Genomic DNA, 144,179 nt, shown 5'->3' with positions numbered 1-144,179 from the left:
TGTTCAACCAACTAGTCCAAGACGCTGATTCCCGACCGGGAACACAATGATGTGTTATCCTTCCGCTATGAACAATCTTGTGGTGGTCATTTTAGTGGTAAGAAAAACTGCGCCAAGGTCCTACAATATGGATTCTATTGGCCAACACCGTTTTAGAGATGCACATGAGCATTGCAAAGCATGCAATCGCCGCCAGAGCTAGGACGATTACTCAACGCACATGATGCCCTTAAATCCCATTTTAATTGTGGAAATCTTTGATGTATGGGGCATCGACTTCATGGGTCCATTTCCAAATTCACATGGCTTCCTATACATACTAGTAGCAGTTGACTATGTGTCAAAATGGATTGAGGCATTGGCATGTCGTATAATGATCATAAAACGGTCGCTTTGTTCGTGAAAAGAAAATATTTTCTCTCGACGGTGTTCCAAAAGCTATAATTAGTGATGGGGAAAACATTTCTGCAATAAAATTTTGAATCTTTAGTAAAGAAATATGGAGTCACGCATTAAAGTGGCAACTCAGATCATCCTCAAACCAAGTGGTCAAGTAGAAGTCTCTAATATAGAGATCAAATCCATTTTGGAAAAATTGTCAATCCATCTAAAAAGATCGGTCTCTACGATTATCCGATGCCTTATGGTATGGGCATACAATACAGCCTTTTAAGACACCTATAGGGATGTCTCCTTATCGCCCTCGCTTTTGAAAACCTTGTCATCTACCGATTGAACTTGAAAGCACCGTGGCTCTATGGGCCATCAAAACCTCAATTATAATATTAACGCTGGCGGCGCCAAGAGAAAATTGTAGTTAAACGAGCTTGAAGAAATTCGGAGGATGCCTATGATCTCTCAAACCTATAAAGCCAACATGAAAAGAGTGCATGACAAGCACATATTGAGAAAAATTTCAAAGTGGGTCAAAAGTTTTGATGTACAACTCAAGATTACATATTTTTCCGTGAAAATTAAAAACTCATGGTCCGGGTCCTTTCATCGTCTCGGGCCATCACCCCTTATGGGGCTATCACTTTGAAAAATGTAAATGATGATAGCGAATTTCAAGTAAATGGCCAACGCCTTAAACATTATCATGAGTTGCGCTCTCCAGATGTCGAAGAGACTCTTCTCAATGATCCAGTCTACACAGACTAATAGATTCGCTGGTGTACTTCTTTCCAATTGACTTAAACAAGAAAAGTACGCCATTAGGGTAGCTGGGCCCTCTTCTATTTTCTTTTCTACAAATCTCTAGAGTGTGTGGTTGCAAGCCGAACCTTAGTCCACAAAAAACTCTACTTCAGAACTGAGTATAAATGTCTTCTGATAATCGAGCAAACGTGCCGCCTGGAAAACAATGGATACCAAAAATTTCAAATCCTTCATTCTCCTCCCTTTTCTATTCTCTTCCTCGCAAACTCCAACTCATCATTTGGTGTAAATCTCACCCATCTCGAATTGGTAATGGTCGTAGTACTTTTGCTCAAAAGCGTGCTGGGAGGATGGGGTTGTGTATGAATTGTCAACAACGCCTTCGTCTGTGTCTTGATCTATTATCCGAGAGATGAGCCGTATAAGATATATTATTGTCCGACAATCAGCTAAAGAGCAGGATAAACTTCGTTGTCGCCCCATTATTCCCACAGGTTGGGATTCGTCTTGAGGATCTGATGTTAAAAGACTCACATTCGTCTTGAGGATCTGACGTTAAAAGACTCACATTTGTCTTGAGGATCTGACGTAAAAAGACTCAACATGTATATACTCGTTTGTTTTTTTTTTATTTTTTTTTTCTCTTAGCACCCAGCATGGTGCCCAAAGAGAGTCGTGATATGCAATATATATCGGACATTTCCTAATTCATGGGGCATTGGATTCCACCCAAAACCAACCCCCGATCGGTTTTCTATGACTGATTTCGGGCGGTTTGAGGCCATACCATATGTACTAAGGGTAATATTATTATTAGACCATTGCACATTGGTCGTGGATGGTACCATCCCCGAACCCTAGGCCCCCAAAACATAAAGGTTAAGCCACCGTCTGGATTGGGTTCCGTTAAGCCCGAGCCGACATGAAAGTTGCCCGAGTTAAGCTTGTTGGATGTGTTGTTTTATTTGACCGCGGTGTTGTTGACATCGCTCCTCCTCGACTTGTACATTTGTATATAAAAATTGTAAATAAATAAATACTAAAAAAAATAATAAATAAATAAATAAAAAGGTTTGAATGTGATTTTGTCATATTCTAGTGAATGACATTTTTAATGCCGATCGCTTTGATATATCATTGTTTCAATTTGAGTTTAAAACGAATCGAAATTCCACGCTTGAAATTTCGAACATTTCGGGACATAAGGGGAATTTATGGAATTCATTTGGGTTTGGGCCAAAAATTAGACCGACCCAAAATCACGGACCCGCATAAAATCCACACGGGGCACCCACACGACCAACCCTCACATTTCTTCCCCTCAAAATCCGGATCTTGGTCTCCCTCACACTCACCTCAAGAGACGCCTTCAGACTAATTCAACCATTGACGCTGGCTAAACTCCACCAATTCGAACTCCCCTTCCTCCAAAGACCATCTCCTCCATCACTCCTAGCAATTTCCACCCTCAGAAATTCATCTAGACCTTGCTATGGCAAAGACGGGTGAGAATCACAGCTTGAGAGAAATTTTGAAAATCTCTACAATTCGGATGTTTCATCTATTTTTCACGAGGAAATTGCTAGTAGAGAGTGGGAATATCTCTTGCATCAATTCCAGCCGATTATTCCGAAGATTTGGTGTTGAAATTTTACGACAATGGAGGTTTTCGGTGATGAATTTTGGATTACGGCGGATGGGTTGAACGCGAACTCACATCGAGTTAATATCGAATACGCCATTGCATTCCAATAAACTCGATAGTCCGACCTCGCTTTGTTGTCGAGTATCCCACTACGGTGGACTTAATGTTTGACACGCTTCTCTAGGAGAGTACAATAATGGCTCGAATCTGCGCGGTACCAAAGACTCGCCGCATCTAAAACCAACTAGCCGCCACTCAATGGCCGGGCGCATAACGCCATTGAACTTCAAAGACGCCCCGACGTGAACAAGACATTCTTGCACCTGCCGTGGATCCTCCAAGAGAAGAAGAACACTTTCAGTATGGTCCATTTCCTGGGCCATGTTCTTACGACCGCTGGCCAAACAAAGTTAGCTCCTCTTGTCAGACTTGTTACTCAACCTTTTGCTTAACTTAGTGTTCCAATCCAAATCGGCTTTCATTCCAACAAGGTCTTTCGAGAATTTTGGAATTTTCGAGACTTTGGTTCTAGACCACTGGGACCCAGAGAGCTAGAGATGATATTGAGTGTGATAACGCACCTCCTCCTCCCCTTCACCACCCGAATTTGCTTTAATGAGGCTACCATGCTGAATCAACACTCCCATGGAAGCCTTGAGACACATGAACACTAGTATGTGCGGGATGTTTCTTCGCCGAAGAAGAGATGCTTACTTCCCAAAATGACTTCCAAAGAAGAAATGCGAATCACCAAGGCCGCTTTCCAGAATGATGATGGCAAATCAGCCGCAATTCCAAGATCAATTGCTACAGTCTATAGGCCACATTCCGCCACCGCCAAATTGTTCGTCGTGGGTCGACGACGAGAAAACCTGGTTCATCTTCTCGCTAACCCGAGGATTCCCAGAGTCGCTTATTTCCTTGGTCTAGAAATGACTATGTCATTTATTTCCCTTATACATTGCATTTTTAGTTTTCTTGTGATAAAAATATTATATATCGGTTGATTTCTCATAATTTTGTATCTCCAGACGATTTGAATGAGAAATTATTTATGTTATGCAATTATTGTACTTTATAATATAGTAGATTGTTCCTTGATGCATTGGGCCTACTCTCAAAGCCCAACGGTCAGAACCCAACGGACTGATCCAAATGGTCAGATGCCCAATGGTCAGAAATCTAATTATAAATACAACTCTCCTTTTCCATTTTCACTCATCCCCTTCTCTCACTCTTCACAAATTCCTCTTCACAAATTCTCATTTTCTTGATCATAATGAATCCAATCGAGAGATGGGAAAATGAGCAACGCGAATAGGCTATCACCATATTCATATTCGATAATGTGTTTATTATTATTCTCATTCATTACTCATGCATAACATGATCCAACACATATAGATCTATGTAACCATCTCTCTTTCTGTCTGTCGTTTTGTATATTAGTATGGTGTGTTAAATAATTCTCACACATTTGTACGGGTTACGTATTAAATGGAGAAGTTTCGTATAAAATATTTGTGTATATTAGTTGTCTTTTCCTTTCTAAAAAAAAAAACACCATCCAAAACCACCAAAATAATTAATTGTACTCATGGTGTTCAGAGAAGATCGCGCACGCTACAAGGTACGCATAACACTTGTCACACATGCAGCTCGATCCATATTCTATTACTGCGGTATGATCATCATTTCTGAAATTACGTGTAAGTCTAACTACCCTGTGAAACTTTCCTCCGTATTTTCTAACATTGAACCATCTCATTAATTGTTTTTGGAAATCTGACATGACAAGATTTACTATGGATCCCCATTGTTGTTATTCATAACCACATGGGTCATTAACTACACTTGGAATCTAGATTGGTACAGACTCATAGATTGGCTATAAATCTCTTCTTTTTCAGCCATTCTCATTCAAACAATTTTCACTATCCTTCCCTCAGTAATACTACCAAATGGATCAACCAAGAAAAATAATGCCCGAAAAAGACTACCTAAAAATTTTAGAAGATGGCCGGTTTTATCCTTATTTTGACACCGAAATAATATGTCGGGGATGGACGTCTCTTCTATATCATTCAGCAACTTGTTATTCTCGAGAATTGGTTTTGATGTTCTACCAATTTATAGGACCCTGAGAATGGAAAATTCTACTTCAATGCTTATGGACGGCGATTGAATCGACTAGGGAAATTATCTTGGACATACTTCAAATACCAATGAATACCTCACCAGAGTTCCTTTTTCCAGAGTCATCATTTGATTGCTCAAAACTTTACTAAGAGCTACCAATCTTTGTATGGTGACCATAGACATCTTGTTCTTCAACATGGAGAAGGCCAAGGAATTTTGAAACATTTTAAAGTCTAGAATCAACGAAATTGACATCACGCGGGACTTTGACATTAAAGGATTGAGTGAAGTTTTTGTCAAGGTCAATTCGCAATCAAACATCTCCAAGTCACCTGCTCCAATCGGTTTTGGAATCAAAGAGATGATAGGTACATCTCATATTTTTAGTTATTAGTTCCAAAAACAAGAATTTATTGCAAAGACTCAACTCCACCTGCTTAGGTTTTTGTCAAGAATCAAAGAGATGATTTTGTCTAATCCAACACCTTCGAACGGATCACCGTATCTCTCTCATATATTCTTTCTCCTTAAACAAGAAAGTTAGTTTAGTTTAGTTTAGCATTAGAATCTAAAATCTACCTATAGTTTTAATCCCTTTTCCAGTCCTTCATATAAACATACACTTAAAAAAGTGGAACGATACAAATTATGATGCGTCGTTCAATGGGGTTATCCAAGTCACAATTTCTCCGTAAACACCACTTCAAAGAGCACATATTAGTGTACTCCAAAACACTACTCCATTGGTTTTGGATTCTTGATACTCGAATGAACGTAACGACCCAAGCTCAAACCCCCTAACATTTCTTTGATGAAAATGCCATGCTAAATTTTTTAATCCCATGGAAGGCATTCAATTTCTTCATCAAGGCATGCGGGAACTACACGCTCGTCAGAATATCATCATTACAACTCTTAAGGATTTCCAAGAATGTCAAGCAAAACATGATGTTGAACAGGAGGAAATCTTGGAAAATCATTCTCAATCCTTGCAAAATCACGCTCTCCTTATGGAAAATCAAACTACACTCTCTGCCAGCAAAGGGGACATTCAAATGCAGCTCGGCCAACAAATGGAAGAACTAAACAATCTAGTGCACGATATGCGTCTCCAAGATCAACATAATAATCTATAATTTTCTAATATTACTAAGTCAATAAATAAATAATCGTATATGTTATTACGTTTTTCGTCGTATTATGAATTTTGTCTTATCTTTGGTCTTCTTTTGTATGAAATGCTTAGTAGGATTATCATCATTTCCGTTGTGACTAATATAATTTTAACATGTGCTTACAGGAGGGTCTATTTTCTTACATACTCATTTATCCATCCAGTTTGCCTTTGTCGTTAACTATTTCTTTACTTCATCCACTATGGCATCTTCATCAATTGCATTTTCATCAAACATGGTATCTCCCAAACTCATTCCCCGAAAGCAATCCTTTCAGATCTATGATGGATTCCAATACCTATGGCCATCTCTTCCGCGACTACATTACAAACATCGGGTGGTCTTCCCTAATTCTTCAACCCCACCAAACTTATTCTCCGAAGTTTGGCTGCATACTTTTATGCTAATATGGAAGACACACCAAGATTCAACCATGCGCATGGTTTCTACTTAGACGGGTTCACAATCCTAGTTGGTGACACACCTCACATCTTTTCTCAACAACAACTTGCCCTAACTTTGATCTTCCATACCATGAACCTCGGGCAGATCATGGCATTACATCTATCATAATTTTACCGCCTTTCAAATTGGAAAGCATTTCGCGACTCTTATGGTGATGGTCTTGAGATTAAACGAAGGAAATGGCCATGTGCCATGGCACGACATCACCATTCCATTAGCAAGCATGACCATGAACATGGGGACTGCGATGTTGTTTATACTCCTGAACATTATGGGAGATTGGCATTTTTCTACTGCCAATGAGGCTGCTTGCGTCGTATTCAGTGCCCTAGCTTAAGGTCATACATTATTTAACATTTTAGGTTGTGTTATCTCCAACCTGAAACGAGCTCGTACTTTTCAGGATCAGTATATACTTTTACCGATCACCGCTTGCCGAATCATGAAGACACATTTCCCACAGTTTGCAGCTACTTTTCATGACTGGGTCAAGGTAGATTCTATGTGCCCGGCAAACAGAATAATTCATTCATTGAGGTTTCGGCAATGGAAGTGTCCTGCTCGGTAGCTGAGACATGTTCGTTGTTACCCAAAGGATGAAAATATGAAGAAACATTTGAGGAAATTAGGAAACGAATAATGGGCAGAAATTTGGCAGACTATTATCTTTTGGCGCGATGTTAAGGAAATGCATTTCCTTAAAGAGGCCGCCAGACCTTCACATCCTACTGGATGGTAAATTTGAGCTTGCCATTGTACATATATCTAGCTAAATAATTATGTTTCGTGTGCTATTGAATATTTTATTGTTTCTTTCTGAATAATATATTATGTTCTCCAACCTTTCTGTCCAGCAATCTAGCCCTAATATTGCTCACGGTTCTTAGGTACTTTCTCTCTTTATTTATTAATACTTCGAGGACTAAGCATCATTCTGTTTAGGGGTGCTTTTAACCTGTAGCAAAAATTTGGCATATTGTAGCCTGTATATAGTTTTTATTTTCATGATAATAAGTGTACTTAGTGACAAAGTCTTGTTTCCTTTTCAATGATGAAAATTGTCTAGAAATCTCACATTAGTATATGAATTAGGATTTGTTTTTTAGAAACTTAAGATAATACATATGCAATAGTTTATACATCTTTTCATGAACATTCATGCACTGAGTATCATCGATTATACATGGCAGTAAGTTTCTGGAACCAACGGTTAGTTACTTAAACTATAAATCCTGTGAGAATCTAACCAAAAGCCTTAACATGAGTGATTTGTATGTGTGATGACATAGAGGAGTAGTTCTTCCGATTAGAGAAAATCACGCTGTCTACTTACTTGATCACCACCCGAACCCTAGGCGAGAATTTAGGCCTTCTTTGGATCGACATAGCTAAAAATTCTTACCTGTTACAAATTTTACCGCTAGTCACTCCACTGAACCTTTCATCAAACCTTTCAATATTCACCAAGAATTCCTTACCCATCTATTACACCAAATAAAAGAACCTACCTAAGTGATGAGTATGAGGAATAGGATGAAATGTGGAAGAATAAAGAGAAAGACTTGTCCCAAATAAAAAGAAAAATAGAATCATGTTCTTAAGTTATATATATAAAATTAAATTAAAAAAAAAAAAAACAGTATCCAGAGGCTTAAGAACAAGGTCGGAAAACTCAGTTAGAAGAAGGAAAGAAAACAAGGATTTCTCTAGTGTAAATATATGAAGGCCCTATTCTCTCAAACTCGTAAATTTTGATTATCCATTTCCATTTTCTTGTACACTATCACCTAAGCCTCACAATACCTAATAAAGACCTCTAGCTCAATTAGGAGTATGGTGGTGTGATAATAAGTAGTAGACGTGATTGATCGACATCGGCTCCTCTAACTGTCATTGAGATGTGAGAAAACATGTGCCCACTGCATACTGGAGTTAACAAAACCTGAGTGGTAAAATTTTGAGTGGAATGGTGTTTCAACACATACCTGTGAGAACCCATTTAGGCACGCTATCCAAAGGATCCAGAAACAACCCTGCTAGTACATTTCAATAAAAAGCACTGCATGCATGATCATATGTAGATGTTTTAATTATTGAATACATATTAACTTGAGTTTCAAAGAAATCAATCCTCGTTCCCTACTAAGGAGATGTATGGATATTTGAGATTAATTTAGGAAACGAAGTTTATCGAGTCATTGAGAAGATAAATGAAGTTTGTGAGTATCTTCTCCGAAAACTCTCACGAGGCTATAACTCGTCCACTAGGGAATTCCTAGTGGTTTAAGGCCTTGTTGCATATGGTCAATGCAACCGCACTCTGCGAAATGAGAATTAATTAGGACTACACATTTTTGGTCACTTATCTGTTTTCATGTCTCTTCTTTGCTTGAGGACAAGCAAAGTGCTGTTTGGGTGTAGTGTGATAAGCACCCAAAAGTGTATTATGAAACCCCATTGAGACATATAAATTTGGTTAATTATGTGTTTAATAATCATGAAATAAATATGTTTTCATACTTTTGCAGGTATTCGCAGTAAACATGGAAATATTATTTAAATCTGCGATAAAGCACGAGGAACGACATATATATGAATTATTCAAAATCCGCACAGAAGCATCAAACTTCCGAAGCTCCTACCTCTTGAACCAGGACTCCGAATGCGACAAGTGAGCTGCTCAGACAATCAGGGCGATAAACTCTATGCATAGGCGGGAAGTTGTAAAATTGCTCAAAGACCGGACCCCACCGGATCGATCGCACATAGGACCTTACTATAACGGGCCCACAAGATTGGATGAGTCATCAATCATGGAGCATGTCAAGACAAAATGACAAATTATTGGTGCAAAGTTGACACCTTGCATGTAATTAATTAGATTAGGTGTTAATAGTGAAAAAATGCAAGGTGTCACTTTGTTTTAATGTGGTGGATAAAAATGAAGTAAATGTGGTTTTGATGTTTCACGGAGGGAAATGAGATTTCTCTCAAATGGAGAAGAAAAACAAAACAAGGGGGACACTCCATTTACTCCCTTGACTTTTTTCCTTACCTTGTATTATTTTAGTTCCTCACCATTTTATTATTTAGTTTTGAGTTTTGTAAAAATAGCTTGTAATAGTTTTAATGGAGGAAACTTGGGTTTTCTTCTAGTGAAATAAAATCAAAAGCAAGTGAGTTTAGATAGTTAGTCTTCTTCTTCCTTTTTCTCTCTTTTGTTACTTTCTAACTTGTAATCCTTTATCCCAAGGATCATGAGCTAACTTCCCTTTTTGGGGAGTTAATAAAACTCATGTGAGGGAAAATGTTTGTTGTTGGTTTGGTAAGTTGTTTAGGAAGAACAACTAGACCTACATCCTATCCCAAAATGATAGTTGGTGTAGTGTCTAGTTAGGGATCAAAGTGATAAGCTTAGAGATAAGTCATTGATTTGGTTCCACTTGCTAGCATGTATGAGCTTAGAGATGAGTCATACATGTTAGGGATCAAGTTTTCTTCTATTAGGACTTGTCTATGAGTTCTAGGAAGAATAAAATGAACTTATTAAAACCAACAACAAAAGTTATCTTCACATGAGGAGGATTAACTCTTCACCTTTTCTTTTAGTAAATTTTATTGTGTCTTAGTTGTATTATTTTGAAACTTAATGTTTTTTAATGTTTGTGTAGTAAAGAAACCTAGTATTAGTATTAAACTTACTCACTAATTCTCTAAGAGTAAAAACCAAGTTGTAGTTTGTCCTAGACTTTAGGTTGGTTCGAATCCTTACTTCAACTTTACGAACACGAAGATCGTGAGTAAGGAAACTTTGAATTCGCATTTTTCGCCAAATTAGAGAGTCAATAACTAACGTGGTAGAAAGAGGAATATCAGTGTATACGCAACAACATCAGGGATATGAGGAACTTCAGGCTGAGGTAGTTAACATTCGTGCAGACAGAGAAGATCTTGGTTCTCAGCTTATGAACTTAGAGGAGCAGCTTCGGAACATCCAAATAGAGAGAGGAGAGGCATCGAGTGGTAAGGGGCATAAGAAGAGAGCTAAATAAATTTTATGTAATATGATAGGTTTTAGATCATTTTGGATATTGGATCATAATCATAGATTTTGGATCATTTTTATCGTTTTGTACACATAATCATAATCATAGGTTTTGGATCATTTTGGATACATAATCATAATCATTTTTATCATTTTTAGATACAATTGCACAATTCCTAATTTCTTCAATTGCACAATTCCTAATTTTTAGAAAAAATGCACGCGGTGTTGGCAAAACCGCGCCTATAGAAGCCCAAGCCTAGGCGGTATTGGCAAAACCGCCATAGAAGCCCACTTAGCAGCCCAAGCTCATGTGGTGTTGGAAAAACCGCACGGTTTTGCCAAAACCGCATGAGAGATTTGATATAGTACCAAAGCTGGAACCAAATTTTGGCCGATTTGGTGTTTGGTTTGGTGTTTTCATCAACATGTGACTCTCCTGAAGATGAAAAAATATCAAATTGTTGGAAATTTGGTGTTTGATGCTAGGAAAGTGTTTCTCTTAAAGATGCTCTAATGGTATCAATATTATAAATTTAGACCCAAACCCATAAATTGACTAAGAATTTCGGTAATTTCGGTTTTAGCCCTGGATGAACATTAATTACGAATTTAGGACAAAAACGGGCTGACATCAACAATTCAGCATTAATCATTAATAATTTCACTATAATAACATTTTCGGGCTGATGTCAGCAAGTTATTTTTTATTAATACAAATTATGACCTTCTCCGATATACATGCAAACACCACTATGCATGTATGATATACACTGTATGTGTATACTAATATGCACACACCATTATGCATGTGTATAACACACATGCAGACACTAGTATGCATGTGTATATTATACATGCACACACCATTATATATGTGTGCAACAAACATACAGACACTACTACCATACATACACACACCAGTATATATGTGTCTAACAAACATGCAAACACTACTATGCATGTATACAATATGAAATAAATTAAATTTCTCATGTTAGTCATAACATGAAAAGCAGAATTGAAAAGTCACGTGGGAGTTTTCCCACAACCACTAACCACAACATTTTGATTTAACTGATAAAAACTTAAATGGGGGTAATATCGTCACAACCACTGACCACAACATTTTAATTTAAATGATAAAAACTTAAATGAGGGTAATATCGTCTTTCAGCAATAGTCAATCCGGTTTGTCCTTAAGCCATAATTATTTGTCGACCGAAACTAGAAGCTAAATTAATCCTCAATTATGTACTATTGGCCTGTTCTCTGGTAAACAGGTTTTGTTGGGCTTGGTTTGAGATTTTAAACCCGTCTATTTGTAACAAATTATTGAACGTGCTTAATTTAGTGGGGTTGGGATTTTGCCACGTGGAGGTTTATCCATTATCTAGTAGGCATGTGGGTGGTCTCTGACCGTCTGGACTAGCTTGTTCATCAACAAACATTGGATGACTAACACTAATCACACAAACTCATACAAACATTTTGGATGAATGACTGCATTTTTAGTATATATTAGTTAGATGACTACATTTTTAGTATATATTAGTTAGAGATGCAGACTTGCTTTTCGTATGCCGGAACAAGTTTTGGTTTTGATTCATATGTGCAGTTTTATTGAGGCAATGGAAATATTGGAGGAAGTTGAAATCTATAGTTTAAAATTTTTAAGATGAAATTTTTTTGTGTTTAAAAGCTGAATTCTTTGTAGACTAGAAAGCAATGTACCCTTCTTAACGACGGGTGGGTGTTATTGTTCGGCATTTGTGTTATCCAATGTAGCCCTCCTCCAGGAATCTTTTAGGTAGTTTATTTGTGTTATCCAATGTAGCCCTCCTCCAGGAATCTTGTAGGTAGTTTATGTAGGAAGAAACGAAATCCCAAGGGAAACATTTATGTATGAAAATTCAATTTTTTTTTTGTTATTGGAGGATTTATTTTTCTTTGTTCTTGTTCGATCTATGCAAACTTGTGTGATGCCCATAGTCACTCCTCCATATACTACATATATGGAATTACAAAGCAAATAGAAAACTTCAGCAAATAAACTATAGCTCCTAAAAAAAATCTTGTACTAATGGAAACCCTCTATAAGTTCCAGTAACAAAAGTGTTGTGGCTGTAAGTTACATAAGAAGAAACAAATGCAGCGCCAGAACTATCACGTTGAAGAAACCCTCCAAATTGCATCTATCGTTGAAGAAACCCTCCAAATTGCATCTATCTTGCTAAAATAGTTGGTGTTCCCTTTGTTCATTCTGCAGACTCAGATAACTTCAATTGGCACAACAACTTCTCCAAAATTCACTCCTAATTGTACAACCAGCACCAGAACACAGTGATGTTCTTATAGACCTGTAGTGTATGCAAGGCATACTCAGAGTGACGGGTTTTATGACAAAACAATCTCTCCAGCACATGCCACATAAAGATATCCTCTATGAAGCTCCACATTATCATCCATACAAGTTCGCTAGTCATAATGACAAACTAGTCTGAGTCTTGGAAGCAGGAATTTTCTCTTACTCAAAACATGGTAGCACGAAACACACGAAACATACTTAATGATTCTGCAGAAGATATCCCTGAATGTTGTCAAACAGACAAATTACATGACTACATCCCACTTTTAAAAGCTAAAATTTAGCAACTGACATGTAAGGGTACTGACCACAATGCTGTCCAAAGCCTTAGTCTGCATCACCAAGCCCATCACTTCCATCCCCCCTCTTGGATATGGGAGCAAACTGAGAGCTTGGTCTCTTGGTCTGCCCTGCTGCTTCAGCATTCTTGCGCAAAACAGCACCAGGAGATGGATATGGGCGTTGCTGAAAGAGGGGACCCTGAAATATGTAAATTTGAAGTTTGTCACTCAAAATTTTTATCTCATCTAGCATGCCCAAAACTGCATCCTCCCATCCTCTAATACAAGCGCTGTTGGAGTATTGACTAGCGAGACTAAGCTTTTACTTACATATATCAATTAGAAGTTGCGTCGACGTATGCAAGTAACATAGATAATATTATTGAAGATAAGAACATGTGTTCCTTACCGTAGCTGTGGTATCTGCTGCTCGTGGTTGTACTCCTTTTAAACCAACTACCCTGCCAAATCAGCAACAGTCATTCTTCAGGTGATCTGACACTTACCGAAACAACTAGCTCCAATGGCCAAAGGGAAAAGTGTTGAAAATTGAAACATTATTTTCATAATTAATAAGATGTTGGTAGCCCCAAAAAAAAATAATAAGTTCATTTTTGGAGTTAATATTATACAATGCCTCTTCCAGATTCGCAGGGAATTTAGATGATCAATTACTAGACCAACACCGAGAAAAAAAATGTTTAAAAAAGAGAAATATGAAAGGGGCATAACTCACCAGCCACCACGTGGAGCGTCTGAATAAGAGCTTGGATCCATGGGGTCCAACTCATCGTCCTCAGCTTGTGAACGTTTCTTGTGGTCTTTTTTATTGCCTCTTCCCATTGGTGGTTTCGAACTGGACCTAGAACTCCAAAGTGTGATCAATCAACAGAAGCAAGACCATACTCGTTTCATTCTGACAATGCTAATTCAGGCACTTCACATTATGTTAAAATGAAATTTGAGTTTCTACTTTAATGTGCTTCCCCTCATGGCAAAAATGAAAAAAGTACAATGTCCAAAACTGTGTAAGGCTTTAGATCATTTGAGGATCCAAGTTCCATCAACGGATTGGACTAATTCTACGCCAGACAGTACGTACAGTCTAAGGTAGAATCATAATGGCGCGGTCCTTTATTAAAATAAATGGTAGCCCAAACTCTCGTTTCCCTTCAGGACGACAATGACAAAAAATTTGCAACTCTTTCTCCAAGTTCAGCAGTAAGCTTCCAAAGGCTAACCAAAATGGCAGACCTTAAAGAAGCTAAACCAAGCTCTGTAATGCAAGTAGTTCAACAAAAAATATAATGCACGGAGGTGCAGCTATAGATTTCAGGAATGATAAAAAAAAAAAAAATTTGATAATTTACTGCACTACATGCGTTTCTCTTTGTTACCCATGATTTCTAATCAACTTCACCACAGTTCAACAAGGTCAGAAGCTTCAGTAAACACATGAAAGTTGAAGACGTAATAAGGAACACTGGAGGTGAAGTTGTGGAAAGCACATGTCTTTGGTTGCAACTTGGAAGACTATTGTACATAATATAATGATCCATGGAAGCTTATTTTTCAGATAAACATGTAACCTAAAGCAGAGTTTCTACTTTCTTACGATATCTAGGGTTTCTACTTTCCTACGATATCTACTGAATAATTATATATCATCCGTGGTCGCCAAAAAAACTGCAGGTGCCGACTAGCAAAGTCGGTAAAACCTTTGGGTGATGATACCAGAGGTCTGGGGCTCGAACTCTGCCAGCATCAAAGAGTTACTGGTCTCATTTAAAACAGGCTTGCCAATCAAAAAAAAAAGATAGGTAAAACTAGTTAATCGGAGTTCTTGTCATTCATCAGGGTTCAATATTGTAAAAGAAAAGAAGAAAGAAGAAGAATTCGTTGGGTTTCTGTATCTCTATCATGTTTGCGCTGGAATATATTGGACTGTGGGATACATGAAAAGCTCATTACCATGGACTCCATGAAATAAGATTTCATAGTAAGCAGCCAACAGAGCACCTGATCGGATGTCAGCTCAACAAAATCAACATTAGCACAGCTGATGCAAGTATTTCCTTATAGTTAATTACCTTTGGTTGGGCACCATCTGGCTTGAATCTTCTTTCATATTCAAAGTATTTCTGAACTGGTGCTGACTATTCAAGTTAGGTGCCATTTTTTGGTGATAAGGAAGATTAAGAACCCTGCACCCAGAAGAGAAAAATAATAGATATAAAATGTATCATACTATGAGACAATAACAAAAAAATACAAATGTAATATTTACAATGTTGGATACTACCACACTCAAAAAATCAATAAAATTCATTAAAGCAACATAATCGGAAATACGTATGATGTGATTACACGGTGATAAATATCCTACTCGCTTTACACTGCTACTAAAGTTGTCTTAAAGAGTTTAAGATAACTTAACATATAACATCAAGAGCAGTGGCAGAGCCAAGAATTTGTTCCAGGGTGAGCCGGTGCGTCACTACAAGTTTTCCACACAACTAAAATATTGTGTCCACAGCGCTTATGTTTTTTGTCTCAGTTGAATTTTCTATTTCAATTGGAAAGTGTTGGAATGTGGATCACTAATTATGCTGTAGGTCTCATTATCTTATGTTCTAAGACTCGTTATCTGGGGAAAAAAAGAGTTTATAGGATTAAACAAGATCAATATATATATATATATATATATATATATCGGTCAGACTACGTTGACACCCCGAATTGACGCCCCTACTAAACACAATGATTTAATAGCCGATTTTTGGTAGATATGATCTCCCTACTATGGATATGATCTCCAAAAAAAATCAGCTCATTTCAACGTAGCATGACCGTATATATATATAGGGATGGTTATATGAACTCCACCTTATAGTGACTCCAAAGTTACTCCACTCCTAAAAGTGCACTTATAATATGAATTGATAGCTAATTTTTTACGGAGATATACATCGCATGATGGAGAACACCCCCACAAAAAATCAGCTCAATTAAATATGTTTAATTTTGTCAAAAGTTGTTATGAAGTTAAAAAGATTTGGGCCGTTGGATAATTTCGTAACATTTTAAATGATTTTTGACAAGGTTGTACCCCATCTTCGAATGAGCTGATTTTTTGTGAGGATGATCTCAATTGTATGGAGAACATCTCCACCAAAATTCAGCTTCTAATTCATTGTATTTAGTGGTGGAGTAACTTTGGAGTCACTTTAAGTGGAGTTCATATAGCCACCCCTATATATATATATATATATTGAGAAAACTAAACATACTATACTAAAAACACTATGAACTCATCAATTGATGTAGATTTTACAAATAAGAAGTGTAATTGTCTATGAGGCAAAATTTTATATTGTAAAGTTGTAAACTATTAACTATCTCAAGGTGTTTTTTCCGATAATATATCTCAAGTTTTAAATTGAAGCTGGTTTCCCATGATTGGAGGAGCATGCAAGCATTAAAATCACAAGCTTACTATGACAGTACTAACTTTCTTTCACTGTATTCCTTACATTTGAGTCAACGTGTACCCTTTTTGTTCCCCAGTGTTAACAATGAAGTTACCAAATGACTTTTAGACCCCTAATAGTTCTAATCCTTACAATAAATTAAACTTTTACTCTATAGGCAAAAGAGAGAATTCAAGCAAAAGTGGGATTGGTATCAAGTGAAGTACAGAGAGAGTTTCACTTTAACAATTTTACAAACAGTATACTAGTAGGTTTGCCAAAATCCAAGGAGAGCCAGGGCATCGCCACTGATCAAGAGCATTACATTAGTGACATGTTATACATGTTAGAGTTGAAGAATCCAGCAAGGAGATATGGATAGGTCATTGAAGTGTCCAAAGTAGTAAAACTTAATGGTTCAGAACTTCAGTCCTTTTAAAGGAAATGAAATGTTGATTTCTAACTTAGCTGAGGGAGACCTGAAGTAAGGTTGCTCCATAGTGACCTGGAGATCACAGATTTGAATCGCAGAAACAGCCTCATGCAAGGGAAAGCTCAAGAGCCTCGTGCCCTGAGCTAGTCCCTATATTATTAACTTAGCTGATTCCTAGCTGAACAGCTGAAGTGTAGCAATTTAATATTTTTTTCTTTTTCTTGTTTGATTTCCCCCATTGAAGGTTGCATCTTAAACCAATTACAAATAGCATATACAGCGAAATCAAAGAGGTAGCCATTAGTAGTAAACTGGAAAAATGGTCAAGAAGAAGAACTAGTAACAGACCAACAGGCGATATCTAAGCACCATTAGACCATAAGTTCAAAAGGTAATAGCTTGCTTCGTACTTCATTAATTTCAAATTTTACCAAACCTTCCAAATAGCTTTAGTAATAGGCAGCAGATAAAGGTACTCTTTAAGATAAATACAAAGTACCACTACACACGTACCATATACAATGATTGCAATAACCCCAATCTTGCACAAGGCCAAGTCCCCATCCACCGCATCCCATGCATTTCCGCGATATGGATGATTTACTACCACTTTCAGCAGGCGATTCCGTAGAGGGCATCACGGCACCCTGTTGCCATGCATTCTGCTCTATTGTGTCTGGTTTATTCCATTGAGATACATGTGTCTTTGTATTGTAGTAATACTTTTGACCTGCAGAAACACAAAGAAGAATAAGAAAGAATATACTTCTGTCTTCCTTGCTTGTGTATGATTTGACATTCCTCCCCATTTCCTTTGGGTTATCACACATAATGGAGATCAACTGAAACAAGGGGCAGATTTTACTAGTAACAGAGGATTAAACCATCAGTTAAAGCTCTGGGAAATGTTGGGCGTTAGTTTTTCCAAGAAACAAGAAGTGTTCATTGTGTTCAACCTATCTTCCTAATGAAATGCCGAGAAATGTTGTGAGAAATGGAATTCTGGTTCATGCATTAACTATTTTATTCCGGTCTTGGGGCATAAACCTTTAAAGACTTGAGATACTCCTAAAACACCGAACTTGTTAGTTCTAGAGGACTTCAAAAATTAACATATTATGCAATTACATTGACATTCATACTAGCACATATTTAATTATTGATTAATCCTGAGTCCCTTCAGATTCTCAGCCAGTATAGCATCTCCCAATTTTCCCCAGATTGCAATCAAATTTATATCCTCTTCATAGAACTATCCAACTCAGAATTGCATTATTGGTTTTTATAAGGGGGAAAGAGACAAATCTAGCATCCCGTAAATTCTGTTTTCTACATTCATAGTTTCTTAAAAATAAAGAAGATATAAAAAGTTAAAAACATGGGAGCACTCAAAATCATACCTGTTGTTTCATCCAAAGCCTCCTGCCAATGTGGTGGTAGATGTGACGTTGATGGAGAATGAGAACCAGTAGCAGACTCCAAAGGACTCTCCCATTGGCTTTTGCTAGTATTTTGATTATAATAAAATACAGAGCCAGTTGAAGGGTCTGTTGCTTCAATCTACATGAGAAATCCATAACATGGAACCCAATCAGTCAGGTAAAGAACAATCACCCATGTATAACTATTTTAGGGGAAAGCAAAAACAATAAGGCACAATTTTCAAATTTAGATATTCAAGAAGGATCTTTAAGCAATGAGATCTGCACAAAAGCTTGAGATAGCAAAAAGAACAAAATCACAAGGGAGCATTGAGCAGAACATATCGACACATGAATAAAGTCATCACGAGGGCTTCCAGGCCAAAACTTGGTCTCTTCAACAAGGTCACAAAGGTATAAGCATAGTTTACGTATTTCAAGAAAAACTAAACGCGAAAATCAAATATAATCAGCAATAACTACTCTTGTTTAGCTGTTTATGAATCTAACACGTTAAGGACTACTGATCGCAAGTTTTAGGTAACACTGAGTACATATTAGGGAAAAGAAAAACAGATGATATCTGTAACTCAAAGCCAATGCCAAATCCAAACTACAACAAAACAACTGCTCCAAGGAGGTTGAAATTTTGGAGAACCATAAATATGCTAAAGCAGGCAGCCAACTTCACAACTATGTTGCAAAACATACAGCTGATATGTAACGAAAAATCTTGGAAATAGGTGAGAAGTTAAACTCACCCACCCAGGAGGTAACTTCGTGCCAGCTACAGGTTTAGTTGATTGAGTCTCAAACTTCTGAAGTTCAAACAGAGGCAATTAGTGACAAAACAAATATAAGTAACAAAAGTGTAAATCGTAAAAAAAATTAGAGAGTAACAGTCAGACGGACTCTACACAAAATCATTTGAAAGCCAACTGCTAAAGGTGCACTACTTAAACCGAACCAACTTGATTTAGGGATATCCTATATGGCTTATGTAAGGAGATATGGCGACTGTCTGGCAATGTAATACAGGTAGATAAGTTGTGTGTTTAACCTCTTTCATACTTTCTTTTTAATAAATAAGACCATTTTCAAAATGTTACACCATTTAGAGTACAAGATTACATATCTAAAAAAATTCTGAGCCATCATATATACACTTATACCACATTCAATATGGTTAGAAGTATACGAAAAGGCAGAGAAATTTATAAGAAATATCTCCACATTAAAGATATTATCTTACAAAAGTATCAGCTCATGAAAAAGGATTCAGAGTAACCCCATAGACATGCACGGTAAGACTAAAATTAGATCAATGATATCGAACTTGCATTCTCTGTTATGTCAAGTTTTGTTGTGTCATCCTTCAGAATGCCCCTTGCTTTCAATTTTTGCTTCAAATATTCAGGCAACTCTTTAGACACAGTTTTCGATTCCGCTTCACCCTCCTCTTCAGGTAATCTATGGGCTGGTTCATCAATCTCACCTCCAGATTTTCCTGAAGAATCAAATACGTTATCATTAACTTGTCTCTGAAGGAATTTCACGAAGACCTGAAATACTTGGAAAGTCAAGGAAATTACCGGGTATATTAATAGAAGGCCTTAAGGCACCATAACTAGCACTTCCACCTGGTACGCCATACCCATTTCCAATCTCTATATTGCCTGACATGAAGAGAACAATGAGGATACTTTCAACTTCAGCAATAGAAGAAACCAGTAGGTAGCAAGTGATTGAGCTCATAGCCTCCACACAAAATAAAAATTAAAAACAGTTCACACACACACACACACATGTTATTCATACAATGAATATATGACAATTTATGCCCAGGAAAACAAGTTTATTGGACATAAAGGTTGTCGTCTTAAAAGCTATGGATAAGCTCTGACTAAACTGCATTATAGTCTGAGTATCAACTATAAAGATAACATCAAATTTGAAACAAAAGAAGCTTGGTGTAAACCTTTTTCAGGAAATGAAGACTTTCCACGTTTTGACGCCATTTCTGTACGATGCTCAGTGGTCATCTTCAGCAGATGCTCCTAGAAAAAATTAGAACCAAATAGATATGGGTATACCAGTTAAGCAGAAAAGCTCCAAGATAATCCACTGTAACCGTGCAAAGATTGATGACAATACCGTAATCGTGCAAATTGAAATGATATCTTTGAAAGGACAAATTGAAAGAATTCAGTAATATGCCGTACATCATACCTTCAATAAATTTGAGTCAAAACGACCTGAAAGGATATCTTTTCCATCCTCAGAAGGTCCAGTTGCACCTCTCACTTGTCTGATATCACAGATAAGCGCACAATATATACTCCATCATTTTTAGTTTGAATGCCAATTTCTAGACTACAATCTCAGAGTTAGAGAACAAAGCCGAGACTAACCTCTGATTATGTATGACTTGTTGGGTGGTTATTTCCTAATGATCAAATACCAAGAAATGAGAAAACAGCAGAAGAAACGAATTAGAACAACAGTAAAAATAAAGGGTTTCTTGTAAGATATTAAATAACCAACAGCCCAAAACACGTAAGAAGGTAAAAACAGCATACTTGTTCACGAAGCACAGCATCTTGAGCAGCCTTCTCAATATCAATTTCTTTTGCTCCATGCAACCTCGAGTAGCCAGCAGATGCATCATGAACATCTGGATAATGATGATGGGACTCATATTGTGAGTTTCCTTCAGTTGATGCTCCTTGGACTTTTTGCTTCTTGTTCAACTGAACTAATTCCTCGGACGACGCAGTTAATATTTGTGCTTGCTGATTTGTGCCTTGTGCAGTACCTGCATGGGTTTGAAAGAACGGCGTGCCAGGCTGAGTGATGTTAGGTACTTGTACTGATGAATTGGGAGCAAATGGAGGATAATAATGTTGTTGTTGCTGTGGTGGATAAAAATGTGTAGGGAAATTCTGATAAAAATGATGAGGTCTAGCATTGGTATTAAAAGTTTGAGGATATGGGCTAGATTGAGTCCCAGGAGGGATGGGTTGTTCATTTAAGTTCTCCATAGTCAACTCTGCAATGGAGATATAAGGAAAAAAAAATGTGACATACTATAATCAAATTTCTGTTCCAGGCGTCACCAGTTATTAGTCTAAAGCACAAAATATTAAAAAGTTAGAAAAAGAGGTGTTACCTCAAATATTCATAACCCTCTAATCTTCTTTTCTGTTTCGCCGAAAACAAATACGGTAAACGGTAGCTTTTTGACCTTTTCAGAATTCCAGGCGCACTTTCCAGGCGGGTCCTGGCACTCATCAAATTGGATTGAGCAACCCAAAATATATATATATATATATATATATACGGTTTGTCTAGAGTGCCACTCTTATAGTGACACCCTTATCTCACACTTCTTCTGGTCCCTTGGATCTCTTCTCTAGATCATCAGATCTAATTCACTCAAATATCCGATATTTCAAGATTTTAAAGTATTTCGGAAACCAAAAAACGAAAAAATGCGAAATGTTTGATCATCTCTCACGGTCGTCCTCTTCTCCACTCCAGAAATTTTCGAATCTAGAAAAATTGTTTACCAAACAATTAATCAATTTTCTTATCAACAAGAACATTATTCAGTTTCAGAGAACATTATTCAGTCTCGAAAAGTTTCTCAATTTTCGATCTAAGCTTCTTATAACTAGATCTCAGTTATGAACACACAAGAAATTTTTTGATCTAAGCTTTTTATAACTAGATCTCTTCGATGAAGCATACGGTTTGGCATACAAGAGAAACTCACCAGGCTCAAAGTCCAATCTCAAGATGTAAGCAATAAAAACCTCAAATCTATTTTATAATATTTATTCATCCTTTTTATTTTTTTATAATGTTTTCTCGGTTTTGGATAACATCCGTAAGTTTGCTAAGAAGAGTTTACCACCATCTCAAATCGGTGTGCTTCTTCGTGATTATCACAGTATCGCTCAGGTCAAAAGTGTTACTCGTGCTAAAGATCTTGCATATTCTCAAGTCCCACGGTACTAATCCATTTTGTTTTCTATTTATTTATTCACTTGTTTTTTGTATTTTAGTTTTAAAAATGGTTGCTTTATATTGTGGGGTTGTAGGGCTTGCACCTAAAATTCTGAAAGATCGTACCATTTGATTAAGAAGCCGGTTGCTATCCATAAGCATTTGGAGAGGAAATCAGAAGGATAAGGACGACAAAGTTTAGGCTGATTTTGGTTGAGAGCAGATTCATAAGCTCACTCGTTACTACAAGAGGACCAAGAAGCTTCCCTCGGTCGGAAATAGTGAGTGGACTTCGCACACATTGTTTAGTTATATACGGTTGTTGTATGCACTTATTAGTATTGATGTCGATATTCATATTTTATATGAACTGAATGTTTTGAGAAATAATTGGTGAAGTTTGGGTTTATGGTTGCAAAATTAGAGATCCGGGCTTGGATGCATGTCTCTGTTTCCGCTTAAAGAGTAGACAATAAAATCAATATAAACCTATACATTCGGGTTCAATGCATTTTAGGTTTAAGCTTCCCTCTTGAAAATCACTTGGTTCTATGTCAATGCCTATGGTTATTAGAATATGGTATGTAGTGTCTTAAGTTCTAACTTCTAAGAAATGATTGTATTTTAATGTGAAACTTGGTGTTCCTCCCCTTTTTGGCTAACTTATTTGCTTATCGCTCTGTTGCCTATTGTTTTAATTAAGTCTGTGTTATGCTCAAAGGCAATGATATATTTATGTTTAATAATTGTAGATTTAGGTCTTAATCCATAAGTTACCAAAATGGTGCTTGCATGTGTTTTTGTATTTTTCATAATTGTTCAATGTATAATGAATTATAATAAGTTGGTTCTTGAATGTTAGAAGTCTTGCTTCATTCGTTGTTGTTGGTTCTTGAATGCTAAAACTTAAAAGTCTTGCTTCATTTGTTGTTGTTGGTTCTTTATAGACCATGACTTGTAGGTAGGGACATTTTCCTGATTTTATGGGAAGGTGGTTCTCAGATTATAAGATCCCGTTCCCATGTATTTTCTCAGATTATAACACCCCATCAAACCTCTTTTTGGCTTTTCTGATTTTATTGAAATGGTATCTAGTGCTATGATACTGGAGCTCTTCTTTTATGATGCTATCTTTCACGTGTTGCGTTTCTTACTTATATAAAATCTGTTTTAGATGCTTGTCTAGCTCGTTCGATGCTTTTCTTTTTCTTTCTTTGTCGCGATGAATCCACCTTTGCCGGCAAGACTTTGGTAGCTTAGGTTGAATTCCCTTACTGGGCTGGTGAAGTTCATGTTAAAGGTGTTTAAACGAAGATTGTTCTATTTAATTTTGTGAGGAAAATGGAAACTATTTTATGTTAAAGAGTATTGTGCTTCTGGTTGATTTTGATTCTCTCAATGGGCATTAAATTTGGTTGATATTTAATCTTGTGATGTGCATCTTTATTCAGTTTTTCATTTGTTTTCTTTACAAGGGTTATTTGTACTTTTTTGTGAGGTGTAGTTGCTTGTAAACTTTTGGTTGTCTTGGACCATATATATGTATGTCAACGAGTCAGTAAAGTGCTTGTAGGCCAGGAAAGAGTATTTTCCAGGTTAAGTGATATTTTCTTAGACCTGGTCTCGGACCTCCCATTTATATAACCATGGGGTCCTTTCATACAAAAAAGTGTCGTCAACTTGTAATCTTACATTCTTACACCAAAATCTGCTTTCTGATATTATGTCTCCCCAAAGTGCATTGAGACTATTAGGCGGTGCAGACTATTTTTTACATCTCCCATCTTGATCCGACTATCCATAGCGTTGCACTTGATTTGGAGGTCTTGAGTGCAGCTAACGAATACGATTCCACCCAAAGCCATGTCCATCCTCATTGTATTGGAGATCTTTGTTGAAAACTTGGAGACTTGCCACTCTTAACTATGGTACTAGCATCATTTGAACTTGGATAAAAAAATGACGTGTCTGTTTTTTTGCCCCTTGACCGGTGTGGCCATACCGTTTGGACTTAGTCCCAAATGACATGGCCACACCGTTTGGGACCTAGTCCAACGGTCAAGACAACAGAAAAAATAGTAGTGTCTCTCAAGTTACTGTCAACCCTCATAAGCCGTTATAGTTCTCATAATATAACATCAAGACAACAGAAAAAATATAACATCAAGACAACATAAATGGCCATGCCGTTTGGACTTTGAACTTGTAAAAAAAAATGGCGTGTCTGTTTGGACTTTGTCCCAAACGGCATGCCCACACCGTTTGTCCTTAGTCCCAAACGGCATGGCCACACCGTTTGGTACTAAGGCCAAACGGTGTGGCCATGCCGTTTGGACTTTGAACTTGCAAAAAAATGGCGTGTCTGTTTGGACTTAGTCCCAAACGGCATGGCCACACCGTTTGGCCTTAGTACCAAACGGCATGGCCACACCGTTTGGCCTTAAACGGTGTGGCCATGCCGTTTGGTACTAAGGCCAAAACGGTGTGGCCATGCCGTTGGACTTTGAACTTTAAAAAATGGGCGTGCGTTTGGACTTAGTCCCCAAGCGGCATAGCCACACCGTTGGCCTTAGTACCAAAACGGCATGGCCACACCGTTTGGCCTTAAAAAGTGTGGCCATGCCGTTTGGTACTAAGGCCAAACGGTGTGGCCATGCCGTTTGGGACTAAGTCCAAACAGACACGCCATTTTTTTGCAAGTTCATAAGGTTCGATATAACAACAAAATTTCGCAAGAAATAGTCAACGTTATAGTCATAAACTATGTCAGGAGTTATAGTTTATACATTAGGCCTGCATGTCAGAGTTTGTTATAGTGTTAGTGTAAGTTTGGTATGCATGTCAGAGTTTTGTTATGCCAGGAGTGTGTTTTGTCGAGTCGTCGAATTATAAGATGGGATGCTCTAGCTAGATGAACTTGCCAGAGAACCCAGCAAGTAAAATCTGTCTATCCTGCTCATTCTAGAATTTTGATGTGCAATTCCCTGAGCTTTAAGGAACTGCATAAACTTCTATTACTAAGCAATGTATAGCTGCAATGTACGGCTTCTCAAAAGTTAGAAAAAAAAAGCAGTACTTGCTTGCTATTCCAACACTTCCCACTAGCACAAAAGCCTAATTTACTTGCCCCCTCTTTAGTACACCGCCCGATCCCAAAAAGCCTACTTCTCATCAAATTTAAAAATTCCACAAAGCTAGATTCTTCTAACATAGTCATATTGTTTGGAAGCTAAGGAACATCACAAGATGCCTTGTTAGGGCATAGGCTTCTTTTTGTCATGCTGGGCTCTGTGTAAAAGCAGACTGCAATGAACTTTGTTTCTCAATTCACATTGTTTCCTTGTACTAGAAATATGAAAGACAAAAAATACTAGGCAAATAAAAAGAGACAAATTTGATAAAAGTATAATCAATTACTTTTACATGAACAGATCCTACATTCTTCAATTCAAGCACATCCATGCCTGCTTAAATGGCTTACCAAAAAAAGGACTTCATATTCACTACAATATTATAAGAAACACGCACTCGCTAATGAGTAATAACATTAGATACATCAACTTTTACAACTGGTAGTGCTCCAGGGCTTGGAATTAATGGACGACAACTGAACACCACCAGTTTTGTCCCACGAAATATGAGCACCGCACCAATACTTCAAATACCAATTGAGACCGGGCCGCAATTTCAACCGAGGTGGTGCCCTTGATCCCCGCTGGAAGTTGTAAAATCAGAAAATGCTATTAAACACCTCACCAAGAACAAACAAAAACTGAAGTATCAATAGCCTATGACCAATAAGGAAGCAATTCGAATGCTACCCATGCCATTTGCAACTTGACAGGAAGAGCACAAGCTAGTAGACCACTTCGAGCGTCCAAACACTTTCATGTCTAACTGAAAAAAATGAAATGAATGAGTTCCAAATTAGAAAAGACGTTGACAATGAGCAAGAACCCTTAATATCTAGCAAAAACTACAAACTCAAATTCGGGCAAATATAAGGGGAAAAAATGAAGAAGAGTTGATCGAATTAGGATATAATGGTTTAGCCACGAGTTAAATAATTTTTCCCAACAGGGTAAAGAACAAAATCAAAAGAAAGGGAGATGAAGGAACTTTTGGTTGAAAGATGAGGCAAATGAGCTTAACTGCATTTTTTCCTAGATAGTTCAAAGAACACGGTAAAAGGTAAGCAAAGGGAATGATAAAAATTAACCATATACATTCTATTTGAACTTATTGATTATTCATAAACATATGAATCCCTGTTTTTATGAACAGTGAAGTGACAAAAATCTGGAACAATATCATTAGGAACTAAAGATAAAACACCTAATAACTAAAGATAAACCCGTATACATCGATCTTTTCATTCACCTTGGTTGTGTAAGTGTACTCTGAAAAATTCAATCAACCAACTGCAGTTTAGCCGATTTTCCAACTTTAAGTATGTTATAAAATATAGAAATGTACTCAAATAAGACTCACCGGGCGCAATGTATCCAGTAAGAGCACAGCATCACATGACATTTGTATCCGACTCCCCATGCTTAACCAACATCTTTGCCAATCCAAAGTCTGCAATCGTAGCATTAAAGTTGGCATCCAACAAGATATTGCTCGATTTCACATCACAATGAATGATGGATGAGAGCATCCATGATGCATGTAGCAAAGACCTTGAGCAACTCAACTGCGATATGCAACCTTGTAGGCCAATCCAAGAGAACATGGTTAACTGAATCTGAAATATATTGATTCTCTCTTTCTTTTGTGTAACCATCGGTCTAAAAGCTGCTATTCACCATGTATTCATAAACAAGAAGTACCGAGCTCTCACAAGAAATACAAAGAAAACAGTTTTACTATGTTTGAGTGAAGAATTGTTCCCAATATCTTTCAAGAACTTTGATAGCGGGGAGCATATGATCCTGTTGCCTGTAATTCTCCATTGAACATGGATTCCTTCAAGAAAATTTATCCAAACCAAGATAAGTGGAAGAATGTGAAGAAGCAAACCCTCAAAGAGTTGCACCGCGACACCTATGTAAAACACCATATACCACCCATCCGCCATTAGAAGATTGGCTGTGTGTTCAAATCAAGTTCCTTCTTTTGCCTTTCAAACCATGGTGCTATTAGAGCCCATTGTCCACGTTATCAAGGGATTCAAATCACGTGCAACCTTAATTGGGAATGATGTCGCAAAGTAAAACAAGTTGAAACCCAAAACAAAAACAAAAAATCAAATAACCTTGTTGTACCCAAAACCAATCCTGTTGTACCTCCTCTTTCCTTGTTAAATGCCGATAGAATGCCCGTGGTATGAATGAAAGACGACTCAACCGCACACACTTCATTTCACTTTACGAAAATCAAATAACCTGCATAACCATTATTTGTAAATCTGTTTTTTTTTTTTTAAGAAGATGATATGTAAAAAGACGCGTTTTATCCTCATTTTTAGTTTCTCAAATTTCAAAATTTCGAAGTTTTTATCAAAATTAGATATGGTCATCTCATCTTGAGATCGAGGGACGAGAAAAAGTGTGAGATAAGAGTGTCACTATAAGAGTGGCACTCTGAGACAAACCGATATACGGTTTGTCTAGAGTGCCACTCTTATAGTGACACCCCCTTATCTCACACTTCTTCTGGTCCTTGGATCTCTTCTCTAGATCATCGATCTAATTCACTCAAATATCCGATATTTCAAGATTTTAAAGTATTTCGGAAACCAAAAAACGAAAAAATGCGAAATGTTTGATCATCTCTCACGGTCGTCCTCTTCTCCACTCCAGAAATTTTCGAATCTAGAAAAATTGTTTACCAAACAATTAATCAATTTTCTTATCAACAAGAACATTATTCAGTTTCAGAGAACATTATTCAGTCTCAGAAAAGTTTCTCAATTTTCGATCTAAGCTTCTTATAACTAGATCTCAGTTATGAACACACAAGAAATTTTTGATCTAAGCTTTTATAACTAGATCTCTTCGATGAAGCATACGGTTTGGCATACAAGAGAAACTCACCAGCTCAAAGTCCAATCTCAAGATGTAAGCAATAAAACCTCAAATCTATTTTATAATATTTATTCATCCTTTTTATTTTTTTAATGTTTTACGGTTTTGGATAACATCCGTAAGTTTGCTAAGAAGAGTTTACCACCATCTCAAATCGGTGTGCTTCTTCGTGATTATCACAAAGATCGCTTCGAGTCAAAAGTGTTACTTTCGTGCTAAAAGATCTTGCATATTCTCAAGTCCCACGGTACTAATCCATTTTGTTTTCTATTTATTTATTCACTTGTTTTTGTATTTTAGTTTTAAAAATGGTTGCTTTATATTGTGGGGTTGTAGGGCTTGCACCTAAAATTCCCTCAAGATCTGTACCATTTGATTAAGAAGCCGCTTGCTATCCATAAGCATTTGGAGAGGAACAGAAGGATAAGGACAACAAAGTTTAGGCTGATTTTGGTTGAGAGCAGGATTCATAAGCTCACTCGTTACTACAAGAGGACCAAGAAGCTTCCCTCACTCTGGAAATAGTGAGTGGACTCGCACACATTGTTTAGTTATATACAGTTGTTGTATGCACTTATTAGTATTGATGTCAGTATTCATATTTTATATGAACTGAATGTTTTGAGAAATAATTGGTGAAGTTTGGGTTTATGGTTGCAAAATTAGAGATCCGGCGGCTTGGATGCATGTCTCTGTTTCACAGTTAAAGAGTAGACAATAAAAATCAATATAAACCTATACATTCCGGGTTCAATGCATTTTAGGTTTAAGCTTCCTACTGAAAATCACTTGGTTCTATGTCAATGCCTATGGTTATTAGAATATGGTATGTAGTGTCTTAAGTTCTAACTTCTAAGAAATGATTGTATTTTAATGTGAAACTTGGTGTTCCTCCCCTTTTGCGGCTAACTTATTTGCTTATCGCTCTGTTGCCTATTGTTTTAATTAAGTCTGTGTTATGCTCAAAGGCAATGATATATTTATGTTTAATAATTGTAGATTTAGGTCTTAATCCATAAGTTACCAAAATGGTGCTTGCATGTGTTTTTGTATTTTTCATAATTGTTCAATGTATAATGAATTATAATAAGTTGGTTCTTGAATGTTAGAAGTCTTGCTTCATTCGTTGTTGTTGGTTCTTGAATGCTAAAACTTAAAAGTCTTGCTTCATTTGTTGTTGTTGGTTCTTTATAGACCATGACTTGTAGGTAGGGACATTTTCCTGATTTTATGGGAAGGTGGTTCTCAGATTATAAGATCCCGTTCCCATGTATTTTCTCAGATTATAACACCCCATCAAACCTCTTTTTGGCTTTTCTGATTTTATTGAAATGGTATCTAGTGCTATGATACTGGAGCTCTTCTTTTATGATGCTATCTTTCACGTGTTGCGTTTCTTACTTATATAAAATCTGTTTTAGATGCTTGTCTAGCTCGTTACTGATGCTTTTCTTTTTCTTTCTTTTTGTGCGTGAATCCACCACTTGCCAAAGACTTTGGTAGCTTAGGTTGAATTCCCTTACTGGGCTGGTGAAGTTCATGTTAAAGGTGTTTAAACGAAGATTGTTCTATTTAATTTTGTGAGGAAAATGGAAACTATTTTATGTTAAAGAGTATTGTGCTTCTGGTTGATTTTGATTCTCTCAATGGGCATTAAATTTGGTTGATATTTAATCTTGTGATGTGCATCTTTATTCAGTTTTCATTTGTTTTCTTTACAAGGGTTATTTGTACTTTTTGTGAGGTGTAGTTGCTTGTAAACTTTTGGTTGTGCGGACCATATATATGTATGTCAACGAGTCGATGAAAAGTGCTTGTAGGCCAGGAAAGAGTATTTTCGTGTTAAGTGATATTTTCTTAGACTGGTCTCGGACCTCCCATTTATATAACCATGGGGTCCTTTCATACAAAAAGTGTCGTCAACTTGTAATCTTACATTCTTACACCAAAATCTGCTACTGATATGTCTCCCAATGCATTGAGACTATTAGGCGGTCTGAGACTATTTTTTACATCTCCCATCTTGATCCGACTATCCATAGCGTTGCACTTGATTTGGAGGTCTTGAGTGCAGCTAACGAATACGATTCCACCCAAAGCCATGTCCATCCTCATTGTATTGGAGATCTTTGTTGAAAACTTGGAGACTTGCCACTCTTAACTATGGTACTAGCATCATTTGAACTTGGATAAAAAAATGACGTGTCTGTTTTTTTGCCCCTTGACCGGTGTGGCCATACCGTTTGGACTTAGTCCCAAATGACATGGCCACACCGTTTGGGACCTAGTCCAACGGTCAAGACAACAGAAAAAATAGTAGTGTCTCTCAAGTTACTGTCAACCCTCATAAGCCGTTATAGTTCTCATAATATAACATCAAGACAACAGAAAAAATATAACATCAAGACAACATAAATGGCCATGCCGTTTGGACTTTGAACTTGTAAAAAAAAATGGCGTGTCTGTTTGGACTTTGTCCCAAACGGCATGCCCACACCGTTTGTCCTTAGTCCCAAACGGCATGGCCACACCGTTTGGTACTAAGGCCAAACGGTGTGGCCATGCCGTTTGGACTTTGAACTTGCAAAAAAATGGCGTGTCTGTTTGGACTTAGTCCCAAACGGCATGGCCACACCGTTGGCCTTAGTACCAAAGCGGCATGGCCACCGTTTGGCCTTAGTACCAAACGGTGTGGCCATGCCGCTTATACTAAGGCCAAACGGTGTGGCCATGCCGTTTGGACTTTGAACTACCAAAAAAAACTGGGCGTGTCTGTTTGGACTTAGTCCCCAAAGCGGCATAGCCACCCGTTGGCCTTAGTACCAACGCGGCATGGCCACCGTTTGGCCTTAGTACCAAACGGTGTGGTCATGCCGTTTGGTACTAAGGCCAACGGTGTGGCCATGCCGTTTGGGACTAAGTCCAAACAGAATTACCATTTTTTGCAAGTTCATAAGGTTCGATATAACAACAAAATTTCGCAAGAAATAGTCAACGTTATAGTCATAAACTATGTCGAGTTATAGTTTATACATTAGGCCTGCATGTCGAGTTTGTTATAGTGTTAGTGTAAGTTTGGTATGCATGCATGTCGGAGTTTTGTTATGCCGAGAGTGTGTTTTGTCGAGTCGAGAATTATAAGATGGGATGCTCTAGCTAGATGAACTTGCCGAGAACCCAGCAAGTAAAATCTGTCTATCCCCGCTCATTCTAGAATTTTGATGTGCAATTCCCTCGAGCTTTAAGGAACTGCATAAACTTCTATTATTACTAAGCAATGTATAGCTGCAATGTACGGCTTCTCAAAAGAAAAAAAAAGCGTGATTTGCTTGCTATTCCAACACTTCCCACTAGCACAAAAGCCTAATTTACTTGCCCCTCTTTAGTACACACGCGTCCCGATCCCAAAAGCCTACTTCTCATCAAATTTAAAAATTCCACAAAGCTAGATTCTTCTAACATAGTCATATTGTTTGGAAGCTAAGGAACATCACAAGATGCCTTGTTAGGGCATAGGCTTCTTTTTGTCATCTTTGGGCTCGTGTAAAAGCGGTCGCAATGAACTTTGTTTCTCAATTCACATTGTTTCCTTGTACTAGAAATATGAAAGACAAAAAATACTAGGCAAATAAAAGAGACAAATTTGATAAAAGTATAATCAATTACTTTTACATGAACAGATCCTACATTCTTCAATTCAAGCACATCCATGCCTCGCTAAATGGCTTACCAAAAAAGGACTTCATATTCACTACAATATTATAAGAAACACGACTTCGCTAATGAGTAATAACATTAGATACATCAACTTTTACAAACCGGTAGTGCTCGGGGCTTGGAATTAATGGACGACAACCTGAACACCACCGGTTTTGTCCCACGAAATATGAGCACCGCACCAATACTTCAAATACCAATTGAGACCGGGGCGCAATTTCAACCGAGGTGGTGCCCTTGATCCTGCTGGAAGTTGTAAAATCAGAAAATGCTATTAAACACCTCACCAAGAACAAACAAAAAAAAACGAAGTATCAATAGCCTATGACCAATAAGGAAGCAACAGTTCAATGCTACCCATGCCATTTGCAACTTGGACAGAAGAGCACAAGCTAGTAGACCACTTCGAGCGTCCAAACACTTTCATGTCTAACTGAAAAAAATGAAATGAATGAGTTCCAAATTAGAAAAGACGTTCGGCAATGAGCAAGAACCCTTAATATCTAGCAAAAAACTACAAACTCAAATTCGGGCAAATATAAGGGGAAAAAATGAAGAAGAGTTGATCAGAATTAGGATATAATGGTTTAGCCACGAGTTAAATAATTTTTCCCAACAGGTAAAGAACAAAATCAAAAGAAAGGGAGATGAAGGAACTTTTGGTTGAAAGATGAGGCAAATGAGCGAACTGCATTTTCCTAGATAGTTCAAAGAACACGGCTGTAAGGTAAGCAAAGGGAATGATAAAAAATTAACCATATACATTCTATTTGAACTTATTGATTATTCATAAACATATGAATCCCTGTTTTTTATGAACAGTGAAGTGACAAAAATCTGGAACAATATCATTAGGAACTAAAGATAAAACACGAATAACTAAAGATAAACCGTATACATCGATCTTTTCATTCACCTTGGTTGTGTAAGTGTACTCTGAAATTCAATCAACCAACTGCAGTTTAGCCGATTTTCCAACTTTAAGTATGTTATAAAATATAGAAATGTACTCAAATAAGACTCACCTGGCGCAATGTATCCGTAAGAGCCTGCTACCGCAGACATTGTATCCGACTCCCCATGCTTAACCAACATCTTTGCCAATCCAAAGTCTGCAATCGTAGCATTAAAGTTGGCATCCAACAAGATATTGCTCGATTTCACATCACAATGAATGATGGACTGAGAGCATCCATGATGCATGTAGCAAAGACCTTGAGCAACTCCAACTGCGATATGCAACCTTGTAGGCCAATCCAAGAGAACATGGTTAACTGAATCTGAAAATATTGATTCTCTCTTTCTTTTGTGTAACCATCGGTCTAAGCTGCTATTCACCATGTATTCATAAACAAGAAGTACTGAGCTCTCACAAGAAATACAGCAAAACAGTTTTACTATGTTTGAGTGAAGAATTGTTCCCAATATCTTTCAAGAACTTTGATAGCGGAGCATATGATCCCGTTGCCTGTAATTCTCCATTGAACATGGATTCCTTCAAGAAAATTTATCCAAACCAAGATAAGTGGAAGAATGTGAAGAAGCAAACCCTCAAAGAGTTGCAACGCGACACCTATGTAAAAAACACCATATACCACCCATCCGCCATTAGAAGATTGGCCTGTGTGTTCAAAATCAAGTTCCTTCTTTTGCCTTTCAAACCATGGTGCTATTAGAGCCCATTGTCCACGCGTTATCAAGGGATTCAAATCACGTGCAACCTTAATTGGGAATGATGTCGCAAGTAAAACAAGTTGAAACCCAAAACAAAACAAAAAAAATCAAATAACTTTGTTGTACCCAAAACCAATCTGTTGTACCTCCTCTTTCCTTGTTAAATGCCGATAGAATGCCTCAAGATCCGGTATGAAAGACGACTCAACCGCACACACTTCAAATTTTTACTTTACGAAATCAAATAACCCGTGATAACCATTATTTGTAAATCTTTTTTTTTTTTTTTTAAAGATGATATGTAAAAGACGTTTTTATCCTCATTTTAGTTTCAAATTTTCAAAATTTCGAAGTTTTATCAAAATTAGATATGGTCATCTCATCTTGAGATCCGAGGGACCAAAAAAGTGAGATAAGAGTGTCACTATAAGAGTGGCACTCTAGACAAACCGATATATATATATATATATATATATATATATATATATATATATATATATATATATATATATATATATATATATATATATTACAAATTTGCCATATTACAAGTTTACCATCAAATCCCAAACTAACAACCAATCCAACCGGTCTCGCCCATAACAAGCTCCTCGGGTCGTTTGAGTGTACAATCAAGTGGTCTGCGCATGTCATTTGAGACAAAACTCTTGGCGGAGTCGTTTGGGCACTCTCCAAGACGACATGGCGGGGTCGTTTGGGGACTATCTTGGGCGACATAGCTGGATTGTTTGGACTTAAAAAATTCGATTTGTTTGTTACGATGTTCATTTTAAAAATCAACTTCCACTTAATCAATCCAAACTCGAACTCGAACTCAAACTCGAAAACGACTTCATCAAGCTTGGGCAAACTCAAACTCAAGTTTAATCAACTCAATCTTCCACCCAAACTCCAAAAAAACATCAAGTTTAATCAACCCAATATTCCACCCCAAAATCAAGTTTAATCAACCCAATCTTCCATCCAATCAAATTTAATCAACCTAATCAAGTTTAATCAACCCACCCAAATTTGAGTATATACTCAAACGGGACACGACTCGAATTTGGTGAAGTCGCCAACTTCAATTCCCATTGTTGATTCACAACTCAACATTCGAAATATGAACACGATAGAAAACTTGAAGTTTTTTTTTTTTTTTTTTTTTGGTTCAATCTCGTGAGAGAGATGATACCGGCTACAAAAGGTTTGAAAAAAAGGATAGCCCGTATGCGTTCAGGGGGGGTGTATTGGGCAATTGTTGTTGGACTTAGTTGTTGGGCTTGGGTTGGAGGCTGCCCAATGCAATTTGATGAATGCCCGATTAAATCACCTTTCAGCCTGTGTATAAATGTCATATGTTTGGGCCGGACCTCGACCTGGACCAGCATCTTGTAATAAGATTTGTTCTTCCTACTTGTAGCTGTTCATGTGATCACAGGTGATCAATGCATTGTGCTACTTCACTTTGGTGAAGAACAATTAGATACATAATTGTAGTGGCAAGTGAGAAACAAAAAATATATATATATAGCAATGGCTCGATTTATAGTTACTATAGTTTTAAAGAATGAAGATGTTCAGGTAGAATAAGAAAGGGTCTAAAGTCTAAACATGTTTCTACTCTCTTTTTCATGATGCATATTTTGTATATCCTCATATTTATAGTTGGTAGCATGAAGAATAGGAGAGGCAATACCAAACGTAAAGTCATCGCAGTAAATGTATTCCCTAGGAAGATATCCGGAGCCAGCATCCATCCTGACTAAGTTTCACCAGACCATCAGGTGGAGGGAATTGTTTGATATGCAAAGGATATTTATTCAGTGTATGTATGCCTTCCTTGGGATGAATAAGATGGCAGAGATATGACCAAGGTAAAACCTGCAGCATCCCAGCATCTTTGTTCAGTTGTTCACATTGCCAGCTCCAGATACCTTATGCAAAGAGCCGAACACAATACAGATGGAATTCTAGAAAATGAATGGCAAACACAGCACACAAATTTTGTGCACACCTCGTCTTAACTCCTAAGCAGCTAGCAGGGTGCACAAGGTGCTTGGTCCTGCCCCTCCTTTCCTGACATTCTATTACAATCTCTAAGTAGTACTCCTCCACACTCAAATACCCTTCTTTTTGGCAGAATTTGCTTGGAAAGTAGAACTGGTAGTGAAGGATATGTCCCATGCTGCAACTAAAATGACTGACACGTCAGGTTTGGGTGGACAGACTACTGTAAGATATTATTTAGCAAGGGAGGTTCTCTGACAGTTGAGAGTCTCGTACCATCCTTGCAAATTTGCAGTGCCAATTATACTTGACTGTAGCGATACTTCATCCCCAGGACGATCTCCGTACATAGTGTTCAATGCCAAAATGGTGAAGATATTATTACCCTTGCTATCAACTTACTACTTGGCAAATCACATTGGATAATGTTCAGTTTTGAATTACTTCAGAGTGCAGTGTGTTTCAACAAAACTTTCCACATACTTAAAATCCAATTTATTGAATGTCTTCACCAGTTTCTCAAGACAAGCACTACTCAAGCACGTCGGATAGGAAATCATGGAAGTATTCACTTTACTCAGCAGAACTGTTTCTTAATTCAAGCAAACTAATTTCTTAGAACTAGCACGAATTACAGAGGCTAACGGAATGGGCGTATAGTTCTGGCAGTCATAGAATCTATGACTAGATAGCTGGTATTGGAAAGGGCCAAAACGTTGAGGTGTTTAGACCTTTCCATGTTGCATAAAGAAAAATAAAAAGGTGCATAACAAGGGAAGCGATAGCAAAGATGCGTCAGACTTTGGTTTTCCTTGTTAAGTAAATGGCTCGCTTTCTGATGCACACAACTAAACAAACTATATGGAAATATGAATAAGCACCCATCTGGCTAGAGTGGACAATTATCCTTGGAGAAATAATCTCATTAAGATGAATTATATTATTGGTTTACAAAAGGGAAACAAGAAACTTACGGCCATGCAACAAAACCACAAAGCGTGAGGTATATATGATAACCATGAATCATACAACAGCTGCTTAAACTTTCCAGTTATTTACATTACCAGCATTAATCATCATAGGAAGACTGAGGAGCTGCAGCGCACCATTTTTTTTTTATTATTGGCAAACCTAAATGAGATCAGTAACTCTTTGATGCTGGCGGGGTTCGACCCCCAGACCTCTGGTATCATCACCCAAAGGTTTTACCGACTTTGCTAGTCGGCACCTGCACCCTAGATCAAAAGGATCTTCAGAACCACAGCAATGCCAGTATTGGAAAACTTGGCCAGAATCAGGGGTGTTCATGGTTCCTCCACCGTACACACTCTCGATCTTTCTCTTTGTCTCGCCTAAATATAAGTGTTGAGCAAAATTACATGCTAATTAGGCTTTTATCCTTCCACGTACATCAGCTAAAACATGTTTATATGATAGAGAATTACATAATCAAATGACACCAAAGATGAATTCTATGAAAACAAAATGCAAAAGAATGAAGAAAACACGAAAATGAGACTATGAAGAACTACAAACAAATCTGATTCCAAAAAAACAATATGCTCGAGCTCAGATGCCCAATCACGTTGCAGCATTATGCGTTTCTTTTGGACAGAAATTCATCCAAATGCTTAGCAACCATCTGCTTAATCCAGTTTACTCAGTAGAACAGTGACAAACACGCAAAATGCAGCTAATTTACCATTAACTTTTTTCACAAAGAAAAATAAGTATCATTGATAACATTTCACATAAAACGGAGAGAAGCTTTAGTTTGTACTTTCTTAGAATGATTTTGCATAGACTCATGTATGATCCTCAACTGCAGTGACAAAATTAACAAGTCCTGTAAAGGACTGGGCGATTTGGAGATTACTGACTCATGAGTGAGGAAAAATGATAACAAGAATCCTTTTATCCGTTGCAAATGTTTTTCCTTCTTTTTTCCAAATTAGAGATGCATGTTTTCTTTATTTTTCTTTTTCTATGGGTCATAATGAATTGAGAAACTTGGGTACATAGTTTAGTAGCATGAAGAAAAGGCGAAGCAATACCAAATACAACTTTTCCACTGCATTCACCAAGAACACATTCGGAGGCAACAGGATAAGTGAGGATCCACCCATTTTGACCAAACAGTCTGGTGGAGGGAACCATTTAATATGCAAGGGGATCTTGATTCTCTGCAGAACTCTTCTATGTATGCCCCCAAATCAATCAGAATAGGAAAGAATGACCAAGGTTGAGACGAATAAAGATAATATCATCAACAGTGAAAAGAAAGAGAGAGGGAGGATCTCAATGAACTACTAAATCTGTAGCATGCCAGTATCTTTGTTCACATTGCTATCACCAAATACCGTATGCAAAAATATGTGCAAACAAACAACCGAACACAACACAGATGGAAAGTAAAGAGCAAACACAGCAAACACTTTTGTGCACACCAGAGCTTGCAGACTGCACAGGGGACCCTGACATCTCCTTTCAATCTCCGACTCGACACTCATAATCAATACCATTCTTTTTGGCAGAAAGTTATTGGAAACTAGAACTAGTAGTTAAGGGTATATCTAATGGTGCAATGTAACCAAAATGGCTGTGACAGCTCGGGTTTGGTGGACAGATTACTGTAAGACATTATCTGCAAGCGGCGTTCTCCAACAGTAGCAGTTCTTCATTCCAAACTCCCAATGAAAATCTCTGTACATAATTTTCAGTCTGGTAAACTGCTAAATTATGTCTATATATTCCACCTACTACGATCCATGCTTTTAAACACATATCCTTCTAAAATTCATTTTCCAATCTCCATCATCAGTATGCAATGTCTTCACTTTTAAGACAAGCACAACATAGCAAATAAAGGAGATTCACTAAACTAGTAAACTTTTTTCTTGATAAAGTACACTAGTTTCTTATAGCCAATGACAGTTGCATAGGCTATTGGAATAGGAGTATAGCTTTTGCAGCCATGGGATCTATGGGGAAGCATTTCTAGCTTTTCAGGCTGCATTACCTATTCTAAGGGAAGCCTTGCCTCTTATCACAGCTTTCATTGCATCCGGCCTCCAGAGTGAAAGAGTTGATAGTGCAATAGATGATCCTAAAGCAAAATACTACGTGTATAAACCGCTATAAAATAAAAGGGGCAAAGAGCAGTCTACATATCAAAATCAGTAGCTAGAATGCGTCAGAATATGGTTTTTCTCGTCAAGCAAATGACTTACATTCTGATACAAAGACCAACCGACATCGAGATTAATATGAATAAGCAAGCATCCCAGCTAGAGTTGACAACCATCCTTGGGGAAATAATCTTTTTATATTCATTATATTATTAGTTTGCAAAAGAGAAACAAGATTTATGGCACTGGAACATAACGTTTCAATTCATATCGGTGACTTAAATTACAAAGTGTAAGGTATGATAACCATGAATCGTATAACAGCTGGTTAAACTTTCCAGTTACTTACATTAACCGCATTAATCATCATAAGACAAGTGAGGAGCTGCAGTGCACCCGATATCGAATGGATCTTCAGAACCACAGCAATGCCAATACTGGAAAACTTTGCCAGCGTCTGGGGTGTTCATGGTTCCTCCACTGTACACACTCTCAAACTTTCTCCTTGTCTCGCCTACAAACAAGTGTTGAGTTCGGCATCAGCAGACCTAATAAGCTAATTAGATCTGTATATATCCTTAAATATCAGATAAAACATGTTTATAAAAAAGTCATTCAAATGACATAAAGATTGATTCTTTTTTAAAAATAAATTGCATATGAATGAAGGAAACACAAAAAATGAGCCAACGTCCTATAAAGCTAACTAGTGACTTCAGAAAAGAGAGTATAGGGAATTACCACCAAAATGAGAAGTGTGGAAACGACAAGCATTTGGATTATTAAGAGAAGGATCAAACTGGGTTTTGCAGTTCTTGCAAGTCTTTAAACATTGTTTGGAATTGTTGTTATTATTAGTACATCTAATAATAATAACTTGTGAATGGGTTTTCTTTGTTTTGCCAAAGACATGAATTTGAATAATGGGTTTTGGGGCTTTGTTGATTGAAACTAAATTTTGACCGTTAAAACAGACTAGTAGAGAATTCGAGATGACTGCCATTTTGTTTTTTCAGTTAATTCTGTTGAGTGTTGAATAGTATTTGTGGGCTTGGTGGGCCTCCAAGAAGCCCATACAAACGATCCATGCTGTAGGAGTGTCAAAATGGCCCTCAATCCCTCAGCCTACCCGCCCAGCCCAATGAGGCCCTCACACATTCGTGGGCCGGACCTCAAGTCTTTTAGGGGAGGATAAGCCGGTAAAGGCCTAGACTTTGAAACTTAAGCCCTCCCTTAAGCCCGGCTCTCATTAGGCCCTCAACATTTATCATATATATTTTAATAAATCTTCATACAATATATTTCATCTTAGCATTAACTAGATTTTGAACCCGGGCATACGCCCGGGATCTATTAAATATTTTGTGTGCTTAAAAGATTTTACAAAATGTCACATACAAATTTTCAAATCATAATATATTTTTATTGAAAATAAACCAAAATACGTTAATGAGCAGCGATTATGGTGCATAAGTACTTGGGAACTAAGGGATCAAATTGAGATAGCCTCTTCACTTTGTGGTTTAGGATATTAATCCATAATTTTCAAATATAATTATCTCAAACTTGATCTAGCTTGTATAATAATTTTTTTAGATTTATGGTAATTTAGTGGCAAATTTTCGAATCAGAATAGATTTTTATTAAAAATAAACCGAAATACGTTAATGAGCAAATAAGTACTTGAAACTAAGGGATTAAATTGAGATAGCCTTTTCACTTTGTGGTTTAGGATATTAATCCGTAATTTTCAAATAGAATTATCTTAAACTCGATCTAACTTGCATTGTATAATTGTTTTCTTAGATTTATGATGAGTTAGCGGCAAATTTTCGAATCAGGATATATTTTTATTGAAAATAAGCCGAAATAATGTAAATGAGCAAATGATTATGGTGTATAAGTACTTGGAAACTAAGGGATCAAATTGAGATAGCCTCTTCACTTTGTGGTTTAGGATATTAATCTGTAATTTTCAGATGGAATTATCTTAAACTCGATCTAGCTTGTATAATAGTTTTATTAGATTTATGGTGATTTAGCGGAAAATCATCACCGCTCGGCTTACGTACTAATGTGTACAAATATCTAAAACAGATTGATTGTTTCCATATCCTCAAAGAATACACTACTTCCACTTGAAAATATTTATCACATGAACGTGTCCTACGAACGGGTGTCGTTATATTAAATTATTCTAAAAAATATTAGCAACTATGCATAGTTATGAGATATGAAAATTATATTAATTACTCATTTAAATTTTTTGCACCACTTTCTATAAAAAGGAAGCATCAAACCTTGATAAAATTCATTGACTTCTTTTTATTGTTAGGTTTAACAATAGAAGTTTTATGAGAATATCCATTGTGGCGAAATTAATATTGAAGTTACTTGAATAGCAAGACATTCCCAATCACAATAAAAGAATTAAGATAAACACTACTTAAAATGCAAAACTATATTTGTCGAAACATTTATTTCCCCTACATATAATATAAATATGTTTTAGGGTTATTAGTTCAATGCATTTGCATCAAGTTTTTTATTTTCCATTAATTATTATTTGAGGTTAGTTTAATGTAATACGTTGCATCCAATTTTCAATTTCTCATTAATTATTATTTGAGGTTAATTCAATGCAGTTGCATCAAGTTCCCGATTTCCCGTTAATTATTATTTGAGGTTAGTTCAGTGCAATTGCATCCACTTTATGATTTTCCGTTAGTTATTCATTAAAGTTAATTCAGTACATTTGCATCCAGTTTTCAATGTTTCGTTAATTAGTATTTGAGATTAGTTCATTGCATTTGCATCCAGGTTCCAATCTCCCGTTAATTACTCTTTAAGGTTAGTTCAATATATCTGCATCCAGTTTCTGATTTCTTGTCAATTGTTTTTCTAGGTTAGTTCGATAGTTTACAATTTCTATACAGTTTGCATACATGTAAGAGTCTGTTTTTATAAACTCATTTTCATTGTGGGTTCCTAATTACTCGTATTTATGCTTTGAGGTCAGTGCGATGCAGTTACATCCGACTTCCGATTTCCAGTTAACTATTTTTTGAGGTTATTTCAATGCATTTGCATCCAATTTCTGATTTTCCATTAGTTAATCTCTGATTTTAGTTTAATGCAGTTGCACTCATTTTTTGGTTTTCCGTTAATTATTTTTTGAGGTTAGTTCAATGCAATTTCATCCAATTTCCGATTTTATGTTAATTGTTCTTTGAGGTTAGTTCAATGTATTTGCATCAAGTTTTCGATTTCCCGTTAATTATTTTTTGAGGTTAGTTCAATGCAGTTACATCAAATTTATAATTTCCCGTTAATTATTCATTTAGGTTAGTTCAATGCAGTTTCATCCATTTTTCAATGTTTCGTTAATTAGTCTTTGAGATTAATTAGTTCATTGCATTTGGGTCTATTTTCCGATTTTCCATTAATAACTCTTTAAGGTTAGTTTAATACATCTGCATCTAGTTTCTGATTATTTATGCTTTGTGGTTAATTAGTTTGATGCAATTATATTTGGTTTCTGATTTCCCGCTAATCATTCTTTGAGATTATTTCAATGCATTTGCATTTAGTTTCCGATTTCCCACCAATTATTCTATGAGGTTAGTTCAATGCAATTGCATTCGGTTTTTTATGTTATGTTAATTATTTTTTGAGTTTAGTTCAATGCATTTGCATATAGCTTTCGATTTTCCATTAATTATTATATGAGGTTTGTTTGATGTATTTGCATACCGTTTCCGATTTTCCGTTAGTTATCTGACGTTAGTTTAATACAATTGCATCCAGTTTCTGATTTTTAGTTAATTACTTTTTGAGTTTAGTTTATTGCATTTACATAAAGTTTATGATTTTGCGTTGCTCTTTGAGCTCAGTTATGTATTTAAATCTAGATTCCGATTTCATTTTAATTATCCAATGTGGTGTGTAATACCAACTTCTACTGATCTATCTGTAGTGCACAAACATGACATAAAAAGTAAATTATGCTTGATTTACTATGTGAGATCATCGAAGATTATCCAGTTCTCGATTTTCCATTAATTATTATTTAAATTATGCATGACTCACTATGTGGAATTTTCAAAGATTATCTACGAACGGGTGTTGTTATATTAATTATTCTGAAAAAATATTTGCAGATATGCATACTATTATATATTAATATTATATTGATCACTCAACCAAATTTCTTATAATAAGTAACACACTTTTGATAAACTTTTCAACTTCATTTTGTTGTTTATAATTAATAAAATAAGTTTGATTGAAGTTTTGTGAGATTGCCTAATAAAGATTGAAATTCATATATATTGAAGCTGTGAATAGCAAGAAGTTCTCAATCATAATGGAAAGAGATAAGATAAACACCATTTTAAATGCAAAACTATACTTATTGAAACATTCCCACAACATATAACCTAACTATGTTTTGAGGTTAGTTCAATGCATTTGCATCCAGTTTATTTTTGAGATTAGTTCAAAGAGCAGCCAGCATCCGGTTTCCGATTTCCCATTAATTATTGTTTAAGATTAGTTTCAATGATTTGTATCATATTTCCAATTTATAATTAATTTTTCTTTGAGGTTAGTTCAATGCAAATTGCATCCATTTACGATTTTTCCGTTAATTTAATCTTTGAGGGTTAGCTCAATGTATTTGCATCCAGTTTCCGATTTTTCGACAATTTTTTTTTTTGTTAGTTTGATATATTTGTATCCAAGTTTTGATTTTCTTTTTATTATTATTTGAGGTTAGTTTAATGCAGTTGTATCCATATTCCAATTTTCTATTAATTACTTTTTAAGATTAGTTTAATGCTTGCATTTGCATCCAATTTCCAATTTCTCGTTAAATATTATTTGAGGTTAGTTCGATGCATTTACATCCAGTTTTCGGTTCCCCATTAATTGTTTTTTGACGTTAGTTTCATTTAGTATTATATATTTTTTGAAATATTTGTCATTATTGCTTTGTCGTTTTTTTTTTTTTTTTTTTCATTTTTTATTATATATTTTGTGATGTTATTTTTTTTGTATAATTGTTTTTAACTATGTTTTGAGGCTATGTTAAAGATATATTTGAAATAAGTCGTTGCTTTATCATAGACACTAAAATTGTATGATTTGTAATAGGGAATTAGTTTATACAAATCACATATTTTTTAGCAATTTTTTTATTTGATTAAATATATAAGAATTGGAGCACTAAAAGTATTTGATTCGTAATAGGAAATTACCTTTTACAAATCACCTATTTTTTAGCAATTTTTTTTTTATTTTATCAATTATATAAAAATTAGAAATACACTCAAACTCTCCAAATATAAGAATTAGAAATATACTCAAACTCTCCAAACTCCAAAGAGGTTCGATGTATATGGGATTGTACACTATTAGAAAAGATTATCTTTCATATTATAGTGCCACATAGGAGAGAGCAAAAAACTAACTCTCATATTAGAGTGCCACATAGGAGAGAGAAAATCCTCTATTAGAGGTCTCTGCTTTAGTATATAAATAGTAGATACGCTAAAAATCACTTAAAATAATGTTTATCTCTTAAGTTTGTCAACTTTATAATTTTATTATAATATTTTATTAAATGAATTTAGTTGATCTTAACTGACTAATACAATTTTAACAAGTATTTTTTAGTAGTTTTAAAGTTTAATTGTGAAGTGCATTCAATTTTATTATTTTTAACTAATATTTATAAATTTATTTTGTAAATCAAATGTTGGCTCTCACGTTTGGCCCTCAAGCTCAGCCCTTCAAACCCTCTCGAAAGGGTTGAGGGGCGGGTAAAAGCTTCGAGATTTAAGCATTGGCCCGACCCGACCCGGCTCTCGAGACAAATGAGAGTAGGACTGGCCCGGTCTTCAAAAGCATGAGGGCTTTGTTGCTTGAGGGCCGGGCCAGCCCAGCCCATTTGACACCACTAGACCATGCCATAATTACACTGTTCCAAAATTACTGGAAGTCTGGAACTACATTCGAAGTACTCTGTCATCTATTTTTGAGGTTCGGTTTGGAAGTAGAAGAAATGCACGTGTCGTCGAAGTGGAAAAGTTTGTTGATTTTAAAGAAATATATATGCCCATCTTCTTCATTGGATTCTCATTATTATGCTTACTTTCACTCAACTACTGCAACTCTAGCTGCTAAATGGAATAATAACAAATGGAATGATGTAAGTTCTTTCAAAGTTGTTTTCTTTTGTCTGTTTCAATATACTTTTCCTTACATTTTAGTCTAGTGGGTATCTTGAATTTGAATTTTTTTTATTGGTTGAAGACCATGAGAAACTTGTTAGTAATCAAGTGAGAACCATGCTGAAGCTGTTTTAGAAAGTTTGAATATTTATCTGAATGGAGTGAGGCATAAGAAAGCTTTTTAAAATGTATTGTTGTTTTAAGTAAAGCACAAATGCACAATATTAGGTTTAGCTAGGTAGGGTGGGCAAACAATGAAAATTCTTTACTTTGTGTAATGCAGTAATCAATGTCATTTTTAGAATTCTTTGAGTTATAGTGATCTGAAGCTTTGATCTTATCTTACTTGGCCTTCTTTCGCGAGAATTCTTCATTTTGTACTACATGGTGTTTGTCGTTAAGATGTATTTTAAAGTTTTAGCTCCTAGTTAGTTTATCAAAAAGTTCTGTAGGATTGAGGGAAACAAGGAATTGAGGCCAGCACGAACACTTTAAACCACTTTTAAGACCAGCACATTTAAAATACATACTGAAAAGAGGTACCTAGTTTCTCGATTTGTATCTCGTTTATATATAATGAACTGTGAAATGAACTTATTGTATATGATCTACACACCTGTAAGGCTCATGCTTCACACCCTAGAGTTGGTTTGGATGTTACTCAAAAAAAAAAAAGGTTCTAATTTCCTTTTGATTTAATATATAACTGTTGCCAATGGTTGAGTAGGCAACTTGGTGTGGTTCACTGGATAGCAAGATCATTTGTACAACTTTTAAAAGCCTTATGCATGCTTTTAGTAATTTGATTTCTTAGCTACAAGCATATCTGAGTGTTCCATATTTTTGCTTAAAAGTTACATAATCCTTTGTGCGCGCATAGTTTAAACTGGAAATCTGTTTGCAGGACCCTGGAAGAGCTCAAAGACCTACTAAGGTATGCAAACCCTGAAGCGCTTATGATTAATCTGGTAGTGTAAGCTGTGGAACATATGGGTAAGTTACTATATTTGCACAAAGTGGAATCTCCTAGAACAAAGGTGTCTATTTCAGTTTCCTTCCTTGAGATTGGAAGTTCTTTTTGCACATTTTATCACCAGAAAAATGCAAAAATACTGAAAATAAGGAAAACTCTGAAAATATAGTTGGCAAGTGTGTGATGCTCGGTGGATATTAAACCACCCACACCCCCACAAAACCACACAACCACTAAAAAAGAAAGAAAGAAATCGTACATGATTCAGGTTCACCAATAAGGTGCAAGCAGTTGAATGTGCACACGCGTTACTTGACATGGTCACCAAGTTTATATATGGGATTAAAAGGGTGTTCCAAGAAACTTATATTGGTTTTGAGGTACTACATTGAGTAAATTTTTAGTAGATCTTTTTTATGTGCACCTGTGTTGACGTATTTTATTGTCCTCTGACAACAACCTTTGGATTTAGATTTCTGTCAGATTTGAAGTACGTCAAAAGCGCACAGATTCAAAAAAGGCTCTAAATGATCTTCTCTTCAGTAGCGGTTGCTCAACTTTGCCATTTCAGGTAGACCTCTTATTTATGCTTGGAAAAATATGTAAAGTTTTGGCAACTTAAAGGTTTAGTCTTCTTTCCATTGAATGGATGGAATTAATGTGATGCATTCTGCTTTTTAATACATTTTAAAAGAAGTCGCTATCCAAATCTCAAAGATGCAATGTTGGGCAAAACACTATTTGTTCCCATGCTTTTTGTTTTTTGTCAAATCAATATTTTAGTGATATATAAACAAATTACACTGGGGGAGGTGACAAGCACGCTACAAATTGCGCCGCAAAGTCCCTTTTTGAATAGCAAATCTCAACCACAATCTCATTAGCACCACATCATTTTTACACGTTTTACTTTAACAAGCATGACATCTGGTGTTTACTGTCCAGAACTCCACTTCAACATGGGAGACTGAGGAACCAAGTACCTGGGATGCAGTAGAACCAGATAGTTCTAAGAAGCAGTCTCGATCCAAAAAGTCACGCCGTTCACCACCACGAGCTAAAAAAGGTGATTATACTAGATATAACTTTAGCTGTATAAGCATTGATAACCCCTAACGAGGCATTGATGTTTCTAGAAAATGTGTACTTTGCATTGTTTGAACCTTAGTGGATGAGGCACATACTGCATATTCATTCTTTTTTGTAATCTGTAATTAAGATTCTTTGAGATATGGGTTAAAGTAATAACCTTCTAATATATTTTAAGACATAGTAGACTCTATTGGTATCAATACCAAAGTTTTAAAGCTAAGGTCTCTTTTTAGCTTTTATTTTTATTTTTTTTCAGAAAGGGATTTGAATTTTTACTATTGCACGTTTGCACCCTCTTACAACTTGGTATCTCATTGTATTTCATGTTCAGGCAACCGACGACAGAAGAAATTTTCATCTGACTCTGACTCTGACTCGCAAAATGTGTTTCAAGCTAGATTTGGAAATAGATATTATACGCGGTCGTTTAGAAACTCAGAAGAACCCAGTTTCCAGACTTCTTCGGCTGAATTTGAGTGGAGAGACCGATCAAGCTGGACTGGAAATAGGAGAAAAGTATGGGACTCTGCCAGTGATATCGATGATGAAGATGATGATGACAAGTCATGCATGGCAGGTTCATACTCTGATAGAACAGTTCTTGGTTTGCCGCCAACAGGCCCTTTAAAGATTGATGCCGTCAAAACCGCGTAAGTAGGCCATTACTGTTGTGCATTATGAACTTATACTCATTGATATGGTAGTTTTCCTTTATGATTGGAATGGGTAAAGAAATTGTTTCACCTTTACTCACATGTACATTTTCAAATTGCTTCTTATAGGTTCCGCTCCTCAGCTTTGAAGTGGCATCCTGATAAGCATCAAGGCCCTTCACAGGTAAGGTTCTATTTCCTGTGTTTTTGCGTTACTCATTTGTCAATATGATAGATGGCATGCTACTGTGACACTGACACTGACACTGACACTGACACTGACACTGACACAAGACTAGAGAAGGTAGAGGAAGGACATTAAATAAGGGGATTCCTTAAATAAGATAGCTGGAATTAAATAGGGGATTATTACTTCTCGTTAATGGATTGACAAATAAACAACTTAAACTTATAAATAGTCCGTACAATTCTGATTCACATGTGTTTGTGACAGGCACAGGCCGAACAAAAATTCAAACAATGCGTTGATGCATACAAGGCTTTATGCAATGCCCTCCCTTCCAAATGAGCTGTGGGCAAACTCTTAGTGGGATTCTCCTGGACAAGTTCTTTCTTGGCAATGTTGTCCTCTGCTACTGATGGATTGACGTCCAGCGATGATCATCTTTGAAATTATTTGCATCAATATAATTAAATTCAATTTATTAAATGAAATATAGTTGATTTAAACTGTATTTTAGCAACACAATTTTGTTCAAGGCCTAGTGCTGGTCAGTGGTGGTTACTTCCATGTTTTTTTTTTTTTTTTTGCCCTTTTCTTCCCCAGCGATTTCACCAATACTTATGATGTGTACATTGGAATGCATCCATGGATCAAAATCAAGAAACCCATATGCAAAGACCCAATTCCTCTTAAAACTTACCAATATAACTCTATGGTGGTTCTAGATAATGTAGCTCAAACTCTTCAGCACCACTCTCATCAATATTCCTACTAACCCTGTTTAGCTTAATTTAACCAACAGTTGAGAGAAACTAAGACACAGCAATTGTAGCCTTCAATTCACTTGTTGGTACAATTTGTTCAGTGATCCTTTCAGAAATAATAATGTTGGCAGGCAATGTGGAAATTTCAATTGTTCTAGACTTCTAGTAATTCTGACACGTACAAGCTAGTAGGCTCCAGTCCGGCCCTGGACATAAGCTGAAGCCACGACTTCTGACTGTTCTGAGAAAAAAAATATAAAGTAGAAGAGTACGTAAATTTGGTTGTGAAGCCACGACTTCTGACTGTTCTGAGAAAAAAATATAAAGTAGAGGAGTACGTAAATTTGGTTGTGAAGAAGAAAAAAATAGATGGGGTTGATGAAAGAGATGATGAGTTTCATATATGGGGTGACAGTGCTTTGTGCATTAGGTACTGGACTCTGCATGGGCAATGCAGTTATACAACACTTTCAGTTCGTACAAAAAAAACTGTTAAATTTTGAAGGCCTTCCCACCGTAGGTAGAATCTGTCGCATTGTGAGTCAAGTACGATCGGCATCAATGAAATGTTAGACGTATTATTTCGACTTTTGTGAACATGAATACCGTATGTGCGACTGAGATGTCCAAGACGTGGTATCTATATGTTCAGGTGTCCTGTTTATTGGTTTGGAAAATCGTTCACATTTATGAAATTTAAAATTTTGGTTATTATGATGATCAATTTTTACATGTTTTCTGTGTTGGGAAGATGTCGTACATTATTTCACTTTCTTTTGTCAGAATCCGAAGGCTTATATAATATATACTAAAACTAAGAGGAACAGCGCAACAGATGCTTGGTTACTACAAGGATGCCTGTGATGCCTGTAATGTAGTTGCGACTATGTACCCGAGTGTTGAATTAACAAAAACAATACCAACATATCTGCCAAGATGATTTTATTAGATCTTGTAGATTTCATGTTAATATAATTTATTTCTTTCCAAATTGTTAATAGGGTGATATCGCCCCATTCAACAAGAAGAAGTGGTGGAAAGCTATTGACTTTTACAGTGACGCCATTTAACTTAATCTTGGTAATTCAGAATATTATTGCGACAGGGCTGCAGCATATTTCGAACTGGGAAGGTAACCCTTTTTTTTTTAAAAAAAAGACACTATATTCTCTGTAGATTGTCGCTCTAATGCTTGCGTGGTCTGTCCTGATTGTTTGTTTTTTCAGCTTCCTTCTAGCTGAGGCAGACTGTAACAAAAGCATCACTCTTTATGACGAGGCCGGTAGGCTCTGTTACTTAAATAAGTTTTGCATCTATGTATTTTAGAAGCTCAAGAATATTCTTACTCATGAATCTCTGTGGCGCCATAAAGAATTTTGCATAGATTTGATCCTAGTCATTGTGGACTGTGGAGTTGAGTTTTCAGTGTTTATTATGTTCGAAACTTTTTGTGTCTGGTTTATGTTTTAAGCATACTTTTATGTAAGTATATGGTTCTTAATGCTAAAATTGGTTACTATGTTCCTCTTTATTATCCCTATCTGGTTTTCTTGATACATGCAGAAAGATAAAGTTCGCATCTCTTGCTTGTTGCTAAGTTTAACATGGTAGCTTGTGTGTAGTGGCTCCCACTTGTAATATTGTGCCTTAGTCCTCATCTGTGTATATTATTGCATGTTAAAGCCTTCTGCAGTTGTGTGAGTAGTTTCTAGGATCCTCTCCCCGTATGAATTCACAATCACTCGAATCCAATCAGTTGTTTCCCGCTCCGGATCAGTAAAATTAGCGACCCCTTTTTGGCCTCTTATTACTGTAGTATAATTAACCAACCAGAGCTTCAAAATTTACTGGGATGGGAATTTTTCTATTTATTGTTAAGAGTACGTACATATAACTATTTATAGCACCACTATATATCTATCTGAAAACGAGTACGAAAGCGACTTGCAAGGAACATTGTTCCGGCTAAGCCTACCTAGGGTAGCTTGAGAGCATAATCCAGGTAACTTGAGAACGGTTAATGTTAATTTGAAGTCCTTCCCACCGTAGGTAGAGTCTGTTCATGGGGAGTATTCTTGGAATCTTTTGATTATTCACTTACGTTTAGAGTACCATCGGCATCTACCTAACAGTCCTTTTAGATGTAATAAAATTGGAGTCAATGAAAAGTCAGAACTTAGAAGTGCAATATTGTTTCGACTTTTATAAATATGAGTACCATGTGTACCACTGAGGTGCCCTGAAAGTGCTATCTATATGTACAGATTGAGGGTTGTTATCTTGTATATGTTGAAAGAGGTTATTGGTTTGGAAAATCGTTCATATGAATGTATTTTTTTAATTTTATTCATTATGATCAATTTTTATATACTTTTTGCGATAGACGTATCGATTATTTCACTTTATTTCCTTAGAATGCTAAGGCTTATTTACTAATAGGAACAGCGCATGAGATACTTAGTTACTACTTGGAGGCTTGTGATGGTAACTCCTTTTTATCTATTGGGATTGTATCTCATGCAGTTGCTACTTTGTACCCAACTATTCTATTAAAAATGACAGTAACAACATATCTGCCAAATTATTGTTATTCTCTCATTTTATTAGATTGTACAATTTTTTTTTTAATTAATTCATATTTTCTGATTTTCTGTGAGTTGAAATTTCAACATCATATTCTGCTCATCGTCTTGCTTTATTAGAGCTATTAGTTGTATACTCGACTTGTTGATGCCATAGTGGATATTTAGTAATTACGATTGCTGGTAGGTGTTATGCTGTTTTATGAAATACTTGGTGCATTGGCTACTGATATCTTTAACACCCTGTTGCTTGGGTTGTAAGCAACGCCTCTTTAGAAGGAGGTTTTTGAAGAATAAAGACATGTCCATTATGTATAATTTCTTTGGGATAAAACTTGTCAGTTCATTTATAAAGAAAAAGGTTGCTAGTAAATAGGATACATTGCATCGTATATGGATATCGAGTAATTAGCAGTAACAGTAGGTGTTATGTTGTTCCATGAGACTTTATGAAGTAACTAGTAATATTTTTAACCCCTAGTTGCTGGGGTTTTAGGAACACCTCTATATTTAAAGTGGCTTTTTAAAAGTAAAATAATATCATAAATGTTTATCTTGTATAATCTCTTTTAATTATTCGTTTTCTTTAAAACAAAAAAGAAAGGGTAGCTAGTAATAGGATACAGTGCACCATATGGTTTTGGCAATAGGAGAAGTAGCTTCTTTGCTCGCTCGTAATGGATGTTTGTGGATATTTAGAGATAGACAAATAATCGCTTTTCAGTTGTCCTTATTTTCTTGATTGTGGTGCATGATCTCTTACATGGCTCTATGAGCAAATAAATGCATCTCTGTTTAGGATCACTGTGTTGACATTTTTATATCTTGCAGATTTTACACACTCGTTTTGTTTACAAACTCACCCACGAGAGAAGGGACATCTGTGGCTACAGGTTGAAAATCATTCAGATTACTGTACTTATCTCTTTGCTGTCATCATATTGTTATTTTTCTTTTTCTCCGTCTGGGATAAATAGATGGTGTATTATTTATTTTTTCTTTTCACAGAATATACAAAGCCGAAAAGATGAAAAGTGGCTTGGTAAGTCTTATAAATTTATCTACTTATATTTTCTTATTGTTTTCTTTCTAATTTTGGTAGCGTTGTTCTTACTTCGTACTACGTATCCAATTGAGGAACAGCATACTGTTATCTAGTGCAACTGGGTCTGCTAACAATTCACATTCCTATGTTTGATGAGATATTAAGCTGTAATTCTTCAATAATTTAAGTTTTTCTCCTATTAATTTATTGAGAGTCGCAATCTCCACCATGTGATATCTCATTGCATTTGACAATGCTTGTTGTGTCTAGTACAGTTTAGACAAGAACTTAACCGAGAAGTCTGCCAACATGAAAGCTGCCATTCTTGGAGTAAGGTTGGAAGTATTCTGAATGCTCTGTTACCTTATAGTTATTGATTTTTATTGGTAGTGGATATATATATCACGTATATGATTCAATATTTCTTTCCTCAGGATGCTAATGCTTGTATACATAGAGGAAGAGCAGAAGAGATGCTTGGTTGCTACAAGGAGGTCAGTAAGAGTAACTCCCTTTGATTTATTAACTTATATATGTTTTGATTGCTCACTTATTATATATTCTTGCACCCCTTATAGTTCATCCGATTGTTAAGTCAACAAAATAACAACATACCCTCATTTCTAGCAATTGTGTGAGCTGAACAAATTTTTAAGGGGTGTTTTGTTAATTGAATTTAAGTTCTGAAATGAACTTTGAGAACTGAATTATATTCTTTCTTAAATTTTTTTGGTAATGAGCTGTGTTACATGGAAACGCCATATTTTGAAAATTTTCAGAAGTTGTAAGCGTGTGGGGAGGGTTTTATAAGAAGGGGAGTGGAAGCTTTTGGGTGATATTAGAGCTCTTGAGGGGAAAAGTTTCAACTGAAATGAACTAACCAATAGAATATTAGCCTATATTGAGTGTGCCAATTATCCCCACAAATCAAACACACCCGAATTCTAAACTTCTTAGTTGTCACACTTAACCTTTGAACTGACTTTTATGAACCCCCTTGCTATTCCTGCATTTAACTAGTATCAGGCTTTATTTGATAGTATTTGAAGTTTTCTGGTCTTCTAAGGGTCGCAATGTCACGCCATATCATGTTTTGCTTTTCCTCGCTCTCGTTTCTTAAAACTAGTGGTGATATGCTTGACTCGATAATGAGTGTTGATTTCTTTTCGATTAATGGTAGGTGGTGCGTACGTCTTCAGGATATACTTTTGAGAATACAGTGGATCATATTGCTTTATAAATAGGAGAAGTAGTTTTTTTTTTTTTTTTTTTTAATTTTTTATAAATCTGTAAGGATAAGAAATACAGTATTGCCAACCAAATTAGAAAAAAAATTAGGAGGGTGAGACTGCACTACAAAGGAGCAAACTAGGAAATACTCCACTATCCCATAGAGAAAACAGATAAATACACAATCCATGGTTCTAAAACCAAAGCTGCACACAGCCCAACAGGAAATCAATCACCTATAAACAAAACTCCACAAGAAATTAGCCCTTGGTCAAATTCATCAAATTCCCCAAACAAAAAAACCTATTGTGCTCAAATTGTCTCGTGTACCCCCTCCAGCCAGAGGCACCACATAAGCCTTCACTGAATGGGGTGTCCCAGGCAACTACAGACTGATAAATAAGCGGACACTGAATGGGGTTTCTTAGATGCATGGAGGGCAAAATTTACAGTCAGTGTTGTTTTTCTAATAAGGTTATTAATGAATTGGATAAATGTCGTGTGCAATGCATAAACCACAAAGTGACCAAGGAGACCTGGCAAGTAATTTCGATATTTTGGCCTACCCAAAAAACCTTGTGTATATATATAGATAGTCCGACTATCTCTATCACGCCTTAGAAGAATAACGTCCAGTTTCCAGTGAGGCTGCAACCCTCACAGAATTCCTCAACCCCTATACGGGTAACGGGCAACCCTTGCAGAGTCCCTCAATCCCTATAGGCCTATATGGCAAGGCAAAGATTCCTATTTTATTTACTCGCATGAAATCATAAATGTGGCATTTCCTAAAGACACAGTTGTCATAATACAAAGTTCTTTCATCGGGCCACTTCTCTTGCTATAATGTAGTCCCCCGCAGTAACCAAAGTGATATCAAATTTCCCTCAGAAAGGACTCGCATTCTTTTAAATGTCTTTCCAATTTCAACACCAATGGACAGACACCAGTTTGGGTATGTCACACCTATACTGTAGAACCTTCTGCAAAGCCTATCATTGCCCCCTTTTTCTGACTGTTGAGCTACTATGTTAAATTACTAGTATACTGCTATGCAGTGGGGGCGTGAGCGGAGAGGGAGAGATTGAGAGGAACGAAGAGGAGAGACGAGGAATGAGGACAGACAAAAACCAACCAGATGACTTTTTGTACTCATAGCCCCCCCTCGGCCATAACGTTCGCTCCGCTTACTTGATTATTATTTTATGCGGGATCGTAAGTTGTTGGATTGGTTCATGAACTCATTTTGGCAATGCTTATTATGTCTGGCAGATTTCAGAGAAGCACTTACTCTGAAAGCCCATCAATGACGGAGCAGCCCTTTTCAGCGACAGGTTGATAATCACTCAGATAACTCTATTTCTATTTCCACAGGTAACGGAAAATTTTTTGTTGGATGGTAAAAACAAGTAATAAGTGGATGTGGAGTGCGGGAGTGGCTGTGAACAGTGATTTCATATATCTGACATCTCCTAATGGATATGGCTGAAATAAATGTGGATATTTAAGCATTCACACATGCTGTTATATTTAGGTTGTTCTATCTTGTAAATTAAATAATATAGTATGTAAAATTACACAAGAATACTTATTTACTCGATAGTAAAGTATTATATATTCATAGTTTCATACACTGGGTGTTTGTTCTAATTGAAAAGAGAAAAAGAGAAAATGAAAGAAAATAAATGCACAAAAAATTTCCACTTAGAACGTGTACCAGTGCTATTACACGATCTTCTCAAAATGCTTCTGTTTCCCCTGTTGGATTAATTTGACAATAGTAACTATACCTTAATTGCAAAATTCATCAGCATCTGCGAACAAGTAGCCTGCATGGCTAAATGGGGTCTTTATGAAGTGGCGCAGCAAAATGAAAATCCCTACAAATGATCTTTTAGAAGGCGCATAGTCTCCATTAGCAGGAGTAACCTCCTGGAATCAAACCACAGTACGTGGCTACTAGTCTACTACTTGCCACCATGAGGAACAACTTGTTCTTTAAATGGTGCCAAAGCTGCTGCTGCTACCAAGGCTGGAAATATCCATATTGTTTGATGTATCTGACCTCAAACCCTTCAATTTCAGATACATATCAGAGATTTTTCCTCTATGAGAAGACAAATGTCCTTTGTTTTTCTCAAAAATAGGGCAAGCTTGCCTTTGATGGTAAAGATAATCTTATATTTTTATGTGAAAATTGCCTTGAACACGAAGTACACAGCTCTCCTCAAGAGCACAACTTTAACAACCAACACTGAAATCCCTGATCGCACTGTCAGTGTAGCCTGTGAACAAAATACTTCCATCAGAGCTCCAACTCAAGCTTGTACAGTACATCAGCATCTGCACAAAGAATAAAGGATTATTGAGCAGGGCAAAAATTTATATACAGAAGTATAATAGATTTTGAATAATAGGACAAACGCCAAAAAAGAAAGCTAAGATCACCTGCAACCAACTAAGGTAAGACGGTAAGACAAGTTAGACATTAAGGGGGCAGAAAAACTAGAACAGACGTTTGACACTTGGAGCTCAAGATGAAAAAGAACAAATCAAGCAAACTACAATATCACTGAATCAAAAATCACATCTTCAACAAACGCAGTGGTTCTACTATCAACTTATACCACGCAGCCCTGAAATGCCCACACAATATATAAAATGCATCCCACGGAGATAAAAATGTTTAAAAGTAGGACTTGTTTTGACCGGCGCTCAAAGATGTCATTGACATCTTTATTTACAACGACGGATGATGACTGGGCACCAGGGTTGAGCCTGGGCTCATAGGTAATAGCTTGGATCCTAGGTGATGGCCTAGAACATGGGCACCAAGTTAAAATTTTAAGATGGAGCCAAGTAGTATGCAAAGTTCAGCATACGTATAGCCATGAAAAAACCATTCAACTTCTTTTTGTTGTTGGAAAATAGAAGTTTTATTGAAATCCTGTGCGAGTTGGATCTCATGTAGTCATACTTAAGCACTGAATACCATTTTTTTTTGCAATTTATCGTACCTATGAACTTTAAGATAACAAATATTAAAATAACTTCCATCCAAATATTAAAATAACTTCCATTCTCATTTAATTTTCTATGTCTTGCATGCTTGAAGGGATAAATGCTCTTGCTCTAAGAACCTCTTTAAACATAAGGGTTAGACTTTAATCCCATCAAAACCTATAAACCAATAAACGCCTATGTTAATAAGTTTCAAAAATAGCATCCAATTTAAAATATGTGGTTACAATGTATTAAGATCAAAATAAACACGATGAGACAATCTACTTAGAAATTACTATGACTGGGCCTAATCAGAAAGCTATTACTACAACGAACAACTTATATGCAGCTTTAAGATGAACTGATAGGTAAAGCTTTCTATAGTGGCATGTACAGAGATGAATATGCTTACACCCCAATTCAATCTTCATAAATTCGCAAAAACAAAAGCAAAATAAATTTTCCTGATTTTGCAACAGAGTTAGCCCAACACTTGAGAGTACTTATTCATTAGCTAAAGATACTGAGAGTATTGAAACGGTTAATTTGTAACTGTGGAAAAATAGTGAAAAATGTCTCTTGAATGGGAGGCATCTTAAAAATGCAAATGCTTTCGAAGTTTTTTTTTTGGATAAGTAATATTCATTAATATATGTTTTTGAAGCATATATATGAAAGATAGAATAAAATAGTCTTTGTTATTCTGTAAACAAAACAATTAGGAGTTAAGGAGACTCCAACCTATATTAAATTGGTAGTCTTAAGTACATTTGCGTCTAGCACCTGCTTCTACTAATACAGAAAGAATTTCCTTAAGTAAAGGTATGTTGAACAATAATACATTCTCAATCGGGTCAACTACTCTATTTACTTATCTAAATACATAAGAGAAACGTGTAGGTTATGACAGTACCAATTGTATAACTCTCTTGGAATTTGAAATCGCTAGAAATCGCACGTCTTGGATACGATCGAAGATGTTTCGAAATTGATGTTCTCCAAAATTTGTTATGCGTGTCAACAATGCCAACCAATTTTTTAAAAATTTTATATCGAATTATCTCCTTCTGGTTGTTGCAAACTAGGTTAAATAACCGTAGTCCCCTTCCATGTATTTTACTTCTTTGCTTGTATGGGGAAACCCATCAGTATTCGGCTAACTTTTCAGATTTTAATAGGGTGAATAATAAGTTTCAGTGTAGAACTGTAGAACAACTATCTCAACTACTTCATTATTGACTCTTTAAGCTTGATGCAGAGATGTTAACCGAGCAATTATGGAGGTATATCTTTTCTCCTCATCCATAAGGTAAACCTGAACAACTCTTCCTCTCTTTGGCTAAAGCTTTAACTCCTCTTATAGCTGCTGCTTATCTCTGAAGGACAGGAATCACCCACCATCTCTGTTGGCTGAACTCAAGACGAATATCGATCTTATTCACTGCAAGCTGATAATGATTTAGAAATTGTCTTCTTGGACAGCACTTACTGGACTGTATCAACAACCTTTGCGGATTTCTTAGTAACTGTGTAATCTCAAACTATAAAACAGTTTGTTTAACGTAAGATATATGTGTCTAGAGCTTTTGCCAAGAGGAGACAACACTGAAGAGGATCTTGAGCGACAGAAAAAACAGTTTGCTTAGAGGTTTTGTGGAGAGATTTTGTTTGGTATGAATGTCATTTATAGTAGTAATAGAGTTCTAAGACTTCTAAGACTGTCAAGTGTTGTGTTAATTTTAGACTTTTAATTGTATAAGATTTCTAATTGTGTAATTAATCTTTTAATTGTATAAGACTTCTCAAATTTTTCCTTGGACATTCACAATACTGTTTAGGGCTTTTTTTTCGTGAAAGTATAAACCCTAAGATATCTGTTTTCTTTCTTGGGGTTTATGAACTGATGAGGAGAAGATGTATAAAGCCTCATATATTTGTTTTCTTTCTTGGGGTTTATGAATTATGTATTCATTGGTTTATTCCACGTTTTGTTTTTAATCACACTGAGTGTCTTTTTGTAATGAAAGTTTGCAAGGTTTTTGATAAGTTGTTTGTAAATTTAAAGTATAAGGCGTGAACCTTTTGATCCAGAAATAAGGCTTTCACAGTTGACTTAGATTGTTGCTTATTTTTTATTTCCTGGCTTTAGTTTAATCATCAGAAGGATCAACCTAGAGTTGAATTTCTATGCAACTAAGATAATGTTGATGTGAAGCAATAAAATACTTTGAAAGTTTGAAAGGGAAACTTATTTCCGCCCTCGATACTTCATTCATTAATAATATGAACGATTGTACCATCATGGCACCGCTTCACCAACATAATATATAAGACTACAAAAAGTACCAGCTTGTTTATTAAGAGCATAAAATGAATGGAGCTTTTCATTTGTAATGGGCATGCTTTCGTTGTCGCATACTCAGATGTAGAAAATGATTAATGACAAATTATTCCTTGTAACAATTCAATGGAAAAGAAAGTACATGTGAAATACATAGCAAAATCTGAAGACATGGTGCACATTTTTTAATATGCAAGTGTAGCAATAAGAGTCGTCACAAACCCACAGCCCCAGTTCTAAAATTAGGAAGAGTAAAAGGAAGAAACACAAAAAGAACAAAACTATTCAGCTAATCGCTCATAATAAGAATTCCACCAAAACATGCCAACAGAATACACATCATACATGGCTGAATCGTTGCTTGACAACCAAATCCACAAAATGTAATCTTCAGTTTCAAGCCGCTCACATCAAAGAGTTGCAGGGATAACTGTAGCAGGATGCCTGATAGCAGCAGCCAGAATGTCAGCATAACCCACGACCCCAACCAAACTTTCCTCATCCTCAGCCTCAATCACCCATACATGAGTTGCCCTGTGTGACAACATCTGAGCCATGACTGCCGCCAATGAACTTGTGACCTTGCATGTCAAGGGTGCACTGCATCCCCTATACATGCTCCTTCCCATGCCGATAGTCGGGCTTGTGAGGCTGCTAAAGAATCCAATACTCCTACTAGAGAATTTTCTTAGTCTTGCACCACCAACCCCTGCATTATCCTCGAGAGAATTAATAGAAAAATCAGGTAGACTCCCTACCTTCCTATGGTAATGCTAAATGAATTTTCATAAGTAAAACAAATGCTTAAAGAATTTCGATAGTCCACCAAATATAGAGCCATGTAGTATGCTAACATAGCGCTCAGTTAGAGTCAACTTGGATCGAAGATGCTAAATCTCTTCCATGGCCAAAGATAATTTTTTATCTATCTCTGCCAACCGTCCTGGTTCCTCATCTTGTATTCTTGCTTCTTCACCAACAAACTCCAAAGCATCCTGGAAGTCCTCATCCAGTGGTGGTCACATCACACTGCAGGGAGCATAACTATCAGCTGTATTACCACTTCCAAGAGCACCATTCCTTCCTGTTCCCGATGGCCAAAGCCCATACCCACTGTGAGCAACAATTATAGTATGGGCAGCTCCACATACAACTTGGAGGGGATCAACAAACTTAGAGCTATATTCATTACACGGAATCCACAGAGCAGAGAGCGCATCCCCAGCATCAGTACCAATGAAACTTGCATCTGGGCATGGACCAAGACCTTTTTCCATACCCCATGACCATACATCCCCAGCTGAAGATACAACAAAAGTGTGAAATAAACCACAGTCAACTATCAATTTAATAGGTAATTAATACCTGAGAAGTATCAGAATCACGAATTGGGGATGCTTTGGCACAATTCCTTCTTCCTTCCAGAACATCATGGGCATTTACATAGCTGATCATTGGTGTCTAAAATCATATATTTCAAAATAAATCAACTCATCCTTGAAAAAAAAACAATTAAGGTAAATTTAAGTTGAAAAGTGTTGAATGAGTCCCATCAGCATATATATACCTCATCAGTAGTGTAGTTAGTTTCAGTTATCCCAACCAATTCAACTGTGGCACCGTAGCAGGTGAAAACCTGAGAATGACATAAAAACATATCATCATTCAAAAGGTCCAATAGATATATCAATTATTAACTACCTAAGGATCACTGCATTCTTCAAGAAAAGAGATTGGAATACACCAAAAGCACAGACTAATATGCTTCTGCTATCAAATTATAAAAGGATGTGAGATTAAAGGGGCCAATTGAATAAAGAAACAGGTTAACTCAGGCAATGAAGTAGAAATAACTTTCTGTGCAAGGTCATTCTGCAGTAATGCCAACGGAATAACAACCATTTAGAGAATTTGGCAGCTATAAACCTTTCTCACTTAAAAATTTCACCATCTCCAAACTACCTCGTCATTATAATTATTCTAATGCTAATATGCATCCAGTGGGTACAGTCGATGTCATTGGTTAATGGGCATGGGTATTAGCATTCCAAGTGGTTAATCCTTAGATTGTATCACTTCAATCATATATTAAAACGATAGAAGCAACCATTGACAATGTCCACTACCCGGTACTTACCATTTTATATATTTTAATACTCAGTGTGTTCAATGGTTTTTTCCATGATTATAATGTTCCTAAACCCAAAGTTATCCATCGACACCAATTAAAAAGAGACTGCGGCAATGCAAGATTGCAAGCAGAATATATATTGTCAGGGCCAATGCCTTAGGCTTCCGGTCTTCAGACGACAACATGCAAGGATCGGAACAACTAATGATGGTGACTTGGAACAACTACATTTATGTGCTTTCACACCTAGAATTAAACCAGCATATGCAGTTCTCTATAGTCCAACAACATGAGAGATCCAACGTTTATCAGTTGTGATAGGCACTTGATAAATCTTGAAAGGATAATCAATCTAGCTTATCCTAGGTATAATGCAATTTAGAAAAAATCAATACTGGTTTGACATGTAAAAAGCTGAGTAAAGTGGAGACTTACCACTTTGATAGGAACGTTAAATACGGATCTCATTCAAGGAAAGTGAGAACTGCACTTATTTCCTAACCGGTACGATAGAATTGCGACTCTTGAGAGAATAGATCCATAATCAACTGATGGACAGAGTACATATCAAAATAACACTGATTTTTCAGAAATTAGTTGTAATACATTTAAGAAATTATATGTAATATATTTTCAACTCATTGAGAAGAGTTTAGTAAAAATGCATAGGATATTTGTGTAAAATATTTGACTACTTCATATTGCTAAATCAATTAAGTTCCTTATATTTGTACAAATTCTAGAGCCCCTTTCTCACTTAAACCCCATAAAGAGTAACAAATCTTAAGATTATCAACAATATCCCACTTAAATAAGTTACTTTTCACAATGATAACCCATCTACTAATTATTGGCATACAACCTAAAGGTAGCATACAATATGAAGAGGGGAAGAAAATGCATCTGGAAGTCAAATAACACTATGCTGACAGTAAATAGAACAAACAATGATCACCCACTCTCATGATTATCGGTAGAGCGATGATGATAGATGATAAGATAATAAAAGAAGACTTTGGTACTACAATGCATAGAAGACAATCATAACACTAAAACCCAAAAAAACAAAGTAAGAAAATATAAATAAAAACAAAAGTCAAAATTAAAACCCTAAGAAATAGAAGAATGGAAATCAAAACCCCAATTTTTGAAAATTTTGCTCAAAGATGATCTAGGTTGATTTAGCTTGAGACAATCCATTGCAAACCGGAGAATTTTTGTTGGGTTTTGAAATAATGTCTCACACCAAGGACTATGATAGGTTTATCCAATATCATATAATTATATAAAAAAAAGTAATAACGGACATGAAAACCTTTGGAGCTAAACACTTTTGAGGAAACGGTCGCATCCTATAAAATAACTAAAATAAGCTTACTTATGTCATTCTACTATTATAGTACTCTTTAACACGTGCTAAAAAAAAAAGAAAAAAAAAAATTATTTGAGTGGAGAAGATCGATGAATAACAATCAAATGTATGCATCATTCTAAATTGAAATAGATCCAATTCTTCTACATTAAAATAGATTTAATTCATATAAAACTACAATATGAGAAAAGCAATAAAAGAAGAATAACTAACTAAGCCAAAACAATAAACCTATTAAAAATGAAATCTTTTATTCATATCACTTTAACTTGTGAACACGCACATGCTGCTAAAGGTATTGGAATTTTGAAATAGAGAAGAACACACCTTGAACAGAGGTGATCCGATTTTTAATGTGAAGAAACACGCGTCTTCTTGCACATTCTGCCAAACGAATCCAATATGCTTCGAGTTAGTTCCTTGGAGATGGCGGGAAACTCTAATTAAATTTGGGATTCATAAAATAATATAGAGAGACAAAACCACAAAAGTTCATACAGAAGTTTTAATATATTGTATCTAAACCTTTCGGCATTGGTTAATGGGTATCGGGTATTAGCATAGCCATGCCATAATAGAATCGTTGAAAGCCTCAAATAGTTTGTCAAAGGGATGCCCTTGATTCACTCACAATTCTTGGAAGATGTGGCCCCAGGTAGAGCAACTGACTTTCTTGACAAAGTTTGCAAAGATTCCTGCCCATAAGCTAAGATCCTCTTCAGTGTTGTCTTCGCTTTGTTTGACTTGGAGCTAACTGTTTTGCTCTTCTTCCTCTCAGTTCATTTTCTAATAGTTTCAAATTCAATCACTTTAGAAAACATCTTTTTAAAGCCAAATATCTATGGAATGTGGGAAAGAGCCATAACAATTGTGCATGACGGAAGCCAAATAATTGGGAAATTTTTTGGCAGCTTACCATGGTTCACTTGTCGTATCCTTAATCTTTTTGGCAGATATGAATTGTCTCTCTATTGCATTTAATCACATGAAACATAGCCTAAATCAATTCATTTCTCTTGTCAGGCCAAGTATTAAAAAACATTGATATCAGGTAAAAACCATTGTTCACATCAAATGAAAACAAAGATTAAGGAAAACAAAATGCAATTGACCACTCACCTGGAATATTTTCGTTCAAAATCTTTAAAAACTTACCTTTAGAATAATTAAACAAAATACGTAAAAGCTTGGAAAGTGTTCGTCAAAGAGGGGGTCTATTCAAAAACTTGTGAATATGGTTTAAAATTAAAAACTTGTGAAAATGGTTTCGATGTTTTCTATAATGGGATTTAGTGTTGTTAGGTCGGTCTATCTAAAGAAAAGGATGAGATTTGGGGGTGGGGAGGATATTTGGGAGAGGGAGATGGTTTTTAGTATGTGGGGTTTCTCTGCTTCATCCCGTCCGCAGAGAGGACTCTTAGCCTTGCATTCTTCAACTGGATCCCTAAGTTTCGGAGTTTTTATTGGAGACATGTATCGCAGACTCGCAATTTTTCTCTCTTGATTTTTCGTAATCCCCCTGTCGACGTAGACACCTTTAAAGGGCTTAAAAAGGGACTGCTATTATATATATAGATAATAGTATTAATTATATTAATTATAGTATAGATAAATACCATTATAGTTAAAAACCACGATTATGATAGTATTTTTGTATACAGTCATCCATCCAATTAAACAGGCCAGAAGGGTATTCCATTTCACATTTCAAGGCTGAAGATGATATATTGGTGAGCAAAGACTTTTCCGCGATTAATGATGTTATGCAATGTAATATAAAATAAGTAGAAACAATACCTTGTCCTAACCCCCAACATCCCAAACAGTGAAGCTGATGTTCTTGTATTCAACAGTCTCCACATTGAAACCTGCAAATAATAATTTCATGAAGATTTAGATAATTTTTTGTATATTAACTTCCAGATCTTTAACTAACTGTTACATCTAAATAATAAACCTGAGCAATAAAGACTCACCAATGGTAGGAATAGTTGTAACAATCTCTAATATAGTTTTGATTTGAGGTGGGGAATCAATTAGCGCAAGGTTCGGAATTGAGATAATAGAGTTTCGTCAGGGTTTGAATAAGTAGGGATTTTTAGTTTTTAAGTTTTTAGTCGTGGGTTTTGTTGGGTTTCCATTTTGAGTTGGAGCAGTTTTTCTCTCGGCAAGTTTTTCTCATTTTTTTTCGCAATTAATCCCTAACATAAGTCTAACACATCTACTAACCATTGCCAAGTACGCATGACATGCATATTTCTATCTTCAGAGTATTGGTCCCTTTGCTAGTCCAACCAATTAAGTATTGTTTAATATAATGAGACAAAGTACTTTTCCATACCTATATAAAATACCATATATATGCTCTTAGATTTGCTTAACTCGAGATTAATATAATGGGGCTTAACTCACTTTCCAAAAGGTAAAGATAGGGGCTTAACTCTTTCACAACATAAGTGTTGTCTTCTCATCCCCAACCTCTAAGTACTCTTAAGTAGATTCGCATCTCATGAGAAAGATAGCATTGATGGAGAATTAAAAAATGCTACAACCATGAAATGCGACACATTTTCTATTTATATTTTTAATGGAAAAAATACTATTTTCAAATAACCTAATATCAGAAAACTTTCTGGCATCACATCTTCGTGGGGGAACTTAAACAAAAACACAAAAAGAATAATTAACTCAACGACTAACAGTATTGAGCTTGAGAATATATTGATTTTTTACGTCATTGAAGTGAAGGAACACGAAGGAGCAAAAAATAATGACCTACTTGAATTACAGAATGATCTTTCTGTCTTGATGATAGACAATAGAAGCAAAATGCAGCAGTGACATTGCAATCCAAACAGTACATGTTGCATTCACTTCTTGCAGCATCCCCATGGATACGACATACAGAAAAGAAGTCCATTGATAATAATGATTCTAGCTATGGAGGAACCAACATTGAGTATGCCTAGATGAACCAAAGAAATACATAGAAATACATGAATTGAGACAATGTGGACTGACAGTACAAACTAAGAAAAAAATTGTATAAGTAGGCCAACAACACTTACCATTATCAAAGACCAAGTGTGTGGTTAAGATAAGTTCTTGAAGCAATGCTGATGATCAATTGACACTGGTTGAATTTTGTTGATGAAGAATTCACAGATAGACATGAGAGAAAGAGAAAAATTTGTAGACCCTTCTAAGTCTACAAACCCATAAATCCATAATACAAAGTCAGAAACAATAGAACGAAAAAGTCCTCTTTTACCGAAATGGAGATGCACTTTTAATTATGATACTCTTCGTAACGCATTTTGAAGAAGATTTTGTTTCTGTCAATCTATATAAGTGCGTTTGGGCTTGATTTCAAAAGGATCTCATGTTTAAAGGATTGAAAGTTGTGCACGATTATTGTTGGTAATAAACATCTTGAAGTTGAGCTTTCCCTCCACATCATAGGATCATAATGAAATAATTTTCAAAGGGCGAACAGAATTTGATCAAGGCACAATAGGCCGCTTAGGAGGGCATTGAGGATATTATGTTCCCTTAACGAATTCACCACGTACCATTAATTACTGGAGTAGCTTTAAGTCATAATGCTTTGCATTAGTTGTAGTGTATGACTTACCTTCATTATGTGAGTCTTCCCTTAAGATTGAAATTTGAAAACGCTTCGGTTTTTCATTTTTGTCATTTCCCAGCAGCTTAAGGCAATGCAGACACCATCCGATTGAAGCTCAGAGGAATGGCTAAGCATTGTATGGGTGTTAGTATATCTCACTTACAACTCTTTTAGAACATTTGCTGCCAGTTCCAATTCTTCTTCATGAGCAATTCCTTCCACTATAATAGTATATGTTGCCTCATTAGGCATGAACGCCTTCTCAATCATCGTCTCAAAAACTTCCAATTCGTCGGTTTGAATTAGGTTTGATTTGGAGCAAATTGAGAAGAGAAAACACAATCCAATTTGTTGAATTTGTTTGTGTAATATTGCTCGCTAATTGAGGCAGAGAAAATCACGGTCTATGGTCTGGTATGGAGAGAGGAATTTAGAGAAAATTTAGTCCACATTAATTTCACAGGAAATTTATTGGCCTATTTACTTTTTCAAATATCAGTTGGCATATTTCTCCATCCACAATTTCAATATGTGAGCTACGAAGGGTATGCTGGGAAGGCTCATCGGCCTAAGTGGCACCAATAATGCATAGTACCAAAGCCTTTTGAGGAGAGCCCCAGACAACTTGTCAGGGGTGGTTAAGTGAGGACAATGTAGAAGAGAATGTTGTAATATTCCTTTAATAGTACTTGATTTCATAGTGAATCTTTTCATTTGTCTTATGGCAGCTTAATTAGTTGCGGAAGTGGAGGCTAAGGGAGGAGGTGCTCACATAGTTGAACATCTTGCTTTTATTGCCATAAGAAGTTATGTGAATCACGATATTGTGAATTTGTTTTTGGAAAGCGTTGGAGCAGAGTTTGGAGCTTGTCAGAATGCTTCAACATTTACAGATGAAACCATATACGAGTTGCTTCACTTGCTTGTTTATGTTAATTAGCCTGAACTCTTCTTTCAGGCCATATCGATCTTGGCAGAGTTCCGTTTTGAGGTGGCGATTGTTAAATTATTGTTTATGATCCACAAATTTTATGAACTCTAACGTTTTATTCGCTTAATTCACTTGTTAAAAAATAGGTTCAGGTTTCATCAAAGGATTTTGAAAATGAAAGAGGTGCTGTTCTAGAAGAATATTGGTAAAGCAGAATCAGGATGCACACTGGCTTTTAATGATGGGATGGTCAAAGGTATTTCAATTCACTAGCTTTCGAACCGTGTTACGAATGCCCGCTGTTATATTAAATTATTCTAAAAAATATTTAAACTATGCAAATAGATCCATTTATGAGATATGAATATAACATTGGTCACTCATCCAAATTTCTTACAACATAAAAATCACATTTCAAATAATAATAATAATAATAATAATAACGCACTTTTATAAAAATCCTTCGAGTTTTTTTTGTCGTTTAATAATAGAAGTTTGATAATTTTTTTGTGAAAATGCCCAACGAGGCAAAATTCATATTGAATATACTTGAATAACAAGTCATTCCCAATCATATACTTGTTGAGACATTTCCACTACACATAAAACAACAATGTTGTGAGGTTAGTTCAATGCATTAGCATTTTCAGTTAAATATTTTTTGAGATCAGTTCATTGCATTTGTATCCAGTTTTTGATTTTCTGTTAATTCATCTTTGAGGTTAGTTCAATGCAATTACATCCAGTTTCTGATTTTTCATTTTTCAATTTTTGTTAATTATTCTTTGAGGGTTAGTTCCATGAATTTGCACTTAGTTTTGGATTGCACGTTAATAACTCTATGAGGTTAGAGATCAATGTATTTGCATCCAGTTTTCGATTTCTCATTAATTATTTTTTTAGGTTAGTTTAATGCATTTGCATCTAGTTTTCGATTTCCAGTTAATTATTCTTTGACGTTAGTTTGATACATTCGCATCCAGTTTTCGATTACACCTGAATAATTCTTTGAGATTAGTTCCATGCATTGGCGTCCTACTTTCGATTTGTCATTATTATTCCTTGAGGTTAGTTTCATTCACTTGCATCCAGTTTCTGATTTCCTGTTAATTATTCTTTAAAGTTAGTTCCTTGCAGTTGCATCCAGTTTTCAATTTTCCGTTAATTATTTTTTGAGGTTAGTTTGATGCAGTTGCATCCACTTCCCGATTTTCTGTTAATTTTTCGTTGGGGTTAGTTTGATGCAGTTTCATGTTGTTTCCGATTACCTGTTAATTATTCTTTGAGGTTAGTTTGATGTATTTGTATCCAGTTTCCGAGTTCCCGTTAATTATTCTTTGAGGTTTATTGAATGCATTTGCATCCATTTTTCGATTGTCTGTCAATTATTCTTTGAGGTTAATTAGTTCAATGCACTTGTATCAAGTTCCTGGTTTCCCGTTAATTATTCTTTGAGATTAGTTCATTGCAGTGTTACATCCAGTTTTCGATTTCCCGTTAATTATTCTATGAGGTTAGTTCATTGCAGTGTTGCATCACTACTACAAAAATACACATTAGCCACGGTTGGTCAACTGGTATATACCACCGTTCCTCTAAAAACAGTAGCTTATAGTCATTTGTCACAGTACAAAATACTTTTCTACTTTTGGAACAAGCAAATACCACTGTTTTCGTAAAATAGTTGTATATAGAATGACATAAACCACGGTACTATAAAATTCCACGTATACCCCACCGTTTCCTTAAAACCGGTGGCTTATATTTTCCCAAAATTACATCTGCCGTGACATTAAAAAACATGAAAAAAAAATGAGAAAAAGTGAAAACCCGTACGGTCTAGAGGGCAAACCCGAGTTTTAACTGCAGTGTTATCATTTGAAATGAAGAATCAGAAGAAGATGAATGATCCATTGAAAAAATCTTCAAGAGTTTTGGTAGTGTTTTTTTTTTTTGGCTCAAGGAAATGAGTTTAGATGAGAGGGAACATGAAAAATGAAGAGAACATCGCAAAACCAAAAGAGTTAAATGGTTATAGCACGCGGTTTCTGGAAAACCGCGTGAAAACCGATGGGCTTTTATGGGCTTTTGGAAAACTATAAGATGGGCTTTTTTGGGAAACCGGTTTTGGCAAAACCGGTGTTTTTTGGTTTAGTGTTTTTTGGTTCAAAATTTTGGTATTTTTTTGGTTGCTATGCTAAAGATGCTTTAGAGCACCATAAGTTTCAAATCCTTTCTGATCAAGTTGCTTAAAAAATGTTTTTTAAAGATGTTGTTCCTAAAGTTGCTTGGTGTTTTTTTGGTTCAAAATTTTGGTATTTTTTTTGGTTGCTATGCTAAAGATGCTATTAGAGCACCATAAGTTTCAAGATATCCTTTCTGATCAAGCCAAGAGTAAGAAATAAAATATTAAATTAAAAATTAAAAAGTCATATAAAGGAATAAGATTGAGTGTTTGGTGCAGTAGAACTGTAGAAGAGTGAATATTCCTCTGAAAATTGATAGTACTGACAATAACCATTACATTAGATATAGGATGGGCCTTGAGCTATCATATGAATGGAAACCTCTTATAATCTTTAAAACAAAAGAAGGTGTGGAGGAATCTCTCAAAGAAATTGAAGTGTTTTGTGAGGTTGTGAAGAGAATTAGCAGCCTTTTCTTAATTAGCAGATGATTAAATAACATAAATCATTTGATAACTATGCAGTACATGTTAGAATATAATTTCCCCCCACTATTGATGAACTTTCGCAGATGTAGTAAGAGTTACATCTGCATCTCCGTATATTAGAATATTATGCCATTGCACAATTCTGTTACTAATAAAAATGTACTATCTATGCAACATAGTTGCTGTAGTTCTTGCCAAAAAAGCTCTGTTATTAATCAAAAGGAAACACGCGACTCTTTCCTTTTTCCATAAGAAAGTACAGAATTTAGGTCTACATTTTGTATCCTTGCAACTAGTTAATATCCAATGTGCGCTGAAGATTAGTAACACTTTTAAATATCAAAAAGAATATTAGGAACAGAATCTGTCAGCTATCTAAATTGGAATAATCTAAATAATTGTGTGGTTGTTTACGTGGATGCCAATGGAAAACATTCTTAATTGTTTTCTGCTCATGGAGGAGAGAAAGGAGAGTGTGAAACAGAGTGGAGGTTGCTAGATTTATATACAGAATAGACGTTGTCACCCTTTTCACCCAACTGCTTCATAATTCCCCATTACTAGAGTTGTGGTATATGGAATACATGCCATCTATCGATCAATATTGTGCCATAGTGAAGGGTCCATCCTTTGACAGCCGGGGTACCTGGGGTCTCCAATTTTGTAGTTTTTTCTTTTAAATTCTTTCATCAAGTTCCTTACCAAAAAGTTGTTTCCTCTGTCGTCCATTGCATATTCCTCTCTTTAGTCCGACGGGGATGATAGTCATTGATTGTATCAGAACAGCTGAAAATAGTTGAAGATATATATCTTTAGGTTTATTCATGTAACATCTTCCATGTTTTTATGTCGTTGTTTTGTCATGCTTTATTGTTCATCCTACTTTTACTGTATATCAGTCGTACATCAAAGTCATTTTTTGGTTTTTATTTATTGATTATGTAAATCTCTGATTGTTTGAATATAAATGTTATAATTGCAGAACCACATAGTGTTTCAGCAGACCGTCATGTCCATTTTACAATCAATATTCGCAGCTAAAGAAATTGAGATAGCTTAAGACTTCCGATAGCGAACCAAGGAGAAATATCAGGAGACCGACTTGATTTTTGTTTTAGAATTTAGTTTGCACTTTGCACTATATCTTTTTACCTGAACAAGAATCCACACCTTTGGTGTACAGTTTTCTTCTATTTTTCTACCTAAATCTAATAGATATGCATGTATGCTTTCACAATGAGTACTTAATTCTAAATGAAGAATAAAACATCATTTTGGTTAATTGGAGGTGCAAGTTCCAAAATAGTGGGGCTAAATTTGTGACTTCGACACAAGGATTAACATCCAACCAAGTTCAACTGATCAACTCTGTGATTTCATCACATATGTGTTCTTCTGCTTGCAACCTTAGCAAAGGTGAGCTATAACCAAACGTGAACCTGTGCATAGTATAAGATGCACTTGGAATCGAGTCAACTGACTGAATGGTCTTCCCCATATAATAATTTTCAGTTTTGGAAAATTTATAAGACTTATTGCTTTGATTATTTTGCAATGGCAGGTTGCTTGATAAATATTCTGACTTTGATATATACCTGTGTAAGTAGAACCTTTTATAGTACTTAATCCATGTAAACATAACCATTTACACAAGTTATTTCTTTGGCAATATACAAAGGTGTTCAATCTATTATGTTGCTTTGAATAATCAAGTACCCTAATGCCAACTGGATTATCATCCAGCAAGATATTGCAGTGAATTTAGTTGGCGACCGTGTATTGTCTAGTTATGTAACATATTTTGAGGATCAGTGGTTTCATCATTGTAGAGTTTTTTATTATTATTATTATTTTTATTGTTTTTTTGTATAAGATAACTCGAGTTAGTAATGTACTATGCAAGTTTCTTATGTCATTTGTGTCTTTCTGAATTTTCTTTATTGCACTCTTCCAGGAGGCATTTTTCATTAGCATTGCCAGTAGATGTTTATAATTTCAAACTTATCCAAGGCAGAGGGGAAGCGGTAAGTTGAACTTTAATTGCTTTGATTGCTTAAGTTGACGTATATCTATGTCATCTTTATAGAAACCTATGATGTGCAAAATGCCGAGGTCTCAATAACTTAGATAACAAGCACCTCATCCAATATAACATTTGAATGGTATACTATCTGTGTTTCTAGCAAAGAAATTGTATTGTCAGGTGTTGGCTTTATTTCCGAGGGTTTTAGCAGAAGGTGGTATATGTCCTAACAATGCTACTTTTGCTACTGTTCTTCGGGTGTGTAGTGGTGAGAATTTGAGTTTCCACTATGTTGATCAAATTCACGCTATGATTATACATTATGGTTTTGAAACTGATCCAATAATATGTAACCCATTGATTGATTTGTATTCAGAGAGTGGAGGCATAAGTTTGGCGCAGTCAATTTTCGAGAAGTTGTCGTCGCACAACAACATTTCTTGGGTAGCTATGATCTCTGGTCTGTCTCAAAACAGACATGAAAAAGAAGCTCTTAATCTCTTTTGTGAAATGCAAAAGTCAGGTACTATCCCTACCCCTTATGTCTTTCCAGTGCACTAAGTGCTTCTATGAAGTACAAATATGGGGAGCAGCTGCATGGACAAGTCCTTAAGTGGGGGTTAAGTCTTTTTGCAATCGGAGAGCTTATTTTATTTTCAGTACTTAGGATGAAGCTTAAATTTAGACTGTTGTGGTTTGAGCAGTTATGTGTGGAAAATGAAAATTAGACTTTATTTGGGGGAGTTTTGATACTAAAGTGCCTGCTAACTATGTGAATGTTTTAGATTAGGAACTATAGTTTAGTTGCTTATCAGTGGGATGAATTTTTTTGGTATTACAGTGCTTCTTTGAAGTTTATCCCATTTGATACAATCTGTGATCCTAGAATTCAATTTTTTTTATTTTATAAAAGTTTGATTGTTCTTACTTCTCGATAATAACGCTTAATTTATCTAATACATGAAAGCTATCACTACACCATGTACAGGCATTGGTGGAGATAAGCTTAAAGGCACATTTACCTATGATTTTTTCTACTGTTAATGGAGGGGGGAAAAAAAGAAAAAGAAAAGTAACAAAGCCCGATGATTGGGATGGGTGAACTTACAGCATATATCCACTCGCTATACTGAATTTGGGTCAGCCTGATGATTGGGTTGGACTACCAACTACCAAGTGGAGGAAGGCAGCAGCATATAACACATCAGCTGTTTAAATTTAAATTCCTACATACTTTGGTTTAGGTTCAGGTATGAGTATAAGTTTAAAATCTTAGACTTTGCTAAACTTTCTTTGATGGTTGATCACCATTGTTGAATTTCTTCAGTTTTGATTTTCGTTTTCATAAGGTTATATTCTAATGGTGCTGGCCTGCTGACTGGAGTGATTGTAAGTGCCAGTTCACCATAACTACCAAATTCAATGTGAAACTTTAGAATATTTTGTTCACGTTTTTTTAGCCCACTATGTGCTTAAGGCGGAAGTTCTTTAGATGAATTTTGCGGTTTGAGATGGTAATATAGTGTGCAAAAATAAAATAAAATCAAGTGTAGTATATTCTTGCTATGTGAATTTGGTTTATTCGCTATAGATTTGTACAATTTTTTTGCATAATGGAAAGGGTATAGCGAGTGGATGATATGATCAGTTCTTTGGGGAATGCATGGACATATATATTGGCTATCGATTTACTTTCTTTTTGATGTTATGCATTTTACAGAGGCTACATTACATCAACACTTCTCCTATGTAGAGCTGACATTATGCACTAGGTGATTATCAAATGTGACCATTACTTGATTAAGTCAACCAGTGTACGTCATGTTTATACGTGCTTTATATATTGCAATGTTGAAAAAAAAAGTAATTCATTTTAGTACAAGTATTATTCGGTGCCAATGCATCGTAATATCATGTGGTGTCCATTATAGCAGTGCTTTTGGGGAACTAATTGGTCACGTGGACAGAGTTGAAGCTATAAGTGAACTACAATGGTAACACTAAAACACCTTTTCTCCTATGCTACCAATTTTTAATAATTTTATGCTGTCTAAGTACAATTGATGTTTAAGCTGTTGTTCAAACCCTGCATAACTAAGTGTATTTAGTAGAGCTAATTATATTTTTGTGTAGATTAAAGGATTCTTGATTCCTCTCAAACTCTAAAATCAGGTTCTCAACTCACTTTCATTAGTTTCATATACTGATCATTTTTCTGAAGGGATAACTTACAAATATACTACATGTTTACGTTGGTTAAAAGAAAAACAATACTTAAAAAAAAAGCCCATTGACGTGAGCAGCACCACCAGAGTATATAGAAAGCAACCGGAAGGTAACTGTCACTGTGGCCATTTGAAAAGCTTAAAAGTCGAATTGAAAGAAAATCATAACTTGATTATGTAAGAGTAATAAAATGTCTTAATGTGAAGTAAAAGTTGCCCTTTACATTGGAGTTCATGTAATCTTAAGCCATTTATATGGAAGGGAATGAAATGTAAAGTTCACTTACAGTTTTGTAAGCTATGTAGATTTGGGGGCATTTGATGTTGTTCTTGTCTACTATTGTCTCATAGCTGCATATCATCATTTATTTTCAGTTTTATACTTTGCATGATCCTATTATGTCAAGCTCAAACTTAGCCAACTTAATTTATAAGTATTAATTATTAGTGTCGGTGACAAAGTGGTGTTGATGGCGAAGCAGCCAGATGAAATTGTCTACCATTTCTATCAACTAGAAGGTGGATTGATTGAGATACTTGGGAGGTCAAGTCCCTATCAATATCAATAGGAAAGGCTTCATTGGAAAAGCTCTTGGTCAGCCAGGTTGAAGCAGTCTGTAAGGGTTGGTGAGACAGGGATCAGAGAAGTCGCAATATACCTCTTGGATTATGATCACTCTACTAATGTTCCACATACTGCCTTGGCCAAGATCACACACTATTTCCAACCTTAATGAAGGGATTAATGGTAACAAGACTCACGAGAGGAAACAAGTGAGCAAGGTGAGCACGATTGCAACGTTCGAGCAGTTTATTCTGCATGACTTTGATGCAAGTGATGGGGCCTCAAGTTTTCCTGTTGCTGCTGTGCATAGAGCTGGGATTTTAGATATAAATCAAAATCTGTTGGTTAGGAAGCTTCATGGGGTTGGGGTGTTTGGTCAGTAAGAGCTAATTCCTATCGATGGTTGATGGTGGTGATAAAAGTAGCTATATGAAGATAAAATGGCTTAATGTTTTTGGACACCATATGGCCGGGTTATTCATGCTGATTTATATTTGTATTCTTTCATTTCATTGTAAGAACATCAGCTAGCTTCAATCACCACTTTGTTGTTGTTTGGTGTGTTCAAATTGAAATCGGAACAATGTTTCTTATGATTCTTTATCTGGAATTACAGATTTACAGGTCTATGATTGTTAGGAAATGTTGTTTTCCACATCAAGTCTGAAGTTCCATGAGCATTATGTTTAATTGTCATAAACAAGTCTGGAACACTTACGGCCGGAGAATAATTCATAGATTTTCTCCGGAGAGATTTCAGAAGAAATTAGCTGGATGGAAATCGAAAGTTCTATCTAAAGCTGGCAGGCTCACCTTGATAAATCGGTCCTTTCAGCATTGCCTACTCAAACTATGTCCTGCATCTTGCTTCCACCCAAGATTATTGATCAGATGGAAACCATTCAAAGAGCTTTCGTGGGCTCACACACCATCTGACAACAAACTTCATTACTTCTCTTGGAATTTAGCATGTACTGCTAAATGTGATGGTGGCCTAAGCATCAAGAATCTTCAGCTGCAGAATTTTGCTCTTTTGGCTAAGAAGGCTTGGGAATTGGTACAACCTAGCTCCTTATGGGCACTTCAGATGAGAGGCTAGTATTTCCATTCAACTCGTTTTCTCAATGCTAGAGTTAAAGCTGGTGATTCAGTCATGTGGAGACAGATTTGTGCAATAAGAACAGTAATAACATCAGGAGCTGTGTGGAATGTATGGAATGGTTTGTCAATTAATGCATGGAAGGACAACTGGATTTTCAACAATGCATTACAGGTCTTACCATCAAAGCCTCGGGAGTGTACACTTGAACTAGTAGCTGATTTTATAAGTGCAGACGATGACTTGGAATTGGAATCTTTTAAACACCTTTTGGCCTACTGAATTTGTGCAAAAAATTGTCTCAATTCCTCTTGTCAACAACAATGAAGCTGACCACTTAGTTTGGAAATGGAACAACTCAGGAAAGTACACAGTGAAGTCTGCTTACAATGGAGTTTCTCAATTGATACGCAATGCAGATAATCTAGAGCGAGTTCAGAGTTCTTTTTTCAAGTACGTATGGAAATTAAAGCTACATTTTAAAATTCAATTCTTTCTATGGCAGTGCTTGCAGGGTGTCATCCCAACTGCGGATTTATTGGCATCCCATCATTTTCAAGTTTATGATCTATGCACCTTATGTGCATCTGTTCGTGAGACTCCTTCGCATCTTTTCTTTGAATGTACTTTTGCTCGAGCTATTTGGTATGGCATTAATTGTGCTGGGCTAATTGACAGAGGAAATTTTACAGATGATTGTACTTTTCAGAGGATAATACAATGGCTAATTCAGGAATCCAAGAGAATACAAGATGGCGATATTCAAATGTGTTTGATTGGTGTTGGTCTTTGGAATATTTGGCTTGCTCGGAATGACACAAAAGGAAACGCCACTTACAAGTCCCAGAAAATTTGTTATCAGAGACTTTTTAATGTTTTTATGAAACTATCACAAGAGGAAAATTTGTTATTCAATAACTTCATGCGTGGGATTTTTTTTGAAATTTTGATTTTTAAGTTTGCAAACAAAAACAACAATTCGTACGGCGCAATATTAAGTAGCTAATGATGACAAGTTGCCAACTACATGTTTTCTTTTTCCTCTAAACTAGCAACCCGCGTTAAGTTTTTCCTCAGAATCCATGTGCTAGTCTCGAGTCTTTCTCTGTTTTTTTGTTTCCTGTTTTTAGTTTAACTAGCTAGTTTCAGCTCTCGATCTTGACCAAGTTCCCTGGAACAACTAAAATTTCCATCAGACTATATCCATTTATCCTGTATTCAATTCATTCAGGAAATGTGAGAAACTTCGACAAATAAACCACTGCCATTGATTCAAGTGTCGGCTAGCTAGCACATGGAATCATTTACTATTTCCTTAATTTTCATGACTTTATTATCCTCATTTTCCCCTGGGGTAGTACTTCATTGTACCGTCATGAACAATGTAATGCAAGTACTGCAAGGAAAAGTTGAAATACAGTGTCCATAGACTTTGTCATCTCAAATTGCGTTTTGAGAAACACGATCTGTGGAACACTTCATATTACCCTGTACTTTTTCAACATTAATCATCAAACCAATGCCCAACTACTTACCATATAATCATCCAAAAACATAGCAATACTAACTTCTGAGATTCTCACACAAAAACATAGCAATACTAACTTCCGAGATTCTCACATGATTGAAATAAAATCCATTGAGGTTGGTCATAATTCATTTGTTCAGTGAATATATATGAGACTACATGTGTTAACCAAAAGTAAGTACCGAAAGTAATCTACCTATAGCCTTAATCAGGCCCATTTCGCTAATAGAGACATCAACCCCGCTCCTAGTAATAGACAAACATACACATGTAACTGAAGCTTTCCATTGTTTTGGATCTTTGCACTCATGAAATCAGCTGCCAATAAATCTACTAACGCCATATATATTAGTATACCAGCTGAAGCTGCGTTTAGAACACCTTCAACAACTAGAGCAGTTTGGGAGTTTTCTTTGTAGACATTTGTGATTCCTATACCAATTGCTATCCCAATCGGAGTTGTAAGAGCAAAAAATGCTGCCATGACAGCAATAGGTCGAACTTTAAATTTTGCCTATAAAACCCATAAAATAATGTCAATAAATAAATGTATTCATTTGTACAAATTCATAAGAGCATGTGTGAACTAATTAAAAAATGGGGCAAATAACGGATTACTGGTGAATCAAATGACTTCTCAGCGATCTGATTTCTCATTGACTTTGATAATCCTTTTATATTATTTAACCAACTTCACTACCAAATATTCATGGTAGTAATGACAACCGATTATAAGGTGGGTAATTAATCAGTTTATGGCAATCATAACTCATTCTGCTGAAGTCGAATAAGAAACTAATAAAAGCTATTAATCTTTTATGTAAAAGGGAAAAATTACTACCTCAGATATGCATCCACCAAGTCCCATTCCCTCAAAAAACTGATGAAAACACAATGCTATTAGCAGAGGCTTTATGGTAGAAGGGCTTCCAGAAGCACCCAGTGAAATTCCAATAATCACTGAATGTACTACAATTCCCAACTCCAAAACCTAAAACAACAACAACGCATTAGATAGAAGATAAAAATTTAAAGAGACTACAATGAAACAAAATTATTATCAAAGAATTTGGAAAACAATTAAACACGACACTGGAAAGCCTAATATAATCATTACCTGTGCTATCACACGATGTCTAATTAGATTAGCTCCACCAGATTCATTTGATTCACCAACACTCCCATGGGCATGACCATGTGTGACATGGGTATGAACATGAACTTCGCTACAAAGTTCTCCATTCTTTTCTTCATCTACATTCACTAATTTAGACTTATTTGAACTTAACCTTTGAAAGTAACTTGTAGCTACGTTCTCCACCAACAGTATTGCTATCGCAGCCATCATGGCAATAAATCCAGTAAAAGGGAAGTTACCCCATGGATTCTCTTTAAGACACGGGGATGTTAACTTATCGAATGCGTCAGGCAAAACGTGAATGAACCCGGTTGCTAAAATCACACCAGCAGCAAAGGCCTTCATCATGAAAAAGAAATTGCTTCCAGGATTAAATGCAGAAATTTTTTCCGATAGTATTGGAATACATACTCCTACAACACCACCAGATAAGATTGAAGCAATTGCAATGATCTTAAACGTGAGCACCTTGCTTTTGTTCGCGTTATCAGTCTCTTCAAGATCACAAGTACACTCTCCATAGGCAAGTAGTGGGAGTAATAGAAGCAACAACAAGGTGGTAAAAAGCTTAGAGGAAGGAGGACGAAATAGCTCGATCATGTTTGTAGAAAATTGAAAACTAAAATAAAGGTATGAAGAATGGTGAAGAATACGGTTATTTATAGGGAGGAGGAGAACTATAGAGAGGAGGAAACCTGTTTTAGTTATTTATAGGGAGTAGGAGAACTATAGGGAAGAGTAGAACTGTACTGTATCTTGAATTATTATGACGGCGTATCTACACTCCCTATGACGACATATAGTAGGAGAACTATAGGGAGTCGGAGAACTGTACTGTATCTTGAATTATTATGACGACATTGTGTGAAAAATGGATCGTCTTCATTAACAAAATATGTGTCGGACCAGTTTAAATTTGGTCCTGACAGGGATGGTTAAACCTATGGGTGGAGATAGACTCTGAGGTGGCTGCATTGGCTTTTAATAGTGGAGATGTGCCGTGGAAATTGCAAGCAAGGTGGAAAAATTGCATACTTGCAGTTCCGGACATAAAGATTACTTGCATTTTTAGGGAAGCCAACTTTACTGCGGATATATTGGCTAAGTATTAGAATATGCCCTATACGTAATTGACATGTAAAGTCCCACGTTTCTATAAGTGTGGATTATAGGTCAAACTCATCCATATCTAGTAGTTTCTATTCTCATGTTTTGGGTTACTTCACACTCAAGGTAGGTTAGTATAAATATATAACTCTGGGTAAAGAACTATAACTCTCAGAACACTCTAACCCTAATCAACTCTCTCAATCAATTAATCTCTATTCTTCTCCATTGTTCTTCTCTTTGGTTTATCTCAATATATCAATGTCACAACTCTCCTACCATCACCACTAACATAGAATTTAACATGGTATCAGAGCATTAGGTTCAAATCAAAGTTCAGTGGTATGCTAGGAGAGGAATCTCTCAAAATCAACAATTAAAATCAAAATCAATTTTTTTCAATTTTCAATATTCAATTCAAGTCAAGTTTCAATCTTTCTCTCAAGAAGAGGTTCTTCTATCTCGATTCAAGTTTCATTCTTTCTCTGAATGGATTTACTGTTCACCGGTACTATTCATCATTCATGTTCATGGCACTGTTCATCGTTACTATTCATTATTCTCCATGGTTCGAAGTCAATATTTAAGGTTCTATAATCTGTATGTCTCCGTATTGATCCAGGGGTGCACATGCTCAGGAATTGCCTTCGTAAAGCCGCGCACACCCTAATCTCTATATCTCTATGTCTCGCAGTCGTTGTCATTATTTTCCATAGGGGCGCACGTGCTCAAGTTTGCCTTCTTCAAGGGGCGCACACGCTCTAGTGTATATCGTGATGCATTATCTTTTCTCTGTTTCCAGTACTGTTCCAAAAGTTCTCCACCTTGGTATCTTGATTGGAGGCTTCTGTTTCATCTTGGTTTTCTCGACAACTTGCACGTTTCAAAAACTTTCCTTTATAGGGGTTTGACTCCCTTTCAAGTCATGGTTTTGAGTTCTATGGTGTTTCACCGGATTTATGTTTTAGCCTTCTTATTGAAGAGCTTATTATATGCAACTGTCATTGATGGTTTAGCTCTTTAGGTTTTGATTCCTTTTATGCCGCAGTGGTGGCCGAAACTCAGGTGTTTCATTGACTCTTACTATCTCTTATTGAGCTCTTTGGCTGAAAAACACGAGCTTTCTATTCATCTCTCAGGTTGCAGTCATGCCATCACTGTACTATTCAAACTTCATCTCGATCTCAGGTTGCAGTCACGCCTAAACTGCACTCATATTTCAGTTTGTGCTTGTGGTACAACTTCAGTCTTTAGGTTAGGCCATTGTCTACACCGACAGTTTCACTTTCCAGAACGTCTCGTCTCAATAGTTGTTTGAGTTCTTCAACTAAAGGTAGTTTTATGCGAAAGGGGGAGTTGTATTCTTATATTTTCTTTCTGCCATTCAAGTTGTAATTTGTATAGTTTGCGACATTACAGCTTGATCGAGGGGAGTATTATAATATGCCCTATACGTAATTGACATGTAAAGTCCCACGTTTCTATAAGTGTGGACTATATGTCAAACTCATCCATATCTAGTAGTTTCTATTCTCATGTTTTGGGTTACTTCATACCCAAGGTAGGTTAGTATAAATATATAACTCTGGGTAGAGAACTATAACTCTCAGAATACTCTAACCCTAATCAACTCTCTCAATCAATCTTTATTATTCTCCATTGTTCTTCTCTTTGGTTTCTCTCAATATATCAATGTCACAACTCTCCTAACATCACTACTAACATCACTACTAACATGGAATTTAAACACTAAGAATGGAACATCTCTTGTTGTTAATGAACGGATAGTGCGGGAAGGAAAACCTGATTGACTTCATAAATGGGAATGATCATTCCAAACTTTCTACCGTTTTCACTAAAGTAAACTATTTCAAATCTAGTTGGAGTAGTAGATGCTTGAAATAGCTTGACCTTAGAGTGTGCACCTTGTTGCATCTCTAAATACCCTCTGTACTTTCTTTTTACTTTAATACGTTTAACCTTACCCAAAAAAAAAAAAAAAACATCTTTATTTATAATTCAATAAAACATAGTTCATTTCATATTGAATTCCAATTCAATCTTCAGTGTCATTAGATCATCAATCTATCACATCTGATCACCACAGGTAGGGCAGGGAATTGGGTCGGGTAGACCCAAATCCGACCCGACTTGATTACCGAATACATAAGGTTCGGGTGTATTTTTATATCTGTTTATTTATTTGGGTCGGGTTCGAGTATGTCAGGTTTGGGTATGTCAAGTTCGGGTTCGGGTTTAGGTTCGGATATAATTTTTGGGTTTTTTTTGAATTTTTAGTGTTATCCCATCGGTTTAGATATTAAAATTCGATTTTAATCGGGTTCAAATTTGGGTTTGGATATTGTGAACTATTCAGATTCGGATTCGGATATAGCCATATCCGACCCGATCTCTGCCCTAACCACAGGTAGGCCAACAAGGAAATGATCACGTTTATCTCGTCCATTTCCTAAATTTACGCAAAACTCATGACAGTGAACAGCTATTCTATGAAAAGTCATCGTGTGTGAACAAAGTCATTTTCGAGAAACATCTCTTGACCCACTATGTGAATTATTGGTGTTTGAGACAAAGGTTCCGTGGGTCGTGCGATATAGTTACTGAGAAAGTTAGTGGACTACTTTTGCAAATTGAGAGAACAACGAATCTGAGCAGCATTGCCTTGAATTTGCAAATTGAGCGTCTTCTATTTCAGTTGTTTTTCTTCTCATTAATCACTTATCACTATGGCTTATGCAGTGATCTCTGGTGTGTTGGAGCAATTGCGTTCGATCCTCCAAACAGAGGTGAATCTATTGGCGGGTGTACGTAAAGAAAGCGAAAAACTCGCTGATACACTCTCTCTTATCCAAGGAGTGCTTGAGGATGCAGAGGAAAAGCAAATCAAGAACGGAGCAGTGAAAGTTTGGTTAGAACAACTCACACGTATCTCCTATGATGCTGACGATATATTGGACGAGTGGAAAATTGAAATTCTCAGCTCACAGATCCAACTACTTGATGACGACGATGCTCCTGTCAGTGAGAAAGTTTGGTCCTGCTTGCTTTCTCTATTTTATTGTTTAAAAAGTGTTGTTGTACACCATGATGATGGTAGTAAGATGATTGACATAAACGAAAGACTACTTCGGATTGTTAAAGATAAAGCTCTACTTGATCTCATTGAAAGGCAAAGTCGTGAAGAACCTCGAGCAGTAACCAGTTCTTTTGTTGATGATTCTGAGATCTATGGTCGTATTGATGATATATATAGTATAGTAAGCATGTTACTAAGTGAGAGTAGTCAGCAAGATTCACATGTCCCACTCATCTCCATAGTTGGTACAGGGGGTTTCGGCAAGACGACACTTGTGCAAGTAATCTTCAAAGTTAAGAAAGTGATGAACAACTTTGAAAAGCTGATGTGGGTTTGTGTCTCGAAGCCTTTTGATCTTGAACGGGTGGCCAAATCTATTATTGAAGAAGCTACTGGTAATGTCGTCCCTAGTACTGTAGCGTGGCAAGCTCTGCATAAAAGTTTGTCTGAATGTCTACGGGGAAATAAGTTCCTTCTTGTGCTAGATGACGTATGGACCTATGATCCAGAGAATTGGAGAAAGTTGAAGGTCTCACTGGATGGTGGTGCACAGGGAAGCAGAATAATAATCACCACACGAGATGAGAACATTGCAAAGAGGATGGCCTCCACCTATATACATAGGCTGGGGCAATTGTCTCATGAAGAATGTTGGTCATTCTTTAAACATATAGCTCTCAGGGAAAGACAAGACGATCGTGGAAAGTTTGAAGAAATTGGAAAAAAAATTGCCTGGAAGTGTAAGGGTGTCCCTTTAGCGGTAAAGGTTATCGCAAGTCTTATGTGCCTTAAAAGATCCATACTAGAATGGGAAGATGTTCTGGCAAGTGACATATGGGAAGTAATGTCGGAAGATGGGCATGGTTTTTTACCTTCTCTTTTATTAAGTTATTATGAATTGCCTTCACATTTGAAGCGATGTTTTTCTTATTGTGCTATCTTTCAAGAAGATGCGAAAATAGATAAAGATGAATTGGTCAAACTTTGGATGGCACAAGGTTTTCTTAGCTATGATAACTTAAAAGATCTAGAGAAACTTGGTACAAGCTATTTCAATAATCTCGCAATGCGCTCTTTGTTCCAAGATTTTGAAACAGATAGTGAAGGCAACGTCATTCGTTGCAAGATGCATGACCTTGTGCATGATTTTGCTCGGCATCTCGCAAAGAGTGAATCTTCTATTTTTATAAAGAATGATAGAGAAGTTGGTAACATCAAGTTGCGTCATTTTGATGATTTTGGTGTAGCAAATGCGGAGTATACTAGTGCGCATCTTAAATTAATTATATGTCAGATGACATGCCTTCGGGTATTGGACTTGGGTGGTACTTCTCTTAGAGAACTTCCAGATAAAGTGGACAAATTGTTACATCTGAGACTCCTCAATTTGTCTAACATGGATATGATGAAAGAGTTACCTGAAACAGTATGTAATCTATTTAATTTACAGACATTGAAACTAGATGGGTGTTATTCTCTCAAGAAACTACCTGAAAGAATTGGAAAATTGCGTAATCTTAGACATCTTGAACTTAAAGGAACTGATCAGTTGAATTATTTCCCACGGGGACTGGAGCGATTGAGCTGTCTTAGAACTTTAAGTACAGTCATATTTGATCGTGGTGGCGGAAAAGGATGCCAGATTGGAGAGTTAAAACTTCTAGACCATATCCAAGGAGAACTAAGAATAAAGGGGTTGGAACAAGTGACAGACTCAAAACAGGCAGAACTGAATAAAAAGAAAAGCTCCAATCCTTGGCTTTGTTGTTTTCTGAAGAAAGACAGGCTGATGCAAGAGAAGAAAAGATGAAAAGGATAGAGAGTGTTTTGGATGGTCTCCAGCCGCATACAAACTTGGCAAGGTTAAGAATACAAGATTACGAAGGGAATGTATTTCCATCGTGGATATCAAGCAATACAGCTTTACCCAATATAGTGAAACTGGAACTGAGTTGCTGCAATCAATGCTCTGAATTGCCTGCTTTGGGGACACTGCAATACCTTGAATTCCTTACTTTATCGGAGCTGGGCTCAGTGAAACGCATCGGACGCGAGTTTTATGGACTGGGAAGTACTAATGGTAGTGAAAATTCAGTACAATCGATAATAGTGTTCCCGAAGTTACATACGCTTGTAATTGAGAATATGAAAGAATGCAAGGAGTGGCATCTGCCGTTCCGAAGAGGCGTAGAGATTTTTCCCATGCTTCGTAAATTGGATGTTGCTGGTTTCATGAATTTGCAAATGTTACCAGTAGGACTCAGAAAGCTAAAATCTCTAGAAGAACTTTCTCTATTTAGAGTGAAATTTCGGGACCTTAAATTTTTCGGAATTATTACCAGGAATAGTGATGATGATAATGTTCAAGAAGAAGGTGGAGAATCAGCACCTCCAGTTGTAGTGTTCCCAGTATTGAAGGAACTTAGATTGTCCGACATGCTGGAGTGGGAGGAGCAGGAGAATGAAATAAAGCTTCCAATAAGAAGAGATGAAGAAGAAGGTTTCATCATGCCCTGTCTTCGCGAATTGGATATCTCTTATTGCCCCAAGTTGAAGGTGGTTCCGCACTACTTGTTTTCTCCCGCGCTCAGAAGTGTAAGGATAGCTAATTGTCCACAACTGACGGGGAGGCAACCTTGCCTTCCTCCCCTCCTTGAAAAGCTGCAATTATGGAACGAGACAGGTATTCTTTCAAAGTCAATAGTGCCGCTAATAAGTGGAATTGGTTCCCCTGATCACAACAAAAATGCCTACCCAAATCTTCACTCTTTCTCCATATGGTATTCTAGACAGTCGTCACTTCCCCAAGGCTTGAACCAACTCACTGCAATTCAAACATTGCACTTTAGTAGTTGTCAATTCCTTGACTTCACGCCTGAAGATTTGAAGCATCTCCCCTTGCTTCAACTACTAAAAATTCTCCGGTGTGAGCGATTGGATTGTGAGAAACCAAATGTGAGCGATTGTGAGAAACCAAATGTGAGCGATTGTGAGAAACCAAAGGGTATTTCGGTCTTTTCCTCTTTTATTACTTCTTTTGGTTCGAAAACCCTGAAGGAGGGAAAGTTGCCATTATTGGCATTGTTTGACTGATGTTCTCCGGTGGATAACTGCCGTTGACTCCAGAGTAAAATCATCATGGAGGGAGGTGGGATCTCAGATCCACCTGAAAATCCAAACTCTCATGTGGTGCAAGCAGATCGAGCTGGAACACAACCTCCAAGCCCTAACTCTTGAGAGTACGATCATGGAGTTCTCTTTTCAATTCGAGCAAGAATTCCGGACTTCAACCAAACCTCAAAAGGTATATCCTAACTTCCGTGATGGTATAGGTATGAAGTAAGTACCTATTGATATTTTGGAAGAAGGTTTGGAACTATGGAAGGACTATGTTGTCGGTTTCTTTGTAGAAAAAGCGATTATCTTACCCCTTTGTAAAAGATGATGCGATGTTGAAACAATGGAAGTTGAGGGGGTTTTGATATGATTGCGATAAGGATTTGTTTTACTTCAAATTCTTTAATGAAGAGGATAGACAAACATGTCGATCATGGTCCATTATTCTTAGCGGGAAGAATATTTGTTGTAAGATCTTGGTCACTGCGGTAGAAAGACAGAGAAACAAGATAAAGGCTCTACCTATATGGATCAAGATAGATTTACCAAAACAGACTCTGGACAAAAATGGGATTGATTTCGTTTCGAGCTTACTAGGTGAGCCAATTTGCATGGACGATGCAACCGCAAAAACGAACAAGAATCAATTATGCAAGAGTATGTGTGGTTGTTGATATTGATTTTGGATTCCCATCCTTTATTCCAAAGTGAAACTTGGAGAAGGGATTTTATTGACGTAAGTTTAGACTATGACCGGGTTCCACAACAAGGTAAGGAGTGTAAACATCTTTGGACATTCAAATGAGAATTGTTCAAAGAATAAGGACAAGCAAGAGATAGATACGACTAATATGCCTCTATAACCAAGCCGGTGAGAGTACGAGAGGCTACAACAAAAAAGAAATTTCAGCGAGATGGACTCCTAAAAAATCTGCTACCGGGGCAAACAAGTTGCTTGAGAGATGATCATGGAAAAACTATTATTGAGGGTCAGAACGAGAATACATCGGTGATAATAACCGAGGATAAGGATCAGACTAAAGGAGACAAGCAAGGTGACCAAGACACTCTCAATACTCGGGGTATGGAGGGACTTATTCTCGAGAAGGCACAAGATGATATACAAGGAGAAACACAAATCATTATTTATGAAAATCTCAATAGCAATATGGTTACACCAACCCAAAGTCATCAGCCTAGAGTTATTCCGATTAACCAACTGCCAAATAGTAGAGAACGAAACATGTATGAAGGGCTAGTTGCTGGATATGAGGATGAAGATGATGATCTCTCGAGAGAATGAGATCGAAGTTCTTTACGGATGCTACTACAGTAGCCCCAACTATTGTTTTGCATAAGAGCTCATCAAGGTATGGTGCGCCTTCTAAGGATCAACATCAATGGACTATTGTAAAACCAAAAAGAAGCAAAAGAATACAAGAGCGTTCTTCTTCAGAAATAGAGCCCTACGCTTGCAATGATGAAGAAGGTAAAGTCGCTAACGAAAAACAAAAAGATGAGAAATCTTGAGGACTACACTAAAGAGTTTTGGGATGATACTTTGGGACTCACTTATGTGTGTTGTGCTTGTGAAGGTTTCTTTTGCAACTATGAGAAAGCGCAGACTCATCTTAGGAAGGATCATCCTAAGATTGTTAAAGAAATCATGACTAGGAAGTAGGACTACTATCTCTACTTTCTTAGGCTCGACTGTAGAATGACTATGATGTTATCTTATGTATGTTAGGCTTGAAGCCTGTCGGTATAGTATGGTTGTGTTCCTCCTTTTAATGATCTAACTCTTAGGGAGGCTTGTAAGGTTTAACCTTTTGCAATTTAACAAAGGGTCTCATTTTAACCCCACAATTTAATTTTTCAAAAAACTACTAAAAATTACGTGGTTGTCCAATTCTTGAAGAACTTGAAAAAAGAAAAGCGATCGACCAATTCCCACATTCCAAAGATCATCCTTGATTGGGAACTTCGCCCTAGAATAACAGGTTGATTTTAAGATTTTCAAACTCCCTCATTTATTGCGTTTGTGATATATGGAATCATGAGGTACGACTTCTGAGTTAGTGTATAGTCACTATAACACATTTACCAAGTGTGTGGTAGTTATGTTTTGTCTTGAGTTTTAATGAAATTATTGAGGAATCCCATTTTACTCTTTGAATTGATCAAGATTTGCATTTGTAGAAAAATTCTGTTTCTCACGATCGAGGCGATGCCGCTCAGAGAGCGCTGACTTCGCTCCATGACTCCGATGATTTAGCGCGACCAGCTCAAAGAAGGGGCGACCAGCTCCATGGCTTTAACATATACGGCCAGCGCTTCCAGAAGCGCGCCAGCCGAAGCTTTTTCTCAGGTGGGCTTCGCGCCACAAGAATCACGAAATTTTGGTTTTGGTATAAAACAAAATCAGTCTTTTGGAAAACCTAACTTTTCCAAAACCAAGAAAGAGAGTGATTACAAGATAACAATTCTTTGTGAGTTGAAGTGTTCATTCTTTGTGAGTGAATTGAGAGACTTGTAATCGCCATCTCGGACATCTAGTAAAGCTTGGAACTTCGCGCCGTGGATGTAGGCAAATTGCGTCAACCACGATATATCTCGCCTTGTGGTTTGTTCTTCTTTTACATTGATTGTTTTATTTCATATGCTTGTTATTTGATATTGGTAGTGTTGGGATATTGCTTGGAGGGTGTTGAAGTCTTGTCTATTGAGAAAGATCAATCTTTGTGTAGGATTGATCCGTTTGGTGGGTAACGTTGTTTCCGCAGCTTAATTATTCACAACAATTGGTATCGAGCGTAGGTATACGACACCTAGGATTTTGAGTTTAGTACTAAAATTTGTGTAGACAAGGTGTTCGATTAAATTCGAGGTGAAACCGTTTTTTTGGGTTATTGTGTGTAACTTGAAAGATGGCTCCCAAGATGTCAAACGCAAGGTTTGAAGTAGAGAAGTTTAATGGGAAGAATAACTTTGATTTGGCAAGTCCAAGTAAAGGACATCCTCATCCAACAAGGTTTGCACAAGGCTTTGAAGGGGATTAAATCTAAGGCGCGAGTATGAGTAATGATGATTGGGAAGAGTTCGATCTTCGTGCTTGTTCATCAATCCGGTTATGTCTTGCTAATGAGGTCATGTATAGTGTGATGGGAGAAAATACCGCCGCCGGTATTTGGCTCAAACTAGAGTCTATGTATATGACCAAGAGCATGACGAACAAGATGTACCTTAAGAAGCGTCTTTTATCGGTACATGATGGTCGATGGTTCAACGATGCAAAGAGCACGCGAGTGAGTTCGTCGACGCCTAGCGGATTATTTGAATGTTGGTATGAAGATGGATGATGAGGATCAAGCGGCATGTTTAATATTCTCCTTGCCGTAAAGCTATGAGCATCTAATGACTACATTCATGAACGAGAGAAGTCGCCGATCTTGACGAAGTTCGAGTGCACTTCTTTCTTATGAGTTGATGAAGAAGACACGCAGAGAATAGCATTGATGCAAGTCGTACTAGTGGCAAGAGGAAATTGGCTCCGAACGTAATTATTCAAGTAATGATAATTCTAGGTCCAAGTCAAAGAAGCCTTTAAAACATGTACAAAGGCTACAATTGCAATGAAAAAGGACATTACGCAAGTAATTGTCCTCACCCCAAGAAAGAGAACAAGAGATGGTCGGAAGAAAGGTAAGGCAAAATTTGAGGCAAATTATGCTTCAGCTCAAGAGGATGAGTTCAGTCCGTGTGTCCACCACACAAGACTATACTATCGAGAGGTGGATTCTTGATTCGGATGTTCCTATCATATGTGCCCAATAGAAAGTGGTTTACTTCTTATGAGAGCATTGATGGTGGTTCTGTTTTAATGGGTAATGACGTTGCTTGTAAGACGGTAGGAATTGGAACTATACGGGTCAAGATGTATGATGGTGTAGTGAGGACTCTAACCGGATGTGAGACATGTTCCCCGAGCTAAAGAAAAGTCTTATTTCTCTTGGTACCTTGATTCCAAAGGCCACAAGTTTGTGGGCGAAGGTGGAGTCCTAAATATTGTTAATGGCTCTTTAGTTGTTATGAAGGGTCAAAAATATGGAACCTTGTATACTCGATTGGTAGTACGGTGATAGCGATGTAGCAACTGGTGCATGTAGTAATGATTCCGAGTGCACTAAGATGTGGCATATCGTTTAGGGCATATGAGTGAAAAGGGTTTGTCCGAGTTGTTGGCAAGGTTTCTTGAAGAACTCAAGAAGCCAAGTATGGGGTTCCGTGAGCATCAAGGCCTATGGAAGCAAAGGCAGAGTCAAGTTCAAGTCAAGCAAGCACACGCGACAACAGGCATCCTTGATTATGTGCATACGGATGTTTGGGGACCCTCCAGGGTGGCTTCCAAGGGAGGTAACCGCTATTATGTCTCATTCATTGATGATCATACTCGCTATGTGTGGGTGTATATGATGAAATCGAAAGATGAAGTGTTTGAGACATTTAAGAAGTGGAAGGCAAGGGTTGAGAATCGCACAGATAGGAAGGTAAAGACATTACGGTCCGACAATGGTAATCGAGTATACCTATGGACCTTTCCAAGAGTTCCGCGGCGCATGGGAATTGCCGCATTAATCGGATACCGATCGGGGCACGCCACGCCAGAATGGAATGGCAGAGGATGAATAGAACTTTGCTTGAAAGAGCAAGATGTTTATTGTCTAATGCCGCCCTAGGCAAAAGAGTATCAAGCGATGATGCAAAGTCCATGGCGTGTTACCCGCATAATAGGTCACCAAGATTACCCGGTATAGATTGCGGGACACCTTATGAGGTGTGGTCGTAACCCACCGATTATAGTATCTTATGCGAGTGTTTGGATCGACAGACTTACTACCATGTGAGGGACAAAGAAACTAGATCCTAGAGCTAAGCAGGCCATATTCTTAGGCTTCGCAAATGGGGTAAAGGGATACGATTGTGGTGTCTAGAAGACCACAAGTTCCCCGGGTCGCCAGAGATGTTACCTTTGATGAGACTTCCGTTATCTTCAAGAAGTTTGAAGTAGTCAAGCGTAATGGGCGAAGTCTATAGAAGTTCAAGCTTACCGAAGCTTGAGTTGTCCCGATCTGCAGCCAGATGACCGGTTAGATCATGATGAGGTACCAAATCATGGAACCACACGACAAATGAAGAAGAGCATGAGCATCCGCGAACTTGTAGTGGTGACCCTAGGCCACGAGACAAGTTAAAGAAGTGCACAAGTATGGGCATGAGAAGCCCGGTAAAACACTATGGTCGTGGATTTAGTGGCATATGCACCGAATATCGAAGATGATGAGCCGATAGCTTCAAGGAAGCCGTTAGAGATGCTCATTACGAGATTGGTTGGTAGCTATGCAAGCGTAGATGGAATCTCTTGATAAAAATCACACATGGGACCTAGTTTTATTGCCAAAGGGCAAAAGGACTATCGGCAAAGAAATGGGTGTTCGAAGAAAGAGGTCCTTCCCCGAACCCGACAAGATCGGGTACAAGGCAAGAGTGGTAGCAAAGGGTTTTTCACGTAAGGAAGGCCGACTACAATGAGGTATTTTCCCCGTGGGTCAAACATACGCCCATTCGTGGTGTTGTTGAAGTTTAGTTGCTCACTTCAACTTGGAGTTAGAGCAACTTGATGTGAAAACCGCTTTTGCATGGGGACTTGGAAGAAGAGATCTATATGAGACAACCTCGGAAGGTTTGTCGTTCTTGAAAAGAAGATCATGTATGCAAATTGAATCGGGTCAATCGTATGGGTTAAAGCAATCGCCCGTGCAATGGTACAAGCTTTGACACATTCATGATGCAACATGAGTACACCCGGGCAAGTATGACTACTGTGTCTACTTTAGAAGGCTTCGTGGTAATGACTTCATCTATCTCCTGCTTTATGTGGATGACATGCTTATTGCTTCCAAAAGCATGGTGGAGATAGACAAGTTGAAATCTCAACTTAGCTCTAAGTTTGAGATGAAAGACTTAGGTGGAGCCAAGAAGATACTGGGCATGGAGATTGACAGAGATAGGAAGAAGCGACGGATAGTTGTATCTCGGAAGAAATATATACCTTCGTAAAGTAATTTCACGATTTGGTATGGAGAATGCAAAGTCGGTTTCTACACCTTTAGTCAAGCATTTTAGGCTTTCACTAAGTTCTCTCCTAGTTCGGTTGGAGGAACAAAAGCATATGGCTAATGTTCCTATATGCAAGTGCCGTGGGTAGTTTGATGTATGCTATGGTGTGCACTGCGCCTGGACATTTCCACGCTTAGTGTTAGGCGTATATGGCAAAACCCGGGAAGCGAAGATTGGGAGGCGATGAAATGGGTACTAAGGTACTTGAAGGGTACATTGGATGTGGGATTAGCTTATGGTGGAGGCACTTGTTATGTCAGATGGGTTTGTGGATTCCGATTATGCAGGTGATCTAGATGAGACGACGCCGACTCAATCGGTTATGTGTTTATGATGCATGCCGCACCGGTTAGTTGGAGGTCTATGCTACAGCTACATTGCTCTATCTACTACCGAGGCGAGTATATATGGCGCTGGCAGGCGCAGAAAGAGGCACTATGGCTTCGAGGTCTTCTAGGTGATTTGGGTATTGAAGCGTAAACGGTGTTCTTTGCGTATTGTGATAGTCGAAAGTGCTATTCATTTGGCGAAGAACCAAGTTCATCATGGTCGGACCAAGCATATTGATGTCCGTTATCACTTTATACCGGGATGTCATTGAGGATGGTGATGTTGCACTTGAGAAAGTAGACACCCATGACAATCCTGGCGATATGTTGATTTAAAGTTGTCACCGGAGTTAAGTTCCAACATTGTTTGGACTTGCTCCAAATCCTACATGTTTGAAAAGAGCCCCGTATGGGCATAGCCCTTCGGGGCGATTGATCGCGAAGTCTTCCTTCTTTGGAGGTGTTCCTACCGGATGTGATCTTGTTTGGATGTGTTCGGCTTGGTTTTATGTGTTAAAACCTCACCGAGGTGGAGAATGTAGAGAAAATTTACGTTTCTCACGATCGAGGCGCCTGCCAGAGCTGAAGCGCCACTTCGCTCATGACTCGATGATTTAAGCGACCAGCCAGCCAAAGAAAAGCGACCAGCTCCATGGCTTTAACACATGGCGCCCAAGACTCGAGCTTTTCTCAAATGGCTTCGCCACGAGAATCGCGAAATTTTGGTTTTGGTATAAAAACAAAATCGATTTTGGAAAACCTAACTTTTCCAAAACCAAGAAAGAGAGTGATTACAAGATAACAATTCTTTGTGAGTTGAGTGTTCATTCTTTGTGGGTGAATTGAGAGAGACTTGTAATCGCCACTCGGACATCTAGTAAAGCTTGGAACTCGCGGTGTGGATGTAGGCAAATTGCCAACCACGATATATATCTCGCCTTGTGGTTTGTTCTTCTTTACATTGATTGTTTTATTTCATATGCTTGTTATTTGATATTGAGAAGTGTTGGGATATTGCTTGGAGGGTGTTGAAGTCTTGTCTATTGAGAAAGATCAATCTTTGTGTAGGATTGATCTGTTTGGTGTGGGTAACGTTGTTTCCGCAGTTAATTATTCACAACAGCATTGTTTAATACAATTGTTGATCGGAAAGAAGTTCCAGTGGGATTTGCTTACAAGCCCATGGAATGTTGTTTTTCATAATCTTTTATAAATATACTACCAAATTGCCATAAGAAGTTGTCTTTTTTATATATCAAACCTGCAAAACGAAAATGAGCTTTTATTGTTTCTGTTAATTCTCTGAAAGAGCTGTGGTGAAGTGGAGATGGGGTGCTTTGAATTCTCTCTGACGCTGAAAATGTCTTTGTTTTTATGCAGTAAGCCCTCTGTAAAGAGTGTTGTTTTGTTGTATTGACTTTCTTCTTAATGAATTAGGTGTGAATGTGTGATATGCTTTGTGGAGGATGTGTGAGTTTATTGTTTATTGTTTATTGTTATAAAAGTATCAAATGAAGAGTTTTACATTTCTTAATTGATTTCATCAAGCATTTTATTGCACCCCCAGGTGTTTTTATTTAGTATTTTATCTACACATCTTTTTGTTATTGGCCATTTGGTTGAATGACAATGGTTTTTGGAACATAAGTTTAAGAGAAAGAAATGATTTGTTCAGGCATTATAGAGTCAATAAAGCTTTGCGACTTTACCCCATGTCAGGCACACTCTTGCATAGAAAATTAATGGCATGCATTTTATCCGTTGTTGCTTCCTGAGGAAAATGTGAAAACTTGTAAGTTAAAGTTATTCTTTCTCATTCGGTTACATTGCTCATCCTCCTTGCTTTTTCAACTGTGCAGTACACTTCTATCAAGCCCTTGGGTGACAGAGTCCTTGTTTAGATCAAGTCTGCCGAGGAGAAAACTGTAGGAGGCATTTTGCTTCCTTCAACAGCCCAATCAATACCACAAGGAGGTTAGGTTGTTGCTGTTGGGGAGGGTAAGACTCTCAGGAAGAACAAGCTGGAAATTAGTGTAAATGTGATTTCATAGCCCTTTCCAATGTTCTGAACTGTTTGTTCGAGTATTCTTGTTATTTTTGTTTTTTCCTTTGTTAGTGTCCTCACCGGTCAGAAACTCTACTCCACAAGCACCAGTATACAATCAGTATTACAAGGCCATTGTGGGCGATCTAATAATAAACGATCAATGGAGCATTCCTAACTCTGTAGCTAGCTGAAGTCTTCTCTAGGCTGGGATTGATCTCTCCACAATTCAACCTCCTAGTGGCCTAGTGGGGAGGTGGAGGATTCTAGAGTGTGGAAGCCAGAAACTGACGGACTGTTCACAGTAAAATCTGATTTTGAAAATGAAAGAAAGAAAATGACAAGAACTCATGGTACAAGAAGATCTGGGCTAAATACATTCATCCTACAACATCTTGTTTGACTTGGAAACTGATTCAGAAGGTGGTACCAACTGATGATAGAGTTAAGTTAAGTGCCTTCTAGCTTAGTTGGTAAAACCTTTGGGTGATGATACCAGAGGTCTGGGTTCGAACCCCGCTACACACTATTGAGTTACTGATCTCTTTAAAAACAGGCTTGCCCACACATTTAGTAAGTGCCTTCTAGCTTAGTTGGTAAAACCTTTGGGTGATGATACCAGAGGTCTGGGTTCGAACCCCGCTACACACTATTGAGTTACTGATCTCTTTAAAAACAGGCTTGCCCACACATTTTGTAAGTGCCTTCTAGCTTAGTTGGTAAAACCTTTGGGTGATGATACCAGAGGTCTGGGTTCGAACCCCGCTACACACTATTGAATTACTGATCTCTTTAAAAACAGGCTTGCCCACACATTTTTGTAAGTGCCTTCTAGCTTAGTTGGTAAAACCTTTGGGTGATGATACCAGAGGTCCGGTTCAACCCCGCTACACACTATTGAGTTATCGATCTCTTTAAAAAAGGCTTGCCCACACATTTCGCAGTGCCGACTAGCAAAGTCGGTAAAACCTTTGGGTGATGATACCCGAGGTCCGACTCGAATCCCTTGACAAAGATCAAAGAGTTCTTGATCTCATTTAAAACAGGCTTACCAAACAAAAACAAAAAAATGATAGAGTTAAGAAAGCGGGAGTCAGATTAGCTTCAAGATGCCATTACTGTCATCATGACGAAGAAACTCTGCAACATAGGCTTGGGCTGCCAGTACATTTGAGCTGAATTTAACTACGTACATCATGGTTCAAGTATGGAAAACTCGCAACAAGAACCACTTTGAAGACAAATATACACTTGGGCAGCATCAGAAGAGAAGTGCTGAGGGATATTAGAACTTCTAGTTGGCTTTCAAATGGAAGGATGCATAATGACACTTTTGATTTAACGGTGTTTAGTAGACTTTAGGTAAAATGGAAACACTTTCCCCCACCATCCATCCATGATGTTCGCTGGATCCCACCCATTGGTTGTGAGATAAAAATCAATACTTATGTCTCTGTTCTTGGTGCACCTAGTAGAGGAGTTGGTGGATGTATTTGCCAGAACAACGAATTAGAAGTGGTGGGGGTACTACCAATTGGTCTAGGCCAGGTTACTTGCTTTGAAGCTGAATGCATAGCAATTGTGCTTACAGCTGAGAAGTCAGTAGAAATGAAATGGAAAAGGTTATGGATCAAAGCGGATTCTCAAGCTGCTGTAACAGCCTTTAATAAAGCTTCAATACCGTGGGTTCTTAAGGTTAGATGGATACAAGCGACTAGAAAACTATAGTGTTGGAAGCTCACCCATGTTTGGAGAAAGTGCAACTTCGGAGCCAATTCTGCCGCCAGGAATGGATCTTCATTAGCAGTTAACAATTCAATATGGTGTACTTGTAAAGTTGTAAGCCAGATTTTGTCAGGAATATAGAAGTCCTTTTAGGACCTACTATAGATTAAAATGGTTGTAATTGTACTGTCTCAGACTTCTAATATTAAACAAATGTCTCAAATCTAAAACTATTAGGGGGTGTTTGGATCTATTTATTTATTGCCAAAAAGTGTTTATTAGTGAAAAAATATTTTTTGAAAAAATAAATGTGTTTGGTTTCTATTTTTTTAAAAAATAGTTTTTATCCAAAAAAACACTTTTTGGTCCCAAAAACTTTTTATGATAATTAGGTAAAACTTGTTTTTCAAGTTAAAAAATTATTTTTCTTTGAAGGAAACACTTTGGGTGCTCAAGGCGACTTTAGCGATTTATGCCACGATATGCCAAAATATATCGAGAAACATAGTGCGAAATCTGATTTCATAAAATAGTTTTTTAAAATAAATCACAACCAAACAAGTTTATTCAAAAACTGTTTTTAGAATAAATACTTTTTCATAAAAATGTTTTTTAAGAAAAAATGATTTTTTGAAAAAATGAAAACCAAACACCCACTTAGACTTTTGAGTAGTGAAAAACTTGATAATAAGAGGTCTAATGTGAAAGTTGTATCATGTTTGATTAAAAGACGCGTACGGAAGGATGATTTTTCTCATTTTTTTTCGCAGTTTTTTTCTCCTCCTTTCTCATAATCCCCCTGTCGACGTGGACACCCTCAGAGGGCTCAAAAAGAGACTGCTATTATATATATATATATATAAAGATATAACACTTGCATAGTTGCATTGAGTTGTCGAAATTAGCAACTATATAGCAAAGGAACTTTGAGAAAGCAGAAAAATAGTGCCACACCTAGATGATGTTTGAGAATGAAACAAAGTAAAAAAGATTCATGGAATATGATTGAGTCTGCAAACCCCAACTTCAGATACTCTGCCTATCAACTATGCAGGCCTTGGACTGCATAAATTGGCAACAAATATGATGGATCATGAAGAATAGGTGACTCTTACAACAGAATAAGAACCTATAGGCTTCAGAAAGCCATTACTTCACATTGCAAGCTATTGTCAATTGTGTAGATGCGTCAGTAGAAGTATAGAACATATACCATAGTTGCATCAAAGCTACACAGAATATGATCAGGAATGTCCATATATATGTTAGGAATATACAACTTAATTGTACTTACTCTTTACCAATTACCAAACTATACAAACCTTTTGTCTTGTAAGTGTCTTGTACTTCTTAATTAAATCCGAGCCTAGTGTAGATACACTATGTCCTTAAGACAGATTTTCCCCCTCACGGTGCTTGAAGGTTGATGGGAAACTATCTCCCAAGATAGAACGGATTTCCTTCTATAGAAAGCTAGCACTTCAATTCTATCGACTCAAACAACAACATAGTATTTGACTAAAGAACGTAGGAGAAGAGAAAGATCGAGAACTCGTGGTGATCCGGTGTATCTTTCTCTCCAAATTCATCCACTATTTATAGGTGAGTGGTGTCTTTTTCAAACAACACAAATGACTCTTGGGAAAAAGTAAGCAACTCTTTTGAAAAGTCACATGTTTGAAAGGACACACACCATTTCGGCATATAGCAAGATTTCGAACCCGAACTATTTCGAAAGGTTGCACCTTTTCGCATGATACATCGTTTCAAAACCAGCGCACATTTTCGAAAGGTCGCACCTTTTCGCATAATGCAATCGCTTCAAACAAATGCATCATTTTGAAAAGGTTTTTCTCACATTACGCATCGTTTCAAGAAAAACCCATTTCATCTTAAGTGGGGTAACTTGGGAGACAAACTACTCATTCATATTTAAATGGATTTGAGCAAATCATTTTTCTAACAATCCCCCACATGAATGAAAATTTGGCTTCTTCTATCATAAACATCGGATTTCTGTTCTTTTACAAATGAAAAGATACCGCATCAGGTCAAGTAGCATGGGAGGCCTTGAACTTGCCTTAGTGAAAGACGATCGGATTTAATTGGACGATCGTGGACTTCAATTAATGTCCTTGAACTGTCACCGTTTGTATAAACCTAGACAATCATCTTCACGCAGCATCACCTCTCGAATCATTGTTGGTTCTCACGCTTTGTGTTCATTTTGGCCTTGAACACTTCTTGGTTTCGGATAGTGCTTTTGAGACATTTGTCTTTAAAATTCTCATAGAAGCGCCCCACTTCGCACTAACATAGGTGATTTCTATAAAGAGTATCCCGCAATACTCCACTTGGATAACATAACTTTCCAAGATATAGTAAATCATTAAAAGCTTGACTTATCCCGGTTCTTTAATGGCAGGATATGCACTGCCTTATATAGGAATGGGTTTAGAGTATAATATTACTCTCCAAAGGCTAACCGAAATCACTAACATAATTCAGTTGGCCCATTGAACCTAGATCTTGGGATCTCCAAATAACTAGGTTGGTTTTTCCATTATGATGACTCTTGGTTGATTATCTCAAAAGCTTTAAGCCCATTCCCCTTGATAATCTTTCTACTTGCTCTCTTTGTTAAACCTTTTGTAAGCGGATCCGCAATGTTATCTTTTGACCTTACATAGTCGATTGAGATAACTCCATTTGAGAGCAATTGTCTAACGGTATTATGTCTACGACGTATATGTCGAGACTTCCGTTATACATGCTACTGCGTGCTCTACCAATAGCAGATTTGGCCATCACATGTATACATATTTCCGGCACGGAGTTTAGCCCGGTTTGGAATATCCTCTAAGAAATTTGAAGCCACTCTTTCTTCTCCAAAATTTGTCCAATGCTATGAATTACGATTCCATAGTGGACCTCGCTATGCATGTTTCTTTTGAGGATTTCCAGAAAAACACTGCACCTCCAAGTGTAAAGACATATCCACTTGTGGACTTTGAGTCTTTAGTGTCGGATATCCAATTAGCATCGCAGCATACCATACGGGCGGCTGGATATCTTGTATAGTGCAAACCAAAATTCTGAAAGTATACTTTAAGTATCCCAAAACTCTCAATATGGCGGTCCAATGATCTCTCGCCGGATTACTTTCGATATATCGACTTAGTTTGCTCCGCGAGTATGCTATGTCGGGGCCTTATCAGTTCATGACATACATTAAACTACCAAGTATATCACGAGTATTCTAGTTGAGAGATATGCTATCTCCGATATTTTTGGCTAAATGAAGATTTACGTCAACTGGTGACCTTTTTTGTGTGATGTTATATTTCTTGAACTTGTCAAGAATCGTCTCAATGTAATGAGATTGTGATAGAACAAGTCCATCCTCCATCCTAGATATCTTAATTCCTAGGATAACATCAGCGACACCTAAATCTTTCATGTCAAACTTACTAGACAACATTTGTTTGGTAGATTTTATGACATCCATATTACTACCCAAAATTAGCATATCGTCTACATAGAGACAAACAATGACACATCCCTTTTGAGTGCTTTTGACATAGACACACTTGTCACACTCGTTTATTTTGAAACCGTTTTGACAACATTGCATTGTCAAATTTCTCATGCCATTGTTTAGGTGCTTGCTTTAATCCATATAAAGATTTAACAAGCTTGCAAACTTTCCTTTCTTGTCGAAGAGCAATAAACCGCCCGGGTTGTTCCATGTATATTTCTTCATCTAACTCACCATTCAAGAATGCCGTCTTTACATCCATTTGATGTATCTCAAATCCATGTATTGATGCTATTGCTATTAGCATTCTTATGGAAGTTATTCTTGTGGCGGAGAGTAAGTGTCAAAATAATCCAATCCTTCCTTTTGTCTAAAGCCTTTGACCACAAGTCTAGCTTTATACTTGTCGATTGATCCATCGGTCTTAAAATTTCTTTGTGAATATCCACTTATATCCCAAAGTCTTGGAACCTGGTGGTAAATCTACCAATTCCCATGTATGATTTTTGCATTATGGATTCAATCTCGCTATTTATTGCTTCTTTCAATAAGTAGCTTCGGAGATGACATTGCCTCCTTGAGCGTTTGAGGATTATTTTCCAACAAGTATGTTAGAAAATCAGGTCCAAAAGACGTTGGCGTCCTTGACCTTTTGCTACGTCTAGGTTCCTCCTCATTTTCGCTTTGTGTAGGATGGTTACTAGTTGTAGCATCTAAAGTTCTCTTTGTTGAACTTGACTCTATACACATGTTATCTGAAACATCTTTTCAAAGAATGAAGCATTCCTTGACTCTATAATTGTATTAACATGTATATCTTGAATCTCGATTTATGAACCCGAGAAAACGATATGCACTACTATTGTTTGCATATCCAATGAATACACAATCAATAGTCTTGGGTCCTATCTTCACCTTCTTAGGTTTAGGGACTTCCACTTTAGCAAGACACCCCCACACTTTTAAGAATTAAGTAGGAAGTCCGGATGACCTTTCCACAATTAAGTATGGTGTTTTAAAGCGTCTTCTTGTTAGGAATCTTGTTGAGAATGTAATTGCGTAAAGCAAAGCTTCCCCACAAATTCACGGGGCAAACCGTAACTTAACAACATAAAGCGTTCATCATCTCTTTTAGAGTTCGGTTTTTTATTAACGATACCGTTTGATTGAGGTGAATAAGGAGCCGTAGTTTGATGAATGATTCCATGTTCGAATGAAACCTTCAAAAGGTGATTCATATTCACCTCCTCTATCACTCCTTATAGCCTTAATCTTTTTTGCTTAGTTGATTTTCAACTTCATTTTATAATGCTTGAACACTTCAATTGCCTCATCTTTACTTCTCAACAAGTAAACATAACTATATCTAGTGCTATCGTCAATAAAAGTAATGAAATACTTTTACCACCTCTAGTTTGTACATACTTAAGATCACATATATCTGTATGTATTAAGTCTAGAGGTTCAAGATTTTTTCAATGGAATGAAAGGATGATCCGTCAACTTGGATTCTACACAAGTTTCACATTTATGGTGTGGGTCTATTTTTATCTTTGGTATATATTCCAAATTAATTAATCTACTGCTAAGGTATCATAATTAACATGTCCTAATCTACCATGCCATACATGTGAAGACTTCGATCAAGTAAACAAAAGATTCAACTTTATTGGCGCTCTTTGGCGCAATAGTAAAACAAGATATCCTAAAGAGTCCATCCTGAAGATAGCCCTTTCCCACGAATACATCATTCTTAGTTAGTACAAATTTATCAGAAACAAAGACTAACTTAAAGCCATTCTTGCTCAGCAGCGACCCAGAAACCAAATTCTTGCGAATGTCAGGCACATAGAGCACCTCATTTAGAGTTAGTTCCTTCCCAGAAGTCAACCTCATCACCACCTTTCCTTTGCCTTCAACCTTGGACGTAGAAGAGTTCCCCATAAAGAGTTGTTCTTCCTTTTCCACAGCATGATAAGTGGTGAACATCGACTTGTTGGAGCATATGTGGCGAGTAGCACCGATATCCACCCACCATTCCCTTTCATTTCCAATCATGAGACACATTCAAACCCACAGCCAGATAGGTTCATGTCATTAACATTATCGAAGCGTGTCCATTGTCACATTTGCTTCCATCTTTTTGCTTCTTGTACTTCTTTGGCTTGCGACATTCACTTGCCTTATGTCCAAATTTTCCACACAACAGCACTTGCCCTTGAACTTAGTAGGCGTGCTACTCTTAGCCTTGAGCTTTGTCTTGGCGGCTTCCTCTTTCCCTTAGCACTAGATCCTTCCACAATATTGGCCTTTGCCACCATGGGATCCTTGCCCTTCTTCCTCGGATAGGCGGTTATCTTCTTCTATCCTTAGGCGGACAATCACTCTTCAAGATTCATATCTTTTTGCGTTTATGCTTAAGATAGTTCTTAAAATCCTTCCAAGATGGTGGTAATTTCTCAATCATAGCGGCCCACTTGGAAAGATTCTCCTAGGGTTCCTTCCTTCAATGACATCATGGAAGATTACTTGAAGTTCTTGGACTTGGCTTATGGCGGTCTTACTATCCGTCATTTTTTGAAATCAAGAAATCTGCCAACTATGAATTTCTTCATGCCAAATCTTCACTCTTGTATTTCTTGTCCAACTAATCCCAAAGTTCCTTAGTAGTCTTGAACACACTATACACATTGTATAATGAGTCACCAACCCGCTAAGAACATAATTTCTACACAAGAAATCAGCATGAAACCAAGCATCCTTGGCCAAAACCTTCTCCTTGTCGGTTTCATTGAGCTTACATCAGAGCCTTATCCCACGAAACCTTGCCAAGTTAAGGGTGGTCGGATAGAAGAGCATCTTTTGTTGCCAGCGCTTGAAATCAGTTCCATTGAACTTTTCAGGCTTCTCCCCATGAGGAACAGAATGGGGAATGAATATGGCGAGACTAACTGGTGGTGTTGCCATATTCTGAAATACAACTACACTTTGTTATTCCTTTAAACCAAAAGAAAAGAAAAATGAAAACAAATTACGTTCGGTAAAAGAAGAAGAAGAAGAAAAGAAATCATCTTAAGTTGTTAGGAATATACAACTTAATTGTACTTACTCTTTACCAATTACCAAACTATACAAACCTTTTGTCTTGTAAGTGTCTTGTACTTCTTAATTAAATCCGAGCCTAGTGTAGATACACTATGTCCTTAAGACAGATTTTCCCCCTCACGGTGCTTGAAGGTTGATGGGAAACTATCTCCCAAGATAGAACGGATTTCCTTCTATAGAAAGCTAGCACTTCAATTCTATAGACTCAGCGAACACAACATAGTATTTGACTAAGAACAGAGGGAGAAGAGAAAGATCAGAACTCTGTGTGATCTGGTGTATCTTTCTCTCCAAATTCATCCACTATTTATAGGTGAGTGGTGTCTTTTCGAAACAACACAGTGACTCTTGGGAAAAAGTAAGCAACTCTTTGAAAAGTCACATGTTTCGAAAGGACACACCCATTTCGCATATAAGCACAAGTTTCAACCAGGTGCCTATTTCGAAAGGTTGCACCTTTTCGCATGATACAATGCTTTCAAACCAAAGGCACATTTCGAAGGTCGCGACTTTTTCGCATAATGCAATTGTTCAAACAAATGCATCATTTTGAAAAGGTTTTTCTCACATTACGTCTTGTTTGAAAAAAACCCATTTCATCTTAAGTGGGGTAACTTGGGAGACAAACTACTCATTCATATTTAAATGGATTTGAGCAAATCATTTTTCTAACAATATATAACTAGGGAAGTATAGGAAACAACTATCACAGTATCACATTACAGATGTACCATACAGTTTATATTTCTTCTTTTCCACTCACAGGAATATTAACCCATACAAGCATCGCGTCGTTTATTTTTCATTTCTTTATCTACAGTTTAGGCGTATTCAATTAATGGAATAAAGGTTTTAATGAACTAGTTTCTCATTTTATCAATTAGTAAAACATTTAAGACATGTTTAAGTATGTAATAATGCTTCTTATTAACCTATTCTTTTTCTAGCTACGTAAGCAGCATAGTTTTCTAAAAGTATAAAAAAAAAGGGGGGTGATTGATTGCTTATGGTTGTTAAGCGTACAGAATTACAAAACACAAAACACAAAACACAACCAGCTTACTGCCCACTGTGAAGTGATTAAACTATTCTAACCACTTACAAAAGCATCTTATCCTTTTAGTAGCTCCATAGGAATAACCACTTACAAAGCAGAGTACTTCTGTAGGTTTGCTGATGAAATGGTAAGACACAAACAAGGGACAGGGAGGGAGCAAATTTTCAATTCACCACTTCACCTTCACTTCAAGGCTCAACATTAGAGCATTCCCAATGCAGGTGAAAAAGAGGGAAATGTGAAAATTTTCACTTCCTTTTTGTTCAAATCCAGTGCCCAATGCAGAGGTGAAAAGGAGGGTGACTATTTTCCCAAGTCATTACCAGATTGAAACCTTCAACCGAGATAGTGGCTGACTTGTGAACTTCGGACGGGAAGTTGGATTCCGTCTCGTGTGTGTTTTTTAAAAAAAATGGGGTTTAACATTCTGTCTCGTATGATTTTTCGACTCTGTTTTTATTTTTTTTAATTTCAGACGGGATGTTTCATTACGTCCGTAGCGTTTTTTCAATTTTTACATATATGGAAGTGATAAGAGGGGGAAAATATTGACTTGTATGGGGAATGCTCTTATGGTGTATTGCAAAATCTCATGTGACAATCATTCTTTTTGTATGTATAACTTACTCATATCAGAATCACTTGGAAAATTTTCTATATCCCTCTGCACAAATTCTCAAATTCCACATGTTTTAACTAATATTAGAAACAAGAAAGTTAGACACATACATGCATCAGCATATGTTGTTCTTCAAAGTTTTGTTTTCCTCTCCACACAAATTGTATTTAAACTCGACGTCAGGGTTGACACCCCCACATATCCCAGAAGTTGTGTTACCCGTAATTGTAAGAAAAAAAGCCACTCATTGTCTTCCCAACTTCGTTACTTCAGCTAAGATCATGTTTCACAGTATCTTGGGTTTATAACAATATGAAAAAAACAATCCCGAATGACATCTAAATAACATATTATATAAGAAACTACTTCTATAAATCAAGTTGTGAAGAAGAAGAGATGGGGCTGATGAAGGAGGTGACGAGTTTCACCTATGGGATGGCAGTGATTTGTGCGTTAGGTACTGGAGTCTATATATTGAACAGTGCACTTTTACGACACCTTGATTTCGTACAAAAACATCGACCCATTGATGCCAAAGCAGCTTCTGAGTATGCTAAAAAGGTTTATTTTTTATATATTCAAATTATTTGTTGTTTGGTTTTTATTAAAGTTCCTAACTTTCATGTTAATGCTTGTTTTATTTCTTTTCAAATTGTTTATAGGGTGATATGGCATTCAACAAAAAGAAGTGGCAGGAAGCTATTGTTTATATATATATATATATTTAGCTCAAAGACCTGAAATACACAAAAGCAAGTAAACAGTAGTAAAATCACATTATTATAAATATAATTGGCCTAACTATAATATTATTAAAGGGTTTAAACTATAATTTTGGGTGATTATCACTAATCATAAGAAACAAGTATTCAAGTGTCCAATAACATGAACAATTTCGCTAAAAAAATAGTAATAAAAAAAAGCCGAAAACCGGACCGAACCAATCGGTTTTGCCTTTTGAGAATCAAAAACCGAATCTAGAAAGTTAAAACCTGTTAATTTCACTCAATTCGGTTTGGTTCGGTTCGGTTTTTCGATTTCCCAGTTTTTGTTATGTCAATCAACTCAGTTGATTGTCAGTCAACTCAGTCGTACGTAAGCAGATTGACCACGTTAACTAATAGTCAACTGAGTTTACTGACATCAACAAACATAACTAGGACTAAACCCTAATATTCAAGTTTTTCTAGACCAAAGCCTAATAAGCCAACTATGCTTAGGACCAAAGTCTAAATAGGGGATAACAATAAATTTATTGAGGTACAGAATGAGAAGCTTAGGGGGAAGGGAATTAGAATGGTTACACTGATCATTCTCGCTGAGCTGCAGAGAACTTGTTGTTAATTTAATTAAAGATTCTCGTCTTTTAATTGGACTTTTAGGGTTTGAATACCGACTTGTTTTTTTTATAGAATTGGGTTCAAAGCCCTTATTCTCTTCACAAAATATAGGCCGAAAGGGCCTTCATACCATGGCCGAAAATATCATCCGATATATCGATATATCATCGATATATTTCATTTTTTGAAGGGTCCAGAATGGATATATTGAGATAAATCGAAAAGATATATCGACACAATTTGGATCAATATATATCGATCGATATATCAATATATATCGATCGATATATTTGATATATCCTATTTTGATCTTTGACTTTGACCGATTTTTTACTGATTTTTTCAGATATTTCCAATATATATCGACGATATGTCCGATATTTCCCGATATATTGACACAAAAAAAAATTGACGGGTCAACAAAAAGAGATATATCCACTGATATATCGACATTTCCGATATATTTTGTTTTTTGAAAGGTCTAAAATATTGAGGGATTTCGAAATATTAGGCCTTGCTTCATATTGACAAATTTAGAAATTAAGGTCCGAAATATTGACAGATTTTGAAATATTAGGCCTTGCTTCATATTGACAAATTTAGAAATTAAAATTTAGGACACAAGTCTCTAAAACATTGGGTGTGGGATTGTGGGTTGGGGTCCATTATACGTTTTAATTCTCCAATTCTTATCAAGAAATTGGGTCTCCGAAGGCCCAATTTCAATTCAAAACAACTGTAGATGATAGTGTTTTGTGATAATCACTCTCAGACCCATTTCCCACGTCAAAACAACTCACGGATCCAGATTTTCTATTTTAATAATCCTCAAGGACAAATTAAGTTGGCCCAGTCAATATAATTGTTTTAAATACCCCTTTTACCCTTTTGTGTGTTAAGCTATAAATCGAAGATGTTTTCAAAATTAGAAATAAACAACGCGCTCTGGTTTCAATCGATTACTTCTTCTCCCTCAATTGAAAATCGAGTGGGTTCCTCAACTGAAGGTTTCAATCTATAACTTCTTCCTCTTGCCGTCTAAAATGGTTTTTATTCAAACTTTGTATTTATAATCTATAGTATTTTGAAATCTTCATTTGATTTTGTTTTGAAATCATCTATTGTTTATAGCAATGATATTATGTGGTGTAATGATGTCTAAAAACGTTAGTTTTTATATCATGTTTTGTTTTTTAGATCAGATCTATGATTTTGAAATATAATTTGTTTATAGCAATGATATAATATCATGTTTGTTTTGAAAACACTTTTTTATGTACTTTTCTTAATTGAACTTTAGGTTTTGATTTTGCTTTTTGCTATGAACAATTATTGTTCATACGTATTTGTTGTATGAACAATCATTGTTCATACACAAACAACTATGAACAACCAATGTTCATAGTAGTCGTAAATACATTTGACGATGAATTTTTTCTTAATTGAACTTTAGGTTTTGATTTTGCTTTTTTGCTATAAACAATTATTGTTCATACGTATTTGTTGTATGAACAATCAGTGTTCATACACAAACAGCTATGAACAACCAATGTTTATAGTAGTTTTAAATACATTTGTCGATGAATTTTTTCTTAATTAAACTTTAGGTTTTGATTTTGTTTTTTTCTATGAACAATTATTGTTCATACGTATTTGTTGTATGAACAATCATTGTTCATACCCAAACAGCTATGAACAACCAATGTTCATAGTAGTTGTAAATACATTTGACGATGCATTTTATTATGATTTTGCAATTTATATGGATCATAGTGTGATTGGAGTTTTTTGTTACAATGGTGGTAGTCTTTCCATTCATATTGGGTTGGATTCTTCTATTGGTGGTGTTACACAAGAGTTACATAAAAAATGGCCTGAGTTAGGATTAAAATGCTATAATATGTGTTTCAACAGTGATGAGAAAGATAACCTGATTGAATTTGATGGGGAGTTGCATTCTTTGGCTTGTTACTGTTTTGCAAAGAAGATTGCAATTGTTGAGATCAAAGTGGTTGTTTGTGTCACTTTGTTGATTATCTCTAGTGGTTCTATTTCTACAAGTTCTTCAAGTTCATCAAGTTCTTCAGTTAGTGGTGGTGGTGGTGGTGGTGTGGTTATTGTTCGTAAACCTTTCAAGTCTAATTTTTGGGCAAGAAACTTTGATGGTGGTGTTGGGCAGCAATTTGTTTTAGGTGCTCCTGAGTTTCGATGTAAATTGATAGAGTATTCGATTGTCAATGGTTACAAATATGAATTAATCAAGAATGATGAGTTTAGAGTGGCCGCAGTTTGTGAGAATAAGAAGGATGGAAACTGTGAATGGTGTATACTCTTACGATACATATAGAAGTTTTGAAATTAAGAAGATTAATCTCACACACACTTGTGGTTTTGCATTTAAAGACTACAACCATCCTCCTCTCACTTCTTATCTTGTAATGACTCATATTTTGGATTTTGCTAGAGATAAATCATCTTTGTCATTGGGATATATTACTTCTTTTTATAGTCGTGAGTATGGGCTTAAGATTTCTAAACATATGAGTTATGCGGGTAAGAAGTTGGCATTGACAGAGTTGTATAGTGATGTTGCTTTATCCTATAATGAACTTTTGTGGTATACGAAGGAGTTGAAGCGAAGAGATCCTGGGAATTGTGTTAATCTTCAGGTGAATGAAGAGAGTGGGAAGTTTGAGAGGGTGTTTGTTACTTTTGAATCGAGTATTAATGGTTTTAAATACTGTCGAGCAATGGTGTATTTAGATGGAACCTTCTTGATATCAGAGTATAAAGGGTGCTTGTTGGCTGCTACTACCAAAAATGGAGATCAAGGTGTTCCTTTATTTTTACTTTCATGTTTTATTTTTGAACATGTATTATTGTTCATATCTGCTTAAAGGTATGAACAATGAGTGTTCATACTCCAATAGGAATGAACACTCATTGTTCATATCTGTTTTGGGTATGAACACTCATTGTTCATATCTGTTTTAGATATGAACATGTATTGTTCATAACTTTTCAGTTATCTCATATTTGGTTATTTTTTGTGGTTTTGTAGAATTATTCCCTCTTGTTGTTGGTGTTGTTGATATTGAAAATGAATCAAATTGGTTTTGGTTTCTCAATATGTTTAAGAAGGCTTTTGGGTATGAGAGAAGGTATACCTTTTTGAGTGATAGACATCATGGTTTGCTTGTGAACATTTCTCTTGTATTTCCTTATTCATATCACAGTTTCTGCTTGTGGCACATGGAGAACAACCTTCGAACAGCTTTGTCAAAGACATGTGGTGTTTCAAAATATTTGGTGGGCTTATTCAAGAAATGTGCTTATGCTTCCATGCACGCATGAGGAGTTTCAGGAGCACATGGCTGAATTATTGAATATAGGTGGAGATGCAGTATCTAATTTTCTATCTAGGGCACCTTATGATAATTGGGCTAATACATACTTTTGTGGCGCCTAGTATGGTGAGATGTGCTCTTCTTTGGGAGAGTGTTTCAATAGCTGGATAGACAAAGAGCGTCATTTGCCCATCACAACCATGTTAGATGAAATTCGCATGAAGATGATGAAAATGGCATCGGATCGGAGGATGGAGTGCAAGAATTAGAAAACTATTCTTTGTCCTAAAATGGAAATGAAATTAGCTGAGAGGATTGAGGAGGCTCGTTCTGTGACTGTGGCAAGGTCAGATGAGCACGTGTTTCAAGTTGTTACGGAGAAGCATGAGTATTGGGTTGACTTGCTTAGTAGACATTACACTTGTAACAATTGGGGCATAGACAAGTTTCCTTACCGGCATGCAATTCGAGTATTTATTGCAAAGGGGATTCAGTGTATTCATACATTGAAGTTGCATTTCTCGCCACTTCGTTCAGTAACACGTACTCTCATGGCATCACTGCAATTAGCCACAATGAGATCTGTTCGGATGTTTCTGATGAAGTAGAAATTCTTCCACCATATGTGAAGAGGGCTCCGGGTAGACCACGAGTTAAAAGGATTGAGAGCACAGGTGCTATGCGTTATACTGCCCACAAATGCAGAAAATGCCACAAAACCGACCGGCACGACCGAAAGACTTGCCGTGGGAAAACTTCTGACACTACTGATGTGGAATCTAGAGCAAGGGATGAGTTCGCTAGTGCAAGGGATGAGTTGCCTAGTGGTAGTGGTGATATGGTATTAAGGTCTTGGCAATTTTTTGATGTGGGAAGCACTAGTGAGGCTGTTTGATGTTTTTGTATTAAATATTTTTTGATTGAATGATAGTTATTAATACAGTTTTGGAATTCATTTTTAAAGTCTCTTATGATTTCATTCATTTATTTAATTTTAATTGCATGATACCTATTTAGGGTATGAACAATCAATGTTCATACCTATTGGTGGGTATGAACAATCAATGTTCATACATGGTATGAACAATATATGTTGATATATTAATTCATTCATGGATATAACAATTTTCATTCATGGATATAACAATTGGTGGGTATGAACAATCAATGTTGATATATCAATTCATTCATGGATATAACAATTGGTGGGTATGAACAATTAATGTTTATACCTATTGGTGGGTATGAACAATCAATGTATGACAATCAATGTTCATACATGAATAGGTATGAACAATATATGTTGATATATCAATTCATTCATGGATATAACAATTTTCATTCATGGATATAACAATTGGTGGGTATGAACAATCAATATTGATATATCAATTCATTCATGGATATAACAATTGGTGGGTACCATTCATGGATATAACAATTTTCATTCATGGATATACCTATTTATGAACAATGAGCTTTGATTTTTCATACCATTTTTCATACTCATATTAATACAGATGTGAAACAGTGAGAAACACAGCGATTGTTTGGGTATGAACAATAAGTGTTCATACCTATTTCGTGTATGAACAATAGATGTTCATACCCACCAAATTTAGTTTTAGTTTAGGGTATTACGTGTCACGTCCTAAATAAATGGTTTCGTGTCCACTTCAAATACAAAACTAATTTCTCATTTTGCACACATTTCCAAAAAACAGCGAAAGCAAAAAGAAAACTAACACAAAAACAGTAAAGCCCTAGATTCCTTTTTAAACCAAAATTGTCTCCAAAATCATAATCAAAATATATCAAATTGACAAAATTTTGTGTAATACTGAAAATTGCAAGAACCCTAGGTATGAGAACGACATTTACTGTGAAGAACACAAACAAGAAATATCAAATGTCGTACAAAGTATTGTAAATGATACTATTGAATAACAAGGTGGAGGAGATGAGGAGGAGGATAAAACAAAAGGAGTTGTTGAGAGTGAAGATGATGAGAAAACAGATACCGATGATGATGATGGAAATGCTGAAGAAGATGAAGAAAAAGAAGAACAAGAACAAGAACAAGAACAAGAACAAGAACAAGAACAAGAACAAGAACAAGGAAAAGAAGAAGAAAAAGAATAAGGGGAAGAAGATTTAAAAGTTTTTTTTTTAATTATTGATTTTTTTTTTGGAAGAAAGTGGTATGAACAATGTGTGTTCATACGTCTGTTATTGCATGTTAGGATTTGAATATGTTAGGACCGCATAGAATAGGAAATAGGCATGAACATTTATTGTTCATACTCATATTAGACTATGAATACTCATATTCATGTAGTATAGCATGATAGTAAATATGTATGAATTCTGATTTTTCATAACTTTGTTTTGCATGTTAGGATTTGAATGCTGGAAATCAAGAAGTACAGCAACAACAAGATGGAGGAGAAGATGATTTGGAGGTTCCATTAAAGGTACATTTACATTAGTGATTACTTATAACTCTGTATGAACAATAATTGTTCATAGTACACTAGGTATGAACATTAATTGTTCATAGTCCCTGGGTATGAACATTGATTTCAACCTTTACCATAACAAAACTATGTTTATAATTTGCATGTTTGACTTTCAATTATTTGCAGTCCTTAATCCGAGGAAGGAAGAAAAGCAATATGGAGAAGAAGAAGAAAGTCGATAAGTCCCATGTGAGTAGAAGTGTGAGAATAAAGTTATCTTTGAGATCTGACACATCAAACAAAAAGTTATGTTTGAGATCTACATCCAAAAAAAGGAAATCGGAGTCGAGCAGCACTGTCGACCAATCTAAAAAACTAAAGACAAAGAATACTAGTAAAGGGAAGGTTGTGGTCAAGAATACTAGTAAAGGGAAGGTTGTTGTCAAGAATAATAGGAAAGGGAAGGTGGTGGAAGAGAAGGAAGATGAGAAAGAGAATGTTAAAGGTAGCATAGTAGCACCTGTGCAGCTGCGATGTACCTTCTCACACATGATAAGTTTGGTACAAAAACTCAAAGAAGTGGGAATTCCAAAAAAGTATGTCGATGAAATGAAGAAGACACCGTTCTAGTTTATGTTTTATGAGTTATACAACAGTGGGATTGTTGAAGGAAACAAATTCAAGCCAAACAAAGAAATATTCTATCTATTGGACAATTTCAAATCACTACCTGAGGAGGCATTTGAGATTGGGAAAAAAATGGTAAAGCTAACTGTAGAGGAGGTTAGTCTCATGTTTGGGCTGCCTATCACAGATACTTTGGTTCAGTTAAATAGGACTATTGGAGATGATGAAAAGAAAATTAGCTTCATTAAAAAGTACTTTGGTGATGGCAACACCAGGTATTCCAAGTCTCATGTTGAAGATGGCATAATGATGACTTTCGCAACCACTGATAAGCAATCTGCAGCTGAAGATTTTGCAAGGCTGATGTCGCTTTCCATGTTGGTTACATGTTTCTTCAGCAATGCCAATTACAGAGCATTATGGCCATTGATCAAGGCTATTGACAGCTTGGATACACTTAAAAGTCTATTTTGGCCAACTGCCATACACAAGGAGTTAATTGATGCTGCCATTGAATACAAAAAAGCAAAAAAACAGACGATCAATGGATGCACTATAATGTTTTTGGTAAATTTCTTTAACTCAATATCCTTAATTTATGGTTGTTCGCCTGTTTTTATAACAATTTGTGGGTATGAACAATAAATGTTCATAGCTATTGGTGGGTATGAATAATGAATGTTCATACATGGATACCTATTGGTGGGTATGAACAACCAATGTTCATAGCTAATGGTGGATATGAACACTCAATGTTCATAGCTATTGGTGGATATGAACAATGAATGTTCATACATGGATACCTATTGGTGGATAGCTAATAGTGGGTATGAACAATCAATGTTCATAGCTATTAGTGGGTATGAACAATGAATGTTCATACATAGATACATATTGGTGGATATGAACAACCAATGTTCATAGCTATTGGTGGGTATGGACACCCAATGTTCTAGCTATTGTTGGGTATGAACAACCAATGTTCATATATATTATTAGGGTATGAAAATTGGTTGGTTTAATGTTTTGGTTTATTGGTGTGTGAACTAATATGGCTTTCGTCATGTGCGTTGCAGTTATGGTTTTGTGAGCACTCTGTAGTCATCAAGAAGGTAGAGAACCATGAGACCAAATTCCCGAGGTTTGCAAGTGGAATTTGAAGACCTTGCTTGATGCGTTCTGAAAGACACCAATAATAGAAATAGCTGCAAGTCAGATTATTATTGATGCTGAAGCAGCAACAGAGGCTGAAAAGACTTTACTTCATGACATGTATAGTGATTTAGTCACAAACAATGAAGTAACAGTCCAGTCTACTGCAGAAAACATTAATGCATTGAAACTGGAGAACAAAGAACTGAAGGAGAGGGTCATTGAGCTTGAAAAGCAAATTATGTCTTCCAGAGATGAAATTGAAAAGTTAAAGGAAAAGTTCAAGGAGTAGCAAGAGAGGGATATGTCTGGTGAGGTTGAATTGCAACCTAAGGAAGTAACGGATGAAGTCCACCACCTAAAGAAGTGTAACAGGGGCATCTTGATGAAGTCACAGATGCAGTCCACCAGGCTGAAGTACAGCAGGGGCATTTTGACGAAGTCACAACTAAAGTAATGGAAGAAGTCCACCCACCTAAAAATTGCAGCAGGGGCATCTTGATGAAGTCACGAATGCAGTCCACCAGGCTGAATTGCAGCAGGTGCATCCTAATGAAGTCACGGATGCAATGGCTGAAGTGCAGCAAGGGCATTCTGACGAAGTCACAACTGAAGTAATGGAAGAAGTCCACCCACCTAAAGAATTGTAGTAGGGGCATCTTGATGAAGTCACGGATGCAGTCCACCAGGCTGAATTGCAGCAGGTGCATCCTAATGAAGTCACGAATGCAGTGGCTGAAGTGCAGCAGGGGCATTCTGACAAAGTCACAATTGAAGTTGCGGATGAAGTTCAACAGAGTAAGAATGTCACAGAACCCTTTGATGGTCCATCATTTGATCTACGCCTAACCTTGTCACCTTCAGATAAAGATGAGGAGAAGGATGTCGAGGGAGCCAAGAAACCTTGCTCACTTGTAAAGCGAGTGAAGCAAAATAAAGAAAGGAAAGTAAAGTGATTGGCGAGGATTTCACTGGAGATGGGCGAAAAAAGAAGAAGAAAGGTGACATTGGCAAGCAAACTCTTGTTAATGACAATATCGTTCGTTCTATGCTTGACCTAAAGATGTGTCGATAATATGTGGGAAGAAACCCATCGAGAAGTCATTGACACGTTCTTCAAAATTGCGGACAGTGGGTAAGTTTAAGATACCAAAAAATAATATTTTGAGTAAATATCTTGTTTGACTAATGGTTATTTCTTATGGTTTATGAAGAGCTATTGCTTGGTCAAATGGAACATTACAAATTCAAGGTGTTCTAGTTGAAGATATTCTTTTTGATAGAGAAATTAATCACCAGGTAAATTTTTTTCATACCATAATTAGACTATGAACAATTATTATTCATAGTCTTTAGCTATGAACACTCATTGTTCATACCCACAATTGGACTATGAACAATTATTATTCATAGTCTTTAGCTATGAACACTCATTGTTCATACCCACAATTGGACTATGAACAATTATTGTTCATAATCTTTAGCTATGAACACTCATTGTTCATACTCCAGCAATGAGTATGAACAATCATTGTTCATACTCGAGCAACTTGCCAAGAATCTGGTAGCTATGAACACTCATTGTTCATACCACAATTGGACTATGAACATTATTTGTTCATACTCCAGCAATGGATATGAACATTCATTGTTCATAGTTATAAACTATTTATGTGATGCCAATTTCAAAAAAACTTATTCATTCAACAGGTCATCGACTGGTGGGCGATAGAACTTCAACAGAGGAAGACTGGAAAAGTATAGACTTGTCTAGTATCTGCAAACTCTAAGGTGAATTTTTTATTAAAAAAAATATTGTTTCATCTATTATTATTGTCACATTCTTATTATTTCACACAATTGTTGACACAAAGATTGTTGGAAGAAGTAGGATTGGAAACCATATTGAAGAGCATCGACTTCTCTTTGAAATTCATTGCCATTCCAATTCATTCGGACAATCATTAGACTCTTCTTGTGTTGGAGTTGGTGGAGGGACAACAAGCAAGATGGTATTTCTTCAACTCCCTAAGCCAGACAAAAAAGGGGTTGGAAATTGCAAAAGAATTTGTGAGTTTGACAATAAACACTTAAATTACATAAAATTTTTTATGTTGAAATATAAAGAAATAACTTATTGTAATTTTGCAGAAGAAGGTACTAGTTGAGTCAATAAACAATCTTATCAAAAAGGGGGATTTGAAAATCTAGCTTGTCAGTAATAAAGGAATAATAGTTTCACCAAAATGTCCGTAGCAAAACAATAAGTAATTATTTATTTATGTGTTACATGTGTGAACTATGATTGTTCATACCTATTGGGTATGAACAATGAGTGTTCATACTTCAGATAGCCATGAACATTGGTTGTTCATGCCTCAGATAGGTATGAATACAATGATTCGTCATATTTAGAAATGATTGTGATTTGACTGTGTATTATCTAAATTGACTGTGTACTCTCTAAATTGCAGCATTGATTGTGGGCTCCATGTCTGTAAAATGATGGAAATTTTGTATGAACAAGGTCATATGGATTTCTATCAATTTATAAATGAAGAGGAAATACAAAAGTTGTGCCCTTACATTGCATGCAGAATGCTTTCAGACTTGCCGAGAAATTAGAGTAAAGAAGATCATGATTTTCAGGAAAATTTTAGAAAGGGAATGTTTGCTGAATGAATGTGAGATTTTAGAAAGGGAATGTTTTGCTGAATGAATGTGAGGAAGGCAAAAAACAATATATTTTATGGTGTGCACAATGATATTTTGTTTATGAACAAGGAGCGACTCTAGATATTTTGTTGTGTTTTTTGTGCACAATGATACTTTTTTTTGTGCACAATGATATTTTGTTTATAAAAGTTAAATATTGGTGTTTTTAATGTGTTCTCTTATTATTATTTATATTCTGTTTATTTATAACTAATTTTCATATTATTTATATCCTTTTTCATAATTGATGTTCATAATTGGGGCTATGAGCATTTATTATTCATACCTGTTTTGGGTTCATGTTTTTTTTGGGTATGAACACGGATTGTTCATACACAAAGAAGGTATGAACAATCAATATTCATGTCTATTTTGGGTATGAACATATATTGTTCATATATGTATTAGGTATGAACATTTATTATTCATATCTGTTTTAGGTTCATGTTTTTTTTTGTATGAACACGGATTGTTCATACACAAAGAAGGTATGAACAATCAATGTTCATGTGTGTTTTGGGTATGAACATTTATTGTTCATATATGTATTGGGTATGAACATTTATTGTTCATATCTGTTTTGGGTTCATGTTTTTTTTGGGTATGAATACGAATTGTTCATACACAAAGAAGGTACGAATAATCAATGTTCATGTGTGTTTTGGGTATGAACATTTATTGTTCATATATGTATTGGGTATGAACATTTTTTGGGTTCATGTTTTTTTTGGGTGTGAACACGGATTGTTCATACCTAAAGAAGGTATGAACAATCAATGTTCATGTCTGTTTTGGGTATAAACATTTATTGTTCATATATGTATTGGGTATGAACAATCAATGTTCATATCTGTTTTGGGTTCATGTTTTTTTTGGGTATGAATACGGATTGTTCATACCCAAAGAAAGTATGAACAATCAATGTTCATGTCTGTTTTGGGTATGAACATTTATTGTTCATATCTATTTTGGGTTCATGTTTTTTTGGGAATGAACACGGATTGTTCATACCCAAAGAAGGTATGAACAATCAATGTTCATGTCTGTTTTGGGTATGAACATTTATTGTTCATATCTGTTTTTGGTTCATGTTTTTTTTAGGTATGGACACGGATTGGTCATACCCAAAGAAGGTATGAACAATCAATGTTCATCAATGTTCATGCCTGTTTTGGGTATGAACATTTATTATTCATATCTGTTTTGGGTTCATGTTTTTTTTAGGTATGAACACTAATTGTTCATACTCAAAGAAGGTATGAACAATCAATGTTCATGTCTGTTTTGGGTATGAACATTTATTGTTCATAAATGTATTGGGTATGAACAATCAATGTTCATATCTGTTTTGGGTTCATGTTTTTTTTTGGTATAAACACGGATTGTTCATACCCAAAGAAGGTACGAACAATCAATGTTCATATCTGTTTTGGGTATGAACATATATTGTTCATATCTGTTTTGTTCATACCTATTGTTCATAACTAATATTCATAATTTGGGGTATGAACAATTAATGTTCATTGCTATTGTTCATACATAGATAGGTATGAACAATCATTGTTCATAGCTATTGTGGGTATGAACAATCAATGTCCATAACCGGGTTGTTTCAGTTGGGTCGGGCCGTTTATTTTTTTTCTTTAGGGGTATACTTGACCTTTCATCTACCCGAGCCGTTCTTATTTCGCGTCAAGGGTAAACTTGAACTTTCTTCCACCCGGTCCTTGTGAGTGATTACAAAAATAACGTGTCCTCTAGAGTTTCTCTTTCGGCCTATTTGTCCTCTAGAGTTGCTCCCTGAATTCTTATTTGGTACACGTACAAGTGTACAACCATTCTTACATGTCTGCCGGGTAATTTTATTGTAATCCCACCACCACACCACAGAGCCAACGGAAGCTAAACATATATAACTATATAAGCAACGGAAACTAAACACACTCAATTCATCGCGAGAAAATGAATGACTATAGTTACATCAAAATGTTCTCACAATAAATTAACACCAGACTTGCTAACTTCACCCACAAGCAAGTTAACCTCCAGTTCAATTTGTTAACTACAGACTTACTAACTTCACCAATAAATAAGTTTTCAATGCGTTCAAGTTGGTGTAGACTCACTAACAATTTAACAAGTCATCAGCGTATTTTACTACAAGGTGTCAGTCCCTGCAAGAAATAATAAGTAAGAATCCGGGTAAAAAAGATAGAGAAGCTCATTAGCATCAGTCATCAGATAACCACATAGATACCACTCAAAACAAAATGAATTTTCAGCAAATGAGGTGCAGAAATAATTTAAAAGAATAGCACTGTACATGGTGTTCAACCATCAGATGTGTATTGCTTTATACACTCATAATCCCACAATTCTATAGTCTACCCCAACAATTGGAAATAAATTTTACTGATCGATAATCTACTCTTGAACTCCCTCAGTCCCTCGTTTTGAATTACTTATCAATAAAATGATAAAATTCCAACTCCAAAAGCATGGAGTACGCCGATAGGCATATCAAAAGAGGCCGTAAAAGAAATACTTATCCAAAACGAAAGTTAAGACAATTCCTTTCTTATAAGTAAAATACAGTTCAGACTAGTAAACAGTCGTTCTTTACCAATAAGCTAAAGAGCCATACGTACCATCAATACAATTATACAAAAACAACTCCAAAAGTAATGTATTATTTCATCATTCCAGCTGAACATGTTTGTGTTTCTGGTCTGTTGTTTGTTGTATTTTGATTTGATTTTTTATTTTCGTGCTTAAACTGTAGACACGGGGAATGAGGTCAGGCGTGCGTGGTTCCTTACACAAGCGTCTTTTCTGCTTTGACACAGATTATGCATGAAGAGGGGGGATCAATAGGTCACTTTTTGCAGAATCATTAGATTCATGGTCTTCAATTTGACTACATAATTGGTGATTCCGCTTAATAAACTTTGTTTTTTCAAATATGTTGGGTCCACAATTGGTTGTTTAATTACAACTATATATATTCACAATATATGTTGAGCCAATCAAATAATAGATTCTGCATTACCTCATTACCTCAATATCTCCAATGGGGGTGTAAACCGTATAGAGTGAAAATTTTATACCCCAAATATCAAAAAACTCTCTCCCCAATAGGGGTGCTATACCGTAGGTAATAGTGTATTAGCTAATAGAGAGGGTGGAGAATTCCCCCTCTCGCTATTAGTTAATAAAAAGCCTGGGCGACACTCGAACTGACGTCTGAGTGAAATAATTTTCGGACGTCACTTGGAGTAACGTCCCTTTCTAATTCTAAAGTAATTTTTTAACTCGGACGTCACTTTAAGTGACGTCCTAGTTTAAATTAAAGAGAGACGTCACTTAAAGTGACGTCCGAGTTTAAAATCTATTTTTTTTTTTACACTTCTCCATTGGGGAGTATAGAGTGTTGATATTTATAAGCTATATAATAGTATACAATTAGAGGTGTAAAATTCTAATGGCACCTACGTGGAGCCTAGGTGGAGGTGTAATTTTACACCCCCCATTGGAGATGCCCTAACAAAGTTATGCCAGTTACTCATAAAAATTATCGTGTACCGAGTATGAAGTGTGACATTTGACCGACTTTGGAGTTTGGAGAAACCTATGCTCGAAAACAAGGCCGGGATGTCAGGCGATATATCGGAACCCCCCCCCCTCATTTATATATATCGGATATATCCGTAGATATATATCATTTTGTTGACCGGTCAAAATTTTATTTTTTATGTTGATATATTAGAAAATATCATAAATATCACTGATTATATCGGAAATATCATTGATATATTAATAAAAATCAGTAAAAAATTGGTCAAAGTAAACGATATATATTACATATATCGGTTGATATATATTGATATATCGGAAAATTTAATATATATCGGATACAAAATGTGTCAATATATCCATCCAATATATCGCAATATATCCATAGAAAAAACATAAAAAAATCATAGAAATCATATAAAAAAATGGTCTTTCCTTACGTGTTTCTATGCTTTCTCAAAATCAGAGAAAAAACACCTACATTCACAACAACCATAGGCTAATCCAAGAGGTTCATCTGATATCTCCTTAATGTATCCAACAAGCAGATTTTTACCTCTATATTTTGCCTTAGACAATTATATTGCTTCATCATAGCTATGGTAGGATTTGTTATTTCTCTATGTAAGCGCTCACTTACTGCACTTGGAGAAATCTCTTTAGGTTGTTTCTTTTCTCTCTTCGACCTCCTCACTGTGATCCAATACTTAGAAGCCGAGGAAGATACAGCCCTAGAGTGGGGCTTCTCCTTGGAAACGTCACCCTCTTCTAGTTCCTCTGCTCCTTCTTGTAAAGCCAAAGCTAGATATGTATTATGTTCCCTATGGAACTGCAAAGTCTCAAAAGAAGAAGAAGGTTGTTTCTCACCACTAACATAATACATATCGCCATGTTGTCCATTCAGTTCCCAATGTATGAAAAGACTAAGTGGGTGTTTGGTTCTCATTTTTTCAAAAAAGTATTTTTTTCCACTTTTATGAAAAAGATTTACTAAAAAACAAATAAACATGTTTGGTTGTGACTTTTCAAAAGATTTTATCAAATCAGATTTCACACTTGTTTCTCGATATATTTTTGGCATATCATTGGCATAAATCACTAAAGTCAAAAACATCCAGGGGAGTTCATTTGCCTTTAGCTCCAAAAAGTGTTTCCAAAGAAAAATAGTTTTTAACTTAAAAACAAGTTTTACCAATTATCATAAAACAAGTTTTGGGACCAAAAGTGTTTTTGGATGAAAAAACTATTTTTTTTTTAAATAGAAACCAAACACATTTATTTTTTCAAAAAATGTTTTTTCACTAATAAACACTTTTTAGCAATAAATAAATAGGATCCAAACACCCCCTAAGTCTTACATTGCAAGAAGGGGTAATTGCCGTTTCTGAAATGAGGAATTTTAACCTGTTTTACGCTGCTACGATATCATAACTTTTTATCTTTAACAGATGGGACAACTGATGATAAGCTTAATGCTCGGCAGGTTGCCATTGCCTCTTCAATATCCAAATTATTTGCTTCCACATTGACATACCCACACGAGGAATGCTCTATCTCTATTTTTTTTTTTTTTTTTTTCTTCTAACTTTTAGAAAAGCAAGTTTTAATCTTACCATTCTTATTCATACTTTTAAAGAGTCCGACATTTCCCTTATACCAGGTTGTGCGGCCAAGGCTGCAGAGCAAGGACAGTGCCGTAATCCTAAGTCACACCATGATGTGTTGGAGTTATCCCTCACATGAAGAGAAAAGAAGTTCACACTATATACAGAAGCCTGAGCGCAACCTGCGCTCAGAATAGGCTTGCCCAAGGCGCGACCCGTGCTCATGCCTTGGTCGACCTCCAGGACCTTCAAATACTTCGCCGACTTTGCTTCTTGGCCTGCGACTTCAGCGCCATGCCTATTTTTTGGAGAATTCTATTTTTTTGTGGACCGCGAGTTTGCAATAAAGGTTGGGGTTTTTGGCAAAATATAACACATGCTGAGACACGAAAATACACATCACACAAAGAGGAAACCCAATCTTGAAAGCAATCAAAATTAAGAGATAACCTTTACAGAGAAACAACCCTGTAAAGAGAGAGGAGTGATCTAGTAAGGTGAGAGATTGCAAAGAGTGCTTCCCATTTTATAAAAGGATTAGCTCTGTGGAAGTAAGCATCATTGGCCAAACCACGGTATATCTTTGTGTTGTGGTTTGCTTTTACTGTTTTACATTATTATATGTTGTTAATAGTTGTTGAGCGAGTTTGGTATATTAGTTTGGTTGTAGAGAATATTGAAATTGTTGTCTTGAATTGTCATTGTTCAAATACGAGTTATCTGTGTAGTAGGGAATCGATTGGTATCGGTATTTAACCACAACATGATAGTGTTGGCGACTTCATTAGGAAGATTTTCCAAAGGGAAGGCGTTTCTGGTTTTTACCGTGGTTTTGCCACTAATCTGTTGAGAACAATGCCATCCACTGTCATAACTTTTATCAGTTATGAGATGATACAAAGGTTATTGAAGCGGCTTACTTCCGAGGAAGAACTTTACATGAGCCCTATACATTAGACTGACAATCGCATTCCTAGCCATAAAAGCATATACGAAACACTGAGTTCATTCAAATAGCAATGAGCTGCTAACACGAGGATCAGACTTCTCTCTCTATCTGTTATACGATGAGAGATGAGAAGGAAAGCATGAATAGCTTAATAAATGTGGGCCTTCGGCTAGCTATTGACTGATTTTGTTGTTGTATTACTGGTAGTCCAATTATTGCCATGTAAGGACCAAAACACTAAAAATTGGAAATAAATTAAATAACAGATACTTGGTGTAACGTTCATTTGCAAAATATGAGGATAGTATTCTTAGGCCACTTACATAATTTACCAAAGGTGGGCCATGATTTGGCTATTGATTAATTTTGTTGTTGTTCTATTGTCAATCCAGACATCTTTCCAGACATGTCCTCGTTATCACTGATAAGTTATCAGCAAGGGGCTGGCCCTTACGAGAAGCCACGCAAGCCACTACCTGGCTGGACTTAAACATGAGAATATTAAAGACTCGTAGGTTCGATAATGAAGTCGAAACTTATTACCATCACATAGGAGGTCACGAAACCAATCTGCAGTTAAAAATTGAAGCAATCCACACTATATATTACATATCTAAGCAACGGAAACAAACTATACACACGAAATTCGTCGGGAAAAAAAATATAACTATCGTTACATCACAATGTTCCCACAATAAATTAACACCAAATATGCTAACTTCACAAACATGCAAGTTAACCACCAGTTCAATTTGTTTAAGTTACTACAGACTTACTAACCTCACCAATAAAAAAAATTCAATGCGTTCAAGTTGGTGCAGACTCACTAACAAGGCATCAGCATAAGTTACTACAAGACGTTAGTCCCTGCAAGAAACGATAAGTAAGAATCCGGACAAAAAAGATAGAGAAGCGCATTAGCATCAGCTAACCACATGGATACCACTCAAAACAAAATGAATTTTCAGCAAATGAGGTGCAGAAAACCTTGAATAAGTATAGCACTGTACATGGTGTTCAAACATCAAATATGTATTGGTTTATACACAACTCGTAATTTCACAATTCTATAGTCTACCCCAACTACTGGAAAGAAATTTTACTGATAATCTACTCTTGAACTCCCTCGGTCCCATTTTGGATAAGTTGTCAATAAAATTATAAAATTCCAACTCCAAAAGCATGGAGTCGATAGGCATATTAGAAGATGCAGTTAAAGAAATACTTAACCAAACGAAAGTTACGACAATTCCTTTCTTATAAGTAAAATACAGTTCAGACTTCAGATTAGTAAACAGCAGTGACGTTCTTTACCAATAAGCTAAAGAGCCATACCATCAATACAATTATACAAAAACAACTCCAACATTAGTGTATTTCATCACTCCAGCTGAAAACAAACTCAGAAGCCTCCCCTTCAAGAAATCCTCGATTAAACCCATTAAAAGGGAAGCCTCGTTGGTCTGCTGGTTGATGACTTTGGCCAATTCCAATGCTTTACTATCAAACACCTATTCTTCCTTTCCTTCCAAACTATCCATAAAAAAACAGCTTTCCTTCCAACGCCGCCCTACGCGTAATTGTGCCGTTCTTAAGCCTGACACATTTATACATGTACACTGAGGCTACAGCCACAATGCTGTGAAGCGTGCGCTTTGAGGCTTAGCCCCAATGGAAGGCGGGCTTTACCCCAGCCAAACCTTTTTTGGACTTTTTTCCCCACTGTTTTGACATCTAAAAACCCCTAACAAACTCTTAAGGATGAAAATGCGCCGATTAGGTTATGTTTTGAGCATCCAAACACCTATTCTACGAGAAATCATCAACCTCCACCATCAGCCTCACTACATTTTATTTATGTTATATAAATTTCATTAATATGGCATATTGTTTTTCATTATTCTAAGTTTACAGGTATTTTTAATTGAGGCTTAAGCCTCTCCCTGAAGCTCGCCGAGGCACTGAGCCTTGGGGGCTGATGCAATTTTTTAAATACTGACTAAAGGATTCCATCTTTTTCTAATTTCCTCTTTCTTTTATAATTAAGTTCCATTTACGGCTACAACAGGTTGTAATCTGACTTCCCCTTCAGCCATGATTAAAATTCAAGAGAGACAACACAAGATCCAAGTTAGAATCCAAGGGTTATACTTTATCAGCATAGAAAAGTTACCATCCATGCAAGGAACCCCAACCCGAGAAATTTTAATAGAGCGACTTCCACTGTTATTGTTAAAACAGGGTTCCATTTACAAAAATCATAACAGTGCTCACGGCATAAATGCAATCATTGACACCACTTAAATCCTACCCCCACATCTACATAGGTAAACCAAAGTCGTCAATGCACAAGCCCTTGGGGTTAAACATCTTGATCAGCATACTCTAGTTCAAGGTCAGTCAAGTCCAAAGAAAACCCCCTCACCAAAACACTAAGCTAAATGAAAATCCGAGGCAGAACCAGGAGTATTATATATAGAGGGCATGTAAACATGTACTCAAGATAAATGCAAAACAAGTCCTCAAAAACTTGGACACAGATGAGCAACAATGACCACTTTTGAGTTTGTCTAATGAACACTTAATTCAGTTCCACTCCTTCGATGTTTTCAAATGAGGTTGTATCCCTATTTATAATGTTGAGGGGCCTAGATGGATTATTTCATATCTTACATGGAACATATTACTCTATTACAAAGCACTGGAACAGTCTTTACTCATAACAAAACACAAACAAAAACTCGAGTGGAACAATAAGATAGAAGTTAAAGACTTGGGTTAACTAGTATTACCCCCCTACTGGGTTGACCGTACAGTGTAAAAGAACATACAATTTCCCCATCTAGTTGTGGTAAATCCTAATTGGCTCATCTAGTAGGGGGGTAATACTAAAAACTCCTAAAGACTTTAAAGAAGTGAAAGTAGGTTAGATTCTCACCCGTTGTTTCATCCTTAATTTCTTGCTAATCCAAGTTGACAAATCCAAAGTGGCCAGGTTACGTAAGAAAGGGAGAATTAGAGCTTGAGCATTACTTATTGTTGTGCCATTTCTTATTTTTTTCTTGTTGCTGAAATGATAACAAAATTCCCATTTTCTTAAAACAACCTCTGATATATGAAATATTAACAACAAACAAATATTCTCAAGTCTTTTCATCTAAAATACAAGGGAATGGATATTTTGCAAAGTCTCTCAATGATAAAGTATGCTTCAAGACCCATTCAAACTGATTGAGCACCCACACCATACTTTAAAGTGTCTCCCAGTCATTCCAAGCATAGTGAAGAAAACCTTTGGACACCCCCATACAGCCATGGGCACTCTTTCCTTCAACAATCTTTGGAAGTTTGATTGTTCTAGTAGTCACTTTATCAATATCAACTACCACAAGATGACCAGACACGGATATGACGTGAATAGATCCATCTAAGAATACAACATGTGAAGTCCAATGCGCTTTAAGAACAGAGTTGTCTTCTAATTCGAGGCGTCTATGCTGGATCCACCTACGAGTTGTGGAAGAATAGATGTACATTCTGAAGGGACCACGCATAAGGTAAACAACATAAAAGTGAGGATGATCAATAATTAAGATGGCTGCACGTGGGTTGTTGCAATCTGGGGATAAAGGAAGTTCAACGCCTCAGTTGAAGGATTGCACACATAAAAAAATTCTGACAAAGGATTGAGGAATAGTAAAAATCCGTTGGAAGTGTCAAGGAAATATTCAGCACAAGGAGTAAAAGGTAAGAGACGGTAACAAGAGTCCATAAAAGACGAACTATTATTCCTCCTCTCATACTGATTTACACAAGCAAAATGCCAAGCAGAATCTGGACCTATTTCACCTGAGAATCCCATATCAGTAGGGACGAAAAGTCCAAGGATCGGAGATGTGATTTTCGGAATGCAGACATCAGTAATCAACTTGTACCAAGATTTCGACACCGACTTGAATCTAACCATATGCTTTGGAGGCAACCTACATAATACCTCAGCCCACGCATCATCTGGTAAAACTACTTCAACGTCACTGGCTGGGGGTGGACTACTACAAATAATATTAGTTTCATAATTATTATTACTAGCACTTGGTACTGCTGACTCTTGCTTTTCTGGTCGTGATGGTTGTATACAGGTGTTTCGTTAGTAGGATAAAGAGTTTTGCGAACCAGCAGGAAAACCAATATAGAATTACTGGTGATAGCAATAAATTAATTGATGTACAGAAAGACGCGCTTACTGGAAAAGGAATTAGAATGGTTAAGCTGATCATTGTCGATGATTTGGATGAACCGGAGGAAAAGGGAATTAAGGGTACGACGATAGTTTCTCTTATTATTCTTGCCTTCTTGGTCTTTAATTGGGCTTTTTGTAATTTTCAAGCTTGGATTGGATTTGGAAATTTTAAACTTTCCATCCATTGGATTTGGTCTTTATTCTCTTCATACTCATCCATTGTTGGTATGTCACTGCCAACTCTAGGTGGTAGAAAACACTGGGCACAACACAGTAAATACAGTAAAAGAACATACAATGTGCGTACAGACCGCTCATGGACATACGGAGTACATACAAGTATACAACCTCTACAGATGCAGCTGATCTAGCGTGCAATTCGAACAATGCCAAATGCATTCTGCCTCCCAACTCCAGTAGATCTATTACTTCTATCTTACCTCTTTATGCTTGGTGATTTTTTTTGTTACTAAATTACATTAACAAAATCTTATTTTCTTCCATTTTTCTTCCATATATCAATATTAAGCATATCCAAATATTCTCAAGTCTTTTGATAAGGGACTAATTCAACTAGTAAGAGAACAATAGCTCACTCTTGCCCCCTGGCGCCAACCGAGGCAGCACCAAGGAAAACCCAACAAATATAAGAGACACGTCCTCTCAAGTTTATGTATAAATTGAGTTTATAAGTAATGGAATTATGTCTTGTCCTGTCCAACTATATGCAAACATGTAGCATATTGTCACGGTTGGGACGTTGGGTAAAGTTCAACTCCACTCTCCAAGTTAAGGCTATTTGGATAGTCTTAAGGTCCAATGGGCCCAAAATCTAGAGGGTTCTATTTAATAACCTTTGTGTGGCCCAATATCTAGAAAATTCTCTAGATATTTAAGTAGAAAGGTATCTAGATCTAGAATGTTCTTAGGATGTTTTGTATAGATATTTCTAGGAGATATCTAGATGGTAGAGAAATATCTAGAGTGTGTAGATATTCACTCTAGATATTTTATAGGTAGCCTCCGCATTTAGTTGTAATCTAGAAGATTCCTTCTACCTAAAAATAGAGGTGGGTTTTCATTTGTAAATCAACTTGGAGTGAAGTAATACGAGTATGTGTTTACATTCATACTCCTTGCTCTCTTGCAGTCTCTTTCAACTAGTGTTGGTTTGTGCTTAGTGATTTAGGGTGATCACATGGGTGAATCAAGAGGGTACATATATCTCGGTGTGAGCTTGGTAGATTTAGGTAACTCCCAGTTCACTAGTGGGTTTGGCTGACTTGGGCGATGACGGATTGTTCTCTCATCTGTCATAACATTGAATGAAATGTATGCCACCCAGACATAAGAAAATATGTATCACAATAAACACGCAAAACATCAAAGCAAGAGAAAATATACAATAACAAAAATAACAGAGTTTACAATTAATAGAATTACTAGTGAGAATTTAAATACCATTTTAAGAGAATCTACTGAAACATTAGATTAAATGTTAAAAGACTTTAAGAAAGATTCAATAGATAAAATTCTCACCAGTTGTTTCTTCCTCCTCGGTTTCTTGTTAATCCCATTTAACGCATCCAAAGTGGCCAGGTTACGTGAGAAAGGAACTATGAGAACTTGAGTACTACTTATAGTTGTGCCGCTTCTCACTTTATAAACAAATTCCAACTTCTCTCTGCCAAAATGATAACAAAAGATCCCCACCTTGTGCGCAAGGTAAACAACATCTGACGTTGGATGAAAAGCGCAGACAGCTAACAACGACGAATCATCTAAAATACAAGGGACTTGATATTCTGCAAAGTCTCTGAGTGATAAAGTATGCTTCAAGACCCAGTCGCTTTTATCGAGCATCCAAACCATCGTTTGATATGTTTCCGGATCATTCCAAGCATAGTGAAGAGAACCTTTGGACACCCCTATACACCCAAGGGCACTCTTTCCTTGAACAATTTTTGGAAGTTTGATTGCACTGGCACTCAGTCTTTTAATAACAACTTTCAAGAGATGACCAGACAGGGATATATCATAAAGAAATCCATCTAAGAAGATAAGCCGTGAAGTCCAACGTGCTTCAAGAACAGAGTCGTCTACCAATGGTAATTCTAGGCGTATATGCCTGGTCCACCTACGAGTTTCCGAAGAATAAATGTTCATTCTGAAGGGTCCGCGCAGAAGGTAAACAATTTTAAAGTGAGGATGATCAATAATTAAATTGGCGGAAACTGGATTGTGGTTTTCTAGGGACCTAGGAACTGCAATACATTGCTCTGTTGAAGGGTTGCACACATAAAAAATGCCTGATAAGGGGTCAACAAAGAGTAAAAAACCATTGGAACTGTCGAGGAAATGATCAGGACAAGGTATACATGGTAACAGACGGAAACAACTCTCCATAAATGACGAACTATTCATCCTCTCGGCTTGATTTATACAGGCCAAATGCCAAGCGGAATCTGGACCTCCAAAACCAGTAGGGACCAAAAGTCCGGTGATCGGAGATGTGATTTTTGGAATGCAGACATCCGAAATCAACATGTTCCAAGATTTCGACACCAACTTGAATCTAACCATATGCTTGGGAGGCAACCTACACATGACCTCAACCCACGTGTCGTCTGGTAAAACTAAATTAGTACAACCTTTGGTACTGGGTGGACTACTACAAAAATAAATAGTATCATAATAATTATTACTAGGGATACTGACACTGGTGGTGATGGTTGCAGGTCGGTGCTTCTTGTGTACGAAGAGTTTTGCAAACCAATAGGAAAGCAATAATAAAATTATTGGTGATAACAATAATAAATTAATTGTGGTACAGAACGAGAAGCTTAGAGGGAAAGGGATTAGAATTGTTACGCTGATCATTCTGGATGAACTGCAGAGAGCCTGCTTCTATTTTGACTGAACCGGAGACTCGAAAGGATAGAGGAATTAGGGTACGATAGATAGATTCGTATCTTTTATTGAATTTTTTCGGGAGGAGAATTGCTAGCGTAGGGGCAGGACCATTCTTCCCCTAAGAGACAAAAGAATTTGACTTTTTTAAACCGATTTCCAAATACGAAAAACGACTAAAAAGGGTATCAAATTCTACACATTTTGACAATATGGGGACCAAACTTTTTTTCTTGACAGTTTGGGGACCAAACTGTTTGATTTTTTGCAATGTAAGAACTTCCGTTAAATTTCTCTAACACCGTTTATAATTTGTATTAATTTTTATTTTATTTTTCAACATTGCAAATTAGAAAATTTATATTAATTTTTTTCAACATTACAAATTAATTTATATTAATTTTTTTTTCAACATTACAAATTAATTTTCATTTGTATTAATTTATAAAATGAAAATTAATACAAATTATAAACGGTGTTAGAGAAATTTGACGGAAGTTCCTACATTGCAAAAATCAAATAGTTTGGTCCCCAAACTGTCAAGAAAAAAAAGTTTGGTCCCCATAATGTCAAAACGTGTAAAGTTTGATACCCTTTTTAGTCGTTTTTTCTTCCAAATAATTACATTTTCTTCAATAGAGGTTCTAGAGTACGCGGTACGCAGGCTTCTTGTCCAAGTTCTAGAGGGTCGTCTTCGTTGTATCTGAAAATCACCTTTCTTCAACCCATTTTCGTCAACATAAAAAGAGCTATATATGAAACAGAGGTTCATGTGTAAAAATTACTTGGTAAAAGCCTAATTCAAGTTTATTTCTTAGATTAGAAAATCCTGCCACGACTCAACAACATCACTAACAACACATAGCTCCATAACTCTTGTTGTAATTTTAACATTGAAAATTACACTACATTAACAAACTTGTTAACACAACAAAACCTTCTAGCTATGCACAATTGAAGCTTGGAGGAATAGAATTCACGCAATTGTCAATCAACCAAAGTAACGCTCACGGATCATTCTAAGTTGACAACCAAGCAAGTTGGCCTTAAGAGCTTCACAAATGCATGTAACTGTACCTTAATATATCATCTAAACCACCAAACAGCGGGCAACTATAGCATCTAAACCATCAAACAATGGGCGTAGAAGGTTGAGCTTCAACAACCAAGTTAAGTAACTCAATAAATCATACTAATTGGTAATCAATGGATTGGGATTTGTACAAACTCGAAATGCCTACGCAATTTGGTCATAAAATCAAAGCACTATTTGAGTTGATAGGACATGGTCCTCCTATAAGTGTACATTAGAAAGCTTATGTTCCTAAGTTTTTTTGTGAAACAGTTCCTTACTGCTAGCTTGTAGCTTCAGTGTATCAGAAAATTCGTACAATAAATGTTCCTTACTGCTAAAGTTCTTTTTCTTCACAGATTGGAATTAGTATATGTAAATGTCTAATTTTATCCTAGGGATTAGTTGGACATTATACCAAGTGTTTATAACTTAGCTCTAGTTCAGATGAATAAAGGGGATGGTTTTGGTTGGTGGTAATGGCTGCTCTTCATGAGTAAAAGATGCTTACATATCCAGCACTACGTGAATGAGACTGAAGTCAAGTCAAGTGTGCTGGAATCAAGCCAACGTAGTTCTGAGGGTGGCTTTTATAGGCATTGAGGGTGTGCATATGGTAGGACACGTGTAGTGGTATGGACAGATCGGCGGTTAAGATGATCACAAGTTGCACATGTGTAGTAGCTCTAGGTGCTAAGTCGTTTGAGCTAGCATAAGGCGTAATGATGGTGAGCGGCTGTAATGATTTGGGTAATACGGCGGGTGGAGGCCTAATGCTACGTACTGATAGCAATGATGATGAGTGGCAGGTGATGATGTCATGAGATGAAGTGGAGTGATGAATCACTGGTGTCGATCTGATCTTAGCGAGTGGTGGCGCTCTTGGAGCCAAGTCGAGTTGGTGGAGTCGTTATGAATGGATTGCATGCACATCACATGCTTGGTTGGATGTCCCTTACATAGCCCTCTCTCTTTAGCACGTCATTGAAAAGGGTGTGTTGATGAGAAATCCAGAAATTGGATGCACGTGATGGGACGATTACATGGAGTAGTGGTGAACGGCTAGCATAATAACTGATGCGGTTATGATTGTGTTTCGTTAGAAGAGACGGTTGTGGAGCTCAAGGTGGTTACGTGGCGATCATCGCGTTGGTTGGGCTCTTCATGGTATTGATGGTAGGCTATTGGATGGTTTTGCTGAGAGTAGTTGATATTGGGTTTTAGATTGAAAGTTTGCGCTCAAAATGGTTAGGTGAAACATCATGAGTTGTGGGTCATTGATGAAAAATGACGGTTTTCCATCTAAGGGCTGGGAGTTTTCTGGTGGGGGTATATAACTCGAAGGAGATGGGAAGGAGAGGTTATTTGTTTTCATCTTGTTGGAGTCGTAGGAGCTTTCAGAGTGCTGTAAGAAGAACTGCGCCGTGGTATTTGCTCGTTGATCATTTGTAAAGGCTTGCGAGGAGTGGATTCGTTGTAAGAAAGGTGTGATTCTTGATCTTTGTCATTGATTTTTGTTTTGTATCTAGTCTTTGTTGTTGTATTGGTTAGGAAAAGATCTATTTTTTGTGTAAGGATGAGATTTCTATAAGTGTTGTAATGAAGTATGACTGGGTTTTTAGTTGTGATATAAATAGTGATAGTGATAATTATGATGGTACTTATGTAGGAGAAGAAGAGGTGGTTAGTGAAGAAGAAAGTGTTTGTTCGGAAGAGGTGGTGTTTGCGGTTACTGTCGGTGGGAGGGGGCGTTTGTGTAAAAAGATTGTGGATATGGGCGAATCGACTTATAATAAGGAAGAATGTAATGGGAGTAGTAATCATGAACTAGAGGAGGAGTTAAACGAAAGTGAGGGCGGTTAGGGTGTGGGGGAGGAGTCGGGTGAAGGGGCTTTTGTTTTGTCTATGGATCGGGGTTCGCCGAGTGTGGAGTCGTTAGAAGGGTTACTGAAAAAGTTACTGGGTGTGAAGAAACTTGGCTTTAGAGTAATTGTCAATCTACGGGCGAATACATTCTTTATGAAAGTATCGTCGTTTAAGCCTCCTATGCAGACTATGGTGGTTGGCACAGGGCAGATTCGAGCTGGGTTGCGAATCCCATTTTCGAAGTTGACTTTGTATGTGCTAAACTTTTGTAAGAAAGCACCATAGCAGTTTCCTGGGAATAGCTGGCGACATCTAAGGATTTTTTATATGCTGAATGAGAAGCAAGGTTATGGGACTACGTTGATGGATGTGTGGGAGTATATGTATGTGAAGTCGACCTAGTCGAAATGTAAAAGGGTGATGGCGTGTGCACTTAGTTTGAGGGTAGGAATGGCGGATGTGATGAGTTTACCGAACCGGGAGTCGTGGTGGGAGCATCTGGTGTTGATTACTAACATGTTGTGTGAGTCCAGTAGTCTGCGGAGATGGAGAAGAGACAGTTGTTTTTGTGACATGGGGCATTCTCTTTTCTGAGGCACATTCATCGCCAAATGCTATTGGATTCTTCGTACAAAGTGGCGATGTGGTATGGATGGCGGGAGAGATGTCATCAGTATCTTGTAGGCTTTTGTAGACTTGATGAAACATGCCGATGAACGTAGAAATTGTTGATTCGAGTGAAGCCCGCAGACACTTTTTATTAAGGGTGAGAGCGGAGTCGCTAATTGTAACTTGGGGAGATGAGTGATTGTGTTATTGTAACCTTGTAGTGGGAGAATGTATTGTTTCCAAAAAATATAATAATAAATTTCTTCCTTGCCTTATATGAACTATTGTGTTGATGGACAATGTTGTTGTAGCCCTCAGTATAATGAGATGTGTGTGGAACTCTCGTCCAGTGAGGATGTCCGATCGGCGTTGTAATGACTCAGAATTTCACTAAGGGTAATCTAGTCATTTTATATGTTAGTGTGGTGTTATTATAGAATAATTGGTGTAGGCTAATGTGGGTGGCGAGTGTTGGTATCTGTTTTATTTAAGTACTAGGTATAGCCCGTGCCTATGGCACTGTTGGTGATGAGGTGCTTATTATATCTAATGAATTAGAGTTGCTTATTATGTTTTAAAGACATGTACACCTAGTGATCCAATGTGCAAAGGAAGTTTTTAGCTAAGTGCGTGAGAAATTAGTCACAAACCATAATACCGCATCATTGAAGGTGCATGTCTCTCAATTTAGAATCATATTTAATCAAATAAGTGCAAGAATGATAAGAGATAAATTGGACCAAAAAATTAAATTTCATTTAAGTGACCCACCTAAGTAGTGAAGACTGGAATAAGAAGTGACTACCAAGATATCCTTAATAAGGCTCTCATTGGAAAAAAACATAAGCCTCAAATTAAAAGCATGCACAACGTTTCACTTTAGATAATATAATGGGTTGAAAAATCTAATCTTCTAGTACGAATAATAATAGAACCCATAATTATTTGACATCTAAGTTTCCTTTGAGTTGTCATACTGGAATAAGAACTGACAACCATAATTTACTCACTAAAAGCTCTCAATGGAAAGAAGTTATTCCAAAAAGCAAAAACAAAGTGTCCAGATATGATAATGGACTAAACAAAATGTAATATTCTACTATGAATAATAGAACCTATATTTCTTTGAACATTTCCGTAAGAAATTATGTTTTGATTCCAAACTTTAAATCCTCAATCTTCTTTTGCAGACTGATAACTTCTTCCTGGACATGTTTGAAACATAGATTCATTAGATTGATGTTTTGTTTTGCAATTCTAAGCTCTTTTTTTTTTCTACCAGTTCTTCATAGTTGTAATCTTCTACTTCAAACGTATACACATGACGCAAGAAGTCAATTGCTCCTCTGGCAGCTGAATGTTCATATGCTTCTTGGATTGTCAATGGTGTCCCTTCAAATTTGTATATCGGTGGTTTGTATTCCAAATGTTCCATGTCTATTAGCGGAAGGTTTAGAGTAACAGTTGTTGTGCATTTCCTATCTTCCATCCAGTATACTGGTATATTGCGAGGTCTTCAATTTTGAACTTCTTGATGAAGTATTATTGTAGCATCTCTTTGAATGGGACTAGTATTATATCATCATATACAAATGATTGCAAAAAGTCATAAGCTAATTGCTATCAATTAAGAAATTGGTTGAAAAAATAATAATTCAAAATTAAAAGTCTTACCTCTCTTCTATATCTGCTAATATGTAACTCATGTTCATTGTTTTCCATGATTTCCTTTATTGTCCTCTCTATAAAAGACTCACTCTTTTTTCTGGCATGGTTCTCATATTCGTCGACGTTAAAATTAAAAAATGAAATTGTCAATCAGCTGCAGTAATTTATTTAAAATAATAATAAGCAATCTTAAAAAGGCCAAACTATTACCACTTTCTTAGAGCTACGAATATGTATCTCTAGTTCATCTGTTGTCTTTCCCATATGATTGCAACTTTTTTTTGTGTATTCATTTCCACCTTCATCAAAAGCCTTGCAATCCTAAAAGTAAAATTTTTGTTATTACAAATCAAATGAAATTCGAGTAGATAATACCTTTTCTTTTTTGAAGAAAAAACATTATTAATTATTGCCTTCATTTGTTGTTCGTGGAGTTGAATATTTTTTTTCTAGTATATCAATTATTTCCTTTTGGATTTTGACCAATTCCCGCTTTTCCTTCAGCTCGGTGCAGTTGAAATCAATCACTTCAAAGGCATTAATATGATGAATGAAATTGATAGCTATGTGTTCTGCAGAGTGCACCACAATGATTGGTGATGGACAACCTCTAAATACTCTTGTTCCAGTCTTGCCTTCAATAGCGGTTACACCCAATTCTTCATCGCTTATCAAGATAGTAGCTTTCTAAACTCCATTTTCAAACGTGTTGTTATATAAAGGTGTGTGGTTCATACATAGCAACTTTTGCCATTAGGAATTCAAGCATGGGCTTCAATGGCATTTCAATTCCTCTAGGGTACACTATTTTCTTGCGAATGTTAATAGTGTAATTGGAATATTACATTGTACTTGAAATTTGACACATGAATTGAATATATGGTTACAATTGGGATTAACAATTTTTTGCAAGACAATTTTTGTACCGAAATTATTGAGAACAATGAAGTGGAAGTGGAGCAGAGTAGGAAAATTATAGCCTAGATCTAGTAGAATTAAAACATAAGCTACATGTTTAGCAAAAAAAGAGGAAACAAACAAAAAAATCCAGACCTATTTCCGGGTTACATTTACTACTAATGGTTGATCAGGATCAAATTGTGTTTTGATAAACAATGTTTTTTTCCATGGTGATTATTTTTAACCAATACTAAGATAAATCAAATCAGGAAATACAATGGCAAAGATAAAAGCAAATTGTATATTGGTTAAAAGTTATAAGTAACTTAAAAGAGATAAGTATGGGGATGAGTACCATACCAATCTTTCATGATTTTAATGCACACAAATGTTTTATGGAGATGATGATGATTCTCTACTACTAAGGCCAGTTTTTACTTTATTATTATTATTATTATTATTATTAAGTAAGTGTTTAAAGTGATTTGATTATAACAAAATTATTATATACAACTGGGGGGATGATGGTCGGATCCAAGGATATAGGTATTTTTGCAAATTTGACAAACGGAAAATATAAATATATGGTTTGCATGATGATAAATATAAATTTTGCGATAAAGCATAATGAACTTGTTACTGCAGACTAATAGTCACATTCAATTCGTAGTGGTACATATATGACAAAAGATAAAGAATATGCATATTCAGTACCAAAAGTACAATGAAATAAAGTTACTAGCATACAATTGAAGAAGACAGAGGAAAAGGTTCAAGTACGTTCACACTATTTTGAAGAAGTATTGTGGTGTAGGCCATAGTGGGAGTAAAGAAGCGTTCAGTTAGAAGAGAGAAAAGGAACCTAGATTATATGTGAACACAGTAGTGGAAGTGGAACAAAAGAAGAGTCAATATATAGCGTAAGGTATGTGAGCATTGTAAGGCAATATATAGGTGTTTTAGAGAGTTTTGTAACGTCTAAAAACTTGTAGACTTCCTTTCAAAGTGAATCACATTAATATGAGGCAATCTAATCGAATGTCATGTTTAGTTGCTCGCCGCGCACGTTGTATTCAGCCAATCTTTGGTTGAATTGGTATGGTAGCTGATAACCCGTAAAACTATAACTAGATTACTTTAACATTATTCTTATGGTATCAATTATTTATTTCCTACTCTCACATATAGATTTATGCAATATATAGAGTACGGAATCATTCCACTCCCAAACTACCAAGATATAATATAATCCAATTAATCAAACACAAGGAGACAATGGTGAGAGCAATATTTATAGAGGTGAATTTATAATATGAAACTAATTATATGATGATTTAAATTATACTATATTAATTAAATACTAAGGTGTGAATATGGAGAAGAGATTAAGGGGGTTTGATTTCACTTAGATAAATTCCTAATATGCTAGTGTAGATTATTGCAATCATAACCAATAAAGATTAAGTATTTGATCCCTAATTATTCATGGCAATCTATGCCAACTAATAATTAGCATGTGAGGAAGTTCAACCCATTCTCATGGCGAATCAACTAACCTACTAGAGTGAAACTCTTAAACAAGCAATAATTCTATCTAACTAAAATATTAAGTCTTCATCAAGCTTCATTAAACCCCTCTAATGGAGGTTTAGCTAGAAGTCATTAGACTATCATTAATATAATAATAAATAGAAGACATAAAGAATAATAATAACTTGACTTTTATTAATCTAATGGAGGCTACAAACTAAACTAAAAAGGGAGAGAGAGAGAGAACCCTAAACTATCTTAAACTAAAGTGGGAGTAGCCAAGTTTTGTTTTAGCCTTAACCCTCTTTATATAGGAGAGGGTTAGGTTACAATTTCGTGCATGGGCTTGGATCCATGTTTTGGGCCATGAAATCAAGCCCAAAACCTAATTACATATGTCCAAAAAGAGTTTCTCTACGTGAAATTATTTCAATATCCTTTTCATCCACTTTTGCTACTCTGATTGGGTCAAGGCTTAAACCATTAGAAATCTCATTCCGAGCCGGTCGTTTTGATATATGGTAGGCCCAATTCCGAGGTCGGAATCCAAAGATCTGATCTTGAAGTTCTCACGACTTTTATGTGCTATTTACGCGCCGTTGGCTTTTTGACTTTTCGGTTTTGTGAGGGGGCTTTAAAAGGCTTTTTCTCCTTGAATCTTGGCATTTAATCATAAAAAACTTCTTAGCAACCAACCTTTGCTCTTTTATCTCGTAAAAGAGACACATTTCTTCACATATTCGACTCCAATGCCTAAAATACACAAAAGCACAATAACAGTACTAACTCTTACTTATTAATCACATAATTGGTCTAAAAGTAATATTGTTAAGGGGTTAAAACTACAATTTTGGGCTCTTATCAAACCACCCCCAAACAGCATTTTACTTGTCCTCAAGCAAATATGAGAAATTAGAATAAGTGACTGATAGCCGTAAAAATTATTACTAGATTACTCTAGCTTTATTCTTACGGTATCAATTATTTATTTCCTACTCTCACATATAGATTTATGCAATATATAGAGTACGGAATCATTCCATTCCAAAACTACCAAGACATAATAGAATCCAATTAATCAAACACAAATAAACAATGGTGAGAGTAATGTTATGTTGGGTTTCTATTCTACGATTATACTATGGATTCAAATAAATATAAATTAACTAAACTAATAAAAATAGGGTTTTGATGGAAGAGAAAGTTATAAAGAAGAGTAATCAATCTACCTAATAACTAGTTTCATGCAAGAATCGAGTTATTCATTGAAAAGATATCATATTTAGGTTTTCATGCAATGATTCAACTTAAAGCCTCAACCTTTATCATCCCTAGCAACAACCTACATCTCTATAGTCATTATTACTAGCATGTAGGATTATTACAAACAAGTCTCTCGACTTAATTACAACAATCCCTAGTTTAATTTATCATATGCTTATTTTGGAAGTCATACAATAAACTAAACTCATTGAAATACATACACAATGAAATAATTATACTAAGCAATCTATTCCTCATTAGGTTTCATTATCACTCCCTCTAATGGGGGGATTAGCATAATATCATTGGATTAATTAAACTAAAATAATGAAAGAAAGACATAATATAAAGAAGAAGTAATTATTGAATTAAATACTAAACTCTATTAATCTATTTGAACAATAATAATAATGATTTAAAATGAATTAAAACTGAATTTAAAACTAAGATTATAAATAACTAATTATCAAATTAAAACAACTAATTATGAATTTAAGACAACTAAATATAAATAAAAATTAAATCAATAAACTAAATTGAAATGAAAAACTAATAATTTATTATAAAACTAACTCTGATTCTAAATAATAATCTGTTTTGTTCTAAAACTAATTAATTTCAGGTCAAAAACTATATCTAAAACTAAGTTATTGGATCATTCAAAGGAAAAAAAACTAGATTCTTAAAAGCTAAGTCTTTGTCTTTTATATGGAGGAGACAAGATCTACAAATTCGTGCATGGGCTGAGGAGCCATGTTTTGGGCCAGAAAATCGAGCCCAAAATCTCATTACTTTAGTCCACAACGGGGTTTTCAACCGGATTTGACTTCAATAGCCTTTTCATCCACTTCTGATCCTCTGATTTGGTCAAGGCTTGGACCATTAGAAATCTCGTTCCGAGACGGTCATTTGGACATAAGGTAGGCCCAATTCTGAGGTCTGAGTCCAAAGATACTTTCGAAAGTTCTACTGACTTTTATGCACTATTTCTGCCCGTGTTGACTTTGACTTTTTAGCTTTGACAGGGCTTTAAAAATGCTTTTTCTCCTTGAATCTTGGCCTTTAATCATAGAAATTCTTAGCAACCAACCTTGGCTCCTTTATCTCACAAAAGGGACGCATTTCGGTACATAATTGACTCCAATGCCTGAAATACACAAAAGCACGATAACAGTACTAACTCTTACTTATTAATTAATCACATAATTGGTCTAAAAGCAATATTATTAAGGGGTTAAAACTACAGTTTTTGGGCTCTTATCAAACCACCCCCAAATAGCATTTTGCTTGTCCTCAAGCAAATATGAGAAATTAGAATAAGTGACCAAAAATGGAGTTCTAACTAATCTCGTTTATTTGAGTCATTTGACCCATATCGCAATAAGGCCTTAAACCACTAGGAAATTCCCGAGTGGACGAATTTTAGCCTCGTGAGAGTTTTCTAGATAAGGTACTCACAAACTTCATTTATACTACAATGACTAAGAAATAAAAATAATTGTTTCCTAATTTTATCTCAAAATCTGTACGTCTCACTAGTATTTAAACAAGGATGATCATTCTAAAACTTAAACTAATACATGCATAATAATCAAATCATCTTAAGATAAACAACTATACAATGAACTATGATATGAAATGAATTGGCAGGTCCGTTTATGAAACTTTAGGGTAGCGTGCCTAAATAGGTTCTCACAAGGAATGTGTCAAAACACATAACACTCTGATTTTTCCACTCAAGTTTGCTAACTCCAGTGTGCAGTAGGCACACGTTTCCTCACAATCTCAATGACAATCCAAGGAAGCCGAGGTCGATCAAACACATCTACCACTTACGATCACACCAACATATTCCTAATTGAGCTAGAGGTCTTTATTAGGTGATATGGGGCATATGTGTTGGTTAAAGAAGGAAGGGAATGGATATTCGAAAAGACAAGTATGAGAAAATAAGGTCTTCATATGATGTAACTAGAGAAAACCTCGTTCTTATTTTGCTTCTACACTTTGTTTCCATCCTTAGCCTTTTTATTTTGGCTTTTTGACTCCTTTTATTCTTTCAGAGTTTTTATTTTATTTCTATTTTTCTTTTTCTTTTCTTTGGATGGAAACTTCTTTTCTTTTTCTTTTCTGAAGCAACTAACTCATTTTTGTTTACACAGATTTTTCTCTTCTCTTTTATTCACTCATCCTATTTCTCATACTTATCCAGATAGGTAGGCTGATTATTTTATTTTTTATTTTTTTTATTTTGTTTTATTGGGTAAAGGATTTTTGGTTTGTGAAAAGGCTAATGAAAGGCTCAGTGGGGCGACTAGCGGATAATAAATTTCATATAGGTGTGAATTTCTGGGTATATCGATCCAAAGAGGGCCTAAATTCTCGCTTAGGATATGGTGTGGTGTTCAAGCAAGTGGATGTGTGATTTCTCTACTCAGATTTGACTTCTCCCTTGTGTCATCACTCAGATATTTCACTCTTATGAGGCTTTTAGGCTAGATGCTCACAGGATATGTATTAAGTACTCTAACCTAAGTCTCAGAAAAATATTGTCAAGTACAATCAAAGATGCTCATGCAAGATGTTCGTGAAAAGATGTAATGACTATTACCTATGTATTAATCTATGTTTCAAAAATTAAATCCTAATTCAAGTACTACGTGAGATTTCTAGACTAATATCATCATGGAGAAGGGAACAATACTATTATCCCTAAGTGCCTAGTATAAACAATATTTTAATTTTTAAATTTTTATAAAGAAAAGTGCGTAATTTACATCCTAAAAGTGACTAATTTTTTTTTCAAATGTTTCTATCCCACCCCCAAACAATCGAACGCTTTATCATCAAAGTATAAAGAGATAAGGAAAGAATTTACCATAGAAACGTGACAAAAATTAGCAGTACCTGTAACAGAAATATTGTAAAGATGATATGATAACATGAAGCACAATTAAACTGTTACATACTAACTAAATTGGAGTAAACATAACAGACAAAGGGTGGCAAAATGTTTTGAAACGAAATACCAAAATACACCACCCCCAAACAAAATTGGAAAACTCTTTTTAAGTTTGAAAATTTTTGTTTGGCCTATACTTCTGAAAGGTGGTATTGTACAAAAACTTGGGTCTTTTAAAGTCAGATTCCCTAGACTTAATGTGATATATATGTATTAACATGCAGTTTCCCATATATCAATAATCTAAATAATTGTGGATCTTTCCATAAATAGTTAACACGGAATGCACCACCAAATAGAATCAAGCACCAAGACTTTCTATGACGCAACTTAGTGGAATGAGAGCGAGATCTGATGGACCTAGAACCTAATCGAGCGTGTACTCTCTTCTTTTTTGAATGAAAGGGTGTCAATTTGAATGATCGTGAAAAAATGAATGGTTGTGGAAGATATGTAGGGTATGGATAAGTTTTAGATTGAAGGAATGGAAAAAATGAGTGCGTGGTTTTAGCATAAAACTTATTGGTGGCATGGGTTGGTATTATCACACATCTGAAAATGAAGGTATCAGGTGGCTCTTTAGGTAGTTCTTGAGAGGGTGGATCATCACAGGCTCTTAGAAACTCGTCGAATTCCTCATCTAGGTTGTTCGCATCCATATAATTATGGTATTCATCTCCATCTTTGAGGAATTCATCTATCTCGTCTATTGTGAGGTTTACTCCATCTCTTGTAGGGTCAAAAGGCAGGGTGGAAAATTCTTTCGCTAGTTCAGTTATGTTCAAGGAGTCAAATTTGTGATCTTTGTCTTTTTCCATAAGAGGGGTATCTACTATTGTGGAGACGAGATCATCGGAAGCAGTAATGTGATATACAAAACTCTCAATAGACTTAACTTCACCTTCTACAGGAAAACCTTGTTGTCTCTACTTTTGTCTAAACATGTTAACTTCCACAGAAAGATTTCCAAAAGAAAAAGTCATTGAGCCATCCCGACAATTGATTTGGGCATTGGCAGTTGCCAAAAAAGGACGTCCTAAGATGATGGGAATAGAATCATGAGCAGCTTCTGTGTCGAGAATAATGAAGTCAACGGGGTAGTAAAAATCCTGAACTTTAACGAGAATGTTTTCAACTACACCTTTGGGATACTTAATAGAATGATCGGCTAACTGCAATGTCATTTTGGTTGGTTGAAGTTTTGTTAGACCTAGTTGTTTATATAAATAAAAATGGAGTAAGTTAACACTCGCCCTTAGGTCTAATAAAGCAGTTATTATGAAGGTATCACCTAAGGTGCATTGTACAGTAGGACAACTAGGGTCCTTGTACTTAACAATTCTGTTATGTACAGATAAAGAGGGATATTGTTCAGTTAAGAAGGCTTCGTGGGGTATGTTGGTTTTTCTCTTCTTGGTGCACAACTCTTTTAGAAACTTAGCGTGTCCAGGTAGACTTTTTATAGCATCTAGAAAAGGTAGGTTTATAGTCAAATTTTTAAACACTTCCCTAATCTCATCAAAATTTTCGTCCTTTTTAGACACAATTAGTCTCTCAGGATACGGTGGTTTATCTCTATATTTAGCATAAAGTTCCAAAGTATTATTAGTCTTTGCTTTATCTTTAGTCATTTTCCATCTAGGTGTCCATATTGGAACCTCTACAGGTGTAGGATCATCAATTTCTATGACAGTATTCGATATGGTTTTATTTTCAGCTTCTGTTTGTGGGTGGTCTTTAGGCATAGTTACTTTGTTATCAACTACTCTCCCTGAACGAAGGGTAGTGATTGAATGTAGGTCCCCTGGGGTTATATTACCATTACACTGAATACTTTTTATTTCGAAGGCGGTGTTTGTTGACTTAGGATTAGGCACTGTTTGACCTGGAAACACGCCTGTTTGGTTATTATTTTGGTTAGGAGATATGTCAATGAATAACCTTTTGGCACAAAGTCTGCATCATCTACATCATTTGTTTCATCATAGTAGAGTTTTGATCATGCTGATCTTTCATCAAGTTGGAGTTTTGTTGCATAATTTGATTTTGTTTCTCCAACAAGGTCACTACTACTTTGTTTGTAGATGGTTGGATTGGAATTAAAGCTTGTTGAGCGTTCATGTCTTGATGTTGATAGTTTTGGGTCATGGGCACTAAACCTCTATTCTGGTCACCTAAGTTTTCTTGTCCTTGATGTTGAGTTAACTGGTTAAAGTGTGATGGTTGTGGTGGTGGTTGTGCCTAGACAAGAGGACAATAGAAGTCGGAATGCTCAAGACTAAAACAGACATTACAACGAGTAGAGTTAATCTTCATGACTGGAGTGGGTTGTTGTTGAACAAAGAGGGCATCTACCTTTTTAGTGAGGGCATCTATAAGAGTTTTAAGCTCGGGATCATTTTTAACCTCAAAAGAAGAAGGAGTGGGGCGGGAAGATTCGTTACCTCCCCAATTATTGTTCCTCTTAGATTAATCTTCTAAGAATTTATAAACCTCCAAGGCTCCTTTACTAAGAAAACTACCCCCAGTCATGATATCTAAAACCTCCTTATGATGATGTAAAAGCCCCTTGAAGAAGGCACGAACAAGCGTGTCTTTCACAAGATTATGATGCAGGCATTCAATGAGAAGATCAGTGAAACGATTCCATGCCTCTGAAAATGATTCATGAGGATTCTGGAGAAAGAAATTAAATGAATCTTTTGAAGCATTTCATCTGTCTTCAGGGGTGGGTAAAACAATTCCATGAACAATTGAACAAGAGTAGCCCATGAGTCCACAGAGTTTGGCGTTTGGGCAGTTAACCAAGACGCCACCTTGTCGGCTAGGGTGAATGGAAACACCCTAAGTTTAACTTGATCTGAACTTACGCTAGGATGATGGAATGTAGTGAGAACT

General features: G+C 36.3%; 9 protein-coding genes, 3 long non-coding RNA genes and 1 pseudogene across 93 annotated transcripts; 6 read left to right on the top strand and 7 right to left on the bottom strand.

Annotated features, from left to right (window-relative positions):
* Nucleotides 1-12,684: 12,684 nt before the first annotated feature.
* LOC147479245 (uncharacterized) lies at nt 12,685-21,932 on the bottom strand. Of its 3 annotated transcripts, none has more exons than XM_086577306.1 (15): nt 21,770-21,932; nt 21,180-21,649; nt 21,012-21,046; nt 20,830-20,908; nt 20,579-20,657; nt 20,193-20,276; nt 19,941-20,107; nt 19,362-19,418; nt 18,580-18,739; nt 17,693-17,909; nt 15,367-15,480; nt 14,013-14,138; nt 13,686-13,737; nt 13,304-13,475; nt 12,685-13,217 (listed from the first exon to the last, which is right to left on the bottom strand). In XM_086577306.1, the coding sequence occupies exons 2-14, from the start codon at nt 21,639-21,641 to the stop codon at nt 13,323-13,325; spliced, it is 1,785 nt and encodes a 594-aa protein (XP_086433432.1). In that variant the 5' UTR covers nt 21,642-21,649; nt 21,770-21,932; the 3' UTR covers nt 12,685-13,217; nt 13,304-13,322. The 3 variants fall into 3 exon arrangements, with proteins under 3 accessions (XP_086433432.1, XP_086433434.1, XP_086433433.1); XM_086577308.1 differs by having other exon boundaries at nt 12,685-13,202; nt 13,288-13,475; nt 21,770-21,903; XM_086577307.1 differs by having other exon boundaries at nt 12,685-13,202; nt 21,770-21,903.
* A 4,482-nt stretch (nt 21,933-26,414) lies between these two features.
* On the bottom strand, nt 26,415-33,935 carry LOC147479244 (leucine-rich repeat receptor-like kinase protein HAR1). Of its 4 annotated transcripts, XM_086577981.1 has the most exons (4): nt 33,380-33,791; nt 33,253-33,290; nt 32,712-32,787; nt 32,268-32,600 (listed from the first exon to the last, which is right to left on the bottom strand). In XM_086577981.1, exons 1-4 carry the CDS (start codon nt 33,693-33,695, stop codon nt 32,479-32,481), a joined length of 552 nt encoding a protein of 183 aa, XP_086434107.1. In that variant the 5' UTR covers nt 33,696-33,791; the 3' UTR covers nt 32,268-32,478. The 4 variants fall into 4 exon arrangements, 2 of the variants coding, with proteins under 2 accessions (XP_086434107.1, XP_086434108.1); XM_086577982.1 differs by lacking the exon at nt 33,253-33,290 and having other exon boundaries at nt 32,712-32,783; nt 33,380-33,935; XR_015205026.1 differs by lacking the exons at nt 32,268-32,600; nt 32,712-32,787; nt 33,253-33,290 and adding an exon at nt 26,415-26,505.
* Nucleotides 33,936-36,946: 3,011 nt separating this feature from the next.
* LOC147479243 (carboxypeptidase) lies at nt 36,947-40,197 on the bottom strand. 2 transcript variants are annotated; one of them, XM_086581170.1, is made up of 3 exons: nt 39,908-40,197; nt 39,516-39,680; nt 36,947-37,390 (listed from the first exon to the last, which is right to left on the bottom strand). In XM_086581170.1, exons 1-2 carry the CDS (start codon nt 40,167-40,169, stop codon nt 39,526-39,528), a joined length of 417 nt encoding a protein of 138 aa, XP_086437296.1. In that variant the 5' UTR covers nt 40,170-40,197; the 3' UTR covers nt 36,947-37,390; nt 39,516-39,525. The 2 variants fall into 2 exon arrangements, with proteins under 2 accessions (XP_086437296.1, XP_086437295.1); XM_086581169.1 differs by lacking the exon at nt 36,947-37,390 and having other exon boundaries at nt 39,345-39,680.
* A 4,954-nt stretch (nt 40,198-45,151) lies between these two features.
* On the top strand, nt 45,152-48,807 carry LOC147479242 (uncharacterized). Its single transcript, XM_086580995.1, has 7 exons — nt 45,152-45,377; nt 46,304-46,333; nt 46,845-46,943; nt 47,318-47,438; nt 47,796-48,114; nt 48,247-48,301; nt 48,572-48,807. The coding sequence occupies exons 1-7, from the start codon at nt 45,231-45,233 to the stop codon at nt 48,644-48,646; spliced, it is 846 nt and encodes a 281-aa protein (XP_086437121.1). The 5' UTR covers nt 45,152-45,230; the 3' UTR covers nt 48,647-48,807.
* A 1,109-nt stretch (nt 48,808-49,916) lies between these two features.
* Nucleotides 49,917-55,455, top strand: LOC147479241 (uncharacterized). 7 transcript variants are annotated; one of them, XR_015206084.1, is made up of 7 exons: nt 49,917-50,197; nt 50,292-50,347; nt 52,479-52,540; nt 52,656-52,689; nt 52,963-53,027; nt 53,127-53,186; nt 55,297-55,455. It is a non-coding gene; the product is annotated as an uncharacterized LOC147479241 (long non-coding RNA). The 7 variants fall into 7 exon arrangements; XR_015206082.1 differs by having other exon boundaries at nt 49,947-50,197; nt 52,968-53,027; XR_015206081.1 differs by having other exon boundaries at nt 49,958-50,197; nt 55,195-55,455.
* On the bottom strand, nt 54,774-57,747 carry LOC147479240 (uncharacterized). Its single transcript, XR_015206090.1, has 2 exons — nt 57,338-57,747; nt 54,774-56,265 (listed from the first exon to the last, which is right to left on the bottom strand). It is a non-coding gene; the product is annotated as an uncharacterized LOC147479240 (long non-coding RNA).
* A 269-nt stretch (nt 57,748-58,016) lies between these two features.
* Nucleotides 58,017-58,744, top strand: LOC147479239 (uncharacterized). The gene is made up of 2 exons (XR_015206089.1): nt 58,017-58,234; nt 58,308-58,744. It is a non-coding gene; the product is annotated as an uncharacterized LOC147479239 (long non-coding RNA).
* A 651-nt stretch (nt 58,745-59,395) lies between these two features.
* On the bottom strand, nt 59,396-66,542 carry LOC147479238 (protein CLP1 homolog). Of its 26 annotated transcripts, XM_086575630.1 has the most exons (11): nt 66,404-66,542; nt 65,838-65,977; nt 65,549-65,734; nt 64,567-64,637; nt 63,686-63,766; nt 63,401-63,555; nt 63,097-63,153; nt 61,833-61,945; nt 60,834-60,902; nt 60,632-60,727; nt 59,396-60,566 (listed from the first exon to the last, which is right to left on the bottom strand). In XM_086575630.1, exons 8-11 carry the CDS (start codon nt 61,863-61,865, stop codon nt 60,393-60,395), a joined length of 372 nt encoding a protein of 123 aa, XP_086431756.1. In that variant the 5' UTR covers nt 61,866-61,945; nt 63,097-63,153; nt 63,401-63,555; nt 63,686-63,766; nt 64,567-64,637; nt 65,549-65,734; nt 65,838-65,977; nt 66,404-66,542; the 3' UTR covers nt 59,396-60,392. The 26 variants fall into 26 exon arrangements, 21 of the variants coding, with proteins under 21 accessions (XP_086431756.1, XP_086431743.1, XP_086431748.1 ...); XR_015203613.1 differs by having other exon boundaries at nt 59,396-60,727; nt 63,686-63,737; XM_086575617.1 differs by lacking the exon at nt 61,833-61,945.
* A 370-nt stretch (nt 66,543-66,912) lies between these two features.
* LOC147479237 (pentatricopeptide repeat-containing protein At4g19191, mitochondrial-like) lies at nt 66,913-75,470 on the top strand. Of its 45 annotated transcripts, XR_015203608.1 has the most exons (10): nt 66,913-67,039; nt 67,126-67,388; nt 67,475-67,584; nt 70,985-72,293; nt 72,402-72,548; nt 73,014-73,275; nt 73,375-73,414; nt 73,746-73,839; nt 73,957-74,019; nt 74,699-75,470. XR_015203608.1 is itself a non-coding variant. In XM_086575615.1 (7 exons), exons 2-7 carry the CDS (start codon nt 71,892-71,894, stop codon nt 74,817-74,819), a joined length of 606 nt encoding a protein of 201 aa, XP_086431741.1. In that variant the 5' UTR covers nt 67,469-67,584; nt 70,985-71,891; the 3' UTR covers nt 74,820-75,470. The 45 variants fall into 45 exon arrangements, 1 of the variants encoding a protein (XP_086431741.1); XR_015203602.1 differs by having other exon boundaries at nt 73,746-73,797; nt 73,957-75,470; XR_015203593.1 differs by having other exon boundaries at nt 70,985-71,418; nt 71,957-72,026; nt 72,206-72,293; nt 73,014-75,470.
* Nucleotides 75,471-77,515: 2,045 nt separating this feature from the next.
* LOC147479236 (zinc transporter 5-like) lies at nt 77,516-79,296 on the bottom strand. Its single transcript, XM_086578327.1, has 3 exons — nt 78,560-79,296; nt 78,284-78,433; nt 77,516-77,956 (listed from the first exon to the last, which is right to left on the bottom strand). Exons 1-3 carry the CDS (start codon nt 79,178-79,180, stop codon nt 77,651-77,653), a joined length of 1,077 nt encoding a protein of 358 aa, XP_086434453.1. The 5' UTR covers nt 79,181-79,296; the 3' UTR covers nt 77,516-77,650.
* Nucleotides 79,297-82,199: 2,903 nt separating this feature from the next.
* LOC147479235 (putative disease resistance protein RGA1) lies at nt 82,200-85,877 on the top strand. Its single transcript, XM_086576443.1, is given in 2 exon segments — nt 82,200-84,592; nt 84,595-85,877. Coding segments are annotated over 2 exon segments (3,441 nt in total). The 5' UTR covers nt 82,200-82,434.
* Nucleotides 85,878-122,777: 36,900 nt separating this feature from the next.
* On the bottom strand, nt 122,778-129,483 carry LOC147479234 (F-box protein At5g03970-like). The gene is made up of 2 exons (XM_086577078.1): nt 128,041-129,483; nt 122,778-123,128 (listed from the first exon to the last, which is right to left on the bottom strand). The coding sequence occupies exons 1-2, from the start codon at nt 129,379-129,381 to the stop codon at nt 123,099-123,101; spliced, it is 1,371 nt and encodes a 456-aa protein (XP_086433204.1). The 5' UTR covers nt 129,382-129,483; the 3' UTR covers nt 122,778-123,098.
* A 14,400-nt stretch (nt 129,484-143,883) lies between these two features.
* On the top strand, nt 143,884-143,982 carry LOC147479233 (small nucleolar RNA R71; annotated as a pseudogene).
* The last annotated feature ends 197 nt before the right edge of the window (nt 143,983-144,179 follow it).

This window comes from Coptis chinensis, chromosome 8 (assembly GCF_015680905.1).
Source record: "Coptis chinensis isolate HL-2020 chromosome 8, ASM1568090v1, whole genome shotgun sequence".
Lineage (NCBI taxonomy): Eukaryota > Viridiplantae > Streptophyta > Magnoliopsida > Ranunculales > Ranunculaceae > Coptis > Coptis chinensis.
Note: the sequence above shows the minus strand (reverse complement) of the source record. Positions and strands in the feature narration are given on the sequence as shown.

Coding starts and splice junctions, on each gene's coding strand:
- LOC147479245 (XM_086577306.1), bottom strand. CDS start 21,641: ATGGAGAACTTAAATGAACAACCCATCCCTCCTGGGACTCAATCTAGC. Junction 14,139..15,366: donor CAGATGGTGCCCAACCAAAG/GTAATTAACTAT, acceptor TTGGAGTTCTAG/GTCCAGTTCGAAACCACCAA. Junction 13,738..14,012: donor GACGCTCCACGTGGTGGCTG/GTGAGTTATGCC, acceptor CTGATTTGGCAG/GGTAGTTGGTTTAAAAGGAG.
- LOC147479244 (XM_086577981.1), bottom strand. CDS start 33,695: ATGGTGAATAGCAGCTTAGACCGATGGTTACACAAAAGAAAGAGAGAA. Junction 33,291..33,379: donor TTACGGATACATTGCGCCAG/GTGAGTCTTATT, acceptor ATTGAATTTCAG/AGTACACTTACACAACCAAG. Junction 32,788..33,252: donor AGGTGAATGAAAAGATCGAT/GTATACGGTTTA, acceptor CATTTTTTTCAG/TTAGACATGAAAGTGTTTGG.
- LOC147479243 (XM_086581170.1), bottom strand. CDS start 40,169: ATGGCAGTCATCTCGAATTCTCTACTAGTCTGTTTTAACGGTCAAAAT. Junction 39,681..39,907: donor CCACACTTCTCATTTTGGTG/GTAATTCCCTAT, acceptor ACTTGTTTGTAG/GCGAGACAAGGAGAAAGTTT.
- LOC147479242 (XM_086580995.1), top strand. CDS start 45,231: ATGCACGTGTCGTCGAAGTGGAAAAGTTTGTTGATTTTAAAGAAATAT. Junction 46,944..47,317: donor GCTCAACTTTGCCATTTCAG/GTAGACCTCTTA, acceptor TTTACTGTCCAG/AACTCCACTTCAACATGGGA. Junction 48,115..48,246: donor ATTGATGCCGTCAAAACCGC/GTAAGTAGGCCA, acceptor TGCTTCTTATAG/GTTCCGCTCCTCAGCTTTGA.
- LOC147479238 (XM_086575617.1), bottom strand. CDS start 63,472: ATGGGCAGGAATCTTTGCAAACTTTGTCAAGAAAGTCAGTTGCTCTAC. Junction 60,728..60,833: donor CTAACTACACTACTGATGAG/GTATATATATGC, acceptor ATATGATTTTAG/ACACCAATGATCAGCTATGT. Junction 60,567..60,631: donor GTGATTCTGATACTTCTCAG/GTATTAATTACC, acceptor TTGTATCTTCAG/CTGGGGATGTATGGTCATGG.
- LOC147479237 (XM_086575615.1), top strand. CDS start 71,892: ATGTACTATGCAAGTTTCTTATGTCATTTGTGTCTTTCTGAATTTTCT. Junction 72,294..72,401: donor TGTTCTTCGGGTGTGTAGTG/GTGAGAATTTGA, acceptor ATTTGTATTCAG/AGAGTGGAGGCATAAGTTTG. Junction 74,020..74,698: donor GCTATAAGTGAACTACAATG/GTAACACTAAAA, acceptor ATTAATTATTAG/TGTCGGTGACAAAGTGGTGT.
- LOC147479236 (XM_086578327.1), bottom strand. CDS start 79,180: ATGATCGAGCTATTTCGTCCTCCTTCCTCTAAGCTTTTTACCACCTTG. Junction 78,434..78,559: donor GACATCGTGTGATAGCACAG/GTAATGATTATA, acceptor TTGTTGTTTTAG/GTTTTGGAGTTGGGAATTGT. Junction 77,957..78,283: donor TTGGTGGATGCATATCTGAG/GTAGTAATTTTT, acceptor TGGGTTTTATAG/GCAAAATTTAAAGTTCGACC.
- LOC147479234 (XM_086577078.1), bottom strand. CDS start 129,381: ATGATCAGCGTAACAATTCTAATCCCTTTCCCTCTAAGCTTCTCGTTC. Junction 123,129..128,040: donor CGAGGAGGAAGAAACAACTG/GTGAGAATTTTA, acceptor CGTTTCTTGCAG/GGACTAACGTCTTGTAGTAA.